This window comes from Moschus berezovskii, chromosome 14, assembly GCF_049115385.1.
Source record: "Moschus berezovskii isolate FMDL1 chromosome 14, NW_MosBer_1.0, whole genome shotgun sequence".
Classification (NCBI taxonomy): domain Eukaryota; kingdom Metazoa; phylum Chordata; class Mammalia; order Artiodactyla; family Moschidae; genus Moschus; species Moschus berezovskii.
In genome coordinates this window covers 9,210,695-9,328,719 of record NC_142473.1, presented here as the reverse complement: position 1 = coordinate 9,328,719, position 118,025 = coordinate 9,210,695, and the positions used below count along the sequence as shown (strand labels likewise).

Here is a 118,025-nt window from a genome sequence, read left to right as displayed (position 1 = left end):
GCCACTCACTCCAGTATTCTTGCCTTGGAGAATCCCATGGACAGAAGAGCCCACAGGCTAGAGAGCAGGTTACAGTTGGCTGCCCACTGCAGTATTCTTGGGCTTCCCTGGTGGCTCAGACAGTAAAGAATTCGTCTGCAATGTGGGAGACCTGGGTTTGATTCCTGGGTTGGGAATATCCTCTGGAGAAGGGAATGGCTTCCCACTCCAGTATTCTGGCCTGAAAAATTCCATGGACAGAGAAGCCTGGCAGGCTACAGTCCCTGGGGTTGCAAAGAGTCAGGCATGACTATACGACTTTCACTTAGTGGCTTTATATTGCACCTTATGAGAATTGTTTTATCCTGATAACTGAAGATAAGTACATTTTTCATGTGTTTATTGATCATTTATATGTCTTTCTTTGCAAAAAAATCTAATTTAAGACCTCTGTCTGTTTTTAAGTGGATTATTTGTCATTTTATTAACAGTTGGTAGGGTCCTGTTACATATTCTAGATGAAAGTCCTTTGTCATACATATGCATTCCAAGTACATATTTCTCCTGTGATTTCATGTTTCCATGAACTGTAGTTTCCCCGGCCTCTTCAGATGAGTTAAACCTGGGTCTTAGCTCATTCTCTTTGCCAGTTTAGGGACTGGGATGGAATTGAAGCAGCTCAGAGTATGGTGTTTGGTGAAAAAGCCTGCACCCAGCTGCTCTCGTTTCTCATTCTCATCAGTGAATCCTCCCATGAGGGACCACTCAGAAATTTTCTCTCAGCTTCTAAGCATTTCTGGGGCTGCTGCTATGTCTATAATTTTCTAGTATCTTGGCAGGAAGGACAGAGAGAGGAGTCCTTTCATAGTTGGTGAGACTGACTACACACTTTGTTATTGACTTCCCAGTTTTGCTGGCATCCAGCGTCAATTCTGCAAACATTTATTAAAATGTTTTTATTGAGTACCTACTTGGTTCTTGGGCTTCCCGGTAGCTTAGCAGTAAAGTATCCTCCTGTAATGTAGGAGACGCAGGAGATGCGGGTTCCATCCCTGTGTCAGAAGGATCCCTTGGAGGAGGGCTTGGCAACCCACTCCAGTATTCTTGTCTGGAGAATCCCATGGAAGAGGAGCCTGGCAGTCTGTAGTCCATGGGGTTGAAAAGAGTTGGACATGACTGAAGTGACTGAGCATGCAGGCCGCAGAGACATAATATTTGAGAACGTAGTTACCATGAGAAATGTAATTACTGAACTATCATAGAATATTGGTAGAGTTTTTTTTTTCTGTGAAAACCTGAAGATAAACTATGACCTTGACATGCTCAGCACTCAATTAAAACTAAGTTGTATCAGTTCACAAAGCCGTACGGTCTAGTCAACATGGAATATGTCCAGACTGAGGTTAAACAAGGTTGTCTTTGTATGTCTGCCTCGTTATTACCTCGAGATTCAAATAAAATACTGAAATATCTGGTTTCTCAGAAAACTCACCTTCCTTGGGTGAGTGAGAAATGGTTTTTCCATCTCCTGTGTGAGAATCAATCGATCAGCTGAGACATCAGGCAGTTATTTGTGCAGTTGAACCAGCTGTTAGTATTCAGGAAGACCGAAACTTGCTTAGTTTTAGGATCAGGTTCGTACTTCTCTTTTCCATAAAAGAAGTAGAAGAATCTTGGAAATAAATGAAAGATAATGATCATATTAGATGAATAATGATTTTCCACATGAACTCTCAAAAAAATACAAGTTTTCATGAATGCATTTTACTTTCATATCTAAGTAATAGTGCATATGCTATTTATACAGTAAAAAATGGAGAAAACAGTATGAACTTTTTTGCCAATCCCAGGGATATGAGTTATCTTGAGTTATCTCTTTGGGATAATCTGCACCCATTAACTGGTGAAAAATAGATTAAAAATATCAGAGTGTGTGATTAACATAATAACAACACTTAGCCTTCACAAAGAACTTTCCAGGTGCCAATCACTGTTCTAAGTGCTTTGAACACTTGATTCATTTCATCTTCACAACAAATCTGAGAGGTAGGTGCTACCTTTATGTCCATTGTACTGAAATTCAATGGCTGCTTAAAACAACTGTGGGTGGGTTCATCATTGGTATAAAATAATAGGGAATTTTAACTGGAAAGTGTCCTAGTTTAACAGGATTATAGGAGACTGAGTCAGCCTAGACCATACCTAAAGAGGCATCGGTTCTAAAAAAATCTGATTCAAATTTTATCTCAGGCTCCAACCCTTTAAAAAATCTCTGGAACTCAATCTTGCAAGTCCCTTGCCTTCCAAGGACAGGTGTGGTATGATGACAACAGGCAGGGGACTAAATGACACTCAGCTTGGCTGTGTCCACTCACAGAAGAGGATGGAGCTTTATCCCAATTTTACAGTAATTTTATTTATTTTGAAATTTTTAATTGGAGGCTAATTACTTTACAATATTGTGGTGGTTTATTTCAAAAGGCAACTTTCTTTCCACTAAGGAGGGATCTGATGCGCTAAGATCTCCAAGGGTCTCTCTTTACCTCCAATACTCATTGTCAACAAAGAAATACATCTTTCCAATTTCCTCCTTGTGGATGGCAGCATTGATTTACCTCACCTTTCCAGGGAAGCAAAAAGAGCTGTAGATGTCTTTGGGTAACTGGGCAGCATCTGATCTCCCTTAAAGAGTCAGAATTTATTGCCTGTCAGTTAAAAACTTGGCTATGAAAGCAATTTGCCTGGGATTCTGGAAGACAGATTAGGCTCAGTGGTAAAGAATCTGCCTGCAAATGCAAGAGATGTGGGTTTGATCCCTGGGTTGGGAAGATTCCCTGGGGTAGGAAATAGCAACCCACTCCAGTATTCTTGCCTGGAAAATTACGTGACAGAGGATCCTGGTGGGCTGTAGTCCATGGGGTTGCAAAGAGTTGGACACGACTGAGCACACACGCTAGAAGACAGTAGCCAGGGTTTCCCCCAGATGTTCACTTCCTAAGAAATTGATGGAGGGCTTTATCCAAAGTGAGGAGCACTTGAGTGGAGCATTTACTCCTATTGTGACCGGCTTACTTCTCCAGCTGCACAGGGAGTGCGGGTTGGCACAAGTGGTCCAGCAGATGTGGGCAAGTAATGTACACTTCTGCATCTGATTGGAAGGCAACTCAGCTCTTGACTCAGCTGGGTCCAGGCGAAAAACTAAGTATTTGTTCATTTAGTTACCCCAGAATAGTAATTTATCTTAAATCATGGAGGCAGAGTATCCCTGGACAAATACACATTACCACCTCACAAAAACTTCATCTATATATTCTTATTTTCAAGATATATACTTTAAACTGATGTTTTCCAAGATTGTTTCCTTAAACTAATTAAATCATTCATGTTAAAGTGTCTTTATATTTTGCACATATAAAAGCCAAATTCCTGAATGTTTTTGAAGAGCTTAACATTATCATAATGAACACAGAGTTATTCATTAGAATGACTGAATATGGCAAAACAAGCATTTTGTCCATCATTTCACTGTAGCTCATCTATCATGTGGGCGGTGGGGGGGAGTCACTCTATACCTCTCTTAAGATGGTGATGCATATTTACGGGCTTGCTTGCAACACCAAAGAACAAGGATTTGTGTTCCATTTCTTATAAATGTGACATCTGTATCTATATAGAGAAATCTGCACACAGATCTATAGCTATAGATATGTATACTGACCCAGACCAAGTTTCCATATATATATATATATATATATGTATATACACCACTTACTGTAAGTGTGGCCTGAGTTGATATATTAATAGATTTAGTGGTATATAGATATTCCCATAGATATGGAAACTTGACATAGGTTGGTAGATAAATAAGAATCAGAGATATTGATACATATAATCCAGGTATGTGTTCTAGTAATACTTCTTGTAAATGTGTCCTGAGTTGGTTTCACTCTCTCTAACTCTTTTTTCCTCTCTCATTCTCTCTATATTTTTATTGTTTGTTTTTTTTACACAAATAGATAAAAATACCTAAATATATACAGTTACTCAAGACAAGTCTGCATACTTATATATAAAGATATATATTGACTCAGGCCACGTTTGCAAGAAATGGAATACACTTACATATAATAAATTATAAATATATATATACATTTTATCTGAGTCAGTATCTGTATTTAGGTCTGTGTGTCTATAAATTTATTTAGAGACTTTATCTATGTATGCATATAGATATACAGATACTGAACCAGCCAAGTTTTCATTTTATATATTATTAATATAATCAATATTTATATTGATATATTTGTGTATACTGACCTAGACCAAGTTTATTTATGTATTATATATACAATATATATAATTGAATGCATCCAATAATGTGGAATGTGTTTAAAACACATTTGTAGTTTGCACTGAAAGCAGAGCTTCCTCATTCTAGTATAAAAATCAATAGGTAAGAAAAGTTATGATTGCAGTCATGTAATAATCCTGGGTGTTCATTGGAAGGACTGACGCTAAAGCTGAAACTCCAATACTTTGGCCACCTCATGCGACAAGTTGACTCACTGGAAAAGACTCTGATGCTGGGAGGGATTGGGGGAAGGAGGAGAAGGTGACGACAGAGAATGAGATGGCTGGATGGCATCACCGACTCTGTGGACATGAGTTTGAGTGAACTCCGGGAGTTGGTGATGGACAGGGAGGCCTGGCGTGCTGTGATTCATGGGGTCGCAAAGAGTTGGACATGACTGAGCGACTGAACTGAACTGAATATGTAACTAAAATTTTTGAGAAACAGACTCCATGAATTTTAATCACCATCACGGAGTCACAGACTTGGAAGGTGAAACTCTTAGCTTTCAAGAGAAATCCATGGCTTAAAAAGTATCCAGTACCCCCTTAATTTTCAACTAAAAAACTAATGGAAAATCTAACTCACAGAAATATTGACAAAAATATCAGAAGCTTTACCTTTAAAAAATTAGATTTATCTCTTTTAACAACTTTGTAAGCAATCTCAACTCCATTTGAAAATACTGTCTAGAAGTCAGGAATGAATTTTAGGTCAACTATTTTGTGGAAGACATCTGTGTGTATGTTAAAAGAAAATAGCAGATTGCCGCATACCAGCCCCGAGCATCCTGTAACATGCATTGACCCTGAACTCTAACTGCCCTCAATCTGGCTGATTTACAGATGTTCTTATCTCTGGAACACAAGCCTAATGTTCACAAAAGTAACCACTTCCAACGTAAGTCCTTTACCTGCCTTATATCCTGTCTACGAAAGTCCTACATGGAAGTGGATGAGAAATCCAGGGCAGGTTGACCCCAGGAAGCTAGAGATGTCTAAAGCTAGTAAGAGGTAACAACTGCTCAGACTAAACTCTTCTTTATTATGATCTTTAAGCTGGGAGTTTGGTTGTGTTCATTTCACAGTCGTCGATACTGGAGTAAAAGCACAGCAGAGACTTCCATGTGGGGTGACACACGTGTCCCCAAAACTACAGAAACAGAATGGAAGCCCCATAGCCAGCCTTAGGAAATAAAAAAGGATCCCACAAAGGCTGATGCATGAAAAGCACCCTCCTTGTCAGTCTCTGGAGCAGACACTCCTGATGCCCAAACCCCTGGGCCCAGAAGTGCAGCTTTGACAGGTGGTACCATCATCCCCCTCAGCCTTGAGCTCTCCCCAGCCCAGGGGCAGGCTGGGCCAGTGCGATGCCTGTCAAGGCGCTGCTTAGTGACACCTTCAGGACCTCCTCCAACAATGAGGGGACATGTAGATGGGAAGTACCCCAGGTCCCCCGCCCTTTGGTGGGACAGCTCTGAAGGGTGCTCTGTGAGGACTTCAAGGGTCTGCAGTGGGACTGGGCCCCTGTTGGCCAGAGTGGTAACCGCTCACGAGCACACCCCTGTTGTCTCTGCTCACTTATCTCAGTTCCTTACTCCTTGGCCTTGAGGAGGAGTCCAGTCTCATGGGATCACCTCCAGACCAACTGCATGCTCCCAAGTCCTTGTATCAGTCCCTGATTCAATCTTTCCCCAAGTGGCTAAGAACCATGTGCAAATCTGTGACCACATCCAGGTTTCAGTTCCCTCAAGGATAAATGTCAAGGTCACAGGGAATTCTGAGTGATTCCTTTATTGCCAGATTCCAACTCTACCTGAACTCTTCCTGCCAAATGGAAATTTTCCTTCACAGAATTGTTTTAGAGAGGATTTTCTTGACATCCTAAGGGATTGCCATTGAAACGGAAGATGAGGAAGAAAGGAAATCAGAAAGGGATGGAGATTGAGAGAAAGGGAGAAAAAAAGGAAGGAGGAAAGAAAAAAATTAACATCTTCTCATATTGATCCATGCATATCTATATTTACTAAGCGAATGAAAATATATTGTAGCCATATCCATCATTGTCTTGCATTTCTTTCTTGTGTAGGTACTGACACATAATAGTAAAAATAGTCAAACATTTTATAGGATCAGGGAATCTTTCTGACTCCCTTCAAATGCCTAGCAATTCTCATCTTTTGGGGGACCAAGACTATGAGAAAGTATAATCTGCTTCCCTCTCCTTTAAGGCATCAGTTTGCTGGGAAGAGGAGGCCAGACCCACATGTGTGAAGGGAACCTCAGCATTGTTGAGCCCACACACTTGAGAAGGAGTTCTGACATTTCTGCTCCTTTCTGGAGGAACTCCCTTACCTGTCTGAAGGGATGTCCTTGTGAGCTCAGGGGGATTCTCCTTGCAGTGACTTCTTCCCTTCTGTATGGGAAAACAGAGGCCTGTCAGGATCATGGCTTTGGGATGGCCATCCTCTCCAGGTCAGAAGGGGAGATACATAAATCATGCCCTCCCTGTCTGCGCTCCAGGTTACGTTGCCCTTCGCACAGTGTAGAGATCTGATTTAAGCAGCTATTCAGAACAACCTATTTATTCTAACTCACTAACATGTTTATCATCCTAGACAGGGAAGTAGTGAAAGGAATTGGAAAATCATTTCTGGCTCCTTTACTAACAAGCCTGAGGGGACGACAGAGAATGAGATGGCTGGATGGCATCACCGACTTAATGGACATGAGTTTGAGTGAACTCCAGGAGTTGGTGATGGACAGGGAGGACCGGCGTGCTGTGGTTCATGGGGTCGCAAAGAGTCGGACATGACTGAGCGACTGAACTGAACTGAACTGAACTGAGGTCTTTAATGAGGCAAATCCCATCTGCCTAACTCTACATATTAATATCTGTATATGTGGTAATAGTTGAGTGAAGCTCTTATTATGTCTTTTACTTCATGCATTTTTTAAAGGATTTAATGGCCTATCTGTGATAAAAATTTTTTTGAAGAATAGATCATTTGAGGTAAATACACTATTATTAAAATTAAATATAAAAACTATATTACTAGAGCAACATAAAAAACATTTAATGAAATGTCAGAACAACTTAAAAATATGTCCATATTAGTGTTGACTTCTTTATACCTGTTTTCATTTTTTAGGTAATTTTGTTTGTGTATTTCTGGCTGTGCTTTGGGCTTTTTCTGGTTGCAGTGAGTGGAGGTCCTCTCCTGTGGTGCTTGGTCTTCTCTTTAGGGGGGCTTCTCTTGTCGCAGAGCAGGGGCCCTGGGGCACACGGGCTGTCGCAGCTCCTGGGTTCCAGTGCGCAGGCTCAGCAGTGTGGCGCACTGGCTTAGCTGCTCCACGGCGTGTGGGATCTTCCTCAGTCAGGGATCAAACCCACGTCTCCCGCACTGCGAGGCGGCTTCTTTACCATCGAGCCACCAGGGAAGATCCTACACCTGTTTTTAAAGAAGGAGACTTCTCCAGGAATTTTGGTTGCAGCATCAAGTGTTAACTTGCTATCCCAGACTTGTGGTACTAGTGGTTTTTGTGGCTGGATGGGAGTTTTGGAAGATCCCTAAGAAATAAATAAAGGTTCTGAAGTAAGGTTCAGTTCAGTTCAGTTCAGTTCAGTCGCTCAGTCGTGTCCGACTCTCCGCGACCCCATGAATCACAGCACGCCAGGCCTCCCTGTCCATCACCAACTCCCGGAGTACACTCAAACTCATGTCCACAGAGTCGGTGATGCCATCCAGCCATCTCATTCTCCGTCGTCCCCTTCTCCTCCCGCCCCCAACCTTTCCCAGCATCAGAGTCTTTTCCAGTGAGTCAACTCGTCTCTATATTATGTCGATTAAAAACAGTTTGCCTGAAGGCTCTGTCTTAGGAAAACACAGTGAATAGCTCTTTCTTTGAAATGCGAATATGAACAACAGTCACTTTGCCGGGTGTGTTTCCTCGTGCTCACCATAGATGGTCTGGGTGGCACTGAGGTCCTTCTAGCTGGATGTCACCAGGGCTGGATGTCATCTGGGGTACATGAAGAACCAATGTTGTCAGAGCGAAGCAATCCACAGGAATAGCCCAGGTCATGTGTTGCAGTGTTGTCAGATTTTCCTGCTTTGCTACTTTTAACTGCACTTTCCCCATAGATGCTTGAACACATTTGATCCACAGGGATAGACTGCACTGAATTATCCATTCACATACACATTCATCTATGCAACAGATATTTACTCAATATCTTCAGTATTCCAGTCACTTACGGAGGAGAGAGGAGAAATGCGTCAGTAAATTTTCCGTGGTACTTTGAGTTTATGCCATAGGAGACTTGTATAAAGTGCTGCAATTACACAGAAGACAGACACTGGTTCCCATGGAAGACTGGGGGAGGGGAGATGGTAGAGTTAGCCTGGCTCTGTGGCTTTTACCTGCATTAACATTCATTTCCTTCTCTTGGAGATTTGTCAGACCTACATACCCTTTTTTAATCTTTTTTTTAATGCAATTGTTTGAAAATACAGCCTGATTCTAAGCAACAATATCCATGGAAACATGATTAGTATTTTGTTTCACATTCGGTGTTATCCCTGTACTAGATACAAGCATCTGTGGCCACAGTGGTTTGCTTTCCACCCTTTGAGGAAAGTCTGAGTGTTTCTCCTCCCTTCTCAGCGATCCAATCTCCTCCTCTGAGACAGTGAACTTGACAGGCAAATTGGAGGGAGACTTCATGCTGTATTCTTGCTGTCCCTCCTCTTTGGTAGATGTGTTTCCTCTTTCCTTTAAGTCCACTTGATTTCACAGAATTCCATGGATTTTACAAATCTCTCTTCCCAAACTGGTGACCCCAACATCACTTGTGCACAAGAGGGTTGCTTATGTGGACTTCCAATGTGTCATAGGTAGGAATTCATTATGCTTCCTGTCAATTCAGTGTTTAACCACAACTTCCTCATCTCTACAGAAAATTATGTGAAAGGAAGCATAAAAGGGGAAGTGAATGAATTTCTTAGGAGAAATAATGTCTTTTTTTTTTCTCTTACAGAGTATGCACGGTGTTTACAGAGGCAACGGACATCAAGAGAGGTATGTTCTAGAACAGGTGGCATCCAGGCCATTTTCCCAGCCAAGGTGAGAGTGTGTGCATGCTGTGAGTGGAGGGTCTGTCCCCTCAGTTCTTCTGGCACCTCCAGACAGGATTTCCTGCCTCATTCAATAGCCACGGTGAAAGGAAAGGGGACTCTTGTGAATTCAGGAAGCCATGATTGGAGTTTAATAAAGATTCACCCCATAAGAAAGCTAGGAGTTATTCAGTATAGACTTGGCAACAATTATTTTACACTGGTGATCATTAAAGTAGAATTGTTTGAAATAACTGGGGGAAAGACCTAGTCAGTATCAGTGCAGAAATGTTTAATCTCAAGGAATCATGGTGAGCTCTCAGTGACGTAATTATCTAGGTTCTGTAAAATATAGGGACAAGATCATGTTGGTTAATAGAGCCTCTGAATTTTTGTTTGTGTAGATAAAATAAGCAAACATAGACTTTCCTCACTGATTGAGTAAACTGTATTTGTAAGAATACATCATATCGGAAGCACTATGTTGTGTGTTGGTGTTCCAAAAATAATCAGACTCTGACTGTAGTCGCAGGAAATTTAGTATCTCATAGAATGATTGCAATCAGGAAATGTGTTACTATGGTCCTCTGAATGTCTTAGAAAGATTGATTTTATATGTTATAAGGCACATATCCTTTAGGAAGCCAGAAGTCACTCCAATTATTACAGAGAAAATGTTTTTTAGTTGGGCATACATCACTAAAATTATTTATAGGACATAACAGAAAAAATAATAATGAATATGCAAATCAGTGCATTTCGGGCAGCTTCCCCAGACTTGTCAGCTAGCTGCTGCTGCATAACAAGTTGCCACAAGCTTAGTGGCTTAAAACAGCACCGTTGGAGGATCTAGTGCTCTAGTCCTGCAGGAGAGGGTTGAGGCAACCCTCAACTTTGGAGGGAGCATCAGAGGAGGAAGAGCATCCCTTGGCCTAGAGAAAGGACAGCGCTGGGGATAAGGAGTCCTGCTCCCCTTCTCGGTTCAATGGCCACACCATGTGGGAGGAAGGTCCCGGAGAACATCTGCTGTGTGATAAGGGAGGCCAGTCCCCACAAAACCTCTGCAAGCAGGCACCGTTTGAGCTCTGTGATGGTGAAGAAAAATGGGAAGTTACATTATCCTCCCAGTGGTAGGGAAGGATGACACAGGTTGTTTTAAGCTCAGGATCAATTCTATAAAAATCAATATTCTTTCTGGTATGCATGCTTTATTCCCCCAAAGTAATGACTTTGGATCTGAAGAGAGTCTAACATTTGAGTGGACAAAAAAAATGTTGCCTGTCTTTTCAGCAAGCAACAAATGTTACCAGCCATCAGGCCATCAACCAGTGCAGCCATTCCGGGTGGTGTAGCCTGAGGGATGTTCAGGATGGGGAAACACAGGGTATTGGCCCAGGTAATGAAGATGTGCAGCGGATGAACAAGTTCACCGAGTCCACACACTAGCATCTTTCCATATATATAGAAAACTCTAAGATTATGAACTTGGGAACTCTGTTTCTTGTGATTCACAGTAGTCTTTTGATGTTTAACTACATTTTTTTTTCCCCAGCAAAAACTCATGTGTATCCCGGCTACCCCCTTACTTCATTGCAACAGTTCCTCAGAGCTACCTGAGAGGTCGCCTCCTGGGCTTTAGTCCTCGGGAAAAACAAGAGATCTCTTCAAGAAAATTAGAGATTCCAAGGGAACATTTCATGCAAAGATGGGCTCGATAAAGGACAGAAATGGTATGGACCTAACAGAAGCAGAAGATATTAAGAAGAGGTGGCAAGAATACACAGAAGAACTGTACAAAAAAGATCTTCACGACCAAGATAGTCACGATAACGTGATCACTGACCTAGAGACAGACATCTTGGAATGTGAAGTCAAGTGGGCCTTAGAAAGTATCACTACGAACAAAGCTAGTGGAGGTGATGGAATTCCAGTTGAGCTATTTCAAATCCTGAAAGATGATGCTGTGAAAGTGCTGCACTCAATATGCCAGCAAATTTGGAAAACTCAGCAGTAGCCACAGGACTGGAAAAGGTCAGTCTTCATTCCAATCCCAAAGAAAGGCAATGCCAAAGAATGCTCAAACTACCGCACCATTGCACTCATCTCACACGCTAGTAAAGTCATGCCCAAAATTCTCCAAGCCAGGCTTCAGCAATATGTGAACCGTGAGATCCCAGATGTTCAAGCAGGTTTTAGAAAAGGCAGAGGCACCAGAGATCAAATTGCCAACATCCACTGGATCATGGAGAAAGCAAGAGAGTTCCAGAAAAACATCTATTTCTGCTTCATTGACTATGCCAAAGCCTTTGACTGTGTGGATCACAATAAACTGTGGAACATTCTGAAAGAGATGGGAATCCCAGACCACCTGACCTGCCTCTTGAGAAATCTGTATGCAGGTCAGGAAGCAATAGTCAGAACTGGTCATGGAACAACAGCCTGGTTCCAAATAGGAAAAGGAGTACGTCAAGGCTGTATATTGTCATCTTGCTTATTTAAGTTATATGCAGAGTACATCATGAAGAATGGTGGGCTGGAAGAAGCACAAGCTGGAATCAAGATTGCTGGGAGAAATATCAATAACCTCAGATATGCAGATGACACTATCCTTATGGCAGAAAGTGAAGAGGAACTCAAAAGCCTCTTGATGAAAGTGAAAGAGGAGAGTGAAAAGGTTGGCTTGAAGCTCAACATTCAGAAAACAAAGATCATGGCATCTGGTCCCATCACTTCATGGGAAATAGATGGAAAAACAGTGGAAACAGTGTCAGACTTTATATTTTGGGGCTCCAAAATCACTGCAGATGCTGATTGCAGCCATGAAATTAAAAGACGCTTACTCCTTGGAAGGAAAGTTATGACCAACCTTGATAGTATATTAAAAAGCAGAGATATTACTTTGCCAACAAAGGTCCATCTAGTCAAGGCTATGGTTTTTCCCATGGTCATGTTGGATGTGAGAGTTGGTTGTGAAGAAAGCTGATCGCTGAAGAATTGATGCTTTTGAACTGTGGTGTTGGAGAAGACTCTTGAGAGTCCCTTATACAGCAAGGAGATCCAACCAGTCCATTCTAAAAGAGATCAATCCTGGTGTTCATTGGAAGGACTGATGCTGTAGCTGAAACTCCAATACTTTCGCCACCTCATGTGACAAGTTGACTCACTGGAAAAGACTCTGATGCTGGGAAAGTTGGGGGTGGGAGGAGAAGGGGACGACCAAGAATGAGATGGCTGGATGGCATCACCGACTCTGTGGACATGAGTTTGAGTGAACTCCGGGAGTTGGTGATGGACAGGGAGGCCTGGCGTGCTGTGATTCATGGGGTCGCAAAGAGTCGGACACAACTGAGCGACTGAATTGAACTGAACTGAAAGGTCCCAGTACAAAACATAACTTGCCACCTTTAAATTGCATGTTTTTTTCCAGTTGACATGTGTAAGGATGGTTCTCTTATACATTCCTTCTAGGAAAACTGCCTTTCCCATGTTTCTGCTTTATTCTTATTGCTGTTTTGTTGTTTAGTAACTAAGTCGTGCCCAACTCTTTTGTGATGCCATGGACTGTAGCCCACCAGGCTCTGCTTGGGATTTCCCAGGCAATACTGCTGTGTAAATGAGGGAGATGGGTCAGGGCCCAACACCCATGAAGCTCAGGGACATGGCAAACAGATTAGAACCAAACAGATTCAGGAAGGTGGACGAGTTAACTTCCTTTACACCTTGAGCCTCAGTACACGCTCATCATAGCACACCAGCAGCTCAGTGACATGCCCACAATTGCCGTGACAATTCCAAGTGATCATAAAGCCCCCAAAGTGGCAGGTGGCCCAGTTCTTGAATACCTCCCCCTTCCCCAAAATAGCTAGAATAATCCTCCTACTCTTTAGCCTGTGAAGTTACCCACCCCCATAGAAACACCCTGGTGCTGCTCTTGCCTTCTGAGATGGCCTACACTCTGTCTTTAGGCTGTGCTTTTTCTCCAAATAAATCCACTTCTTACTTATCACTTTGTCTCTTACTGAATTCCTTTTGCGATGAGACATCAAGAACCTGAGCTTCAATAAATCTTGAGACCAGCGTGTGTGTGTGTGTGTGTGTGTTTGTGTTCAGTTGCTCAGTCATGTCTGACTCTTTGCGACCTCATGGACTGTAGCCCACCAGGCTCTGCTGTCCATGGAACTTTCCAGGCATGAATACTGGAGTGGGTTGCCATTTCCTACTCCAGGGGATCTTTCTGACCTAGGGATAGAACCTGCCTCTCTTGCATTTTCTGCATTGGCAGGTGAGTTCTTTATCACTAACACGACTTTGGAAGCCCCTGAGTCCAGTTCTGTGATTTCAAAAGATCATGGGTTCAAGTCTCAGTCTAGGTTTTGGTTGGGTTTGAGTCTCAATCTGAGTTACACGGTTTCAGTATCAAATTCTCAGCCCTTCTGACACCAGAAGAGGGCAGGGCAGGGCTCCGCACTAAGCAATTTTCTGTCACCCCAGCTGGGTGTCCTATAAAATAGCTCAGTTCTGACACTGTCCACCTGGAGAGAGCACCAGATTCCACAGGTTAAAAGTTCAGCCCCTTGAGACTGCCCCCTGTTTCCAGTGCCAGCTTGCAAGGAGCATGTCCTCAGGTTGCTCGCAATGGCAATCTGACTTGGCCGCAAGTCAGAAGTTCCCATTGACCTCTCACTCTTAAATTTGACTTTTTGCTAGAAGAGGTCACAGAATTCAGGGAAGGTTTATGTTTACCAGTTTACTACAAAGTGAAGAACTTGATAAAGGATACAGGTGAGCCACCAGATGAAGAAATACACAGGGCCAGGTCTGCGAGAGTCCCAGGAGCTCTATCCCCTGGAATTGGAGTGTGTCATCCTCTCCATTGGTGGGTGTGTTCACCAGCTGGAAGTTCAGTGCACCCCACACATTGGGGAGCTTTATGGAGGCTCATCATGTAGGCATGATCAAGCATTGACTTCGTTTCCAGCTTTTCTCCCCTTTTTGGAGAATGAGGGTGGGGCTGAAACTCCAGGCTTTCTAATTACAGCTTCATCTTTTTGGTGATCAGCACTCAGTTCAGTTCAGTTCAGTCGCTCAGTCGTGTCCAACTCTTTGTGACCCCATGAATCACAGCACGCCAGGCCTCCCTGTCCATCACCAACTCCCGGAGTTCACTCAAACTCATGTCCACAGAGTCGGTGATGCCATCCAGACATCTCATTCTCTGTTGTCCCCATCTCCTCCTTCCCCCAATCCCTCCCAGCATCAGAGTCTTTTCCAGTGAGTCAACTTGTCCATGAAGTGGCCAAAGTATTGGAGTTTCAGCTTTAGCATCAGTCCTTCCAATGAACACCCAGGACTGATCTCCTTTCGAATGGACTGGTTGGATCTCCTTGCAGTCCAAGGGACTCTCAAGAGTCTTCTCCAGCACCACAGTGCAAAAGCATCATTTCTTCAGCGATCAGCTTTCTTCACAGTCCAACTCTCACATCCATACATGACCACAGGAAAAACCATAGCCTTGACTAGACGGACTAGAGTCCATCAAATCTTGCCTCATTAGAACAAAAGGCAAGGCTATCACCAAGGAAGGAACTCTGGGGTCAAAGAACAAAACTAGGTCTAAAGATATTTCTAATGCTCTTGTCACTTAGGAAACTATAGGCGTTTTAGGAGCTCTGTGCTAGGAACTGGAGGTGGAGACAGATACATATATTTTCTTTTATTTCACATGATCTAAGCAACGAGTTTTAAAAATAAGATTAGAGCCAAAGGGCCTAGACTGAGTTACAGCTCCATCACTTATAAACTCTGCAAGCATAGTGAAGTTCTTTAACCTGTCTGAGGTTCAATTGTAAAAAAGAAATAACAATACTGTTTAGACCACCAAATTTTTATAAATGTACCATTACAGATATTTTTTTAAAATTGCAATATATAGCAGTATTTTATTATTTACCTGACATTTAAAAAGTTCCCTGTGATCAGGTGTTATTTGATAATAAAAGGTAAACATGAAGCAATTATCCTCTGATTAAAAATTTAAAACAATTTAAAAAGAAATGTAAACCATTTCCTTGGTTCATGGTTAATATCTTCTTGCTCTAAAGTAAGGAATATAAACCAAGCTGATCAAATAAAATTTATATTTTAAGGCACATCAAGAAAGTTTAAACATAAACTTCTCTCTCTCTGTGTCCATTTGGGCCTTTTCTTTTTCACACTAGTGTGCAGTGTACATTGGCATTTCACGTTAGCCAGAATTTCTCAAAGATGGGTGTGCCTGTTTGACCATCAGTTCAGTTCAGTTCAGTTCAGTCGCTCAGTCGTGTCCGACTCTCCGCGACCCCATGAATCACAGCACGCCAGGCCTCCCTGTCCATCACCAACTCCCGGAGTTCACTCAAACTCATGTCCATCGAGTCGGTGATGCCATCCAGCCATCTCATTCTCCGTCGTCCCCTTCTCCTCCCGCCCCCAACCTTTCCCAGCATCAGAGTCTTTTCCAGTGAGTCAACTCGTCGCATGAGGTGGCCAAAGTATTGCAGTTTCAGCTTTAGCATCAGTCCCTCCAATGAACATCCAGGATTGATCTCCTCTAGAATGGACTGGTTGGATCTCCTTGCAGTATAAGGGACTCTCAAGAGTCTTCTCCAACACCACAGTTCAAAAGCATCGATTCTTCGGCGATCAGCCTTCTTCACAGTCCAACTCTCACATCCATACATGACCACGGGAAAAACCATTGCCTTGACTAGACGGACCTTGGTTGGCAAAGTAATGTCTCTGCTTTTTAATATACTATCAAGGTTGGTCATAACTTTCCTTCCAAGGAGCAAGCGTCTTTTAATTTCATGGCTGCAATCAGCATCTGCAGTGATTTTGGAGCCCAAAAAAACGAAGTCTGACACTGTTTCCACTGTTTTTCCATCTATTTCCCATGAAGTGACGGGACCAGATGCCATGATCTTTGTTTTCTGAATGTTGAGCTTCAAGCCAACCTTTTCACTCTCCTCTTTCACTTTCATCAAGAGGCTTTTGAGTTCCTCTTCACTTTCTGCCATAAGGGTAGTGTCATCTGCATATCTGAGGTTATTGATATTTCTCCCGGCAATCTTGATTCCAGCTTGTGCTTCTTCCAGCCCAGCGTTCCTCATGATGTACTCTGCATATAAGTTAAATAAGCAAGGTGACAATATACAACCTTGACGTACACCTTTTCCTATTTGGAACCAGTCTGTTGTTCCATGTCCAGTTCTAACAGTTGCTTCCTGACCTGCATACAGGTTTCTCAAGAGGCAGGTCAGGTGATCTGGGATTCCCATCTCTTTCAGAATGTTCCACAGTTTATTGTGATCGACACAGTCAAAGGCTTTGGCATAGTCAATAAAGCAGAAATAGATGTTTTTCTGAAACTCTCTTGCTTTCTCCATGATCCAGCGGATGTTGGCAATTTGATCTCTGGTGCCTCTGCCTTTTCTAAAACCTGCTTGAACATCTGGGAGTTCACGGTTTATATACTGCTGAAGCCTGGTTTGGAGAATTTTGAGCATGACTTTACTAGCGTGTGAGATGAGTGCAATTGTGCGGTAGTTTGAGCATTCTTTGGCATTGCCTTTCTTTGGGATTGGAATGAAGACTGACCTCTTCCAGTCCTGTGGCCACTGCTGAGTTTTCCAAATCTGCTGGCATATTGAGTGCAGCACTTTCACAGCATCATCTTTCAAGACTTGAAATAGCTCAACTGGAATTCCATCACCTCCACTAGCTTTGTTCGTAGTGATGCTTTCTAAGGCCCACTTGACTTCACATTCCAAGATGTCTGGCTCTAGGTCAGTGATCACGTTATCGTGACTATCTTGGTCATGAAGATCTTTTTTGTACAGTTCTTCTGTGTATTCCTGCCACCTCTTTTTAATATCTTCTGCTTCTGTTAGGTCCATACCATTTCTGTCCTTTATCGAGCCCATCTTTGCATGAAATGTTCCCTTGGAATCTCTAATTTTCTTGAAGAGGTCTCTTGTTTTTCCTATTCTGTTGTTTTCCTCTATTTCTTTGCATTGATCACTGAGGAAGGCTTTCTTATCTCTCCTTGCTATTCTTTGGAACTCTGCATTTAGATGCTTGTATCTTTCCTTTTCTCCTTTGCTTTTCGCCTCTCTTCTTTTCACAGCTATTTGTAAGGCCTCCTCAGACAGCCATTTCGCTCTTTTGCCTTTCTTTTCCATGGGGATTGTCTTGGTCCCTGTCTCCTGTACAATGTCACGAACCTCCGTCCAGAGTTCATCAGGCACTCTATCAATCAGATCTAGTCCCTTAAATCTATTTCTCACTTCCACTGTATAATAATAAGGGATTTGATTGAGGTCATATCTGAATGGTCTAGTGTTTGACCATAAACATCGTTTTCTCCCCTTCCTTCTGATGCTACTAGAGCCCAAGCTCATCCTTCTCACCACATGACAGGCCAGTGAATCCAAGAGATGAGGTGTTGAGGCAAGGAATATGATTTTATTCTGAAAGCCAGGTGACCATGAAGATGGCAAACTAATGTTTCAGGGTAACCATCTTGTCAGGATCTGGATGTCAGGTTCTTCTACACAGTCGGAAAGAGAGAGAAGCAAGGTGGAACTGAAGTCAAAAGGCAGAATAGAGAGAGAGAGGCAGTGGGGGAATAAAATGAAAGTGTCCTCAGTCTTGCAAAACAGCTGCAGGAATGGCAAGCCTTTGGAAAGTGTGTGTTCATCTCTTCCTTTTGTTGTAGCTATTCACAGGTAGGCAGAGTCAGATTATCTCTCTATGAGCTGAACAAAGGTACTTTAGTTTACAGTCAGGTGGAGGGGCAGGGTCCTCTGAGGCAGGCTATTCTGTATGATTATAATAACAAAATCAAATAAAAGCAAGTCAAAGAAACAGTTTCCAACATGGAGTCAACACTGGCTTCTTCTCTGCAGCATTAGCAATGTAACTTCTTAAAAGGACAGCTCTCTTTCCCAACCCTATAAGAGATCAAAGTGACTCGCTGTTCACTTTGTATGTGCTTACGTTGCCTGTGTATCCTTGGTGTAAAGGATATGTAAGGAACTTTATGTAAAATTATCAGTATGTCATTTTGATGGATGATTCTTTGTCTCAAAAATGTGCATGACTGTCCCTTTGACTTCTAACAGGCAGAATAGTTCTCAGAGAGTCTGCTTTCTGGATTATGATCCTCAATTTGATTCAAATAAAATTCCTTTTTCTCTTCTTGACCATTAATTGAACTTCTATTGACATCTTCTTGCTCGAAGGTAGTGAATATAAATTGTTAGGTAGTTAGACTAGAAAACGGAGTCCAAAATGGTGCTGGTTAAATGACAGACAAAGAAAGCGGGAATGCCTGTGAAAAAGGAACAAAGGAAAAATACACAAAGTGAGAACCTCAGGTGAAACAAATATGTCCTCTCCCTGACTGATGATGGATGCTGGCCCTAATTTTCACAGGGCAGGCTCTGGGAGGTGGAGAGGAGACAAAAAGTATAAAAAGAGAGCCAGGAGGAGCTGAGGCCTCTCCTTTGGGGTAGGCCCACCCTCATGCCTTCTGGGTGTTTGCCAAAGAAAGCTCTGAGCTGTAACCGAACTGTTACACTGGCCCACTGTTTTAAATCTTTGTTGCGGTGAGACTGAACTGAGGAAATTATGCACTGTCCTGAAAAAATGGAGCTACTAAAAATATCAGACCTAACAAATGCTGTATCATTTCAAAATCATGGGCTTATGGGATGTTGGCAGCCCTGAATAACAACAGCAACATGAGGCAGACAGAGATTTGAAATTTGACCCCTCTATTAGGTGTGTAGTTCAGTTTCTTAGCTAGAAAATTGGAATAATAATATTATAACTGAACTCAGCTATTTGCCACTTGAAAGTCAATATCTGAGAGACAATGTTTGTTGAAGGGAAAGATTGCTTTATTCAGGAGTTTGGCAACTCGAGGCACAGGTGAACTTGGGTCCAGAAGCCAACTCCAAAGATGCTGTTGACCATGGAAGTTTTTAAAGGAAGAATCATTTGGGACAGGGTCAGAGTCTTCAGTATCTTCCACTGTGTATTCCAGGAATCTTGTGCTTAGCCTGAAGTCACCATCGTCCTTCTGGGTGGGGACTGTAGTTTCTGCAGAAGTTTCAAAGGTATTATTATGTGTATTCCTCAGATCCCCTGGAGAAGGAAATGGCAACCCACTCTAGTATTCTTGCCTGGAGAATCCCATGGAGGGAGGAGCCTGGTAGGCTACAGTCCATGGGGTCGCACAGAGTTGGACACGACTGAGCTACTTCACTTTCACTTGAAGAGGAACTGGGACCCTGCCCATCTCTGCACTATTGTTTCTTGACTGCTACTCCCTTGTTTCTGCACCCTTTCCCTTCCCTGATTTTTATTGTTGTGGTTTAGTCTCTAAGTTCTGTCCAAGTCCTTGTAACCCCATAGACTGCAGCATGCCAAGCTTCCCTCTTCTTCATTGTCTCCCAGAGTTTGCTCAAACTCAAGTCCATTGAGTTGGTGATACCATTCAACCATCTCATCCTCTGTCTGAGGACATCTCCTCCTGTCCTCAGTCTTTCCATAAGGGTTTTTTCTAATGAGACAACTCTTCGCATCAAGTGGCCAAAGTTTCGGACCTTTAGCTTAGCATCAGTCCTTCCAGTGAATACTCAGGGTTGATTTCCTTTAGGATTGACTGGTATGATCTCTTTGCTGTCCAAGAGACTCTCAAGAGTCTTCTCCAGCACCGCAATTCAAAAGCATCAATTCTTCAGCACTCAGCCTTCTTTCTGGTAACTCTCACATCTGTACATGACTACTGGAAAAACCACAGCTTTGACTCTATAACATTTTGTTGGCAAACTGAAGTCTTTACTTTTTAATATGCTGTCTAGGTTTGTCATAACTTTCTTTCTAAGGAGTAAGGATCATTTAACTTCATGGTTGCAGTTACTGTCCACAGTGATTTTGGAGCCCCAGAATAAAAATTTTAACTGCTTGAACTCTTCCCCCTTCTATTTGCCTTGAAGTGATGGAATCAGATCCCCTTGCCTGACTTAGCAACTGTTTGAACCCGTCCTTTGAAATTCAGGGAAGATCAAGGAAGTTGAATGAAATCTATTTCCTACAAACAAAAAAATGTATGTGTTGGTGGGCGGTAGTTCGGAGAAAGGACATGTACCCAGAAGGGCCCCATGGCATCCTGCTCAGTTTCAAAATTCCTCTAAAATGACTTTCAGGAAAATTAAGTAAAATAATGTGTACTCTGCACATCTACTTCAATGTTTGTTCCATAGTGTTTCAAGAATACTGGTTCTTCTAAGATTCTAAAGTTTCCTTGAAATACCTAATTAAATTCTCTTTACATCAGAAATGAGGAAACTGAGACTTTGAAATTCTCAGCTGTTTCAGTTCTTGTTCTTGGAAAGCAAAACCATTGTGACTATGATTCAATAGACAGGGTTAGATCACTTTAAGAGGACTTGAATTTATCAAAAGGAATGAGTCTTGAGAAAATTATTGCTGCACAATGAAATAAAGCCAAGAAAAAACAAACATTTTCCTCTGAATCTCCATAATAAACCAACAGACTTAGCTGTCTCCTTTTTAGATTTAGAGGTATTGCCTCACAGTGCATTCAACATTCAAAATGGTGTTTGCCTAAACATTTTGCCTCCTACCAATTACATGCACACTCCGGTTGCAGAGGTTGCAATATGCATGGGAGTTACTGCCTTGTGGTTGGTATGACCACCCATGGGAAGATACTGTTATATATTTGGCTAAACTCTTCTTTTTTAATCCATTGTCAGAATACTACCAGGTAGGAACTTTTGTGCTCTTGGAATATTTGAATTTGCCAGCATAATTGTCATAATCTAGTGAGATTGATGATATTATGATACCTGAAAAAGTGAAAGTGAGAGTCACTCAGTTGTGTTTGACTCTTTGTGACCCCATGGACTATACAGCCCATGGAATTCTCCAGGTCAGAATACTAGAGTGGGTAGCCTTCCCCTTCTCCAGGAGATCTTCCCAACCCAGGGATCAAACCCAGGTCTTCCGCATTGCAGGCAGATTCTTTACCAGCTGAGCCACAAGGGAAGCCCAAGAATACTGGAGTGGGTAGCCTATCCCTTCTCCAGCAGATCTTCCCGGCCTAGGAAAGATATCATTATACCTTTGATATCACAGTGATATCATAAACACCTTAGTGGAAAAAACTCAAAAGAAGTTAAGCAAAATATGTTCAACAATATGACAGAGGTTGACTGACAAACATAACAAAAATTCAATGCTTCTCTTAATGTATAATTCTTTAGGATTAAATGGGTTTGAAAAACCAGAGATAGATCCCAATCTCAGAACTGTGATATTATCTGTCATGCACCCTACCAATAAGCAAGCAACTCAGAGACTGACAAGGATATTGAGATTTTATTAATAATAAAATTGTGTTCCTCATCTAGAAATCCTGAGGCTTCTATTCACAAAGCCAGCAGAAAGAAAGCTGAACTTGCAAGTGGTGTTGAGCAGAAACAAACATTGAAGTTTGCAGAGGACAGTAGCATAAACCTATGTTTGCATAATGTAGCTTGAAATCTACCCAGAATGTTTTATTATGAAGAGTGCCTGGGGTACAAGACTCATAACTTTAAATCAGGCATAGGTCCAGAACTGTATGAAAATAGCTAAACAGTGTTGGGAATAGTTGCAAGTCCAAACAATTTACTGAAAAAAGCATTTATTCCACAAATTACGAGGATGCAGAGTAGGTGATGGTAAGCAGGTAAGGGAGTGGAGACAGCCTTTCTCTAAAGGGACTGAGAAAAGAGTCTCTATGCTCTCCTTCCTACATTCTGAGCCACATATCCACCTTAGTTCCCACCCCCTACCACCTGGTTTGTGTTAAAATGTCATCTTTTTATTCAAAGTCCTTATTTTCAAAAGCAGATTTTCTCGGTCTGCTTTCTAAAACCTAGAGTGGGTTTAGTGATTTCTAGTTCTCTTATCAGTGTGTCTACTCTCTGGCCAAGGTGTCCTGTAGGATCAACACTTTTCTGAGTCCTAAATCTTCAGGAAAAGAGCATTAACAGTCTCCTGGCAGGAAGAGTAGACTTCTGTTGAAAACAGATATGCCGCACAATCTAGACATAATCACCACCTCAACAATATGCTTTGATCACATATTGAGAGCCAAGTTCATGTGTTTCCCCACAAAACTGTGAGTGTATGTGAATCATCTCACTTGACTGTATCAGAGATAAACTGACTTTGCCAAGGGACAGGAGTAAAAGTAAAAAAAGTCCGCCATTTGAATACAGTTTTTTACTTCCTTGGATCACAAAGAAGGCTGAGTGCTGAACAATTGGTGCTTTCTAACTGTGGTGATGCTAAAGCTGAAACTCCAATACTTTGGCCACCTCATGCAATGAGTTGACTCACTGGAAAAGACTCTGATGTTGGGAAAGGTTGGGGGCGGGAGGAGAAAGGGACGACGGAGAATGAGATGGCTGGATGGCATCACCGACTCTGTGGACATGAGTTTGAGTGAACTCCGGGAGTTGGTGATGGACAGGGAGGCCTGGCGTGCTGTGATTCATGGGGTCGCGGAGAGTCGGACACGACTGAGCGACTGAACTGAACTGAACTGAACTGAACTGAACTGTGGTGCTGGAGAAGAATCTTGAGAGTCCCTTGGACAGCAAGGAGATCAATCTTACAGGAAATCAACCCAGAATGTTCATTGGAAGGACTGATGCTGAAGCTCCAGTACTTTGGCCACCTGAGGCGAAGAACCAACTCATTGCAAAAGACCTTGAAGCTGAGAAATATTGAGGTCAAGAGGAGAAGGGGATGACAAAGGATGAGATTTTTGGATGGCATCACCAGCTCAGTGGACATGTATCTGAGCAAGCTCTGAGAAACAGTGAAGGACAGGGAAGCCTGGTATGCTGCAGTCCAGGGGGTACCAGAGTTGGACATGACTTAGCAACTAAACAACAAAAACAACCATCATCTTCAGGAAGCTATCTTTGATTCTCTTTCCCCAAAATACTCCTCACCCATCCCCAAAGCTGCATTCATTCTCTGTCCACTTACTGTCATTGTAATTAGTGATATCAACCCACTCTTGAAATGATTTGATTTTCTGGTTGCTCTCCCCACTAATCTCCTTATAACTGGATGAAATCACAACTGATATTATCCACGTTGAGTAGAGAATTTGAACACAGTAATAACAACAACAATAAGAATAATAATATTTATTACTCCAACAGAGCTGGTTGTTCTTTAAATTTGTTGCAAAGGAGCTTGTGAAAAGTGTGGGAGCCTTTCATTTTAAGAAGAACTGGATGAAAAATAGGTGAGGAAAACCTCAATTCGAAATGCATAGAGTTGACTGTTCCACTTATTTTTGCATAATTAATGGGTTCAAAATAAGAGGCCATATTCTGATTGGGCTTCCCTGGTGGCTCAGTGGTAAAGAATCTGACTGCCAGTGTAGGAGGTACAGGTTCAATCCCTGGATTGGGAAGATGCCATGGAGAAGGGCATGGCTACCCACTCCAGTATTCTTGCCTGGAGAATCCCATGGCCAGAGGAATCTGGTGGGAATGTTTGTGGTCCATAGGGTCACAAGAGTCACACATGACTTAACAGCTGAACAACAACAATAACAGCAAATGTTCTGGTTATTTCCCATTTGTTCTGAGAGTTGGAAGGCTGACCTCCATGGGCTGTATTAACTAGGCTCACTTCTGACTTTTAGACGTTTTTGGCCACTTGGAGTCACCACAAGGGATTACAGAGTACCAGAGAGACATTAAGGGATTTATTCCCCCATTTTTGTTCAGGAGCCTATGGGTTAGCAACTGCTGCATTTCTCTACCAAGGGGCACAGCCTTTGTTGGACTGTCTTTACAGCCACAGCCCTAGCTACCGCAGTAGTTTAAAACTCTCTGTCTTTGACAATTCTTCCTGCTTGCTGCTTCAGACCTTATGGGGGTGGTTCCTCCATGCCTTTTACCTTGGTCTGCTTCACTGTGATTTGTTGGTTTCCTTTAATCCAGCCCATATCTTTACAGGTCATCTTTTCCTGAAATCTTTCTCAATTACCCATATGAGTGTGCCATGTGTTTCCTGCCAGAACCTTGATTTTTGTAAGGATTCTTAAAAAGGATTCTTGGTATCATTTTATACCTTTCATATATAATCCAAATAAAGGTACTACGGGGAACTTCTAGGCTTATTACTCCAACTTACAGCCCTTTCTCCAAACCAGTCCTCCTTCTTTTCCCATTTTCAGCTCAAAGATCTCAGGGAGGGTTCTCTTTGGCCTGTCTTTGTCATGTAAGCCCAAACCAGTATCAGCGACCAAATGCCCCAGGACCACAGCAGGCAGCCTGCACTCGAATGACATGGCTGCAGTGGGGTGAGAAGGGCTTTCCCAGAACAAGGCAGATACTTTTCCAGCAGGATAATGTGCTGGTCCATCAGACAAGGGAAGTCCACTTGGATGCTCCCTGAGCCAATGCGTGCCTCAATAGAAGAGGAGGTTGCTTTTCGGTATATTGGGGAGGACTTTAGGAAGATTCATTGCTCTGAATGTCTATTAAAAAAAACAAATTCACTTCATTATCCCCTTTATTGCTGCTTGGATCTCTACCCTTTCAATAATAACTTTTTTTTTTTTTTGGTATAGTGCTTCTGTGTATTCTTGCCACCTCTTCTTAATATCTTTTGCTTCTGTTAGGCCCAGACCACTTCTGTCCTTTATTGAGCCCATTTTTGCATGAAATCTTCCCTTGGTATCTCTAATTTTCTTGAAAAGATCTCTAGTCTTTCCCATTCTATTGTTTTCCTCTATTTCTTTGCACTGATCACTGAGGAAAGCTTCCTTATCTCTCCTTGCTATTCTTTGGAACTCTGCATTTGGATGGGTATATGTTTCCTCTTCCTTTAGCTTCTCTTCTTTTCTCACCTATTTGTAAGGCCTCCTCAAACAACCATTTTGCCTTCTTGCATTTCTCTTTCTCAGAGATGGTGTTGATCACTGCCTCCCTTACAATGTCTTGAAGCGCTGTCCATAGTACTTCAGGCACTCTGTCTATCAGATCTAATCCCTTGAATCTATTTGTCACTTCCATTGTATAATCATTAGGCATTTGATTTAGGTCATACCTGAATGGTCTAATGGTTTTCCCTACTTTCTTCAATTTAAGTCTGAATTTTCCAATAGAGAGTTCATGATCTGAGCCACAGTCAGCTTCCAGTCTTGTTTTTGCTGACTGTATAGAGCTTCTCCATCTTCAGCTGCAAGGAGTATAATCAATCTGATTTCAGTATTGACCATCTGGTGATGTCTATGTGTAGAGCCTTCTCTTGTGTTGTTGGAAGAGGGTGTTTCCTATGACCAGTGTGTTCCCTTGGCAAAACTCTGTTAGCCTTTGCTCTGCTTCATTTTGCACTCCAAGGCCAAATTTGCCTGATACTTCAGATATCTCTTCCTATTTTGCATTCCAGTCCCCTATGATGAGAAGGACATATATATATATATATATATTTTTTTTTTTTTTTGGTGTTAGTTCTAGAAGGTCTTGTAGGTCTTTTTTTTTTTTTTGGTCTTGTAGGTCTTCAGAGAACCATTCAACTTCAGCTTCTTTGGCATTAGTGGTTGGGGCATAGACTTGGATTACTGTGATATTGAATTGTTTCCTTGGAAATGAGAAGAGATCATTCTGTCATTTTTGAGATTGCAACCTAATACTGCATTTCAGACTCTCTTGTTGACTATGAGGGCTACTCCATTTCTTCCAAGGGATTCTTGCCCAGAGTAGTAGATATAATGGTCACCTGAATTAAATTTGCCTATTCTAGTTCATTTTAGTTCTCCTAAAACCTTGATACATTAATATAAAATGTCAATAAATTTTTATACAAAAACTATATAAGAAAGATCTTAATGACCCAGATAAGCAAGATGGTGTGATCACTCATGTAGAGCCAGATACCCTGGAATGAGAAGTTAAGTGGGCCTTAGGAAGCATCACTACAGACAAAGCTAATGGAGGTGATGAATTCCAGGTGAGCTATTTCAAATCCTAAAAGATGATACTATGAAAGTGTTGCACTCAATATACCAGCAAATTTGGAAAACTCAGCAGTGGCCACAGGACTGGATTAAGTCAGTTTTCTTTCCAACCCCAAAGAAAGGCAATGCCAAAGAATGTCAAACTACCACATAATTGCACTCATCTCACACACTAGCAAAATAATGCTCAAAATTCTCCATGTGAAGCTTCAACAGTACATGAACTGAGAACTTCCAGATGTTCAAGCTGGATTTAGAAAAGGCAGAAGAACCAGAGATGAAATTGCCAACATCTTTTGGATCATAGAAACAGCAAGAGATTTCCAGAAAATCATCTACTTCTGCTTTATTGATTATGCCAAAATCTTTGACTTTGATCACAACAAATGTAGAAAATTCTTCAAGAGACGGGAATACCAGAACACCTGACCTGCCTCCTAAGAAATCTGCATGCAGATCAAGAAGCAAGAGTTAGAACCGGACATGGAACAATGGACTGGTTCCAAGTTGGAAAAGGAGTATGTAGTATGTCAAGGCTGTATATTGTCACTCTGCTTATTTAACTTCTATGCAGAGGACATCATGAGAAATGCTGGGCTGGCTGAAGCACAAGCAGGAATCAAGATTGCCAGGAGAAATATCAATAACCTCAGGTACACAGATGACCTCACCCTCATGGCAGAAAGTGAAGAGGAACTAAGGAGCCTCTTGATGAAAGTGAAAGAGGCAATGAAAAAGTGGGTTTAAAACTCAACATTCAGAAAACTAAGATCATCGCATCCGGTCCCATCACTTCATGGCAGATGGGAAAACAATGGAAACAGTGTCAGACTTTATTTTCTTGGGCTCCAAAATCACTGCAGATGGTGACTGCAGCTGTGAAATTAAAAAACGCTTGCTCCTTGGAAGAAAATCTATGACCAACCTGGACAGCAGGTTAAAAAGCAGAAACGTTACTTCACCGACAAAGGTCCATTTAGTCAAAGCTATGGTTTATAGTAAAAGGAGTACGTCAAGGTTGTATATTGTCACCCTGCTTATTTAACTCATATGCAGAGTACATCATGAGGAACGCTGGGCTGGAAGAAGCACAAGCTGGAATCAAGATTGCCGGGAGAAATATCAATAAGATCAGATATGCAGATGACACTACCCTTATGGCAGAAAGTGAAGAGGAACTAAAAAGCCTCTTGACGAAAGTGAAAGAGGAGAGTGAAAAGGTTGGCTTGAGGCTCAAAATTCAAAAAACTAAGATCATGGCATCTGGTCCCATCACTTCATGGGAAATAGATGGGGAAACAGTGGAAACAGTGTCAGAGTTTATTTTTTTGGGCTCCAAAATCACTGCAGATGCTGATTGCAGCCATGAAATTAAAAGACGCTTACTTCTTGGTAGGAAAGTTATGACCAACCTAGATAGCATATTAAAAAGCAGAGACATTACTTTGCCAACCAAGGTCCGTCTAGTCAAGGCTATGGTTTTTCCTGTGGTCATGTATGGATGTGAGATTTGGACTGTGAAGAAGGCTGATTGCCGAAGAATTGATGCTGAACTGTGGTGCTGAAGAAGACTCTTGAGAGTCCCTTGGCCTACAAGGAGATCCAACCAGTCCATTCTAAAGGAGATCAATCCTGGGTATTCATTGGAAGGACTGATGCTAAAGCTGAAACTCCAATACTTTGGCCACCTCATGCGACGAGTTGACTCACTGGAAAAGAGTCTGATGCTGGGATGGATTGGGGGCGGGAGGAGACGGGGACGACAGAGAATTAGATGGCTGGATGGCATCACCAACTCGATGGACATGAGTTTGAGTGAACTCCGGGAGTTGGTGATGGACAGGGAGGCCTGGCATGCTGTGATTCATGGGGTCGCAAAGAGTCGGACACAACTGAGTGACTGAAGTGCACTGAACTGATGGATTTTCCAGTGGTCATGTATGGATGTGAGAGTTGGACTATAAAGAAAGCTGAGTGCTGAAGAATTGATGCTTTTGAACTGTGGTATTGGAGAAGACTCTTGAGAGTCTCTTGGACTGCAAGGAGAGCATACCAGTCCATCCTAAAGGAAATCAGTTGTGAATATTCATTGGAAATGCTGATGCTGAAACTGCAGCTCCAAAATTTTGGCCACCTGATGGGAAGTACTGACTCATTGGAAAAGACCCTGATGCTGGGAAAGATTGAAGGCATGTGGAGAAGGGGAAAAGAGAGAATGAGATGGTTGGATGGCATCACCGACTCAATGGATATGAGTTTGATCAAGCTCCAGGAGCTGGTGATGGACAGGGAAGCCTGGTATGCTGCAGTCCATGGGGTTGCAAAGAGTCAGACATGACTGAGTTACTGGACTGAACTGAATAATAACTTTGCCAACACACAATTTGAAATTGAAAGATGTATCAGTCTTCCGTTTATGCTTGATTGAGAATAAATTTAAACTCGCTAAAGCAGCAATGTGGAGATCCTATAAATGCTTGGAAAGTGAAGGGACTTGGTGAGGGCAGAACACTCTCAGAAGGAAGTGAGGACCCTGGTGAATTCAGGGTTTCTTGGGGGTGTTCTCAGGCTTCTTCCCTTTCCTGAAGAACCAGGCTGGGATGCTCTCCTGCCATTGGCTTTCCCAGTGTGTGTGTGAGATGAGTCTCTGAAAATGAGGCTGTGCCTCTTAGTACGGCTGTCCCAGCCCAGGAAGACTGTCCATTGGCTCCCACTGCTCTCGCCTCTTGGGTTGAAAATTAAAAGCCCACTCAGCACCTCAAATGCAGGACTGATGGTCAGGACCACCTCTGAGGGAGCTTAGAGATGGACTCTGTGCATCTGAAGGCATGTGAAACACCCATAGAAACCTTGGTAGATGCTCATAAAACCACCAGGTCTGATGGCTCCCTGCAGGATCTAAGGCATAGTTTGAAATCAAAATAAATGAGAAAGGTCAATGGCCAGGGTTCCCCCTCACTCCATGTGACTTATATTCTACAAGAAGGAAGAGAATGTGCACTTCTTGTATAATTTTGTATCTTCCTACATAATTTTTTTTGTGAATTTGCCTAAGTCCCATTTTAAAATAGGGATATAATCTTGGAAACTATGGCTACTATATTAAGAAAGTGGTTTCTTTAAAATAACATAGGAATTGATACAACCGCTTTGGAAAATATAGTATCTATTAAATTTGAACATATGCATACCCTAAGATCTAGCACTTCCTTCACTGAAAAGCACAAAAGTGCTCGAAACTCATGCGTTAGAATGCTCAGAGTAGGATGGTACCTAATGGACTCCAGTTGGAAACTACCCACATTTCCTTCAAGAAGGGACTGAATAAATAAATTTCTGTATATTCACTGTATGGTGAACTATACACAATGAAAATTAAAAAGTACATACAAAAATAGAGATAAAACTCATAGCCATCAGTACTGAGTGAAAAAAAGACAAGAACAAATATATTTATATTGCATAATTCCTTTTACATGATGTGCAAAAGCAAGCTAAAGTAAGCTACACTGTCAGAAGTCAAGATGGTGCCTATCCTTGGGGTTTGGTTTCTGTAAGAGAAAGTGAAGATCATTCAATCATCTCCAACTCTTTGTGACCCCATGGACTATACAGTCCATGGGATTCTCCAGGCCAGAATACTAGAGTGGGTAGCCTTTCCCCTCTCCAGGGAATCTTCCCAACCCAGGGATAGAACCCAGGTCTGCTGCACTGCAGGCGGATTCTTTACCAATTGAGCTATCAGGGTTTCTGTAAGGGAGTAGCATAAATGTATAAGGGATGCTTGTAAAATTATTTTTTCTTGATCTGAGTACTGATTACCTATTATATTCATTTTGTAAAAACTGAAATTTATACTTATGTGCTTTTTCTGTATCTAAACAAAGACTAATTTTATGTTATTTTACAAATTAGTAAATAAATGATTTTCTTTAATATGAGACAGTGCAGCTCTCTACGTTATCAGGATGACATTATCATTCAGAGGCATATACTTTTGTGCTACTTTGCTTTTGCTGAGATTGGAGACTCTTTCAGGGAGGATAAGATAAGAATCCCTGTAACAGCCAGGATCTGAAAATCCAGAAAGAGATTCCATATAAACCTAACGATAAGTCATGACCTCAACTTCCTTAGTGCTGGCTTGAAGCTAAACTGTGTAAGTTCATGAAGCAGTATACTTTAGCTAACACAGAATGTGTATCCAGACTGGGGTTACAGTAAGGTCATACTTATATATCTCTAACTCAGTGACCTCAGGAGGATATATAAAATATTGAAAATGTGGCTGCTCAGAAAATAAAGACTATTTTTAGGCACATAAAGAATATTTTTCCACCTCCTTTGTGATAATCAATGATCAGTTATTTCAGCACTTGAACCAGCTGTTAGCATTCAGGAAATCCAAAATTCTCTTTGTTTTAGGATCAAAATTGTACTGCCTTGATCCTTGAAAAAAATAGAAATTTCCTTAAAAAAAAACAAGAGAGAGAGATTAGGTTTTTTCACATGAGCTTTCCTGAAAAGTCAGTAATTTCCATGTCCAACTTATGTATTTACAATCTTCTTATCAAAATAACAAAGCCTATGTTTTGTTGTTGATTTTTAGGGTAACAAAATGAAGAAATTGAATAGTCTTAACCTTCATGTTCGAAAGCAGCATCAACTTTTCCGCTAATTCCGGGGAAGTCTTGAGCTATCTCTTTGGGATAACCTGCATCCATGGACTGCCTGTTTTCATCATACCTGGTGAAAATAAAATGGATTAGAAATATTAGAATGTGTGATTAATATAATAACAACAAATTACACTTAGCATTCCCAAACAACTTTTCATGTGTCAGTCACTGTTCTAAGTGCTTTGAGTGTACTGATTCATTTCATCTTCACAACAAATCCGAGAAGTAGGTGTTACCCTTCTGTCCACTGTACTGAAATCCAATGGCTGCTTCAAACAACTGTGGGTGGGTGCATCATTAGTTTAAAATAATAGGAACTTTGTACACCCGGGGCAGATTCATGTCAATGTATGGCAAAACCAATACAATAATGTAAAGTAATTAGCCTCCAATTAAAATAAATAAATTTTAAAAAATCTACACATAAATTAATAGGAACTTTTAACTGGAAAAGCTCCTGGTTCAATAGGGTTGTGGGAGACTGAGACAGCCTAGAGCATACCTAAACAGGCATCTGATTCAAATTTCATCTCAGGCTCCAGCCCTTTAAAAACTCTCCTCTGGAACTCAATCCTGCAAGTCCCTTGCCTTCCAAGGACAGGTGTGGTGTGATGACAGCAAGCACAGACTAAATGACACTCAGTTTGGCTGTACCCATTCACAGAAGAAGGATATTTCAGCAGAATATGAACATAACTTAAAAGGGAACGTTTCTTCTTCCACTAAGGAGAGATCTGACGTGTAAGATCTCCAAGGGTCTGTCTTTACCTCCAGTACTCATTGTCAACAAAGAAGTATGTCTTTCCGGTTTCCTCCTCGTGGACAGCAGCATAGACATTCCTCACCCTTCTAGGGAAGCCAAAGGAACTGTAGATGGCCTTGGGGTAATTGGGCAGTATTACCACCGCCTTCGCAACCCAGTATTTACTGCCCACCAACCAAAAAAAAGTGACCATGAAATGATTTGCCTGAGACTCTGTAGGTCAGCAGGCAAGGTTTCCTCCAGACGTTCACTTCACAAGAAGTGGATGGAGGGCTTTATTCCAAAGTGAGGTGCCCCTAAGTTGGGCATTTCTCTGTCGTGGCTTAGTTTCTCTCTAGTGGCTCACTTCTCCAGCTGCACAGAGAGTGTGGGTGGGCACGAGTGGTCCTATAGGCCAGAAGTGTAATGCACATTTCCACATCCCACCGGACAGCACTCCTGAGCTCTTGGCTTGCCGGTTCCTGGCAGAGTATTCTTTATAAGCCAGGGTGATGCTATAGAAATGCACATTATATATCTGTCTTTATTTTTGTGATACATGTGTTGGACAGTATGTTTCAAAATTCTTTGCTTATTACAACTGGTTTCAATTATTTACCTTAATGCTATCAGGGTTAATTGTCTTACTCCTTTGTGCATACAAAGCCAAATATCTGAATTATTTTTAAGAACCAGACGTTTAGCAGTATATACACAAAGCATGGCTGAATGTTGGAGCATACTTGGATCTAAGGGAATCAAAACAGTCTACGCCTAGAATTTATGGACAGTGGCTCATCTATAAAGATGTGCAGTTTATGAGAAGGGTAAGCTCTCAACCTCCCTCAAACTATTAATATAATGTCTATAAGGAGGATTTCTTAGAAAAAAAAAAAAAAACAACCCAAGGACAAATTTTTCTTAATTTCCTTTAGGTTTGATATGGACCTCTCTATTTTTTTTCTGAGCATCCTGGGAAATATGTATTTTTAAAATATGTAGAATGCCCAAATACAGCATTTCCTACTTCCAGTTTCATAATAAAAAAAAAAAAAAGGAAAAGTTAAATTGCTAGCTATTTGATTTTTATTCTAATTACTCAGCATGTCATTTTAAATCACAATAACGAATCTTCCTTGATTCAGTAGTTAGGTAGGACTTTGAGGTTTTAAGAAAAAAATCCATGAGGAGAAAGTGTGCAGCCACTGTTACTTTGGTGCAGCACCAGTTGGATGGCATCACTGACTCAATGGACATGAGTTTGACTGAACTCTGAGAGTTGGTGATGGACAGGGAGGCCTGGTGCATTGCAGTCCATGGGGTACCAAAGAGTCAGGCACGACTGAGTGACTGAACTGAATTGTGCTTCTCAGTCCAAATTATAGCAAATTGTTTCATTTAAAAGGGGAAATTCAGTGGTATTACCTTTGAAAAATGGACTTCATCTTTTTCAGGAACATTATAAGCTGCCTCAATCCCACGTGACAGATCTGGCCAGAAAACAGAGATGAATATGACTTCGACCCCTGGGTAGGACAGATAAGCATGGATGACAAACCTGATTTGAAAAGAAACCAATTAAAAAACCAAAAAGATAATTACTGGCACTCCGATGCCTCTCAGTTTCTTCTCTCCCTGGAACACAAGATTATCACTTACGAATTACACTATGACTTAGCTCACAAACATCTTACATGGAAGCTCTTATTGCTCTTATTTTATAGATGAGAAATTGAAGCCACACAGTTCATAAAAGGTAAAGTTTAATTTTTAAATCAGATTTTTAAGGTTGCCACGCTTACTCCTTGGAAGGAAAGATATGACCAACCTAGACAGCATATTAAAAAGCAGAGACATTACTTTGCCAACAAAGGTCCGTCTAGTCAAGGTTATGGTTTTTCCCATGGTCATGTATGGATGTGAGAGTTGGACTGTGAAGAAAGCTGATCGCCGAAGAATTGATGCTTTTGAACTGTGGTGCTGGAGAAGACTCTTGAGAGTCCCTTGGACTGCAAGGAGATCCAACCAGTCCATTCTAAAGGAGATCAATCCTGGGTGTTCATTGGAAGGACTGATGCTAAAGCTGAAACTCCAATACTTTGGCCACTTCATGCGACAAGTTGACTCAATGGAAAAGAGTCTGATGCTGGGAGGGATTGAGGGCGGGAGGAGACAGGGATGACAGAGGTTGAGATGGCTGGATGGCATCACCAACTCGATGAACATGAGTTTGAGTGAACTCCGGGAGTTGGTGATGGACAGGGAGGCCTGGCGTGCTGTGATTCATGGGGTCGCAAAGAGTCGGACACGACTGAGCTACTGAACTGAACTGAACTGAGACTAAACTCTTTTCTTTTATTATCTTTCAGTTGAGAATTTTGTCATGTCCATTTCGCAGTCAACAGAGACAGGGAAACAGCATAGCAGAGACTTCCACGTGGGCTGACACACGTGTCCCCAAAACTACAGAAATGGAATGGAAGCCCCATAGCCAGCCTTAGGAAATAAAAAAGGATCCTACAAAGGCTGATGCATGGAAAGCACCCTCCTTGTCAGTCTCTGGAGCAGACCCTCCTGATGCCCAAACCCCTGGGCCCAGAAGTGCAGCTTTGACAGGTGGTACCCATCATCCCCCTCAGCCTTGAGCTCTCCCCAGCCCAGCGGCAGGCTGGGCCAGTACGGCGCCCGTCAAGGCACTGTGTAGTGACACCTTCAGGACCTCCTCCAACAATGAGGGGAAATGTAGATGGGAAGTACCCCAGGTCCCCCGCCCTTTGGTGGGACAGCTCTGAAGGGTGCTCTGTGAGGACTTCAAGGGTCTGCAGTGGGACTGGGCCCCTGTTGGCCAGGGTGGTAACCGCTCACGGGCACACCCCTGTTGTCTCTGCTCACTTATCACAGTTCCTTACTCCTTGGCCTTGAGGAGGAGTCCAGTCTCATGGGATCACCTCCAGACCAACTGTGTGCTTCCTAATTCTCACAGCAGTCCCTGCTTCAACCTCCTCCCAAGCGGCTAAGGACCTTGTGCAAATCAGTGACCATGTCAAGTTTTGGTTCCCTCAAGGATAAATGTCAAGGTCATAGGGAATGCCAAATTTCATTACCCTAGTCCAACTCCACCTGAACTCTCCCTGCCAAATGGAACTTATTTTTTTCACAACTGAGGTATTTTTGACATTCTGGCAGCTTTCCATTAAAGCAGAAGAAGAGGAAGGTGAAGAAAAAGGAGTATCAGCAGCAGAGGAGGAGGAGAAAAAACAGTAAGAGGAGGAGGAAGGGGAGGAAAGGAAAAAATGTGTTTCTCATCAATGATCCTCCCATGTCTGTACAGATACTTACAAACAAAATTAATTTAGATTTATAACTAAGCCTCCTGACGACCTGCATTTATCTCATGTAGATACTAACGCGAAATAATGCAAAACATCGAACATTCTATAGGCTCAAAGAGAGCTGTTGACTTCTTCCAAATCCCTAATAGTTCTCATTTGGAGGGGGAGGATCACACTATCTATGCTCTTATCCCTCAGTGAGTCAGTTTTGATGAGAAGTGGAAGCCAGGCATGAAGTCACTCTAGCCTGTCTGAATCCACACACGGTAGAGGGAGTTCTAGGACTGTAAGGCTTCGAGGAGGAAAGTAGCAAGTCCCTCAGAAGGCAGGGTGGGGTTGGGGGCTGGTCTTCAAATGATGTTTTCTTTCCTCCTCTCGGCTTCCAGGGCACAGTGAGGATCTGTTGGATGGCAGGTGGGGAGCGCGGCATCGTGACAGAAAGGTTGGCCTTCCCCATCTCGACTCTGGGTTTCGTAACCCTTAGCAGAGTATAGAGAGCTGGTTTCAGCCATACAGTAAGAAGAGCAATTTGTCCTCAACCCCACCATCGCGTTTGCCATTGCAGAGTGTGCTAGGGAAAGGAGCTTCAGTCCGGAGTTGGCAGACAAGCTTTTGTTCCATCGTGGACTATGTGCGGCCCTCGGAAAGTCAGATTCCTTCCCTCTGCCAAGCTCTATGTATTTCTGAGTGTCACGGAGGGTGGTGGGAGCAGGACTTAGGAGAGCTTTTATTTTATGGATTTTTATAATTATGTATGAAGGAAAGTTATGACCAGCCTAGATAGCATATTAAAAAGCAGAGACATTACTTTGCCAACCAAGGTCCGTCTAGTCAAGGTTATGGTTTTTCCCGTGGTCATGTATGGATGTGAGAATTGGACTGTGAAGAAAGCTGATCGCCGGAGAATTGATGCTTTTGAACTGTGGTGTTGGAGAAGACTCTTGAGAGTCCCTTGGACTGCAAGGAGATCTAACCAGTCCATTCTAAAGGAGATCAATCCTGGATGTTCATTGGAGGGACTGATGCTAAAGCTGAAGCTGCAATACTTTGGCCACCTCATGCGACAAGTTGACTCACTGGAAAAGAGTCTGATGCTGGGAGGGGTTGGGGGTAGGAGGAGACGGGGACGACAGAGAATGAGATGGCTGGATGGCATCACCGACTAGATGGACATGAGTATGAGTGAGCTCTGGGAGTTGGTGATGGACAGGGAAGCCTGGCGTGCTGTGGTTCATGGGGTCGCAAAGAGTCGGACATGACTGAGTGACTGAACTGAACTGATGAATACAATATTGAGTAAGAAAAGAAAAAATATACGCACAAATGTATAATCATTATAAACATATGTCAGGATTAATTATAATTTGTACTTGTTTTTGAAGAAGAACAATTCCCCATGAATTTTGGTCACAGCATCAAATCTTATCCTGTTATCATAAGGGTTGTGGGATTTGTGGCATTGGGACCAGCTGTGGTTTATTAGATGGCCCTTAAAAAATAAACAAAGATCCTGAAATTAATGAGGTTTTACATACTACATTGACCCAAAAATATATATGATGAAGAATCTTTCAAGGACCCAGGTCATTGCTGTTATATTTGTTTTTTTTTTTTTTTATTTTTTTTCTAAAAAAGAATTTTATTAAAAAAGCACAAATGCAAAGAAATGAACAGAGGAAAATCCATGCGTCGAACCTGGACTGGTCACTTATGATAATATACATGCTACAATTCCATTCTCTCCAATCATTCCACCTTCACCGTCTCCCACAGAGTCCTAAAGACTGTTCTAAATGCCTATGTCTCTTTTGCAGTCTCTTATACAGGGTTCAGGTTACCATTTTTCTAAATTCCATATATATGCGTTAATATACGGTATTGATGTTCTTCTTTCTGGCTTACTTCACTCTGTATAATTGGCTCCAATTTCATCCACCTCATTAAAACTGATTCAAATGCATTCTTTTTGATGGCTGAGAAATACTCCATTGTGTATATGTACCAAAGCTTTCTTATCCATTCATCTCAGATGGACATCTAGGTTGCTTCCATGTCCTGGCTATTATAAACAGTGCTGCAATGAACATTGGAGTACATGTGTCTCTTTCAATTCTGGTTTCCTCGGTGTGTATGCCCAGGAGTGCGATCGCTGGATCATATGGCAGTTCTATTTCCAGTTTTTTGAGGAATCTCCACACTGTTCTCCATAGTGGCTGTACTAGTTTGCATTCCCACCAACAGTGTAAGACGGTTCCCTTCTCTCCACACCCTCTCCAGCACTTATTGCATGTAGACTTTTGGATAGCAGCCATTCTGACTGGTGTGAAATGGTATCTCATTGTGGTTTTGATTTGCATTTCTCTGATGATGAGGGATGTTGAGCATTTTTTCATGTGTTTGTTAGCCATCTTTATGTCTTCTTTGGAGAAATGTCTGTTTAGTTCTTTGGCCCATTTTTTGATTGGGTCACTTATTTTTCTGGAATTAAGCTGCAGGAGCTGCTTGTATAATTTGGAGATTAATCCTTTATCAGTTGCTTCATTTGCTATTATTGTCTCCCATTCTGAAGGCTGTCTTCTCACCTTGCTTAGAGTTTCCTTTGCTGTGCAGAAGCTTTTGATTTTAATTAGGTCCCATTTGTTTATTTTTGCTTTTATTTCCCATATTCTGGGAGGTGGGTCTTGGAGGATCCTGCTGTGATTTATGTCGGAGAGTGTTTTGCCTACGTTCTCCTCTAGGAGTTTTATAGTTTCTGGTCTTACATTTAGATCTTTAATCCATTTTGAGTTTATTTTGGTGTATGGTGTTAGGAAGTATTCTAGTTTCATTCTTTTACAAGTGGCTGACCAGGTTTCCCAGCACCACTTGTTAAAGAGACTGTCTTTTCTCCATTTTATATTCTTGCCTTCTTTGTCGAAGATAAGGTGTCCATAGGAGCGTGGGTTTATCTCTGGGCTTTCTATTTTGTTCCATTGATCTATATTTCTGTCTTTATGCCAGTACCATACTGTCTTGATGACTGTGGCTTTGTAATAGAGCCTGAAGTCCGGCAGGTTAATTCCCCCAGTTCCATTCTTCTTCCTCAAGATTGCTTTGGCTATTCGAGGTTTTTGGTATTTCCATACAAATTGTGAGATTATTTGTTCTAGTTCTGTGAAAAATATTGTTGGTAGCTTGATAGGGATTGCATTGAATGTATAAATTACTTTGGGTAGTATACTCATTTTTACAATATTTATTCTTCCAATCCATGAACACGGTATATTTCTCCATCTATTCATGTCCTCTTTGATTACTTTCACTAGTGTTTTATAGTTTTCTATGTACAAGTCTTTTGTTTCCTTAGGTAGATATATTCCTAAGTATTTAATTGTTTTCATTGCAACAGTGAATGGAATAGTTTCCTTAATTTCTCTTTCTATTTTCTCATTATTAGTGTATAGGAATGCAAGGGATTTCTGTGTGTTGATTTTATATCCTGCAACGTTACTGTAATCATTGATTAGCTCTAGTAGTTTTCTGGTAGAGTCTTTAGGGTTTTCTGTGTAGAGGATCATGTCATCAGCGAACAGTGATGGATGTAGCTGGGGTTCATCAAAGCCCCGATGTTAGTAGAATGAGAAAGTCCAAAGGAATGGCCTAATTATTGTGCGAAAACCCGATACAAGTTGTAATCTAAAAGGCAACAGAATCAGTCAGTCTTTAGTAGATGACAGTACAGTATTCAGGCCTCAAAGAGCAAATATATCTGCAAACCGCATAAGAATTCCACTGTGGTTTGGTTTATGACATGGTCTGTGATGTGTTTGTGTATAATTATAAGAGAAGAATTAATTAATACTAGGGAGACTTCAAGTCTAAATTTCTAGAATTGAACTGATAAAATGTAAGGGAAAATATTAGCTGACATCCAAAATTTTAATATTGATTAGTAAGTCCAGCAATAAATAAATTGGAAAAAAGATTACATAGAGTAACAATAGCATTCTATTAATGTTTATTACTTTAATCTAGCTATAGATTCTAAATAAACTAATATAGATCCAAAGTAAAAATTTGGATAACCATGTACCAAAGCACATACTCTCCAAAGCAACCCCACCAAAAGTTACCATTACTTAATTCTGGTACATATTTGTACACATACAAAATAACACTTTTAATCTTCAGTTCAGTTCAGTAGCTCAGTCGTGCCCGACTCTCCGCGACCCCATGAATCACAGCACGCCAGGCCTCCCTGTCCATCACCAACTCTCGGAATACACTCAAACTCATGTCCACAGAGTCGGTGATGCCATCCAGCCATCTCATTCTCTGTCGTCCCCTTCTCCTCCCGCCCCCAACCTTTCCCAGCATCAGAGTCTTTTCCAGTGAGTCAACTTGTCGCATGAGGTGGCCAAAGTATTGCAGTTCACTTTTAATCTTAGATTTTAAAATTTCATAAACATATTTTACCCTTAAGATGCAACCATTGGTGGAAACGATATCGTAAGACATTATCACTAACTATAACTATAGTGTTGCAATATCTTTCTGAACCACCATTACAAAGCATATCTTTATTAAAGCATTTAACTATCATCGTAATATTTCTTTATTCTTTTATACAAAACAGAACATATTGCATTAAGCCACAAAAAGGGAAAATAAAAATAGGGAGGGAGAATTCCTTGACTCACTATTCAAATCTTTGGTCCATATTTCCTCTTCATCAAGATGAATATCTCCTCCCATACCTATTCCTGGTTGGAACGCATGAGTGAGTATGCCCCCAGGTCCATCAAAGGGAGAGTAGTCACGGTGACCTGTGAGGGACAAAGCACAGCAAAGATAAATCTCCTCTTCTATTTAGACTTCCCTATCAGAGATGAGAGAGTAGGGACAAGAAGCCAAAAGGTGTTATTCACCTATGAGGGGTCCCTTCTTTGGCCCGTAAAAACAACACCCTCAAATAAGGGGAAATTCTGACCGGAAACTGAGCGTGTCTGAAGGCAGTGTGAGGCAAGGTTCAGAATGGTTTGGGGAAGAAAGAGCTCACCTCCCTTGACAAAGGATGTCATTATGTCCGCTTGCCGGTGAAGGTCAAGGGTGAGGCACTGCTCCAGAGCTGAAAGGCCTTCCCAACAGCCTGCTCCACGTCTGCTCTCGACAGGTCTGGGGTGTAATTTTCAATCCTTCACATGAAAGAAAACACAGACACGTCAGAGTTCAATTCTCATGGCTCTGGTGGGAAATAGTGTCCCCACTCTGGGGCTCCGTCTAATTACCTGTAGGTCAGGTGTGTGCTCTGCCAACAAGGGTTCCCTGGAGTGAGTTCATACCAGGATGAAACGTCAGGCATTCCACATCTGGGCTGCCTCATAACATCCAGGGTATCAGTATCTATCTTTCCAGTCACCTTTAGCCCAGAGAATTCCTGCATTTGCTTTAATTTTTCAATCACTGAACCATGGTTTCTCTGCCTTTCGAATTGGCTGGTTCCAATCTCTAAGCTGTAATATTTTTGTAGGTATTTCTGATAAATAAAAAAAAAAAAAATTCAGACAGAAGATATGAAATCTTTCTTATTTCTCTGAAAATTCCCAGCATTTCACTGTAGTGACAGAATAGTTCTTTTACCTTAAAGATTTAGTGTCAAGAGGGGAAAAAAAAAATCTGCGTCTGCAATGAATTTCTGTCTGAATGTCATAGCCCTTTTTATGTTGACTGTTGGTACAGAAATGTCAGTGCAGTGGTAGAAACTATGCTATTGCTAGGTCTACAGAATTGCAATCAGAATCAGAATTACAGTTAGAACAACCAGTCTGCATGCTTCTCTTTGGCTTTCTCTTTCTCTATATTTCAAAAATGTCTACAGAGACATTTTGTTGTTGTTCAGTTGCTAAGTCATGTCTGCCTCTGCACACCAGGCTTCCCTTGTCCTTCAGTATCTCCAGAGTTTGGTCAAACTCATGTCCAGAGTCGGTGATGCCATCCAAACATCTCATTCTCTGTTGCCCCCTTCTCCTCCTGCCCTCAATCTAAGTAGATTTTTATTTTTGTATGAGGGGATCTGTTTCTGACAAAATGGTTATCTCAGAATGAATCCCAGACTTCCATGAACTCCTATCCCTTGACCTTGGAAAAATGAGAAGGTAGGGCTCTTGCATTTCCGGTCCGTGAAATTCAGCATTTACCTGGACCATCTCCACGTCTTGCTCTTGTGTTTCTGTAGTGGTTGGAAACCCATAAGAGCCCAGGCCCCTGAGCAGCAGCAGCAGCAGGAGAAGGCGGGGCATGCTGGCCTCTCCTTTCTTCCGAGCTGAAGGAAACCAGGGGCTCCTTGCCTCTGCTGCCCTGGGGTTTCAGTCTGCAGGCTCTGCCTTTTTGTAGGGTCCTTGCACCCCCACAAAACCAAAAGCTATCTGACCCCCATCAGACAACATCCTTCTTATTTGCAATGTGTAGTCTCAACGGAGAAGGCAATGGCAAGCCACTCCAGTACTCTTGCCTAGAAAATCCCATGGATGGAGGAGCCTGGTGGGCTGCAGTCTGTGGGGTCGCTAAGAGTTGGACACGACTGAGCAAATTTACTTTCACTTTTTACTTTTATGCATTGGAGAGGGAAATGGCAACCCACTCCAGTGTTCTTGCCTGGAGAGTCCCAGGGACGGGGGAGCCTGGTGGGCTTCCGTATGTGGGGTCACAGAAGTGACTTAGCAGCAGCAGCAGCAGTCTCAATGTTAAAAGTTGTGACATAAAACAGATTAACCTTTTTTGTCTGTTTGTTTTCACAATCTCAAGATTATGATCACACAGGAGAACAAAGAGATACACTCTACTCCACACATAACATCCTGTAATGCAGCCTGTATTGTCTTTTAAAAGACCCTTACTTTCTACATTATAATGACATAACTCACAGAACACTCTGTGAACTTTTAAAAATATTGGACTTAACTACTTAGTTTTGTTGGTCCTAACCAGCTCCCGGGTTCTGTGTGCTCTTACTCCTCAGAGTTAAGGAAGACTGGCTGGTGATATGTGAAATGCTCCTGCCCTTCCAACACTCAGAATAGAGAATTGGCTCCTAGAATCACCAGCTTTTCCATTTCCCAAAGATTTCCTCCTGCTTTTTAAAGTTTCTCTGTATGATTTATTTTTCTAGCAATCAAATATTGCCTAACTAGCATATCAGCTTATCATCCTAGCATATCAGTATGACAAAGTCATTACTAAAGACTGAACAAAGAGTAAACATGGACATTTTAGGAAACACTGAGCTAAAATGGACTGGAATGGGAGAATTTCACTCAGGTGTCCATTATATCTATTACTGTGGGCAAGAGTCCCTTAGAAGAAACGGAGTAGCCATCATAGTCAACAAGAGTCCAAAACACAATACTTGGATGCAATCTCAAAAATGACAAAATGATCTCTGTTTGTTCCCAAGGCAAACCATTCAATATCACAGTAATCCAACTCTTTGCCCCAATCAGTAATGCTGAAGAAGCTGAAGCTGAATGGTTCTAAGAAGACTTACAAGACCTTCTAGAACTAACACCAAAAAAATGTCTTTTCATTGCAGGGGACTGGAATGCAAAAGTAGGAAGTCAAGAGATACCTGGAGTAATGGGCAAATTTGGCCTTGCAACACAAAATGAAGCAGGGAAAAGGCTAACAGAGTTTTGCCAAGACAACACACTGGTCATAGCAAACACCTTCCAACAACACAAGAGATGACTCTACACATGGACATCACCTGATGGTCAATATAAAAATCAGACTGATTACATTTTTTGCAGTCACAGATGGAGAAGCTCTATACAGTTAGCAAAAACAAGACTGGGAGCTGACTGTGGCTCAGATCATGAACTTCTTGTTGCCAAATTCAGACTTAAATTGAAGAAAGTAGGGAAAACCACTAGACAATTCAGGTATGACGTAAATCAAGTCCCTTAATGATTATACACTGGAAATGACAAATAGATTCAAGAATTAGATCTGACAGACAGAGTGCCTGAAGAACTATGGATGGAGGTTTGTGACATTGTACAAGAGTCAGTGATCAAGACCACCCCCAAGAAAAAGAAACGCAAAAAGGCAAAATGGTTGTCTGAGGAGGTCTTACAAATAGCTGAGAAAAGAAGAGAAGCTGAAGGCAAAGGAGAAAAGGAAATATATAACCATCTGAATGGAGTTCCAAAGAATAACAAGGAGAGATAAGGAAATCTTCCTCAGAGATCAATTCAAAGAAATAAAGGAAAACAAGAGAGGGGGTAGCACGGGAAGATGGCGGAGGAATAGGACGGGGCGACCACTTTCTCCCCCACAAAATCAGCAAAAGAACATTTGAACGCTGAGTAAATCCCACAAAACAACTTCTGAATACCGGCAGAGGACATCAGGCACTCAGAAAAGCAGCCCATAGTCATCAAAAGGAGGTAGGAAATAGTATAAAAGATAAAAAGAGAGACAAAAGAGGGAGGGATGGAGCTCTGTTCCAGGAAGGGAGGCTTAAAAAAAAAAGAGAAGTTTCCAAATACCTGGAAACACTGGTGAGTGGAACCTCAGAGGGCTGCATAACTGGGAGACAAAAGACATAAATAATTAGAACTCACAGACTAAGTGCCCAGAGGAAACTCTCAGCAGAGAAGCAGCACAGATGCCCGCACCCCTCACTAGCAGGCGGGGGCTCGGCAGGGAGGCGCGGGCTGTGCTTAGAGGGAGAACCGGCGGCGGCGCTTAGAGGAAGAATGGGCTGCACGCTTAGATGAAGAACCGGGCTTGAACGCCCCAGGGCAAACTGAGGGCACGAACTTAAAACAGCAAAGCAGACGCTGCAGCTAAAAGGTGAAAAGGCTACGAAAAGCCTGCGAAAAGCCCCAACCCAGGACTCCGCCAGCCCCGCCCACAGAACGGGGCACTGAGCAGAGCGAGCCGGCAGCAGGCAGCCCTTCCCCCAGCCCCCGCTGACGTGGGCAGGGAGGGCGGCCAGCACTGGGGCAGGGGCAGCCGCGGCCCCAGAGAGGCTTCCCGTGCCAAGCTGCAGGCAGGCTTCCTTGATGGCCAGGACTTCTTGGGTTCGGGCCGGTGGATATCGGCCTGAGAAACTGTGCCGGTTGTACTCCCAGAAAACCGAGCAGCAGGGACCGGGAAGGCGATAAGTCGCAGCGACCGCGCTCGCCAAACGCCTGGTCACCTGAGCTGCTCGGACCGGGTAAGGCACAAAATGCAGGCCCAGCCAAGTCTGCGCCTTCGTGGAGTACCCAAGGACCTGAACCTGAGCCGCTCAGACCTGGGAAGTGCATGCAACCCAGCGCCAGCTGCGGACAGCTCCCAGCAGAGCAACCTAGAGCCTAAGCAGCATAAACAGGGAAAGCACACACGCCTCGAGCGGGAGCATTCCCAGTGTAGCTGAGACACTGCGAGCACTCCCCACAGACGCCAGGGATATTTGTCAGCTGCATTCCTCCCTCACAGCAGGACTGAACAGGTGAGCCGGGAAGAAAAAAAAGTGTCCACCACCGCATCCTGGTGTCAGGACGGGAATTAGACACTGAGGAGACCAGAAAACAGAAGAGCTTTTTCAACAGAAGGAACTGCCTTGGAAGTAACAGAGGGAGAAGCCTTGAGCCTACTGCAAGAATAAGACTGAAAAACAGAGGCAGAGGCTTAAGTCCAAATCCTGAGAACACCAGAGGTCTCCTGTTCCAGAGAACATTAATTGATAGGTACTCATCAAATGCCTCCATACATACACTGAAACCAGGCACCACCCAAGAGTCAACAAGTTTCAGTGAAAGACATACTACACAAACTATCCAGCAACACAGGAGAATAGCCCTGAGTTTCAATATACAGGCTTCCCAAAGCCACTCCAAACCCACTGACATCTCAAACTCATTACTGGACACTTCATTGCACTCCAGAGAGAAGAAATCCAGCTCCACCCACCAGAACATCGACACAAGCTTCCCTAACCAGGGAACCTTGACAAATCACCCATCCAACCCCACACACAACAAGGTAACTATATAATAAAGAGAACTCCACAAACTTCCAGAAGACGGAAAGACCACAACACAGCAATATAAGCAAGATGAAGAGGCAGAGAAATACCCAGCAAGTAAAGGAACAAGATAAATGCCCACCAACACAAACAAAAGAGGAAGATATAGGGAACCTACCCGATAAAGAATTTTGAATTTTAATTGTGAAAATGTTTCAAAATCTGGAAAGCAAAATGGAGTTACAGATAAATAAAGTGGAGAAAAGGATTGAGAAGATGCAAGAAATGTTTAATAAGGAATTAGAGGAAATAAAAAAGAGTCAAAATACAATGAATAATGCAATAGATGAGATCAGAAACACTCTGGAGGGAACAAACAGTAGAATAACGGAGGCAGAAGACAGGATAAGCGAGCTAGAAGATAGAATTGTAGAAATAAATGAAACAGAGACGGAAAAAGAAAAAAGAATTAAAAGAAATGAGGACAAGATTAGAGACATATGGGACAATATTAAATGCCCCAACATTCGAATCATAGGAATCCCAGAAGAAGAAGACAAAAAGAAAGACCATGAGAGAATACTTGAGGAGATAATAGTTGAAAATTTCCCTAAAATGGGGAAGGAAATAATCACCCAAGTCCAAGAAACACAGAGAGTCCCTAACAGGATAAACCCAAGACGAAATACTCCAAGGCACATATTAATCAAATTAACAAAGATCAAACACAAAGAACAAATATTAAAAGCAGCAAGGGAAAGCAACAAATAACACACAAGGGGATCCCCATAAGGATAACAGTTGATCTTTCAGCAGAAACTCTTCAGGCCAGGAGGGAATGGCAAGACATACTTAAAGTGATGAAAGAAAGTAACCTACAGCCCAGATTACTATACCCAGCAAGGATCTCATTCAAATATGAAGGAGAAATCAAAAGCTTTACAGACAAGCAAAAGCTGAGAGAATTCAGCATCACCAAACCAGCTCTCCAACAAATACTAAAGGAGCTTCTCTAGACTGGAAACACAGAAAGGGTATATAAACTTGAACCCAAACAATAATGAAAATGGCAACAGGATCATACTTATCAATAATCACCTTAAACGTAAATGGGTTGAATGCCCCAACCAAAAGACAAAGGCTGGCTGAATGGATACAAAAACAAGACCCCCATATATGTTGTCTGCAAGAGACCCACCTCAAAACGAGGGACACATACAGACTGAAAGTGAACGGCTGGAAAAAGATATTCCATGCAAACAGAGACCAAAAGAAAGCAGGAGTAGCAATACTCATATCAGAAAAAATAGAATTTAAAACAAAGGCTGTGAAAAGTGACAAAGAAGGAAACTACATAATGATCAAAGGATCAATCCAAGAAGAAGATATAACAATTATAAATATTTATGCACCCAACATAGGAGCACCGCAATATGTAAGATAATTACTAACAAGTATGAAAGGGGAAATTAACAATAACAAAATAATAGTGGGAGACTGTAATACCCCACTTACATCTATGGATAGATCAACTAAACAGAAAATTAACAAGGAAACACAAACTTTAAATGATACAATAGACCATTAGACTTAATACATCTCTATAGGATCATGGAGAAAGCAAGAGAGTTTCAGAAAAACATCTATTTCTGCTTCATTGACTATGCCAAAGCCTTTGACTGTGTGGATCACAATAAACTATGGAACATTCTGAAAGAGATGGGAATCCCAGACCACCTGACCTGCCTCTTGAGAAACCTGTATATAGGTCAGGAAGCAACAGTTAGAACTGGTCATGGAACAACACACTGGTTCCAAATAGGAAAAGGTGTACGTCAAGGTTGTATATTGTCACCTTGCTTATTTAACTTATATGCAGAGTACATCATGAGGAATGCTGGGCTGGAAGAAGCACAAGCTGGAATCAAGATTGCTGGGAGAAATATCAATAACCTCAGATATGCAGATGACACTACCCTTATGGCAGAAAGTGAAGAGGAACTCAAAAGTCTCTTGATGAAAGTGAAAGAGGAGAGTGAAAAGGTTGGCTTGAAGCTCAACATTCAGAAAACAAAGATCATGGCATCTGGTCCCATCACTTCATGGGAAATAGATGGAAAAACAGTGGAAACAGTGTCAGAGTTTATTTTTTTGGGCTCCAAAATCACTGCAGATGCTGATTGCAGCCATGAAATTAAAAGACGCTTGCTCCTTGGAAGGAAAGTTATGACCAACCTGGATAGTATATTAAAAAGCAGAGACATTACTTTGCCAACCAAGGTCCGTCTAGTCAAGGCAATGGTTTTTCCCATGGTCATGTATGGATGTGAGAGTTGGACTGTGAAGAAGGCTGATCGCCGAAGAATCGATGCTTTTGAACTGTGGTGTTGGAGAAGACTCTTGAGAGTCCCTTATACTGCAAGGAGATCCAACCAGTCCATTCTAAGGGAGATCAATCCTGGATGTTCATTGGAGGGACTGATGCTAAAGCTGAAACTGCAATACTTTGGCCACCTCATGCGACGAGTTGACTCACTGGAAAAGACTCTGATGCTGGGAAAGGTTGGGGGCGGGAGGAGAAGGGGACGACAGAGAATGAGATGGCTGGATGGCATCACCGACTCTGTGGACATGAGTTTGAGTGTACTCCGGGAGTTGGTGATGGACAGGGAGGCCTGGTGTGCTGTGATTCATGGGGTCGCGGAGAGTCGGACACGACTGAGCGACTGAACTGAACTGAACTGATAGGACATTTCACCCCAAAACAATGAATTTCACCTTTTTCTCAAGTGCACACGGAACCTTTTCCAGGATAGATCACATCCTGGGCCATAAATCTAGCCTTGGTAAATTCAAAAAAATGGAAATCATTCCAAGCATCTTTTCTGACCACAATGCAGTAAGATTAGATCTCAATTACAGGAGAAAAACTATTAAAAATGCCAACATATGGAGGCTGAACAACACGCTGCTGAATAATGAACAAATCATAGAAGAAATCCAAATAGAAATCAAAATATGCATAGAAATGAATGAAAATGAAAGCACAACAACCCAAAACCTCTGGGACACTGTAAAAGCAGTGCTAAGGGGGAAGTTCATAGCAATACAGGCACACCTCAAGAAACAAGAAAAAAGTCAACTAAATAAACTAACTGTACATCTAAAGAAACTAGAAAAGGAAGAAATGAAGAACCCCAGTTTAGTAGAAGGAAAGAAACAGTAAAAATTAGGGCAGAGATAAATGCAAAAGAGACAAAAGAGACCATAGCAAAAATCAACAAAGCCAAAATCTGGTTCTTTGAGAAGGTAAATAAAATTGACAAACCACTAGCCAGACTCATCAAGAAACAAAGGGAGAAGAACCAAATCAATAAATTTAGAAATGAAAATGGAGAGATCACAACCGACAACACAGAAAAGAAATACAAAGGATTATTAGAGAATATTATTGGAGAAGGGAATGGCAAACCACTGCAGTATACTTGCCTTGAGAACCCCATGAAGAGTATCAAAGGGCAAAATGATAGGCTACTGAATGAGGAATTCCCCAGGTCAGTAGGTGCCCAGTATGCTACTGGAGATCAGTGGTGTAATAACTCTAGAAGGAATAAAGGGATGGAGCAAAAGCAAAATCAATACCCCGTTGTGGATGTGACTGGTGATAGAAGCAAGGTCCGGTGCTGTAAGAGCAATATTGCATAGGAACCTGGAATGTTAGGGCCATGAATCAAGGCAAATTGGAAGTGGTCAAACTGGAGATGGCAAGAGTGAACATAGACATTCTAGGAATCAGTGAATTAAAATGGACTGGCATGGGTGAATTTAACTCAGATGACCATTATATCTACTACTGTGGGCAGGAATCCCTTAGAAGAAATGGAGTAGCCATCATGGTCAACAAGAGTCCTAAATGCAGTACTTGGACGCAATCTTAAAAACGACAGAATGATTTCTGTTCGTTTCCTAGGCAAACCATTCAATATTACAGTAATCCAGGCCTATGCCCCAACCAGTAATGCTGAAGAAGCTGAAGTTGAATGGTTCTATGAAGACCTAGAAGACCTTTTAGAACTAACACCCAAAAAAGATGTCCTTTTCATTATAGGGGACTGGAATGCAAAAGTAGGAAGTCAAGAAACACCTGGAGTAACAGGCAAATTTGGCCTTGGAGCACGGAATGAGCAGGTCAAAGGCTAATAGAGTTTTGCCAAGAGAACGCACTGGTCATTGCAAACACCCTTTTTCAACAACACAAGAGAAGACTCTACACATGGACATCACCAGATGGTCAACACTGAAATCAGATTGATTATATTCTTTGCAGCCAAAGATGGAGAAGCTGTATACAGTTAGCGAAAACAAGACCAGGAGCTGACTGTGGCTCAGATCATGAACTCCTTATTGCAAAATTCAGACTGAAATTGAAGAAAGTAGGGAAAACCACTAGACCATTCAGATATGACCTAAATCAAATCCCTTATGATTATACAGTGGAAGTGAGAAATAGATTGAAGGGACTAGATCTGATAGATAGAGTGCCTGATGAAATCTGGATGGAGGTTCGTGACATTGTACAGCAGACAGGGACCAAGACCATCCCCATGGAAAAGAAATGCAAAAAACCAAAATGGCTGTCTGAGGAGGCCTTACAAATAGCTGTGAAAAGAAGAGAAGCGAAAAGCAAAGGAGAAATAGAAAGATATAAGCATCTGAATGCAGAGTTCCAAAGAATAGCAAGGAGAGATAAGAAAGCCTTCCTCAGTGATCAATGCAAAGAAATAGAGGAAAACAACAGAATAGGAAAAACAAGAGAGCTCTTCAAGAAAATTGATTCCAAGGGAACATTTCATGCAAAGATGGGCTCGATAAAGGACAGAAGTGGTATGAACCTAACAGAAACAGAAGATATTAAGAAGAGGTGGCAAGAACACACAGAAGAACTGTACAAGATGACCTTCACGACCAAGATAGTCACGATAACGTGACCACTGACCTAGAGACAGACATCTTGGAATGTGAAGTCAAGTGGGCCTTAGAAATCATCACTACGAACAAAGCTAGTGGAGGTGATGGAATTCCAGTTGAACTATTTCAAATCTTGAAAGATGATGCTGTGAAAGTGCTGCACTCAATATGCCAGCAAATTTGGAAAACTCAGCAGTGGCCACAGGACTGGAAAAGGTCAGTCTTCATTCCAATCCCAAAGAAAGGTAATGCCAAAGAATGCTCAAACTACCGCACCATTGCAGTCATCTCACATGCTAGTAAAGTCATGCCCAAAATTCTCCAAGCCAGGCTTCAGCAATATGTGAACCGTGAAATCCCAGATGTTCAAGCAGGTTTTATAAAAGGCAGAGGCACCAGAGATCAAATTGCCAACATCCGCTGGATCATGGAGAAAGCAAGAGAGTTTCAGAAAAACATCTATTTCTGCTTCATTGACTATGCCAAAGCCTTTGACTGTGTGGATCACAATAAACTGTGGAACATTCTGAAAGAGATGGGAATCCCAGACCACCTGACCTGCCTCTTGAGATATCTGTATGCAGGTCAGGAAGCAACAGTTAGAACTGGTCATGGAACAACACACTGGTTCCAAATAGGAAAAGGAGTACGTCAAGGCTGTATATTGTCATCTTGCTTATTTAAGTTATATGCAGAGTACATCATGAAGAACGCTGGGCTGGAAGAAGCACAAGCTGGAATCAAGATTGCTGGGAGAAATATCAATAACCTCAGATATGCAGATGACACTACCCTTATGGCAGAAAGTGAAGAGGAACTCAAAAGCCTCTTGATGAAAGTGAAAGAGGAGAGTGAAAAGGTTGGCTTGAAGCTCAACATTCAGAAAACAAAGATCATGGCATCTGGTCCCATCACTTCATGGGAAATAGATGGAAAAACAGTGGAAACAGTGTCAGACTTTATTTTTGGGGGGGCTCCAAAATCACTGCAGATGCTGACTGCAGTCATGAAATTAAAAGACGCTTACTCCTTGGAAGGAAAGTTATGACCAACCTTGATAGTATATTGAAAAGCAGAGACATTACTTTGCCAACAAAGGTCTGTCTAGTCAAGGCTATGGTTTTTCCCGTGGTCATATATGGATGTGAGAATTGGACTGTGAAGAAAGCTGATCGCCGAAGAATTGATGCTTTTGAACTGTGGTGTTGGAGAAGACTCTTGAGAGTCCCTTGGACTGCAAGGAGATCCAACCAGTCCATTCTAAAGGAGATCACTCCTGGGTGTTCAGTGGAAGGACTGATGCTAAAGCTGAAACTCCAATACTTTGGCCACCTCATGCGACGAGTTGACTCACTGGAAAAGATTCTGATGCTAGGAAAGGTTGGGGGCGGGAGGAGAAGGGGACGACAGAGAATGAGATGGCTGGATGGCATCACTGACTCTGTGGACATGAGTTTGAGTGAACTCCGGGAGTTGGTGATGGACAGGGAGGCCTGGCGTGCTGTGATTCATGGGGTCGCAAAGAGTCAGACATGACCGAGCAACTGAACTGAACTGAACTGACTGACTGATCAGTAATTATATGGCAATAAAATGAACAACTTGGAAGAAATGGACAAATTCCTAGAAAAGTACACCTTTCCAAAACTGAACAAGGAAGAAATAGAAAATCTGAAAAGACCCATCACAAGCACCGAAATAGAGGAAGTAATCAGAAATCTTCCAGCAAACAAAAGCCCAGGTCCAGATGGCTTCACAGCTGAATTCTACCAAAAATTTAGAGAAGAGCTAACACCTATTCTACTCAAACTCTTCCAGAAAATTGCTGAGGAAGGGACACTTCCAAACTCATTCTATGAGGCCACCATCACCCTAATCCGAAAACCTGGTAAAGATCCCACAAAAAAAGAAAATTACAGGCCAATATCACTGATGAACATAGATGCAAAAATCCTTAACAAAATTCTAGCAATCAGAATCCAACAACACATTAAGAAGATCATACATCACGACCAAGTGGGCTTTATCCCAGGAATGCAAGTATTCTTCAATATCCGCAAATCAATCAACGTAATACACCACATTAACAAACTGAAAAATAAAAATCATATAATTATCTGAATAGATGCAGAGAAAGCCTTGGACAAAATTCAACATCCATTTATGATAAAAACCCTCCAGAAAGTGGGAATAGAAGGGACATATCTCAACATAATAAAAGCTATATATGACAAACCCACAGAAAACATTATCCTCAATGGTGAAAAACTGAAAGCATTTCCCCTAAAGTCAGGAAAAGACAAGGGTGCCAACTCTCACCACTACTATTCAACATAGTTCTGGAAGTTTTGGCTACAGCAATCAGAGCAGAAAAAGACATAAAAGGAATACAAACTGGAAAAGAAGAAGTAAAACTTCCACTGTTCGCTGATGACATGATCCTCTACACAGAAAACCCTAAAGACTCTACCAGAAAACTACTAGAGCTAATCAATGAATACAGTAAAGTTGCAGGATATAAAATCAACACACAGAAATCCCTTGCATTCCTATACACTAATAATGAGAAAATAGAAATAGAAGTTAAGGAAACTATTTCATTCACTGTTGCAACGAAAAGAATTAAATACTTAGGAATATATCTACCTAAGGAAACAAAAGACTTGTACATAGAAAACTATAAAACACTAGTAATCAAAGAGGACACTAATAGATGGAGAAATATACCGTGTTCGTGGATTAGAAGAATAAATATTGTAAAAATGAGTATAGTACCCAAAGTAATTTATACATTCAATGCAATCCCTATCAAGCTACCAACGATATTTTTCACAGAACTAGAACAAATAATCTCACAATTTGTATGGAAATACAGAAAACCTCAAATAGCCAAAGCAATCTTGAAGAAGAGTGGAACTGGAGGAATTAACCTGACAGACTTCAGGCTCTACTACAAATCCACAGTCATCAAGACAGTATGGTACTGGCATAAAGACAGAAATATAGATCAATGGAACAAAATATAAAGCCCAGAGATAAATCCATGCACCTATGGACACCTTATCTTTGACAAAAGAGGCAAGAATATAAAATGGAGAAAAGACAGTCTCTTTAACAAGTGGTGCTGGGAAAACTGGTCAGCCACTTGTAAAAGAATGAAACTAGAACACTTCCTAACACCATACACCAAAATAAACTCAAAATGGATTAGAGAGCTAAATGTAAGACCAGATTCTATAAAACTCTCTCTGACGTAAATCACAGCAGGATCTTCCATGACCCATCTCTCAGAATATTGAAAATAAAAGCAAAAATAAACAAATGGGACCTAATTAAAATCAAAAGCTTCTGCACAGCAAAGGAAACTATAAGCAAGGTGAGAAGACAGCCTTCAGAATGGGAGAAAATAATAGCAAATGAAAAAACTGATAAAGGATTAATCTCCAAAACATACAAGCAGCTCCTGCAGCTCAATTCCAGAAAAATAAGTGACCCAATCAAAAAATGGGCCAAAGAACTAAACAGACATTTCTCCAAAGAAGACATAAAGATGGCTAACAAACACATGAAAAAATGCTCAACATCCCTCATAATCAGAGAGATGCAAATCAAAACCACAATGAGATAGCATTTCAAACCAGTCAGAATGGCTGCTATCCAAAAGTCTACATGCAATAAATGCTGGAGAGGGTGTGGAGAGAAGGGAACCGTCTTACACTGTTGGTGGGAATGCAAACTAGTACAGCCACTATGGAGAACAGTGTGGAGATTCCTCAAAAAACTGGAAATAGGACTGCCATATGATCCATCGATCGCACTCCTGGGCATACACACCGAGGAAACCAGAATTGAAAGAGACACATGTACTCCAATGTTCATTGCAGCACTGTTTATAATAGCCAGGACATGGAAGCAACCTAGATGTCCATCTGCAGATGAATGGATAAGAAAGCTTTTGTACATATACACAATGGAGTATTTTTCAGCCATCAAAAAGAATGCATTTGAATAAGTTTTAATGAGGTGGATGAAATCGGAGCCAATTATACAGAGTGAAGTAAGCCAGAAAGAAAAACATCAATACAGTATACTAATGCATATATATGGAATTTAGAAAGATGGTAACTTTAACCCTGTATACGAGACTGCAAAAGAGACATAGGTGTATAGAACAGTCTTTGGGACTCTGTGGGAGAGGGTGAAGGTGAGATGATTGGGGAGAACGGCATTGTAGCATGTATATTATCATATGTGAAATGAATCACCAGTTCAGGTTCGAAGCATGATACAGGATGCTTGGGGCTGGTGCATGGGGATGACCTGGAGGGAGGATATGGGGAAGAGGGAGGTGGGAGGGGGGTTCAAGAAAGGGAACACATGTACACCCGGGGCGGATTCGTGTCAGTGTATGGCAAAACCAACCAATATATTAATGTAAGGTAATTTGCCTCCAATAAAATAAATTTTTAATAAAAGGAAAACAAGAGAATAGGAAAGACTAGAGAACTCTTCAGAAAAATTAGTGATATCAAGGGAACATTTCATGCCAAGCTGGCCATAATAAAGGACAGAAATGGTATGTACCTAACAGAAGCAGAAAATATTAAGAAGAGTTGACAAGAATACACAGACAAACTATACAAAAAAGATCTTCACGACCCAGACAACCACGATGGTGTGATCACTCACCTAGAGCCACACATCCCGGAGTCTGAAGTCAGGTGGGCCTTAGGAGGCATCACTATGAACAAAGTTAGTGGAGATGATGGAATCCAACTGAACTACTTCAAATCCTAAAAGATGATGCTGTTAAAGTGCTGCACTCAATATACCAGCAAATTTGGAAAACTCAGCAGTGGCCACAGGACTGGAAAAGGTCAGTTTTCATTCCAATCCCAAAGAAAGGCAATGTCAAACTAATGCACAATTGCACTCATCTCACACGCTAGTAAAATAATACTCAAAATTCTCCAAACCAGGCTTCAACAGTACCTGAACCATGAAATTCCAGATGTTTAAGCTAGATTTAGGAAAGGCAGAAGAACCAGAGATTAAATTGCCAACATCCATTGGATCATCAAAAAAGCAAGAGAGTTCCAGAAAAACATTTAACATAGTTCCAACAAAACATTCTGTTTTATTGACTACGCCAAAGCCTTTGACTGTGTGGATCACAACAAACTGTGGAAAATTCTGAAAGAAATGGGAATACCAGACCACCTGACCTGCCTCTTGAGAAACCTGTATGCAGGTCAGGAAGCAACAGTTAGAAGTGGACATGAAAGAACAGACTGGTTCCAAATAGGAAAAGGAGTACGTCAAGGTTGTATATTGTCACCCTGCTTATTTAACTTCTATGCAGAGTACATCATGTGAAACACTGGACTGGATGAAGCACAAGCTGGAAGCAAGATTGCCAGGAGAAATATCAATAACCTCAGATATGCAGATGACACTACCCTTATGGCAGAAAGTGAAGAAGAACTAAAAAGCCTCTTGAGGAAAGTGAAAGAGGAGAGTGAAAAGGTTGGCTTGAAGCTCAACATTCAGAAAACAAAGATCATGGCATCTGGTCCCATCACTTCATGGGAAACAGTGGAAACAGTGTCAGACTTTATTTCTTGGGGTACCAAAATCACTGCAGATGCTGATTGCAGCCATGAAATTAAAAGACGCTTACTCCTTGGAGGGAAAGTTATGACCAACCTAGATAGCATATTAAAAAGCAGAGACATTACTCTGTCAACAAAGGTCCATCTAGTCAAAGCTATGGTTTTCCGGTAGTCAGGTTTGGATGTGAGAGTTGGACTATGAAGAAAGCTGAGCACCAAAGAATTGATGCTTTTGAATTGTGGTGCTGGAGAAGACTCTTGAGAGTCCCTTGGACTGCAAAGAGATCCAACCAGTCTATCCTAAAGGAAATCAGTCCTGAATATTCATTGGAAGGACTGATGCTGAAACTGAAACTCCAATACTTTGGCCACCTGATGCGAAGAACTGACTCATTTGTAAAGACCCTGATGCTGGGAAAGACGGAAGGCAGGAGGAGGAGGGGACAACAGAGGATGAGATGATTGGATGGCATCACCATCCAACATGAGTTTGAGAAAGCTCCGGGAGTTGGTGATGGACAGGGAGGCCTGGTGTGCTGCAGTCCCTGGGGTCACAAAGAGTTGGACACGACTGAGTGACTGAACTGAACTGAATGACAAAGGCAGCCGGGCCCAAGGATCAGGGCAATTTATCATTAAATCTCAGTTATGCTTATCTAGTTCCTGGATGAAGATGACACATGAAGATGGCCAGGTGGGGTCCCAGGTAGAACCATGTCAGAGAGCCCTGCACTGAGTTCCACCTTTCTACCTTACTGCTCCTTGATGACTGGACACGGTTAACACAGGGGCCTGGGCTACAGTTAGTTATTCTTTTACACATGCATTTCTCCATTTGAAAAATATTTGCTTATTATCTTCAGTGTTCCAGAAACTAGATGGGGAAAGAAGAAATGGGTCAGAACATTTTCCGCAGTACCTTGAGTTTGTGCTACGAGGTTTGTACGAAGTGCTTCAGGTGCCCAGAAGACACATTCTGGTTCCCCTGGAAGACTCGGACAAGGGGAGAGAGTAGAGTTAGCCTGGCTCCGTGGTTTCTCACCTTCATTACCTTTCATTCCTCCTCCTGGAGGTTTGTTGGACTTACATACCCCTGTTTACCTTCTTTCTTAAATGCAATTGCTTCAAACATCACCTCATTCTCAGCAATGATATCCACGGAAATATGATTAGTATTTTTAAAATTAATTTATCTTAATTGGAGGCTAATTACTTTACAATACTGTAGTGGTTTTTGCCGTACATTGACATGAATCAGCCATGGGTTCACATTCAATATTATCCCTGTACTACATGCAAGCATTTATGCCTGTTGTGGTTTGCTTTCCACCTTGAGGAAAACCTGAGGGCTTCTCCTCCCTTCTCAGCAATCTGGCCTCCTCCGAGAGCATGAACTTGACAGGCAAAGAGGAGGGAGCCTTCATGCTGTATCCTTCCTGTTTCTCCTCCTCGGCAAACGTCTCTCCTCTTTCCTTCCAAGTTCGTTTCATTTCACGTTGTTCCTTGGGCTTTCCAAAGCTCTGCTCTCACACCAGTGATCCCCACATTTTTTCGTGCACAGTAGGGATGCTCGTGCGGCTTCCTATGTGTGATGGGTGAGACTTCATTTGGCTTCCTGTCGATTTATTGTTTAACCACACTTCCTCATCTCAGTGGAGCATTACATGAGTGAAAGCAGAAAAGGAGAAATGAATGAATTTCTCAGGAGGAATCCCCTTTTCCCATAGGACTCTTGATGGCTGCAGTGGCAGGGGACATCAGGAAAGGAGGCATTTTCTATGACAGCTGGCATGTAGGCTGCCTTGCCAGCCAAGGTGAGAGAGTATGCAAGTTGTGAGAGGAGGGACTTCAGTTCTTCTGGTGCCTCCAGACAGGATTTCCAGTCAAACTCCACAGCCACACTGATAGGAATGGGGACCCCTGCTGAACTCAGGAAATCGTGACTCTAGTTTAATAAAGACACACAATAAGAAATCTAGCAGTTATTCAGTGTAGTGCTTGGCAATTGGTTTTCTTAATTGCTGTATGTTTTGCCCAAGCAAAATCATTTGCAGATAACCCCCACAAAGATGAAATTCAAGCAGTTTTACTGACTGAAGTGCTGTGGAGGGCGGCATTCTCAGTCCTCCACTTCTAACTCCTGGTTCCTCACTGCCTCCTCCCCCAGGCCTTGAGATAGCTGCTCAGGCTAGAGGGCTCTCGTGTGTGAGGACATGACCGACCACCGACCATCTCCTTAAGCAGTCATGTAATCTCTGGCCCGTTCTTACTCTTGGCGTTTGTCACTGATGGCAGTGTGATAGTCCTCACGCCTCCTTCCTGTCTACACCACACTTTCCGTCTTAACACGTAGAACGTCCCTGTGCTAGTAGGCTTGTTTGCTAAGTTGCTTCAGTTGTGTCCGACTCTTTGTGACCCTGTGGACCATAGCCTGCCTGGCTCCTCTGTTCATGGGATTCTCCAGGCAAGAATACTGGAGTGGGTTGCATTTCCCTTCTCCAGGGGATCTTCCCAATCCAGGGATCGAATTCGTGTCTCTTACATCTCCTGCTTTGGGAGGCGAATTCTTTACCACCATCACCCCCTGAGAAGAGATTTTATGCTCAGAAATCCAACTTATTTGTTCTGTTTCAAATTTCCAACCCATTTTTAGGATCAGTTTCTTTTCTAATTGTTTGAACAAATCTTGCCAATGGTCTTTGATCAGAAGCATTCATCATTTGATGTATCATGTTGAGGAAACTCCATCCCATAACTTCTCATCACATTTCAGTTCACTTCATTCGCTCAGTCATGCCCAACTTTTTGGTACCCCATGGACTGTAGCACACCAGGCTTCCCTGTCCATCACCATCTCCCAGAGTTTGCTCAAACTCATACCCATTGAGTCGGTGATGCCATCCAACCATCTCATTCTCTGTTGTTCCCATCTATTCAATCTTTCCCAGCATCAGGGTCTTTTCCAATGAGTCAGTTCTTCACATCAGGCGGGCAAAGTATTGGAGCCTCAGCTTCAGCATCAGTCCTTCCATTGAATATTCAGGACTGATTTCCTTTAGGATGGACTGGTTGGATCTCCTTGCAGTCCAAGGGATTCTCAAGTGTCTTCTCCAACACCACAGTTCAAAAGCATCAGTTCTTTGGCACTCAGCTTTTTTATGCTCCAACTCTCACATCTGTACATGACTACTGGAAAAATCATAGCTTTGACTAGATGGACCTTTGTTGGCAAAGTAATGTCTCTGCTTTTTTTAATATGCTGTCTAGGGTTGTATTAACTTTTCTTTCAAGGAGCAAGTGTCTTTCATTTCACTGCTGCACTCACCATCTGCAGTGATTTTGGAGCTCCCCAAAATAAAGTCTATCACTGTTTCCATTGTTTCCCCATCTATTTGGCCTGAAGGATGCCATGGTCTGAGCTTTCTGAATGTTGAGTTTCAAGTCAGTCTTTTCACTCTCCTCTTTTAGTTTCATCAAGAGGCTCTTCAGTTCCTCTTCTGCCATAAGGGTGCTGTCATCTGCATATTTGAGGTTATTGATATTTCTCCCAGCAATCTTGATTCCACCTTCATTCAGCCTGGCATTTCCCATGATGTACTCTGCAAAGAAGTTAAATAAGCAGGATGACAATATACAGCCTTGATGTACTCCTTTCCCAATTTGGAACCAGTCTGTGGTTCCATGTCCAGTTCTAACTGTTGTCTCCTGACCTGCATACAGCTTTCTCAGGAGGCAGGTCAGGTGTTCTGGTATTCCCATCTCTTAGAGAATTTTCCAGTTTGTTGCGATCCATACAGTCAAGGGTTTTAGTGCAGTCAATAAGCAGATGTAGATGTTTTTCTGGAGCTCTCTTTCTTTTTTGATGATCCAGCGGATGCTGGCAATTTGATCTCTGGTTCCTCTGCCTTTTCTAAATCTGGCTTGAACAGCTGGATGTTCACATACTGTTGAAGCCTGGCTTGGAGAATTTTGAGCATTATTTTGCTAGCTTGTGAGATGAGTGCAATTGTGCAGTAATTTGAACATTCTTTGGCATTGCCTTTCTTTGGAATTGGAATGAAAACTGACCTTTTCCAGTCCTGCAGTCACTGCTGAGTTTTCCAAATTCCTGGCATATCAAGTGCAGCACTTTCACAGCATCATTTTTAGGAATTGAAATAATAGCTCAGCTGGGATTCCATGACCTCCACTAGTTTCGTTCATAGTGATGCTTCCTAAGGCCCACTTGACTTCACATTCTAGGGTTTCTGGCTCTAGGTGAGTGATCACACCATCGTGGTTATCTGGGTCGTGAAGATCTTTTCTGTGTAGTTCTTCTGTGTATTCTTGTCACCTCTTTTAAACATCTTCTCCTTCTTTTAGACCCATACCATTTCTGTCCTTTATCGAGCCCATCTTTGCATGAAATGTTCCCTTGGAATCTCTAAGTTTCTTGAAGAGTTCTCTAGTCTCTTACATTCTGTTGTTTTCCTCTGTTTCTTTGCATTGATCGCTGAGGAAGGCTTTCTTATCTCTCCTTGCTATTCTTTGGAACTCTGCATTCAGATGCGTATATCTTTCCATCTCTCCTTTGCCTCCAGCTTCTCTTCTTTTCACAACTATTTGAAAGGACTCCTCAGACAACCATTTTGCCTTGTTGCATTTCTTTTTCTTGGGGATGGTCTTGATCTCTGACTCCTTTACAACGTCATGAACCTCCGTCCATAGTTCTTCAGGTACTCTGTCTATCAGATCTAGTCCCTTAAATCTATTTCTCACTTCCACTGTATAATCATAAGGGGTTTGATTAAGGTCATATCTGAATGCTCTAGTGGTTTTCCCCACTTTCTTCAATTTAAGTCTGAATTTGGCAATAACAAATTCGCGATCTGAGCCACAGTCAGTTCCTGGTCTTGTTTTTGTTGACTGTATAGAGCTTCTCCATCTTTTGCTGGAAAGAATGTAGTCAATCTGATTTCGGTGTTGACCCTCTGGTGATGTCCATGTGTAGAGTCATCTCTTGTGTTGTGGGAAGAGGGTGTTTGCTCCGACCAGTGCGTTCTCTTGGCCAAACTCTGTTAGCCTATGTCCTGCTTCATTCTGTGCTCCAAAGCGCAACTTGCCTGTTACTTTAGGTATCTCTTGACTTCCTTTTGCATTCCAGTCCCCTGCAATGAAAAGACATCTTTTTTTGATGCTAGTTCTAGAAGATCTTGCAGGTCTTCATAGAACTGTTCAACTTCAGTTTCTTTGGTATTACTGGTCAGGGCATAAAGTTGGATTACTGTGATATTGAATGGTGTGCCTTGGGAACGAACAGATATCATTCTGTCATTTTTGAGATTGCACCGAAGCACTGCATTTAAGACTCCTGATGACTAAAGCATTCATCATTTGATGTGTCATGTTGAGGAAGCTTCATCCCATACCTCTCATCACATTTACTCCTTAATCAATCATTTTCACATGATAGTTACCAGTGAATACCTACTGTGTGCTGGTGTGTACCTTCTGAGACTTTGCTTTCTTTGTGCATTTAATCCCTGTAAGACTCAGCTGGTAGAAAATAAAATTTGATCCCATTTTAAAAAAAAATAGTAGGGATGAATTGGGAGATTGGGATTAACATATATATTCAATACTATATGTAAAATAGCTGGCTATATAGCACAGGCAACTCAGCTTGGTACTCTGTGAGGGCCTACAGGTGGGAACAGGTGAGGGGGTGAGCACTGGGGTGGGAGGGAAGGCCAAGATAGAGGGGATATATGAATGCACATGTCTGACTTACTTCATTGTACAGCAGAGCACAGCACAACGTTGTATAACAGTTATATTTAAAAAATAGTAGGAAGTTGATACTCAAAGAGGTAAAGTAACCAACCCAAGATCCCAGCACAGGTGCGATGTGGAAAGGCTGTGTAACCCTCATCAGTCTGACCTTAGAGTTCTGGTGCTGCGTGCTGTGCTTAGTCACTCAGTTGCGTCCAATCCTTACCCTCCCAAGGGCTGTAGCCCACCAGGCTCCTCCTTCCAAGGGATTCTCCAGGCCACAATCCTGGAGTGGGTTGCCATTCCTCTCTCCAGGGGATCGTCCTGACCCAGGGATTTAACCGTGGTGGCTCAGATGGTAAAGCATCTGCCTACAATGCGGGAGACCCGGGTCCATTCCCTGGGTCGAGAAGATCTCCTGGAGAAGGAAGTGGCAACCTACACCAGTACTCTTGCCTGGAAAATCCCATGGATGGAGGAACCTGGTAGGCTACAGTCCATGGGGTCTCAAAGAGTTGGACATGACTGAGTGACTTCAATTTCTTTCTCCTGCATTGCAGGCAGATTCTCAACCACTGAGCCACCAGGGAGTTCTGGCAGTCTTCATTATGCTCCAGTGCCCCTAGGCCTGAACACATTCACATATTCTGGAAGGTCTCACTCCTAAGTGACAGTGAAGATCACAAGAAATGAGAATCAGCACAGTTGTCTCCCACATTCCTGTGAGACTGGGGAAGAAGACTTCCTATGGCACTAAAGTTTCAATGCCATGTGTGCTTACCTAGAGTCCTTACCAGGTCTTTGCTTCAGATGGTATCCTTTCATCCTTTTAGATTTTACCATGGAAATCTCCATCTGGAAGGAGATTTAAGAAATGAAGTCATACTTGATACATGATGATACAGTCCAAGGTAGACAGGGGAGCAAAATGAAAATACTACATGGAATTTGTAACCAGATCAGTTCAAATTTTGTGTCCACAGCCTACCAGCACTGTGACTAAAAGTGAAAGTCGCTCATTCATGTCTCACTTTTTGCAACCCCATGGACTGTAGCCCGCCAGACTCCTCTGTCCATGGAATTCTCCAGGCAAGAATACTGGAGTGGGTTGCCATTCCCTTCTCCAGGGGAGCTTCCCAACCCAGGGATCAAATCCAGGTCTCCCGCATTGCAGGCGAATTCTTTACCATCTGAGCCACCAGGGAAGCCCTTGGGAAAATTACTGGTGAAGTGCAGATTCTAAAGTTTGGAATGTGGAAGGTGGTAAACCCCTTCTCCTTACCTTTGCTTGTGTAATGTGTGGCATGCCAGCCTTCTTAAAATTAAAAACAGATGAGCATAGTTTAAATTTATTCTCCTAGGATCAATGCTCCTATCCCCTTCTGCTTACCTGGGAAATTCTCTCCTCACCTTCATATTAGATATGATAGTGTTTGGGTATCCCACGGGTACAAACTTTGCTCTGTCTTGCATTCCCTGCATGAATTCAAAGGACCAAATGTTGCTGTATAGCTTTCACTAATGGAGCACTTTACAAACATTTCAATTAATTCTCTAAGATTCCTCTTCACTTTTTTTCTTAAAGGACAGAATGGTTATTTCCATTTTATTATTTGTCCCCTAAAGGAATGCCTTTGCCGTGGTCATTAAGACATTCACTGATGTTAATACCCCTTTGGGAAGAGTTCCATGATGGAGCTGAGAGAACCATCTCTGCATTCATCCAGCTGCTCCAACAAGATGCCTGTCTGAGGTCAGAATTTGTCTCTCACTGCCAGTGTGTTGCCACCACCACCATTGCTGGTTAAACCAATTGTCACTCTTGGCTCAAATTGGGCAGACGGGAATAATTCTGCTGCGCTCTGGTGCTGTGGAGCCACGCTGCCATTCTTGAGAGTCAAGGCAAACGTTCTACTGACCATGAAAGATGATGAGGGACCCTCCGTGATCAACTCTTGTCAGACCCCACTAAGCTCTTCGGGCCTCACCCTTGACACCCATCCATGTTGGGCTTGCATCGTCCAGTTGTAGCAAGGATCTTGCTAAGTCAGGTTAGCAGAATGCTCTACCTGCCATATCTCAAGAGATTTGGTCTTCCTTCAGCAAGAATCCTGGCAATTTAACCAGAATCTCCCTCAATCCTAATGCTTCCTTTTAAGAATTTTATAGCTACTGACTCCAGGGATTCCAAGGTGGCTCAGTGGAAAAGACTCTGCCTGCAGGCAGGAAATGCGGGTTCATTCCCTGGGTCAGGAAGATCCCCTGGAGAAGGAAATGGCAACCCACTCCAGTGTTGTTGCCTGGAGAATCCCATGGATAGAGGAGCCTGGTGGGCCACTGTCCATGGGGTCACAAAGAGCCGGACACTATGAAGCATGCCCACAGACACATATCTACTGACTCCACGCTGCCTTTCAGTCTATTCATGCTGCAATCGGAATCAAGCCTAGTTCTATACTGAGTTTATCTCCTCCTATTGCAATCACTCTCGAACAAAATCTGATCTTACCACTTTAACTGTTGTTCAGCTCTGATTTTTTTTTTTAAAGAAAGGAGACCTGCCATAAAATTGTCCTTGGACCATCAAAATGAGCCCTCACTCAAGTTTCACAGTGCCACAGAGAAGAGTGATGAGTGAGTTACTTGCTTCTAGAATCCTGTAATCCCTTAGGGTTGCTGTGGAAAGTGTCCCTAGTGGCTTAAGCTGTTATAGCCCAGCTAGAGAGACTCAAAGAACTGCAGCTCCCATTGAGTCCCCTTGCTACCCCATGGAGTGTGAACCCTCTGGACCTCCTTCTTCCCTCTGCTGTCTCCGGCTGTCAGGGACTTCTATTCAAATTTGCCTGAGATCAGAAACGTTTGTGCTCCTAGGATTCACATTTGCTCCTCAGGGAGGTCACATGAGGATGAGAAGCAGGTTGCTTGTCTGTGCCTGGAATCAGCAGTCTTTTAGAAGACCTTACTCTTGCTATTTCATTTGTTCTGCTGCTTTACCCCATCTGTTGGTAACTTTCTATTTTTGCTACATCATTTATCAATATCTTTTCAATGAAATTGTTTTCTCTTTCACCCCCTTCTTATCCTTGTCCTCTTTAATCCTAAAAGAAATGTTCTGGTATCATACTTCCCCTTCAAACTATTTCTCTGTCTCTCTTTTTTCCCTCAAAACAATATACATTTTTTGGCAAGAAGAATTTTTACTCCCTCCCTCCCTCCATTTCCCCATCAGATACTTAGGAGATGATCCATAACTTTTGACTGAGTGAAGGAACAGATGGAGGGATGGTTGTTACTTGCAAAAATACCTTACTGTATGACTAGATTACTTTTATCCTCTTCAGGAACATGAGTGTACATTGAATGAATACTTTGAGTGAGACATTGTAGGTAAAGATTGATATGTCTTCCTAAAGTCATTCATGTCAGCTTTGACTACACACTTTGATCAGTTACCTACCAATAATATTTCCTCCTTTGTGTATTTTATCAAACAATCTGGAAGATGTGAAGATTTATGGTATGTTAAAAACAGAAAGCCAGTGAAGAGGAACTCAAAAGCCTCTTGATGAAAGTGAAAGAGGAGAGTGAAAAGGTTGGCTTGAAGCTCAACATTCAGAAAACAAAGATCATGGCATCTGGTCCCATCACTTCATGGGAAATAGATGGAAAAACAGTGGACACAGTGTCAGACTTTATTTTTTGGGGGGCTCCAAAATCACTGCAGATGCTGATTGCAGCCATGAAATTAAAAGACGCTTACTCCTTGGAAGGAAAGTTATGACCAACCTTGATAGTATATTGAAAAGCAGAGACATTACTTTGCCAACCAAGGTCCGTCTAGTCAAGGCTATGGTTTTTCCCATGGTCATGTTTGGATGTGAGAGTTGGACTGTGAAGAAAACTGATCACCGAAGAATTGATGCTTTTGAACTGTGGTGCTGGAGAAGACTCTTGAGGGTCCCTTGGACTGCAAGGAGATCCAACCAGTCCATTCGAAAGGAGATCAATCCTGGGTGTTCATTGGAAGGACTGATGCTAAAGCTGAAACTGCAATACTTTGGCCACCTCATGTGATGAGTTGACTCACTGGAAAAGACTCTGATGCTGGGAAAGGTTGAGGGTGGGAGGAGAAGGGGACAACCGAGAATGAGATGGCTGGATGGCATCACCGACTCTGTGGACATGAGTCTGAGTGAACTCCGGGAGTTGGTGATGGACAGGGAGGCCTGGTGTGCTGTGATTCATGGGGTCGTGGAGAGTCAGACACTACTGAGCCACTGAACTGAACTGAACTGAACAGGCCTCGTACAAGCCAAAATATCTTTCAAGTGTAGCTCCAAGAAGTTCAAAACAAAATGGCTCGTATATGGCTCAGCTAAGACTAGTCAGAACTAACCTCTCCTAGTCCCACCCCTCTGCACAAGGCTTTGAGATACGTGAGGATGATCAGGATACCTCTGAGATCTTAGTCATGCTGCAGTAACCAGACTGTGACTTACACATTTGTGTGTCTTTGATTGTGTGTGTATCTCCTGCCTTCAGATCTATTTTCTCTATTATGTTCAGATTATGAATCAGATTATGTTGTTTTGTTAAATTTGCATCTGTTTTTTGATAAAGAGGAATATTACACAATGCAAAAGCCTACAAGATTCATATGCACTCTATTTTGATTTTTCTAGGCTATTCATTTCTAGGTTCTAATTTATTATAATGCCAACTGGTTTGATTGAGTGCTGTTCTTCAGTTACTCAGCCCTTGATCAAATACGCACTAGATGAAAGGAAAAATATTTAACATCTGTAGGCAATGGCACCCCACTCCAGTACTCTTACCTGGAAAATCCCAAGGATGGAAGAGCCTGGTAGGCTACAGTCCATGGGGTCGCAAAGAGTCGGACACGACTGAGCGACTTCACCTCACCTTGTAGGGCTTTACACCTTTTACAAAAATGATCTTAAGTCTTTATTTGCAGCAATCTTGTAGAGCAATTAGGGCAGATACCATTAGTTCCATTTAACAGATAAAAGAAGCGGTAGCTCCTCACAGTAATGAAGGGACTCGCCTGTGAGTCACAGCCAGGAAGCAGTGGAGGAAGGAGTGACACTCAGGTCTTTGGAGGACAAAACAAGAAAGCAAGGTCTGAGCACATATCAGGAAACAATTCAGATATCTTGACTTTTGAATGAATCGTTAAGGGAAGATAGATATTATAGAAGCTTCATCTGTTTTCTTTGGCTTATTGTCTCTGTGTGTTTATCTGCATATGTTAACCATTTTTTTTCTTATCTCTCCTTTCCATTTTTACCTTAAATATGACTTGTTGGAAGCCAACTTTACCACAGAAGTTTTAGGCAAGAGATACTCTGTGATGGGTTAATACAGCCAGCAATGGATTTACTTACTATTGGAACTGTTGTTCCTCATTTTGGGGAAGAGGGTCAGTACTACTTCACTTGCAAGAAGGATGGCTCCATCTTATTAGGTGGAAATAAAAATAGTTGCTTTATTGTCATATGAGAGTTCAACTATGTGTAAAAGAATATACATGGAACCTGAGTGGCCAATGAAATGGACTGAGTCATCTGTCGGTTCGTTGCTTGATAGTACATATTTACCCATCATTGCTTGTTATGCAAGAATGCAGATGGTCTCAGTAAACAGTTCTCTTTTGTTGGCTACCATAACGTTCAATTGTTCCAGTGGTGGGCTCTGCAGGGATGCTGGAAGTGGAAGAGACTTCTTTTCTTGCTTCTCGTGTGCTTCTCTCTCCAGGTTCTGCTGTGTGTGTGTCCTCCCTGGTGTCCAGCTCCTGCAGTGGGTGCATTCTCCAATCTGATTCCTGCCAATGTGACAGCTGACAGCACCCAGTAGCTGGTAATTTTCCATGGCACTCCTTCAGGCGAGTTTGCAGTAGAATGCCTCCCAAGGCTCCTCCGTGTAAACAGCATCCCAAGGCACATTTTTGGGGGATTTTCTTGAAAGTCCCTGGAAAATTCTAGAAAGTTGCTGGTGCACCACCTCAGCAACTTCACTACCATCCAGTATGTGCTGCCATGACCTCTACAGTGAGGTCTGGGTTGAAGTCTTCAAGTGAGAGAAGTCCTTTGGAGCACTGTCTCAGTTGTTATCATAGATTGTGTCTGTGTTTTATGTATTTTTTAGAGTTCTCTCACTTCTTACTGGCCAATCTTTCATCACTTCAGCCCTCTTTTTTAGTTAATAATTCTTTATATTAAATGTTCCCTGCTCAAATTACTATAAAGCTTCTGTCTTCTGTTTGGCCCCTGACTGATAAAACAAGCATATGTTTTCCAGGAGACTTTCCTCAAGAGTTATAGAAGGCTGAGAGCCAAAGAATTGATGCTTTCAAACTGTGGTGCTGGAGAAAACTCTCAAGAGTCCCTTGGGTTGAGAGGATATAAAACCAGTCAATCCTAAAGGAAATCAACCCTGAATATTCATTGGAAGGACTGATGCTGGAGTTGAAGGGCCAATACTTTGGCCACCTGATATGAAGAGCCAACTCATTGGAAAAGACCTTGATGTTGGGAAAGATTGAAGGCAAAAGGAGAAGGGAGCAGCAGAGAATGAGATGGTTGGATGGCATCACTGACTTCATAAACATGAATTTGAGAAAATTCTGCAAGATCAGAGGACAGAGGAGCCTGGCATGCTGCAGTCTGTGGGGTCACAAAGAGTTGGACATGGCTTAGCGACTGAACAATGACAGTAACAGCAAAGCCATGTTCAGCCTTTACAGTGCGAATTTACATACATCTCTACTCTCCTGAGCATGCCACAGTCTAGTTTTTTATTAACAATGACGGGTCTTGGCAAAGTGAACATGAGTTTCCCACTGGGCACTCTGGAGATTTGACTAAGGAAAACTTAAAGGAGTCACAAGTTTACATGGTTGGCTAAATTTTGGAAAACACCACTTGCCGTCTGGTAGTTCTTATAATCTACCTGACCTTCTGTGGGATCTGGGAGAGATGAAAAAACTGAATAATCTCCAGACTTTCAAACACTGAAACTTGACTAAACATAAGAACGGTTTGGGATTAGAGATACAAGGTAAAGGACATGAAGAGGCAACTTTGTTGTACAACCACATTGCGCAAAGTTTTTAGAGATTCATGCAATCTCAGGAAGTAGGCTAAATGTGGTTTTGTGTTTTCCTTGGAGTGATTTTTATCTCCAAGTTCAACTGGAAGGGAACTAACTTCTAATGTTTACCAATTTCTTATTATTGTCTTTATGATATTATTATTTTCTATGCAAAGAATTCAAGATGATGCCTGTCACAAACTCATGCTAATATTTTAAAATTATTTTTATTTATCTGCATCTATTTTATTTAATTTGTAGTTATTATGACTTCTAGTTTGCCAAGTAATCACAATGTAAGCTAAGGGACAGAGAATTCCTACAGTCCTAAAACTTACAGTTGTATCTTAAAATATCAGGTGGTATAGTAGATAAAATTGAACCTCTAGAAAGATCAGTGCCCTCCACCTCAGGCCAAGCCTGGTACCTGAAGAAGAGCTGATCTCAGACCACACTGTTCTCAAAGGGAGAGAAGTCTGTTTTGGAGCTGAAGATGTATAGAAAGAGTGAATAAGGCATAACCTTTTTCAGAAAAAACCTCTCCTGGACCATTTGAGATCTCACAAATGTCTCCTTCTGTGAAACTGCACAACCAGATTTGTGGGTTATTACTCTCCCTGGCTTTGTAAGCCCCATCTGAGATCACAGTTACTTTCAGCTTCTGCATATATGTATATTAATGACTACATATTTATATATCTGCATATTTACTTTTATATTTCCATATATAAATATGAATATATAGGTGGGCACTCTGTGTGTGTGCATGCATATGTGTATACATATATACAGGTTCATGCATACATATTTTTGTTTGGGGAGGATATGTGAATTTAACATAATAATATAATAAATGTGAATTTAGAATAATAGCAAGAAAATTTATCGAGATGTTAGCTTGGATTCCTTTGCTTTCTAAATTTTTTCTAAATTTGTCCAGAAGGAAGCTAGATGCTTTGTCAGCTCTGGACTGAGAGTAGTTTCCAGGATGGAAAGTAAAATTCATTCCAGGCAGCATGTCTCTGCCCTTTGGACACCTCAAAACTGCCTGATTGTCTAATCTGTGGTGTCCTGCGGTGGGAGGGCTGAGCTAAAGCTCTGGAGAAGCATCAGCAGAGGAGGCGCTCCCCTTCAGTCTGGAGAATCCTGCCCCACTTTCCAGCTCAGTGGCACCTCTTTGTGGGAAGCCAAGATCCAGAGGACATCGTGGCATGATGAGAGAAGCCTGTCCCTCCATAGACACCTGGAGGAAAGGTACCATTTACTCTTTTTGGCAGCTGAGGAAAACCTGAGGCTTAGATTATCCTCCTCAGATAGGATGGGAGTGACACAGCCAGACTGTGTTTCAAAGTCAACGCTCTTTCAGTTTTTGTGCTTTGCTTCCAAAACTAATGACTTTGGGTCTGAGAAGCTGTGCATGTGTGAGGATGGAGGTGGTTCTTCTATACCCTCCAAGCAGCAGCCGTGAGCAAGCACAGGATTAGAGTCAAAGGTCTGGGTTTGAGTTCCAGCTCTGCCCTTGATAAACTTTGCAAACCTGGGGAAGTTTCTTAATCCATCTGTGCTCAACTGAAAAAAAAGGATATTATAATGTTTTATCCACAAAATTATTTAAAGCATAATTGTATCGATGAATCCTTTGTGAGTTGTTTTAATAAGTGCAGTAATAATGATCATTTCCTTAACAGATTTTTTCTATGATCAGGTATATAAAGGGGAAGTGCTATACACAGGCTATCTTTCTGGCATAAAATAAGAGAGCAAAGGCCAGAGTACTAGAACATAGGACATGTATAGTAGAACTCCCTAAGTGATTGACACCCTAAGTAACTTCATTGAAAATAATTCAAAATCCCTGAATAATTTCAAATCATAGGCTCATAGGATGTTGAATGGAAGGCAACACTTTGAAGATATTGGTGAAAAGAAGATAAAATTTTGAATCCTAAGTCTTTTTATGACTAGGTATGTAGAACTTGGCCATTTAATATCTAGAGATTTGTCTCCTTGACTGGAGAATAGGAAGAATAACACGCTGTGTGCTGTACTTAGTCGCTCGGTCGTGTCCAACTCTTTGCGACCCCATGGACTGCAGGCCCGCCAGGCTCCTCTGTCCATGGGATTTTCCAGGCAAGAATACTGGAGTGGGTTGCCATGCCCTCCTCCAGGGGATCTTCCCAACCCAGGGATCAAACCCAGATCTTTACTATCTAAGCCACCACGGAAGCCCAATAATATGGTAATATCTTCCAATAATGGTTTTCAGGAGAGTTAAATGGAATATTCTGTGTGATGGATCTGTAGTTCACGGCTTGTCACGTAGAAACACATTACTCAATAAAAGCTCATTCTTCTTAGAGTTGCAAGAGACCTTTTAAAATAAGTCATCTAATTAAACCCTCCCACATGAAAGATAGGAAAATTGAGAAATGCTAAGTTGTTTTATTTCTTAGAAATGAAACAACTTGGAAATGATCCAAGGAATAGAGTAAGAACATTCAAAGTGGATTTTAGCTTCCTGAAGGGATGTAACGCTTGAGGAAGTTGTTTCTGGGCAATGAGGAAAAAAGGGAAAACTATCTTCAGCTGAATTCACATTTTAAACTATACAGTGATGCATGTCTTTTATAAATGTAGGAGTCTTGCCTAAGAGACAACCATGTGATCAGATGTTCCTGCATAATCATCATTGCTGCAAGTTAAATGTGATTCTGTTGATAAGAATAATTGATAAAGTGGAGTATTCCCAGAGAGATAAACTGTGCCCTAAATTCAAGTATCTTGTATACCCAAACGTTTGATTTAGCTAATGACGGTGCAATACCACCCCATTAATCTTGTTGGGAAAGCTTTAATGATACAGTCACTTAGAGGTCAACCTCTGGGTATCAGCTCATTCACCATTGCCATGTTGATGGCCCAGGAAAGACTCTTCCTGAAGAGCTGTGTTTCAAACTTCTAAGTTGAGCAGATCAAGTTTGTACAGATCCTTAAATATCTCAGTGACAGATTTTTTTTTTAAAGTAGCCTCAAGTTTTTGGCATTCTGTTCCCCCAGCTTTTAAAAGTTTAGGTCTGTGTCCTTTCCTTTTGAATCTGGGTGAATTCTATGACTGCTTTGATCATAAGAATAAAGCAAAAGTGACATAGTGCCTTAGGAGATTGACCACCTTCACTTTCTGTCTCAAAACACTTGCTTTTGGAGCCCTGAGCAGCCATAGGGAAAATCTACCTTTGCGGAGGCTACATGCTGTTAGGAAGACCAAGTCAGCCAGGTGCAGAGGCTGCATGGAGCGGGGTCAGCCTGTTTCTGCCCTTCCAGCCAGGTGCCAGACACATGAGTGAAGAAGCCTGTAATGACTTCAGCCCCAGAAATCATCTGTCTACAACCACACAAAAGCCTGAGCAAGAATTGCACAGCTGTAAACAGTCAACCTGAAGAGTCACGAGAAAGTGTCAGTTTAAACCACTAAATTTGGGAATTTTTTTTGTTATGTAGCAATAAATATGGAAAAGTCAATGGCACCCCACTCCAGTACTCTTGCCTGGAAAATCCCATGGATGGAGGAGCCTAGTAGGTGATAGTCCATGGGGTCACTGAGGGTTGGACACGACTGAGCGACTTCACTTTCACTTTTCACTTTCATGCATTGGAGAAGGAAATGTCAACCCACTCCAGTGTTCTTGCCTGGAGAATCCCAGGGACTGGGGAGCCTGGTGGGTTGACGTCTATGGGGTCACACAGAGTCAGATACGACTGAAGTGACTTAGCAACAGCAATAAATAACCAGAAAATCTTCATTGATTAAATCTTTGGGGGACCAAGTCGTTCCTTTCCCTGCTCACTTACTGAAATAGTGTTTGTCTGCTGAGTTGCTGAAGAAATGTATTGTGTAGTACAGGGTAATTTGGTGTTTTTAGCTGACTGAGTACATTTTTAAAATTTTTATATCCTGCTTGTTTCAAAACTAGATTTGATGCCATGATCGAATGATTATTGAATTAATAAGTGTGTAAATGAACTGTGAAAATATGGTTAATTAGTTTACCATGAAAAGTTAAAGTTAGACATGAACTCTGTAGAGGCATTTAACTCAGTTGTCATATATATTAACTAAAATCTCATGATCTTAATTGTAAGTTGAATGCTTCATAGTCCTCTCTCCAAAATATACATCAGAAGTGCCTTACATTTTCTTGACTCTGACCAAACATCTTGGGAGCCCCCAGTCATGACACATCAGCTAATATCTCCACACCATTGCCCCTGTAGGTCTGTGCATCTAGAACACCTTTCCTCTCCAAACTGGTGGCCTGACGACTCCTACTCTTTTTCTCACGTCGAACACGACTTCCTACTAAGACTTAATGACCCGTTTATTTATCCATTCAACGATCATTTACCGACCACCTACTTCATGTCAACTATTGTGCCCTTGAGCAATTTAGTGTGAGTGTGTGTCCGGTTGCTTCAGTAGTGCCCGACTCTTTGCGAGCCCGTGGACTGTACAGCCTGCCAGGCTTCTCTCTTGGTATTTCCTGCTCCAGGGGATCTTCCCTACTCGGCGATCGAACCTGCCTCTCTTGTGTCTCTTGCGTTGGCAGATGGATTCTTTACCACTGAGCCACCTGGGAAGCCCCTTGAGCAATTTAGAGTGGAAAATAATTCAAGGTTGTAGCCTGCTGCAGGACAAATCTGTTACATCCACTTGTAACAGAGAGTGAAAGCGTTCAGTGAGCGCCCGGGATGACTCAGCACATCTGGGGAAGAAAGGAAGTGTCTCAGAGACGCAGCTCCGCGCTGAGTCCCGAGAGCAAGGAGGTAGGTGTGAAGTGAGGGGGGAAAGTGTGGGAAGAGTTTTGTGGTTTGTTTCATTTCCTATTTGTGTTTTTAACAAGTCAATCAAATTGAACTAAAGTTTATTGCAGGAAGACTTTCATGGCAACAAATAAGTTTCTTTGAAGAACAGACAGAAAGGGACGTATTTTCCATCTCCTCTCCCAGGGTTTCCCTATTACCCCTGTTCAGGTTGCGGGAATCTCCACCAGAAAATTAGCCTTGGTGTTAACAATTAGGGATGTTGAGAAGTCAACTGTTGCGGTACAGTCAGGAGCATTTTAGACCTGACTTTCAGTAGTCTGAATGCCAGCACCAGAAAGAAAGTGCTTCAGGCAGTCGAGTTCCTTGATGTTTACCCCTCTCTGTAATGCAAGGCTTTGCTTGTATAGTATATTATATGCCAGTGCTAGTCAGAGTGTCCTCTCTGCTGGCCCAGGGATGATTTGCTATTCTTCTACAATATTGTTGTTGTTCTGTTGCTAAGTAATGTCTGACTCTTTGAGACCCCACAGACCCCATGTACTTATCTGCAGTATGTCAGATAAGTACAAAAATAAGGAATCAGTGCTTTGAGCCTCTTTTCTAGCAGCCTGACAGAGAGATTTATGTCTGTCAAATCTAAAAATCGGGCATTCAAAATCTTTGTCATTCCATTTTCCTAGTAATTCCTCTTTTATTGTATTTTACGAAGTATCAGTCCATAATTTATTGGCAATTTAAGAAACCGGTACTTCGCTACCGGTGGTTTGAGAAACACTGCTTTAGACCACAAGGTCTAAACATCTTCCAGCACTGTCGTCTCTCTCTACCTTGACAACCTCCTGCCCACTTGCTTCCTAAATTCCTGCTCTTTGATTTCTCACTTAGGGGGTTGCTCCTAGGCGAAAACCCTAGGAGGCGTCTCATGACTTGCCGTGACTTCTCAGTGTTACGGTCGGGGTGGGGCTTCTTCTAGGTGATCCGATAGCCCCGTGTGCTTCCCTGCTATGGCCAAAGCACTTGGGATCGTATCATACAGACTGCTCACTTCTCCGCCTCCCTCTGGAGAATGTAAGCTTTGGAAGAGTGGAGCTGTGTCGGTAAAGCTGTACGTCCGCGACCTTTATCCTGTAGCCCTCTCACTCACCTGTCCGTGAGTGGATTAGCCAGTGAATGAGGGAGCAGAGGCGGTGAAGCCAGTCTCCAGAAGATTGTTTCGTGCAAGCCCCGCTTTTTACGCTTAGAGAGCAGTCAGGGCTTGCTTCTTAGGTCACCAGCTCGCACTCTCTGCTTGTGGTCTTTGAGGCACAAAGTTGCTCCCAGCAGGCTCTCAGTCTCACCTCAGGGTTTGGGAGGTTACTGCTTTCCAGGCTACTCTCCCCTCCCTGATGTCCAGGTTGCTTCATGGGTGGCCTGCCCCCGTGTAACTTCCTAATGTAGTGCTAATTATGTCTTCTTAGCCTTTCCCTACTTCCCTTTGCTCTTCATCAATGCACACTCTTCTCCTCCTTAGGTCTGCTCATACCCAGATCATCTTCCTGCATTTCAGTGTGGTTCACACCTTCCTGCCCACACCTGTGCTTACTGCCACCATGTCACCTTTTACCTTCCCTCTGTCTCTGCTTTTGTCTCTTTCCCTCTGTCTCTCTGCTTTCTTTTCTCTGCGCGTGTTTTGCTCTGATTCTACAATTTCTCTGTCTCTTTCAAGTGTATTTAACATTTGAACCCTAACTGCAAGGAGATCCAACCAGTCCATTCTAGAGGAGATCAATCCTGGGTGTTCATTGGAAGGACTGATGCTAAAGCTGACACTGCAATACTTTGGCCACCTCATGCGACGAGTTGACTCACTGGAAAAGACTCTGATGCTGGGAGGGTTTGGGGGTGGGAGTAGATGGGGACGACAGAAAATGAGATGGCTGGATGGCATCACCGACTCGATGGACATGAGTTTGAGTAAACTCTGAGAGTTGGTGATGGACAGGGAGGCCTGGCGTGCTGTGGTTCATGGGGTTGCAATGAGTCGGACACGACTGAGCAACTGAACTGAACTGAACTGAATTGAATTACCGATAACAAGAAAATAATTTTGTAACTCAAACACATCACACTTGCTATCATTTATAATTTCATTAATGGCTGCAAATGCTGTGTAACAATGCTACTTTATGACTGGATATAAAGGTAAGATACAGAAAGAGAAAGATACCCCAAATAAAGTGAGGGCATCAATGGCCAATTTTTCTACTATTAAATTTTGCCTTTGAACTCCCCCTTGACACAGTCACACATCTCTCTATGTCATGGGCATCACTGCCAGATCTGGAACTCCAGACAGTGGTGAGGTCTTGCTGCCTTCAGAGATTCTTGAGTCTGTCTGATTTTTGACCTGAATTATCTGGGTAATTGTTATGTGTCTATGGCTGTACATAGATCATTTACTGTATTAGATGTGTATTACTGATTTTAAAGTTACTACAAACTCAGTGGGTTAAAACATCTTACTATTTCAGTTTCTGTGGGATGAGGGTCTTTGTTGTTGTCAGTTGCTAAGTTGTGTCTGACTCTTTATGACCCTGTGGATTGCAGCACACAGGCCTCCCTCCCTCCCTGTCCTTCACCATCTCCCAGAGTTTGCTCAGATTCCTGACCATTGGTCAAGCTCGTGACCAGTGTGATGCTGTCTACCCAGCTCATCCTCTGCGGCCCTCTTCTCCTTTTACCTTCAAGGACTTATCTGGGTTTCCTGCATAGCATCTCAAGGTAGCACCTAGCCACTCAGGCACCACCTGAGTTCACTCAGGTTGTATTCACTTTCTTTTCTGCCTCATTATCACCGTCCTATTGACAAGTGCCAGTCTATTCACAACCCCAACTTCCCTCCATCTCCCCAACACTAAAACTACTTGATCCCTTCCTGAAGGTGCTGCTGCTGCTGCTGCTAAGTCACTTCAGTTGTGTCCGACTCTGTGTGACCCATAGACTGAAGCCCACCAGGCTCCCCCGTCCCTGGGATTCTCCAGGCAAGAACACTGGAGTGGGTTGCCGTTTCCCTCTCCAATGTGTGAAAGTGAAGTCGCTCAGTCGTGTCCAACCCTTAGCGACCCCATGGACTGCAGCCTACCAGGCTCCTCCATCCATGGGATTTTCTAGGCAAGAGCAGTTACACCTTTTCCAATTTCCAGGGCCAATACTGACCAGAGGTGGGAATCACTAAAACCTCTTCTGCACCTCTTTTTGAGCGTTCTTCTCAATTCACCATAGTGCTGGTCTTGTCCTAGCAAGGGAGTCCAAGTCTGTTCAATAGTCTTTGACTACAGTCTTCTCCTCCTCCTCCCTCTCCTTGGGGACCCCAGACTTCTTATCAACCTTCTTAGGAACTGCCTCTCTCATTTTCTTCTTTCTATCCAATCCCATTTCCCCCCCGAGGTACTAAATCACAGTTTGGGAAACAACTGGACCCAAGAGAAGCAGGCCATCAATAAAATGCGCTGGAGGTCCATTTACTGCTCTGCATATATTAAGGCCAAGTTGTCTTGTAACAAGATCGATAGCGCTATGGGCTGAGCCTTAGGATGTCAAGCCCTGGCAGCTCCCTCCAGATCCCTTAAAAGCAAGCACGCTTTTTGCTTTCTCATCTGTTCATTACCAGGAGTCAACTTTTGTCTCTTTTGAGAGTATGGAAGGGCTATAATTTATTTACAAAAAATATTTAATATAAGCAATGGCAGCCTGCAGCAGAAAGCCAGACAGACTCTTCTCATCTCTCCTTGGGATAGCAGAGCATGGACAACAAGGAGACGCTGGAGGAGAAAGACAAGCAGACACTAGCAGACCTGGCTTACGCTCTGTTGCATTTTTATTCCAAAACAGTGACTTGAAATGGCTATGATGTGAGGAAGTATTCTTTGAATTTATGTGCAAGTGTGAAACACTGGAGGCTTCCCAGGTGGCACTTCGCTTGCCAGTGCAAGAGATGCAAGTGACGCCAGTTTGATCAACGTGCCGGAAAGATGCCTTGGAGGAGGAAATGGTAACCCACTCTAGTGTTCTTGCCTGGAAAATCCCACGGACAGAGGAGACTGGGTCACAGAGCCAGACACGATTGAGCATGCATTCAGGGCTCAGGATGAAACGGTGACTTGGAAATTATTCGAGAAAAAAAGTTTAAGCCCAATTTGCATAAATTGGAAAGTGAAATTTTTCAAGAGTTTAGAATATAAATATGTAAGCTTGAGTTATTTGAAAATTGTTTTGTGTTTCCTCTTCAGTTTGACACCAAAAAATTCCCTGAAGTGTCCCCATTGGCAATGAAATGAGTGTTCTCTTACCAAATGCCTGTTACACAGCATCAGTCTTCAGCTCAACTCCAGGAAAGTCATCAGCTATTAGTCTGGGAAAATTTTGCTCCATGGGCTAGCTATTTTCATGAAATCCATACCAAATGAAAGAAACACAGTTCAACATTATGCAGAGGCCCCATTGCAACAATATGATGTCATATTTCCAGTGTGAAATCCTGGATAAAATTCTAAAATGGTGTAAGGAAGTGTTAAATATTTTTTTTACCATAAAAATATGTGACTTTCTTGGGCTTAAAAGCTTCGTACATAAAACAATACTTTGTCCAGATAGAAGGACATCATCCTCTTCTACAGAGGGACCATACACTATGTCTGAGGTCAGTTTTCTAAGTCTAGACACACAGAGCCTAAGTGTCTTTCCACCTCGAATGCTTGAGGAGTGTGTAAACATATGATGCAAAGTGAATTAAATCACTGGCTAAAATAAACTTTCCGTTCTTTATCACGCTTGCTCTTTAGCCTGATACACCTGGGCTTCCTATGGTGGCACATTGTCTGGGCCTCAGCTGGTCTCTGCTGATGCCTTTTAGTGTCTGGATGTATGACCCAATGATCAGCCATTCTGAGATTACTTGGTTATATCTGGGAAGTTGAATGATTATAAGCCGTCTTCTTCATAATCAGAAAACTTGAAATTAGAGAAACTTTGACTGTGGGAGTAGGGGGTATCCTTAAAGAAAAAATAATGATTTTCCCAATTAGGCTTCATATGAAGTCATTCCTATTGCTACTTACCTCCAGTATTTGTCCTCTACAAAGAAGCAAGTTTTCTTCTTTTCCTTATCAGAAATAGCTACATCAGTTTTCTTTATGGTTGGAGGAAAACCCAGGGTGTGGATGTTTCTTAGATAACCTGCTTGCATCTCAACTCTTCTGACGGCCCAGAACTCATTGCCTATTGAAAAGAGAAGCCCAAGAAAACATGAGTGAAGTTTTTTGGTTTGAGAAATGCTTTTAGAGCACTGTTGTGGAAAACAGAAGTCTTGGTTTTATTTAAACCAATTCATAGGTGGTATTTAGTCCCTGAACGAATGTATGAATGAATGAGTGAAAAAATAAGTGAGTAGGTAACTCTGGTCCACCCCCTTTCTGGGTCTTACGTTTATTACCAATGAATTACAGTGACCAGTACTAGTTATTTTGTCCAATTGCTGGTGACTTCTTAATCTAAATTTCCAACCTAGAAGTCTCTCCCAAGTTTCACATCAGTAAATCAGTCACTTACTGGACACTTTCTTGCTCCTGCAACAAATTCTGTGCAGATGCCCAGGGACCATTGTAATCACAGTTAATCTTGGTCATTGTGTTAAAATTTAGTAAAGTTGTTTAGAAACAATTTGGGGTGAGGGGAAGCTCCTAAACTAGAGACACTGGCATGTTTATTTGAACAGGTGAACTAGCAATTTATTTTCTGGCATTTTTTTCTGATCTTTATTTGTAAGAGAAAAGAAGCCAGATGGTAAGAAAAGAAATCCAAGGGAACATTTTAGGGTCAAACCTGATTCAATGTAATTGATTTTTCCTGAATCATCTGTAGTAAAAGGAAAGAGAAACATTGTTCACATGCTCATTCTAAAACATTCACAAATTCCTAAACTGTGAAAATAAGATTAAATGATGCTTCAACGTTGTGCTTGCTGGCAGCAAAGAAGAAAATGCAGCTTCTCAGAAATGCTGACAGCAAAGAACTTTATTTCATAAAGTTCTTCAACAATGATTGAAACAAAGAGTGCTTCTGGTGGTTACCATCAAATAATCAGAAATTTCAGTTCTTAGGATGTTCCGTTTACTGCTCATTCTAGATAATCAGATTACTCTTGAATAGTGTCGGGCATTACGCCTGAAATCATCGAGAGATGTTTATGACTCGCCTTCTGCGTCCTCAGCCCATGGTTTATCATCATCAAAGCGAACATCTCCGTAAAAACCAAAACCAGGCCCTGGTGGAGAGGTATGACCCGAAACTTTTCCAGGTACATCAGAATGATCAAAGTCTCCAAGTTCTAGGAGAGGAAAAATACTGATGGAAATACAGGAAATCAGAATTTCTTTATGCCTTTTTTCAATAAGACAACACCAGATCAATGAAAACATTTTATTTATTACCTTTGAGTGCAAAATCGTTATGTCAGCTTCTCCTTCACAGATTCTGGAGAATGTAAGTGGTGTCACCTCCTCCCAGAACTGTCAGAGCTTTCTCAGTGGCAGAATCAACACTTCTCTAGGGAAATCCAGTGTATAATTCACAATTCTATATGAAAAAAAAAATTGAAGGTACTATTTCTCCTGTGACAGTAGTTTATAAAATCTCAGTATTATGTCTAAAATCTCTTTGGACCCATTACTTGTGAGATGAGTTTTCCTCTGTCTCTTTGGGCTTACCAGGAAAGACGCAGAAGTGACCGATGCCAGGAACCCCAGCTCTGGGCTTGCATGTCACCTCCAGGGTATCAGAGTCCAGCTTCTCTGTCACCTCCAACCCCAGGAACCTTTGGATTTCTTGTATTTTTTTTAAACCACAAGACCACTGTCCTTTCCTCTAATAAATTCTTTCACATATTTTTCAGGATTGTAGTATTTTTCCAGATATTGTTAATGGAACAAGTGTAGTTTTAAGGTCATTTTTGTGATTTTTAGTCATTTCCCCAAATTTCACAATTTATTTTAGTCTTTATCTAGTTTGTTGAAACAAAAGTTAGTATTAAACAGTGTTATTTTTGATGAAGACCCCTCATTAATATTTTATTTTGTGCTATTTTTTACATTTTATTGCAATTTAGTTTGTTCAGTTCAGTTCAGTCAGTCAGTTGTGTCTGACTCTTGTGATCCCATGTGCCTGGCAGCACGCCAGGCTTCCCTGTCCATCACCATCTCCTGGAGTTTACTCAAACTCATGTCCATTGAGTCAACCATCTCATCCTCTGTCATCCCTTTTCCTGAACTCAGTCTTTCCCAGCATCAGGGTCTTTCCTGATGAGCCAGTTCTTCACATCAGGTGGCCAAAGTATTGGAGTTTCAGCTTCAGCATCAGTCCTTCCAATGAACACCCAGGACTGATCTCCTTTAGGATAGACTGGTTGGATCTCCTTGCAGTCCAAGGGACTCTCAAGAGTCTTCTCCAACAACACAGTTCAAAAGCATCAATTCTTTGGTGTTCAACTTTCTTTACAGTCCAACTCTCACATCGATACATGACTACTGGAAAAACCACAGCTTTGACTAGATGGACCTCTGTTGGTAAACGAATGTCTCTGCTTTTTAATATGCTGTCTAGGTTGGTCATAGTTTTTCATCCAAGGAGCAAGTGTCTTTTAATTTCATGGCTGCAGTCACCATCTGTACTGATTTTGGAGCCCAAGAGGATAAAGTCTGTCACTGTTTCCATTGTTTCCCCATCTATTTTCCATGAAGTAATGGGCCTGTAAACTTGAATTTAAATATTCAGATCCAGCCTGCTTAAAGAAAAGCTTTTTAAAAATCTTTTCATCTTTTCTTCCTCCCCAAGTACAAAAGGGGAAATTGGATTGAGATTTGTAATGGGGAACTATTTAAAATATTCTCCACCTAACCTCTCACTCTTGCCCCAGTAGCATTTCTCTCTCTTTTTTTTTTTCTCAGCCAAGTATAGTGTTTTTCACATACCAAGTCCATATAACTGTCTTATCAAACTAACTTATTAATACAGAGGATCCTAAAATTATTATAGTGTAGAATTACAATTTTCTCTCACTAAAGATGAATTAATTCTACTCTATCTGAAGTATGTAACTTCAAAGTGACAGCAGACTAAATTAATGAGTGTGCAGGAATGATCCTCTGAGTACCACATGCCACCTCTACCCTACTTGAAGTAGATTGGACAAGGTGTGATTTCTAGAAATTGGAGGCTCTGAGAGCCCCATGCCAGAGCTGGAGAGAAGCTTGGGTACTCACTGAACCAGTGAAGTCAACCTGTGTCTTAACGTAGCCAAGGAGTTTGCTCTACACAATGAAGTAAAATGGACACTAGCTGAAAATGAGAGGTAGGGGGAGCTGACACCCAGACTTAGAAGAAGTCAAATGGACTATGAACAAGTGTACCACTTCTGTGGGCCATTGTTTCGCTGTCTGTATAAAAGGCGGTGAATATAACATCATTCACCTGGTTATCATATGTTTTTTATGCTGGTGTATATTATTCACTCCAATATATTTACTAGAAGAAGCTTGCTGGCCTGAAATATATGTGACAATGCTCTCATGTACTTATTTGGCAAGCTCTGAGGTGCTTCATCTCTGTTTGAGTCATAATTTTATTGATGTTTACATATCCTGTTGGTGGATCTTATTATGCGGTAATGATGCAATGAAAGTTAAAGTTATATTAAGAGCTATTATTATAACTGGTACATATCTTGGGTGTAATGTTAGTGTGTAAACTTAAAACACATCTGGAAGAAACTAATGACTTGGGGCGGGAAGAATCCTGTGTTTAAATTATTCATTACTTACTAAATTTACTGGAGTGTGCATACATTCAGCCAAGTATACAATTATTTCTCAAAAAAAAGTGAAACCTTTTTAAGCCTAGAGCTGTTACTGTATGCCAGGCCCTATATATATGTTATTTCTAATCTGTAGAACAACCTTACAGAGTAGAGATTAGGATCAAAAAATTAATAAACTCAAGCTCAGGGGTAAGTGATTATACAAAATTAAGTGGTTAAGTGATTACCCAAAATTCTAACTATTGCAACGTAGATGTTTATCAAAAGCTTCTTGGTTTGAAACTTGGCTCTCCCTCAATTTTTTTCTCTTGTATTTTGACACTGTTTATTTTTCTCATTTTTGAAACTGACCCCAATTTTGCCTTTGATTTACTTCCTTAGTTTTGTTCTTTTCCCCCCGACTGTCTGATCATATGGGCTTCCCTTGTGGCTCAGCTGGTAAAGAATCCGCCTGCAATGTGGGAGATTTGGGTTTGATTCCTGAGTTGGGCAGATCTTCTGGAGAAGGGAAAGGCTACCCACTCCAGTATTCTGGCCTGGAGAAAACCATGGACTAAAGGGGTCGCAAAGAGTTGGACATGACTGGGCAACTTTCTCTTCACTTGATTTCATCTGGTCATTACAGCTCATTCAGCCTCTCCTGATCCGTATCTACTTGCTTTGTCACCCGAAGCTCGTGGTGCAACATCTGTGCTACACAGATGTTGTAAAGCCATACAAACAGAAATATAGTCCATCACATCCTGGAACTAAGATTGAGAAATTTATAACAGATTCTCACTTATAGGTGTCCAATTATTGGATAAGTTATCAATTTCAACATCCGACAACCTAAGATTATAGATATAAACACTTGACCCTGGGTATGGCATGATTACAATATTTTGCAACTTCTTTCGTCGGAAACTCTTGATTTTATTTTAGGTTGGGTAATTGTGCTAAGTCACAGAATGAAAACAGATGAGAAGTTCACCTCCTTTTCCATGACTTTAATAACAATTTAACTGCTTAGAATGGGAGCACTTTATTGCTGAATTTTTATCTATTTTATTTCTCTCCTAATTCTTTAACTAAATATTTAGGTCACCAGTCCTTGCCATAAAAAAGACTATCAGCTGAAACAGGCAAACATGTTGATGTAGGGGTTAGACATATCTCAGAATTATGGCTTCAGTGCTCATTTTAAATATAAGAAATTATGATTATATATTGTAACCTAAATCATTCACTATTATTATTAATAGGTAGATACATAAGTAATGCTACTATATTTTAAATTTGAATTAGGGTTCATTTGAACCCTAATTGGTTCATTGTTGTGGTGGACTTTTTTGCTGGGGAGAAGTTTGTTAGGGAGGAGAGTAATACTGATGAAGAATTATGGCCTGAGGAGAATGTGGCAAAGAAAAGCCAGTTATCAATTATTCAACATTTTGTATACATGAGAAGCTCTAAGCTAAGTGATTTAGCTTTGCCCATCCTCATGAAACTGTTAAGAGTTAGTATTATTTTCACTTTATCACAGATAGAAAGCTAAAATCCAGAAAGGCCAAATCAACTGTATTTGCAGAGCAACCCTGTGGGAATGGCCAGAAAACTAGCAGAAGATTTTCCATAACTGAAGACATAAGGAAGGAATGAAAACGGGATGGGTGGGAGAGGGAGAGATGGAGTATAGTCAGGACCCACACCTCTGGGCTGGTAACAGAAGGATTATCTAAGCTGTAGAGCTCCTCCTCGAAGAATGAAGGGTCCAGGACCCATATTGGGCTTCTCAGCCCAGAAGCCCCAGACTGAACAGACAAGCCTCCAAAACATCTGGCTTTGAACACTAGTGGGGTTTATGTTTAGAAGAACCAAGGACTATGGAAAACAGAAACTCTGCTTTTAAAGGGCGTGTGCAAAATCTCACATACTCCAAGTCCCAGTTCAGTTTGAAAGGAGCCTGGGTCAGATCTACTTGCTGATATTGGAGAGTCTCCTGGAGAGGTGAGAGGCAACAGGGATCCTGCTGGAAATAGAGATGCTAGAAGCATTCATTTTGGAGGGCTCATTCTACTTTGAAGCTCTGTCACCAGCAAGTGCAGTTTTGGGATACTCCCTCCTGTCCATTAGCACTAGGGAACCATTCCTGCCTACCAGTGGGCTGGGCCCAGAGGAAGCTGACTTAACCCTCTAGTTACCCAAAGGCACTGCATGAGGCATCACTTCAAAGCCAGCCAGGCCTGGGGCAGCCCAGCCTACCAGCGTGACCACCGTGGTTGACCCTACCATGACAGAAGGGCACACAGAGTCCATGTGGGAGGTACCCCTAGAATATATTGCTCTATAACCAGAGGGGAGCATGCTCCTAGGATGGACAGGACTTCTCCCATGTAAGCCAAGTCTCCAAGGTCCAGATATGTCACTGACCTACCTCATTCACAGAAATAGGCACAGCTAATTAATTGGGCAAAGTGAGGAGACATTAAATGTTGTAAATGACAGGGCAAGACAAAACTTCAGAGAAAAGAACTAAAAGAAGTGGAAATAAGTAATGTACCTGATAAAGAGTTCAAGGTAGTGACCGTAAAGAGACTCCTCAAACTTGGGAGAAAACAGATGAAATCAGCAATGTTAGAAAATACTAAGAGGAACCAAACAGAAATGAAGATTCCAATAACTGAAATAAAAAATACTCTGGGAAAAAAATCAACAGTAGTTTAGGTGGTATAGAGGAGCAAATCAGCAATTTGAAAGACATAGCAGTAGAAATCACCTAAGTTGAATAGAAAAAGGGAAAGACAGAATTTTCAAAAATTAAGATAGTTTAATAGAACCCTGGGACAGCAAGCTTACTAAATTTGCTTTAAAAAGATTCCAGAAGAAGAAAAAGAGAAAGGGGCATAGAACTTAGTTGAAAAAAAGAATAGCTGAAAGCATCCCTAACCAGAGGAAGAATATAGACATCCAAGATAAGGAAGCGCAAAGAATCCCAAATAAGATTAACTAAGTGATGGGGGGAAAAGCCTACAACTAAGAACACTCTACCCAGTAAAGTTATTGTTTAGAATTGAAAAAAAGAAATACTATTATAGACAAGGATAAGTTAAAAGAGTTCAACAGTATGAAACTGGCTTTAAAAGAAATATTAGAAGGACTTCTCTCAGTAGAAAAGTAAAGGCAACAGCTAGAAATATAGAAATTATAAAAGGAAAAATCTCACTGGTAAAGTCAAACATAAGTAAAGGTGGTAGATTAATCATTTAAAAATTAGCGTGAAGGTTAAAAGACAAAAGTAAAATGATTTATATCCACAAGCAGTAGTTAAAGAAAGGACACACCAAAAATATGTAAAATATAATGACAAAAACATTAAACATAAGTTTGGGGGTAAGAATGTAGGATGGTTAGAATGCATTTCATCTTGTGAATCACCAACATATACATATATATAAAATATGTAAAGTGTATGAGCCTTATGGTAACCACAACCCAATGACCTGTAATAGATATACACATAAAAGAAAGAAAGAAATCCAAATATAACACCAAAGATAGTTATTAAATCAGAGGGAAGAAAGAAAATAAAAAGAATACAGGAATGAAAAAACAATTAACAAAATAATTTCTATTATATATATATCAATAATTACTTTAAGTGTAAATGAGTGGAATGCCTCAGACAAAAGTCAAAGAATGGCTGAATGAATGCAATAATAAAACCCACACATATGCTGTCTACTAGAGACTCATTTCAGATCTGAAAACACACACAACCTAAACATAAGGGAATGAAAAAAGTTATTCCATGCAAACAGAAACAAAAACAAAGCTGAAGTAAGCAATACTTATATCAAACAAAATAGATTTTAAAATAAAGACTGTAATGAGAAAATAACATTAAAAAATTATCAAGGGATCAATCCAAGAAAACAGAACAATTGTAAATATATATACAACCAATATAGAAGCACCTAAATACATAAAGGAATTTTTAACAAACATAAAGGGAAAAATAGTAGGAGATTTTAAAACCACACTTACAACAATGGACAGATCATCCAGACAGAAAATCAGTAAACACTGGCCTTAAACAGCATATTATACTGCATGGACTTAACAAATATATAAAGAAGTTTCCTCCAAAACTTCCTGGTGACTCAGATGGTAAACAATCCACCTGCAATGCAGGAGACCTGGTTTTAACCGCTGGGTGAGAAGATCCCCTGGAGAAGTGAACAGCTACCTATTCCAGTATTCTGGCCTGGAGAATTCCATGGACTGTATAGTCCAAGGGGTTTCAAAGAATAGGATGTGACTGAGTGACTTTCACTTTCACTTTTGAGCTTCCCTGATAGCTCAGTTGGTAAAGAATACACCTGCAATGCAGGAGACCCTGGTTCAATTCCTGGGTCGGGAAGATCATCTGGAGAAGGAATAGGCTACCCACTTCATTCTTGGGCTTCCCTTGTGGCTCAGCTGGTAAAGAATCCACCAGGAATGCAGGAGACCTGTGTTCGATCCCTGGGTTGGGAAGATCCCCTGGAGAAGGGAAAAGCTACCCACTCCAGTATTCTGGCCTGGAGAATTCCATAGACTGTATAGTCCATGGGGTCACAAAGAGTCGGACACAACTGAGAGACTTTCATTTTCACCATATTAACAATTGAAGAATAAAGACTATGTGATCATTTCAATAGATTCAGAAAATGCTTCTGACAAAATTTAAACTTCATTTATGATTAAAAAGAAAACTCTCCACAAAATCGATATAGGTGAAACACACCTCAACATAATAAAGGCCATATATGACAAGCCCATAGACAACATAATCCTCAATGGTGAAATGCTGAAAGCATTTCTTTTTAAGATCAGGAATAAGTAAAAAATGCCCATTCTTTCCATTTTTATTTAGCACAAAGTCCTAGCCACTATAATCAGACAAAAAAAGAAAAAGAATCAAAATTAGAAAGGATGAAATAAAACTATCATTGTTTGCAGACTACATAATATTATATGTAGAATATCTTCAACAAGCTGTTAAATGAATTCAGTAAATTTTAGGACACAAAATTAACACATAAGAATCTATTGTATTTTTATACACTAATAACTATCAGAAAGAGAAATTAAGAACATAATCTCATTTACAGTTGCATAGAAAAGAATCAAATTCCTTTGAATAAATGTAACCAAAGAAGGTTATGTTTAAAAGAAGCTGAAAATGACACAAACAAATGGGAAAATACACTGTGTTCATGAATTGAAAGAGTCATTATTGTTAACATGACCATACTGTTTCCAAGGCAATCTACAGTTTCAATGCTATCTCTATCAAACTATTAAAGGCATTTTTCACAGAACTGAATAAAATCTTTTAAAATTTTTGTGGAACCACAAAAGGCCCTAAATAGTCAAAGCAACCTGAAGAAAGTAAAGCAAAGCTGGAGGTATAATATTCCCCTGATTTCAAGCTGTGCTACAAAACTACAGTCATCAAACAATATAGTGCTAGCACAAAAACAAATCATACATCAATGGAACAGAGCAGAAAGCCCAGAAATAAACTGACACTTATATATTCAATTAATCTACAGCAAAGGAGGCAAAGATATTCAATGAAGAAAACAGAGCCTTTTCAATAAACTGGTACTGGAAAAACTGGTCAGCTACATGCAAAAGAATCACACCACATGCAAAAATAAGCTCAAAATGAGTTAAAACCTTCAATGATTTTAAGACCATAAAACTTATAGAATAAAACATACATTCACTGTCCTAACAACCTTGTAACCAAAAGAGACACAAACATAATTTTAACAATCACTCTTGTAGTATCGATATCTCAGAGGCAGAATTTATTGCAAAGGGGCAGTTTTGTTTTGTTTTTTTTTAAGCTGTCTGTATTTTATTTTATTTTTTTTAATTTTTTTTTCTTTTTTTTTTTCCAATTTTATTTATTTTTTTCAAGTTGAACAGACTAAATTTCTTTAAACAAACTTACTTATACTCCAGAATCCTTTAAAAACTTAATAGCATTTATACATTGAAGGTATTTGATTTTCTTGTAACTAGCACTTCAAATGCAACAAGCATTTGAAGCAACAAGCATTTGACCCAACAAGTAAAACTTTCTACAGTTCATAACTTTTATAAATAAAATAAATTAAATGTACAGTGAATAAGTTCTCTGAAATATTTCAATATTTCTGCAGGTTTAGTAACATCATAAAATACATTTCAACTAAAATTCACAAATCTAAAAAACCTGTTAGGCATTTTTAGGCGTTTTAAGTTGGAAATGAAGACCAATGTTACATCATAATATGCCAATTACAAATAGTACTTCAAATAGCAAATACTACAGTTTGTCCCAAACTTTAAAAACTATTCATGAAGACATAATTATTTGTAAGATTGCTTATTACTTCTTCTGTTAGATAGTAAAATTCTTTATTACTTGCTTTCAGCACCTTAAATAACACAGTCCTTAGAATTTGTGTTATACAGAAGGAATTGAACGATGCTGAAAGACAACAGATATTGGTGAAGACCATGGCTAGATTAGGGCTTCCCTGGTGGTTTCTTTCCTGGGAAAATCCCATGGACAGAGGAGCTTGGTGAGCTATCCATGGGGTTGTACAGAGTCAGACATGACTGAGGCGATGAGCATGCCCTCAAAGCTAAATTAAAAACCTGATGGTAATTGCAGGAATAAATGTAGCCACAACATTTTAGAAATCTGTTGTTATTATTTTTAATGAGGATCCTACTTATTCTGTAATCATAATGAACCTTCTTTTCATTTTAATTTCCTTTGAGAATGAAAGTTGACCTTACTTAAGGTTTTCTAGCACTCCAAGTATTCTTGCTGGAGAGGAGCCTGGCTGGCTGCAGTCCATGGAGTCGCAAGAAGTGGACACAACTGGGTGACTAAGGATACACACACAAATTCTGTACATTCCTTCTATTACTGCTTTTATAATTAGATTAGAAGAAATGCACGTCTAATTAGACACAGTTACATATGGAAAACCAGTGGTAGATTGTCTTCAACCTTCACCTCTCTAAAGAAAGTATCTTTAGTCAGTATTAGTTGTCAGGAGACATTTATGTCACATTATCTATTATCAAGCTTGTTCTTAAACTATTAAATGGGGTAGGTAATGCATTTAATGTTATTTTTTAAGTGAAGAAACATAGTATTCTAGACCCTGAAATATAGAAGAATTTCTGGAGATATATAATCTCAATTTCATGTAGAAATCCTTTTAACATCTTAGAATCTTATTTATTGAATGTGTTTGTTCAGTCATGTCGGACTCTATGCAACCCCGTGGACTGTAGCCCACTAGGCTCCTCTGTCCATGGAATAGACACAGCACATATCTTTGAGGAAAGCTTTGAATATAATGAGAACATCAAAATGACAAACAGGATGAAAAGGAAAAAGAGGACAAAAGCAAAACAGACAACAAAGACAGTGCAGGAAACAAAAGAAAACTTCAATTAAGTGATAATAAATATGCTTAGAAAAGAGATCTTTCATTTCTGAATTAAGACTGGAGTGTTATGTTCAGAGAACTTGTAAAAATTTGTAAGAGAAACAAAAACATTATGTGAAGTTAAGGAACATAAAGTTTAGGGCACTTAGGAAAAAAGGTCAAAAGAAATGAGATAGAATCTTAGAAAATTAGTCTAGGAGGTCTGTAGTGAAATAAGAGTTCCAAAAAAGAGAAAATAAAATGGATAGGAACAAATGATTAAAAAAAAAAAAAAAGAATAAAACATACACAGTATGTTCTTTGACAGTGGTCTTAGCAATACTTTTTTTGAGTCTGTCTTCTCAGCAAGGAAAATAATAGCAAAAATAAGCAAGTGGGACTAAATAAAAATAAAAACCTTTTGAATAGGGAAGAAACTATGAAATGAAATGAAAAGACAGCCTATTGAAATGAAATGAAACAAAAGACAGCCTATTGAATATGAGAAGTTATTTGCAAATGATATATCCAATAATGAATTAATATCGCAAAACTACAAAGAATTCTTACAACTCAACATTAAAAGAAACAAACAACCTGATTTAAAAATTGGCTGCTGCTGCTAAGTCACTTCAGTCGTGTCCGACTCTGTGCGACCCCATAGACGGAAGCCCACCAGGCTCCCCCGTCCCTGGGAAGAGGACCTGAATAGACATCTTTCCAGAGAAGACAGGCAGATGGCCCACAAACACGTGAAAAGATGCTCACTGTCACTAATCACTGCTGCTGCTAAATCGCTTCAGTCGTGTCCGACTCTGAGCAACTCCATAGACGGCAGTCCACCAGGCTCCCCCGTCCCTGGGATTCTCCAGGCAAGAACACTGGAGTGGGTTGCCATTTCCTTCTTAAATCTAAACCACACTTAGGCACTGCCTGACACCTGTCAGAGTGGCTATCAACCAGAAGACAGCAAACAGCAAGGGCATGGAGAGAAAGCAACTCTTGTGCCCTGTTGGTTGAACTGTAAATTGATGTAGCCACTATGGAAAACAGAATGGAGTTTCCTTGAAAACTAAAAAGTGAACTGTCATCTGTGATAGCGCGGTCGAACAGCAACTTCACGTCTAGGTATTTTCCTGAAGAAAGAAAAAACACTAATTCAAAAAGATGTATGCACACCAATGTTTATTGCAGCATTATGTACAATAGGCAAATAACCTAGGTGTCCACTGATAGATAAATTGATGAAGAAGATGAGGCATATATACACATAGTGAAATGTATTATTCAGTCATAAAGAAAAGACTTACAATTTGTCATGACATGGATACATCTAAAGGACATTATGGCTTAGTGGAATAAGTCAGACAGATAAATGCCCCTTCATCTTACTGTAAATGGAATCTTAAAAAGGTGAAAAAAAAAAAAAAACAAGCAAGCATAACAAAATAAAAACAGACTGAGAGATACAGGGTCCAAAGAGGTGGTTGTCGAGAGGAGGCAGGTGGAAAGGGGTGAAATAGGTTAAGGAGATTAAGAGGTACAAATTTTCAGGTGTAAAATAAATAAGCTGCAGGGATGTACTGTGCAGCAGAGGGAATAGGGTCAGGAATATTGTAGTAACTTTACAAGGAGACAGATGGCTAGACTTATGATGATCACTTCAAAATGAATGTAAATGTGAAATCACTGTATAGCACATTTGAAACTAACATAATATTGTACATCAACTATAGTAAAAAATTATTTTTCAGTGTATCTGAGTGAGTGAGTGAAGTCGTTCAGTCCTGTCCGACTCTTTGTGACCCCATGGACTGTAGCCCACCAGGCTCCTCCATCCATGAAATTTTCTAGGCAAGAGTACTGGAGTGGGTTGCCATTTCCTTCTCCAGGGGATCTTCCCGACCCAGGGATTGAATCCAGGTCTCCCGCATCATGGGCAGACGCTTTACCGTCTGAGCCACCAGGGAATCTAGAGAAAGCAAGGGAAATCTCCACACTCTCAATCACTCCCACACAAGTGTGATGTATAAGTAACTTCCTGCTTTAGCTAGGATTTGAGCTACGCTAAGACCTGTCTTTAGTTGTTTGCCTGAAAAAAATGAGGGGTGAAGGAGACCATCTGGGAGGAGGACAGGAATTATCTTGTGAGATACTGAGTTGGATACAGTCTTCGTGTATTCTCTGTGCAAAGGTAGATTGTCGTCCTCTGTAAGGAGGGAGATACCACTTCTACACATGTGGACTTACAGAGAAATTTAGGTGTTCAAGGTTTTCAGGTTTGTCTGCCCCTTATTTTCATCTAGAAGATGTCCAATTTTGCAATTAGGTCTGGACTTATTTTCAGCATGGTCTACAACAGATAGTTTTTAAAATGTTGCCATTAATATCTGTCAGCTTTCACAAAGTGTCTTGAGATATTTGGCTCCTCTGAGTCTATTGCTTTCTTTAATAAATTCCTAGGGCAGTTGATCAACCCACTCTACATTTCTTACCTTCCTTCTCATACTGTTGAAATGTCACAGGCACTTGATAATCCAACACCTCACCATTCATCTTCATCGTTTCATAATCAGCCCCAGATGAAAGTCTTAGTAACTATAATGCCATGATGTACCACGCACAAGTTATCTTAATTTAGTATTCCTAGAAAGCAGAACCCAGGACAAACGTTTAAGGGTAATCCAGGGTGGCTGGATTGAGAGACAAGGAAACCCAATCAGGGAAAGCAGGAGGGACAATGCACAGATGAATTCTCAACTGGACAAAGGTAAGTGTTGCTTAATATGAGAAGGTCTGAGGGGCTACTGGAGATATTTCTTAGAAACATCCTTCTGAAGAAAGAAAGGGAGGTGTGTTTATTCATCCATTCCTCTCACATTGGTAAAATATTTGCCCCACAAACAATTAATCTTCTCAATTCTAGGTTGCATGTGCATGGATTCCAAGTAAGTTCCATAGCAGAGATGGATGGAACAGCAACAGAAAAGGGGGAAAACCCTAGAGAAGGACGCTAGAAACCCCCTGCACAGGCCCAGCAAGAACCGCTGTTAGAAGCTGGTGTAGCGCCTGGACAGAGCCAGCTACCACTGTTGTCGTGGAATAGCAAATATGAAGCCAGGGAAGAATCTGAAGAGTTTCTGACAATCTCTGTGACTCAGCAATTGTACTCTTTGGCATCCAGTCAGCAGAAATGCCTACATGTGGGCCACATTATTTATAAAAGCCCCCAAACAGTAACAGGGCTTCCCTGGTGGTTCAGCGGTAAAGAATCCACCTGGCAATGCAGGAGACATGGATCGGGCAGATCCCCTGGAGAAGTAATGACAACACACTCCGGTATTTTCACCTGGGAAATCTCACAGACAGAGGAGCCTGGTGAGCTGCAGTCCACAGGGTCACAAAGAGTTGGACACAACTTAGTGACTGAACAACAACAAATTGTAACAACCCAAAATCAGTGGATAAAGTGCAGAGTGATAATGTTCAACACAATAAGGCAGATAGAAAATTATATATGCTTGAATCAATTTAGTTAACAATGGATGAGTTTAAGGTCTTAGCAGTTGGGGGCACATTGGCTTCTTTGGGGGACAGAGAGTGTATGGAGAGAGCTCTTGGCACTGCCCCCACTCCCCGTCGGTGCCCTGGTGAATACTGCCAAGGTCAGCTGCTGCAGCTCCCAGTTGTCCCCTGTTACTTTGCCGAATGAGAGCGTCCTTCCTGGGAGCTACACCTGTCTCCCCAAACCAGAAAGTTTAAGAAACAGTAGAGACAAGGATGGCTTTATTTCAAACGTGAAACACTTTGTAACAAGGCTGCCCCGTGTGTTTCAGGATGGTAGTAGTGGTTGCTCAGACGTTCTTCAATTGTTCTTCTTCTGGTGAAGGCTCGTATCTTGTCTCTTTCTTTCTTGAGAGAAGACATCACTGAGAGTGTTTTCCACTATCAATGTCGGAGTCTTATATTTTGCGGAAGAGTTTCTCTCATTGTATAACTGGCCCATATGAATCCATAAGCTATAAATCTGACCTTACTTAGGCCTCATTTGTGGAACTAAATTGCAGTCGTATATAAAAATTACATTCTAAATCATAAAAAAATGCTGAATGAGGTATAAATAAGATTATACTTAAAAATAAGGTTATACTTAATAACTTTATTTAAATGTATGGCTCTTCATGGAGAAGGAAATGGCTACCCACTCCAGTATTCTTGCCTGGAGAATCCCATGGACAAAGGAGCCTGGTAGGCTACAGTCCATGGGGGCGCAGAGTTGGACACGACTGAGCGATGAACGAAACACCTTCCCTAGACTTATAAAACATATTTTTCTGTTTAACCTTGTAAACATTGTCAATTTTTTCTGCAGTTGAACCAGCTATTAGCTTTGAGGAGAGTCAAAATTCTCTTCGTTTTGGGATCAAATTTGTATTGCCTTGTTCCATGGAAGAAATAGAAAAATCCTAGAAGTAGAACAAAGGAGACATTATATTATACAAATGATTTCTAGGTTTAACCTGAATTATTACAAAATCCAAGTAATTTGTCAGAATAAATATTTTTGGTATTTTCTGTTCTAAATAACAATAGTGATGTTATTCTGTGGCAACAAAATAGAGGAGTATATAAACTCACTTACCACCTTTCTGGAAAACAGCGTCAACTTTGTTGCCAATTCCAGGAAAATCTTCTTCTATCATTTTGGGATAACCTGCATCCATGGACTGTTTATATTCATCATACCTGGTCAAAAAATAATTGCAATGTCAGAACTACTTGTTAAAGATATAAGGAATTCATCAGCAAGAATGTAATAAAAACTTTTTCACAGATTATGTATAAGATAGGAGGTAAGATGAGGTGAGCAGGATGCTGGGTGGACTAGAAAATTTAAAAGGTCCCTCTGAACTATAACAGCTAATTCTAATTTCTCCAGTAGGTGCCATTAATGTCGGATGCAGTGAAAGATAAGTTCCTGGTGGCTGCAGCAGTTCTATGAAGGTGAATGCCCTTCTCTTCACATTATCTTTCTCAATTCACGCTCACGTTCTTCCTGGATTTCTAGGACAGATATGATCATTATTGGTCAATAGACTTTGCAACTAGACAAGCTACTGCCATTCACAGCAAAGATGGCCGGCCAAGGCAATATGAGACTCATGTCTTAAATGATTCAATCTAGTAATTTCTACATAGAAAGGTATCCTCCCATTTTTTGTACCCAGTCTTTACCTCCAGCATTTGTTGGCAACAAAGAAGTATGTTTTCCCAGTATCTTCCTCAGAAACAGCAGCATCGATGCTCTTCACCGTTCTTGGAAAGCCAAAGGATCTGTAGATGTCCCTGGGGTATCCGTAGAGTACATCCTGCCCCTTAACAGCCCAGTATTTGTTACCTGCCAATCAAGAAACCGGGATGAAAACCCTTGCCAAGGGCACTAGTAGACAGGAAGCAGATCTCCAGCTAAATGCTTATTCTCATGTGCGAGGGCAGTGTCCCCGCTGCACATCAGAATCATTTCGGGAGATTTTTGTGTTTTTTCTAAATACTGATGCTGATATCCTACCCCAAACCAATTAAATTAGCACACTTAAGTTGTTGTTTTTTTTTTTTTTCCTAGATGATTCTAATCTGTCACGAGCTTTGGGAATGGCTGGTTTATGGAGCGGGGGCCTCTTTCCAAAGCCAGAGGTTCAAACGACTAAAGAGTTCATCATGCCACCACAGGAATAGAAATTTTTGCTTCTCCAGGTTGCCCACAGGCTGCAGAAGTTCACCCCACGGTATCCTAAAGGCCAGAGGGTTGTAATGACTCACAGTCTGTAATGACTTGCGACCCTGGGTAGAAATCATTACATCTAACTAGAAAACAGTTCCAAATCCTTAAATTTAGGCTGTGTCCAGATTCTGCACATTTCACTCAGTAAGTGCAGTGAAAGTTGCTCAGTCGTGTCTGACTTTTTGTGACCCAATGGACTATACAGTCCATGGAATTCTCCAGGCCAGAATACTGGAGTGGATAGCCTTTTCCTTCTCCAATACTTAGTAAACCCCAAGTCAAATAAAACTGGTCTTACATCTTGAAGCCAGCATTTTTCTTATTGCACAAGTATTCTTATTTATCCCTCAGGGGAAAAAAAAACAGTTTGAAACTTTGTGTATCTAAAATCCTATTTATTTTCATTATAAAAGAGCTAGAAAGCCCATTTCAAAATTTATTGCCCATCTAAATTGTTTTCAGTTCTTTGCCTTGACAGTATTACTAGGTTGGGTGTCTTAATGTTTGTTTATACTATGCCAAACATATATTTGCAGAAAAACTGGTATTTGGCATAGTGTCAAAGTAAGGAGCTGATCAATGGATTGGGGTTTTATTCTGATAGAATCAAAAAGTTTGCCTCATTCAGTTCATGGTAATTAAGGCCTTTTCACACTTTAATGTACATATGAATTGCCTGGGAATCTTGGTAACATTCAAGAAGGTCTGGAGTAGGATCTGACGACATCGATGGACTTTGTGGGCCTTATGCTAAGTGAGATTCTGTGATTCTCACAGACCTGGGACAGCGTCAACGCAGCTGGTCTGCAAGACATACTTTGATGGCAAAACTGCAGCGCTCCCATCTGGCTGTCGTGGGGCAGCTTCTCCTTTCAGGAAAGCAACTTGTGGAAAACAGGCTCTAGGAAACCAAGTGACTCCAATGTTCCTCTCAATTTTATTCCCTGGGATACCCCAGGGAGGTGAAGAGGATTTAAAATACATAGCTTGCACAGAAAATCCTTTCGTAAGTCCAGATTCACAAACAGGCCAGAAAATCTGTATCTTAAATTATTTTCCTTAGAAATGCACTCTGCAATTCTTAGCTAAGGTGATGGACTCCCACTGATATGGTATGACTGCTCAGTTTGTCAAAGTCCATGGGAAGAAAGTCAGTAGTAATCTCATACATGAGCCCCAAAGCAGAAGAAAACTTAATTGAAAAAAGTGAAAGTGAAGTCACTCAGTCGTGTCTGACTCTGTGACCTTGTGGACTGTAGCCCACCAGGCTCCTCTGTCCATGGGATTTTCCAGGAATAATGCTGGAGGGGGCTGCCATTCACTTCTCCAGGGGATCTTCCCACCCAGGGATCGAACCTGGGTCTCTTTCATTGCAGGCAAACGCTTTACCCTCTGAGCCACCAGGGAAGCCACAGTTGGTAAAAACTGAAAGCTAATTGGACAGAGGAGCCTGGTAGACTACAATCCATGGGATCGCAAAAGAGTCAGACGTGACTTAGTGACTAAAGAACAACAAAAATTGGAAGTATTACCTTTGAAAAATCGGACCTCATCCTTGGCGGCAACCTCATAAGCAGCGTGAAGTCCATTTGGGAGATGTGGCCAGAAAATAGAAATGAAATTGAGCTCCACTTCTGGGTAGAAGGGATTTGTGCGCATGTAGAACCTAATTTGAAAAAACAAGATTTTGATCAAATCCATAGCAAGTTCTGGTGTCATCCAGGCCCTTCTATAGCTGGCACTGGTGGCTTGTGGGTTAGTACTTAACATGTGGCTCTCCAAAGTGGAGGTGGAGAGGAGTTCTGGTCTGTAGCTTTTGCTTACTTTCTTGGTGGAAATACTCCAACCACTGCAGATTTCAAGAGATTTGAAGTGGTACCTCAGTGTATAGTATTTCCCCCATACAGGCATAAGCTATCTCAGGAATATAAATAAATAGAAAAACATAGCAAAATAATTGCAAAGGGATACAAAAGGATGGGACCTTCCCTGGTGGCTCAGATGGTAAAGAATCTGTCTCCAATGGAAGAGACCTGAGTTTGATCCCTAGGCTGGAAAGATCCCCTGGAGAAGGGAATGGCTACCTACTCCAGTATTTTTGCCTGGAGAATTCCACGGAGTCCATGGGGTCACAGAGTTGGACATGACTGAGTGACTAACACATACACATACACACACATACACACACACACACACACACACACAAAGGGGTGAGTTATAATTATTTTTAGTACCTGTGGTTTAAATATAATTTTAAATTGATATAATTAAACTTTTAATAATGCTGTTTAAAAACCAGCTTGCAAAATTCTCCAATGGCACTGGCTAGAACACAACACTAGCGTTCTGCATTTCGTACACACTCTACCTGCTTCATGCCCTACCTCTCAGCAATCCTGTAAGAGGTTACTTCCATCTCACGGATTAGAAATGGAGGTCAGAGGGGCAAAGGGAGGGGTCCAAGGCCATGAGACTGATAAGAGGCAAAGGGGAGTTTGAACGTTAGCCACTCCCTGTGTGCGCCTGTGACCGGCAGTTCACAAAGTTGGTTTGCAGTCCCACGTGGGCTAAGTCACTTCAGTCGTGTCTGACTCTGCCTATTATTTGTTAATGACAAAGTTGACTCTACGGACCACAGGGACTGGGGTAAAGACAAAGCATAAACTGTCATGTGGATCCGCAGGGCAGACTCTGGCCTTCTTGACCCGGTGGCCTCTGCCAGCCTGTGAGACCCGGGGCAGGCCAGTCACCATCACTGTTTCTCGCCGTCCATGTCTCCATGAGTTGGTGACATCTAAATGACCTCAGTGTCCTCTCAGCTCTTGCGGACCTTAGATTTGGCCCTGTTCTTTGGGGTCATCCCTCAAGTACTTGCTTTGATGAGACGTCCTGCTGTACTGAAAGCTTTCCTTGAAAGCTGTATGTTTCCTAGCACTCCCCAGCCCTGCATGTATCCGTCCTTATCTCTTAAACTCGAGATAGTAAAGCACAGGCTGGGAAGCAGGAGGAACTGACTCCCTGGCTTCTGGGGTAGCTATGACTGTGACTCAGTAGAACAGCACTCCAAGAGGAGAGCGAGGAATAGCCAGCCTTTTAAAGCACCCCTACTTTCTATGCGTGCTGGGCTGTGCTGTTCAGAAGAATGTTACTATTTTCCTGGTCCTTTAGGAGTCAGAACTGTACGCGGAACGGCCCTACTCCCTGCACGCAAGGGGACCCTAGACTTCTTGAGGTCCATGCTGACTAGGTAACTCTGGGACCCTCCTCTGAGGATGGAAACTCACTGTGACCATCCATTCCCCACCCCTGGCCGGGACCTCATGAGCTTTTGGGGGTTCTCCCTGCAATGGAGCCTACCCTTCTTTGCCCCCTCCCAGGGTTGGGGGCACAGAGACCTGTTATGACCACAGGCTTTGGAAGGGCTGTCTTTTCCAAGATGATACTTAAAAGGGGTCTACACAATCCTCATCAGCATGATAGTGCTGTGAAAAGGACTGATTTCTCCTAACAAAATTCTGATGTACTTAACCACCCCAAAGAGGGACCAAAACGGGAAGAGGCCTGAAGCAGAGGTCGGACAGAAGACCAAGTACTGCTCTGCTGCCAGTGAACTCGGTACCCTGAGGATCTCTTTCCTTCTCTCTGCTTTACTTTACCGATCTGTAAAATGGAATTATATTTACTGATTTGCTACTTCAGTGGTAATTCTTCTGAGAATCAAGTGACAGAATACATGATGGGGAAAAAGTTGTTAACAATTCATTATGTTGTGCAAGAGCAAGCTATTATTTACACTTAATTATAACTATAATTGTGCATATAAACAAATGTAATTAATAATGTGTGAAGCATAGTAGTAGCCTATATAGCCCCATAGTAGTGAGTCCTACTGTTATTACAAATACAAAATGCACAGAAGAACTGATGTCTTACCGGTCTTTGAAGAACATCACTTCTCCCCGAATTGTAGTTATAGCATCAAAAGTTAGCTTGCTATCACACACTTCTGGGGTTTGTGGGCCGACTGGCTGAATGGGATTTTGGGAAGGTCCTAAAGGAACAAGAGATCTGAAGTTACTTCTGCCTGGCTTTGGAAAACTACATAACCAATGAAAGCTTATTAAAACATACAAACAATGGATGTTTTAAGGACTCCTTGTTTATACTGTTTTTCTTTATACCCACCATAGATGGCCTGGATCCCATCAATGTCATCCTGAGAAAGCTGAATATCACCACTGAAGATGTAATTGGGGTACATCAGAGCCCCAATGTCAGTAGAATGAGAAAGTCCAAGGGAATGGCCAAATTCATGAGCTGCCACGCGATACAAGTTATAATCTAAAAGGGACAATAAACCCATTTGCAATTATTTGAAATGTTTCCAGTTTTGAGACATTTAATTAAGAGGTAATCTACAACTGTACAAGGATTAATGTTTTTATGTTATCAGTAGCTTTTTGAAATATATAAATTTTTTTCTGAAAGGTGAGAATGATGCATTCATTAATAGTGAAGAGATTACATGCTCAGGCATGTCTGACTTTTTGTGTCCCCGTGGACTGCAGCTTGCTAGGCTCCCCTGTCCATGGGATTTCCCAGGCAAGAATACTGGAGTGGGTTGCCATTTTCTTCTCCGGGGATATCCGTGACCCAAGGATTGAGCTCAAGTCTCCTGTATTTGGCAGGCGGGTTCTTTACCACTGAGCTATCTGGGAAGCCAGTGAAGAGGTTGGTTAAAACTTGAATTCTATGATTACAATTAAAGAGCAAATTCAGCCAATCAAGGCTCTAGCACAGATTAGTCAATCTTGTCAGTGGTTATATGGCATCTATTATTTCACTGAGAAGCAATACTCTTCTATAAACACAGGCTTTTTCCTATTTATAGATTGATAGATGCTTAATGCTGAAAATTTTAGAAAATATATATAGTACCTTCTCCTTTAATTTCTAGATATCTTACTAACATTGTTACACTTTGGTGTATTTCCAGTAAAAAAGATTCTGTGTAGATGCCCACAAGGAAAACATTAAGATTTTTAACCCTTTCTCAATAGAAATTTCAGAGTAGCCCATTTGTAACCAGTAAGATGGTCTTATTAACAGAAGTAATTCTCTTACATTTTCTAAATGTATTGTTAATTTTCTAAGTGGTAGCAGAAAAGTCAGAAAAGGCAATGGCACCCCACTCCAGTTCTCTTGCCTGGAAAATCCCATGGATAGAGGAGCCTGGTAGGCTGCAGTCCATGGGGTCATGAAGAGTTGGACACAACTGAGCGACTTCACTTTCACTTTTCTCTTTCATGCATTGGAGAAGGAAATGGCAACCCACTCTCTTGCCTGGAGAATCCCAGGGACGGAAGAGCCTGGTGGACTTCCGTCTATGGGGTCGCACAGAGTCAGACATGACTGAAGTGACTTAGCAGCAGCAGCAGCAGAAAAGTACCTATTTTTATTACTGCATTCTATCAGTTAAATCAACCAATATAATAATGAACTGAGGAGGGGGTAGAGTTGAGAGTAAGCTGACTTACTTTGGAAATCATTGGTCCATCTTTCATCATCATCAAAATGAGCGTCTCCTCCGATATTTGCACCTGGTTGAAAAGCATGAGCAAGGTTTCCACCAGGTCCATCAAAGGGAGAATTGTCACGATGATCTGCAAGAAACAGAATTCATCAAATGTTTCTCTAGATTATGTCTAACCCAGGAGAGTAAGCATTAACTTTGCTAAGAGGCCAACAGATTTGCAGCAAATGAGATCTTGTTTCCTTAAGTCTGTAAAATCAACACTTTTTTTTTAAACAAGGAAATCTATCTGCAAAGTTGAAGAGATTCAAGGTCAAGGGGAAGTTAAGGTAAGAATACTTTCGTGCTACAAAAAGAGCTTACCTCCCCTGACAAAGGATATCATTATGTCCGCTTGACCCTCAGAGACCTTGGTGAAGGTCAAGGGTGTGACACTGCTCCAGAGCTGAAAGGCTTTCTCAATGGCTTGGTCCACATCTGTTCTTGACAGGTCTGGGGTATAATTTTCAATCCTTCAAGTGAAATAAAACACAGACACGTCAGATTTCATTTATCATGGCTCTGATGGGAAAGAGCGTTCCCACTCTGGTGCTCAATCTGATTACCTGTAGGTCAGGTTTGTGTTCTCCCAACGAGGATTTCCTGGGGTGAGAACAAACTGAGCCACGTCGGGCACCCCACATCTGGGCTGCTTCATCACATTCAGGGTTTCAGCATCTGGTTTCCCGGTCACTCTCAACCCAAAGAATTTTTGCATTTGCTTTAGCTTTTCCGTTATGAGGCCTCCGTTCCTCTGCCTTTCAACTTTCTCCCCATCACTGTTCAGGTTGTAGTAGTTTTCCAGGTATTTCTGATGGAAGATAAAATTATCGAAACACTGAATGCGAAATCCCCGAATTTTACTAAATACTGACAGTTTATACTGTCATAGCTGAAACAAAGAACTACTTTTAAAGGTCGCATTTAGGTGGCATGGTCCTTATTATCCTTATTGTTGGTGGAAACTCATTTTGGAGTAGAACTCTTCCTACCACTATTTACTATGAAGTCAGAATTACAGTTTTATAGAGACATATTTGTATATTATTCCTTTAGTTCCCTATCACTTTTAACTGGAAAATGAGAGTCTATGCACAGCTAGATACATTTTGGGGCAGAATACCCTTTCTGAGAAAAATCTCTCTTTGTAGGAAATCCATCCTTAATTAAACTCTATTATACTATTACTGGGGGCTTCCCTCATAGCCCAGACAGTAAAGAATCCACCTGCAATGCAGGAATCTGCCCACAATGCAGGAGTCCACCTGCAATGCAGGAGACCTGGGTTCGATTCCTGGGTCAGGAATAACCCCTGGGGAAGAGAATGTCAACCCATTCTCATTGGGGGAAGCCCATGGACAGAGGAGCCTGGTGGGCTCCAGTTCATGGGGTCACGAAGAGTTGGACACGACTTAGTTACTAAATCATCAACAGAACTGCATACTGATACTATTCTGTTATATTGTGGAAAAACACAAATAAGGCTTTTGCGTCTTGAGCATGTGGAATTCAGCACTTACCTGCACTGTCTCCACATCTTGTTCTTCGGTTTCTGAAGTCGCTGCTGGGAAGCCGTGGGACCCCGCGCCACAGAGCAGCAGCAGCAGCAGCGGGAGCGGCGGTCTGGGCATGCTGGCCTCTGTTTTCCTTCTCAGCTTAAGGAGTCTGAGAGCTCCTACCTCTCTGGTGCTCCAGTGTCTCAACTAGGAAGCTCCCTCTTTATATACAGGCTCTGGAACTTCCAGGAAGCCGGCGGCTGTCTGACTCACATTTCATAACATCCTTTGATTAGCTATGAGCAATCATCACAAATGGTGACTCCGAGCAGAATATCTGGGGTCGTTTGGTGTTGCAATCTTCATTACTATCAAACAGGACGTGGGCAAAGGAGACACATCCACCAGGTAAACAATTGTTTTCTCTAATTCGTTTCTATCCTGTTTGAGAAAGACCTTCCTAATATACACAGATCAGAGAGTACTCCACGGACTTTAACCCAAGCAAAGGGCTGACATGTAAGCCCTACAGCTGTTCAGCACCTGCACAGACAGGCACTCATTTGTGGGTGGCTCTCCTGGGTTCCCTAGTGGCCCAGATGGTAAAGAATGTGATGCAGGAGACCTGGATTCCATCTCTGCGTCAGGAAGATTCCTTGGAGAAGAGAATGGCTACCTACTCCAGTATTCTTGCTTGGAGAATCCCATGTACAAAGGAGCCTGGCAGGCTACAGTCCATGGGGTCACAAAGAGCTGGACATGAATTAACACTCACTTTTTCTTCTGGGTTCAGTGGCGTTTCTTTCCACCTTTGCTAAACTGCATTGGACACTATTTTCATAGCACCAGAGTTTCCCTTAATCTTCATTCAGGCCCAGAATTTGAGAATCTGGGCTGAGAAGACCCCCATCCACAGGTGGGCTGTGTGGTAACTCCCTACCCTGTGTAGACACTGCCCAGCAGGATCACGGGATGAGTAGAATCCTTCCCTGAAAACTGTCAGGTGCATCAGGTGAGCCAGAGGCTCACAGAAGATCAAATGTGAGTCTGAGATCTTATTTTTAATCATCCTCATTCTCCTCAGAATGAGCACATATCTGCTCCTTGGGGCTGCTGCTGCTGCTGCTAAGTCACTCCAGTCGTGTCCGACTCTGTGTGACCCCATAGACGGAAGCCCACCAGGCTCCCCCGTCCCTGGGATTCTCCAGGCAAGAACACTGGAGTGGGTTGCCATTTCCTTCTCCAGGAAGCAATTATTTCTTCCTTATGTACGCACTCATTCAAGTATTTATGTATTCATCCATTTCAAAGACCTTATTCAGCTTCTTCTGTGCACCAATTATGGTGGGCTGGGGGTAATTAATACACAAACATGGCCTTCCCTAGTGGCCCAGTGGTGAGGAATCTGCCTCACAACGCAGGGACACACTCTCAGTCCTTGGCGGGGGAACCAGGATCCCACAAGCCTTGGAACAACTAAGCCCATGTGCCACGCTAGACAGTCCGTAAAGTGAAAGGATTCGTCATTCAGTCACCTCTGACGCTGTGGGACCATGTGCTGTAGTTCACCAGCCTCCTCTGTCCATGAAATTCTCCAGCCAAGAATACTAGAGTGGGTTGCCATGCCCTTCTCCAGGGGACCTTCCCAAATGGCAACAAAAGATTTCACCTGCAACCCACAACCAACACCTGATGCAACAAAATAAATAGGTAAATAAACATTTTTAAAAAGAAACACATTTCAAAAAATAAACACAAACAAGCAAACATCTTATGGGACACCTTAACATGACTTTAAAAGAAGTCTGTACAGTTTCACAGATTAGCTTTACCAGAAGTTCTGGGATAGGAGAGAATCTGGACCTGGTCTAGCCCTAAGTTTTCTGATCTCCACTAATCCTTCTACCTCCGTCATGAGTTTTGCCAATTATTAGTGACACCTCTTTTATATTACTTTTGTACTTTCCTTTAAATTTACTCTAAAAGTTTTGCCCCAGTATAGTCTGTCATATCCATAAAACCATAGCTTAATGGGTTGTTATTTCTGTGTGCAAATTAAAATAAATAACTGGCTATATAATGAAAAATGCATATTTATTATTCACGTTCCACAGAAGTGTCTTGGGGCCATAGCGATATCCGTTACACTCTTGGGGAGGCAAGCTGGCCTGACTCTGCAGTTTCCCTTCCTCAGCGCCCCACCCCTCCTCCTTGAAAGAGGTTAAGCAGAGTGTGAAGTTGGGAAACACTGGCGTGGGTTCCGCGTCAGCGCTTGATGGGGGTCCCCCGCCTTCCCCACCACTCCAGGTCTGCTTTCTCAGGCCTTTTCTCCCTCTACCCATTTGCTTTCGTTGTCATGCTAAAAAACAAGTCTCCCGCGTAAATCTTGCTTTGTTGAATTGATTTGAAAGTGCTTGTTTCCTCTCTCCTTATTTGACCACAAGTCCCTCAGCCAAGTGAAGGGCCGTGAGTTAGCGGCGGTGAGAGGGGTCGGAAGGCGCCCCCACGGGGCTGGACGCCTCTCCTCACAGCGCGCTGGGGTGGGTGAGCACCGCAGAGGCGCTCCGGCGCAGGCGAGCACGCGCGCAAGCGGCTCTCCCTGTGCGGCTGCGCACAGGCTGCGTGTCCAGCAGCAGGCACACACCTCGCCCTGGGGAGTCTGGTGAGTGTGACGCTGTCCCCGACTCTGCCGGGGCCTGGGAAACAGGGGTCGCTAGGTTGACTCAAGAGAGCAGCGTTGTAACCATCTGGGACGGAGCAAGGAATTACAGAAGCATCACGCTGGAAGGGTCTCATAAACTGTTCAATCTGGCAACAGTCTCCATCCTATGATCTAGAAGTTGTCAAACTTTGTAAACCACTTTAAACAAAATCAGGCTTCCATGGTGGCTCAGCTGGTAAAGACTCCGCTTGCAGTGCAGGAGACCTGGATTCGATCCCTGGGTTGGGAAGATCCCCTGGAGAAAGGAAAGGCTGCCCACTCCAGTATTCTGGCCTGGAGAACTCCATGGACTGTCCATGGGGTCACAAAGAGTCAGACAGATGGAATGACTTCACTTCACTTAAACAAAATCTCTCTCTTTTTAAAATGTATTCATCTGGCTGTGTTGGGTCTTCACTGAGGCTCGTGGGCTTCTCCCCAGTTGTGGTGCGTGGCTTTAGTTGCCCCGGCATCTGAGATCTTACATTCCTGAAAGGAATTGAATCAGTGTCCCTTGAGTTGCAAGGCACACTTAACCACTGGACCCCTAGAGAAGTCCCAGACGAAATCTTTTTGGGAAGACTAATTTGTGAACTGGAAGTTAACAGAAGTGCGCTGCTGCTGCTGCTGCTGCTAAGTCACTTCAGTCGTGTCCGACTCTGTGTGACCCCATAGATGGAAGCCCACCAGGCTCCCCCTTCCCTGGGATTCTCCAGGCAAGAACACTGGAGTGGGTTGCCATTTCCTTCTCCATGAGAGGCAAAACGGGCCAGAAGTCCCACCTACATCACTTCCACTTTGCCCCCATGCCCCTTTCTTTAGCAAAGCCCCCAGTTTCTAGGAAACAGTGAGTATCCAGTGCAGTGAAGCTCAAAAACCATCGATTTAGTCCAGGACCATGGTTTTTCAATTGCAAACTAAAGGGCTGAGTAGTTGCCTACAGGCCTGAGGTCACACCTCTGCAGGAGGACATGCGGGAGGGGAAAGAAAAGACAGATCCCACCTTTTTCTCCTGGTCTGAGTCCAGAGGTCAGGATTTAAAAGCTCTAAGTATTCTAACTTCAGGCATGTTGAAGTGGATTGGAAACTGGATACCTAAAACAGCTTTTTGTTACATTTCTTGTTAGATTAGCCAAGAATTTTATGTAAGTTTTGGTTAAGCAACAAACCTCCAAGATTCACATGGTCTTGAATCCTGAAATTTCCAGTTAGGTATTTGTACCAGAACATGTAACTTCCGGGATCGTGCTAGTGAGTTATATATTTGTGAGTAAAATATAGAACACAAAAATCTAGAACAAAGATCTGGTGATTAAATCCTACCAAAATCCTGGCAATGCTTGCACTTAGCATAGTTTCTAAGACACTCAAAACGTGTTAAAATTGTATTGCTCTTCACATCCAAGTGTTTTTTTCTCTGGGAGCTTCTTCCGCCATAATCCCTTTTTGGATGTAAAAATTTGTGAAAATTATCCTGCTATCCTTTTTCCCTTGGGAGAATGACAGGCACACGAGGGCTTGCAGAAGTGTGGCTGTGTCAAATAAATCCAGTTTCAAAACAGGCCAATTATTTCCACTCTGGCTGCTCTGTGGAAAGACTCAAATGTGTTTGTATTTTTCCATAGTAATAGTCAGTCTTGGAATTTCAATTGTGCTTCACATTACTTATGCTTGGAAATTCAGCCTTTTTAATTTTATAATTCAAATTGAGTGTCAGCTGGTTTTTTCGTTTCTTTTTTCGGTCCTCAAGTCTTGAAATGGCCTTTAGCCTGAAACCTTGAATATGTAATGCTGTTTTGTTTCGGGAGTGACATGAGGGAAAGATTTCTCCCAACCTACATATTCTCCCTTCATATCCCAACCTATATATTCTCCCTTCAAACTCTTGTAGTGGCTTTATGGATAACTGCTGTGTGCCAGACAGTCAGACACTTTGCGTCTCTGGTCCTTCAGTCCTCATGGTTAGCCTCCAGGTAGAAATAATTGACACACCAGCCCTAAGTCACTTACTGACATGTGTCTGTGGAACTCCAGTCCACTTCCTTGCAGTCTACATGGTGCTCTTGTCAACCAACAGGATACACACCTTCTGGATGGAGAAACGTTGCCTCCCTAACAGAGAGAGAATGTTCTGAGATGCTGGGCTGTCTAATGTAATGTCACCTCTGCAATAATGTCTCCAAGCCATCATTGTCCCTCAGGGCTGAAACAATATTCCCCTTAAAGCTGCCACTCAATAACCCTTATTTCCTTGAACATAATTAATAAAATTGCAGCTTATATTTACTACCTCAACTCAGTTCAGTTCAGTTCAGTCACTCAGTTGTGTCCAACTCTTTGCGACCTCATGGACTGCAGCACGCTAGGCCTCCCTGTCCATAACCAACTCCCGGAGTTTACTCAAACTCATGTCCATTGAGTCGGTGATGCCATCCAACCATCTCATCCTCTGTCATCCCCTTCTCCTCCTGCCTTCAATCTTTCCCAGCATCAGGGTCTTTTCAAATGAGTCAGTTCTTTGCATCAGGTGGCCAAAGTATTGAAGTTTCAGCTCCAACATCAGTACTTCCAATGAACATTCAGGACTGATTTCCTTTTGGATCTCCTTTCAGTCCAAGGAACTCTCAAGAGTCTTCTCCAACACCACAGTCCAAAAGCATCAATTCTCCAGCACTCAGCTTTCTTTATAGTCCAACTCTCACATCCATACATGACTACTGGAAAAACCATAGCTCTGACTAGACAGACCTTTGTTGGCAAAGTAATGCTCTGATTTTTAATATGCTGTCTAGGTTGGTCATAACTTTTCTTCCAAGGAGCAAGTGTCTTTTAATTTCATGGCTGCAGTCACCATCTGCAGTGATTTTGGAGCCCCCCAAAATAAAGTCTGTCACTGTTTCCACTGTTTCCCCATCTATTTGCCATGAAGTGATGGGACCAGATGCCATGATCTTAGTTTTCTTAATGTTGAGTTTTAAGCCAACTTTTTCACTCTCCTCCTTCACTTTCATCAAGAGGCTATTTAGTTCTTTGCTTTCTGCCATAAGGGTGGTGTCATCTGCATATCTGAGGTTATTGATATTTTTCTCGGCAAACTTGATTCCAGCCTGTGCTTCCTCCAGCCCAGCGTTTCTCATGATGTACTCTGCATATAAGTTAAATAAGCATGGTGACAATATACAGCCTTGATGCACTCCTTTTCCTATTTGGAACCAGTTTGTTGTTCCATGTCCAGTTCTTACTGTTGCTTCCTGACCTGCAAACAGGTTTCTCAGGAGGCAGGTCAGGTGTTCTGGTATTCCCATCTCTTTAAGAATTTCCACAGTTTGTTGTTATCCATACAGTCAAAGGCTTTGGCGTAGTCAATAAAGCAGAAATAGATGTTCTTCTGGAATTCTCTTGCTTTTTCGATGATCCAACAGATGTTGGCAACTTGATCTCTGGTTCCTCTGCCTTTTCTAAATCCAGCTTGAACATCTGGAAGTTCATGGTTTACGTACTGTCGAAGACTGGCCTGGAGAATTTTGAGCATTACTTTACTAGCGTGTGAGATGAGTACAATTGAGTGATAGTTTGAACATTGTTTGGCATTGCCTTTCTTTGGGATTGGAATGAAAACTGACCTTTTCCAGTTCTGTGGTCCCTGCTGAGTTTTCCAAATTTGCTGGCGTATTGACTGCAGCACTTTCACAGCATCATCTTTTAGGATTTGAAATACTCATCTGGAATTCTGTCACCTCCACTAGCTTTGTTTGTATTGATACTACATAGTTCTTAGTTTGTTCGTAGTTCGTACCTCAACTCAGTAGGTGTTTAAAAATGATTATCAAATGACCTAGTAAATGACTAAAAGAATGAATAAATACTGTGTGTGTGTTCAGTTGCTCAACTGTGTCTGACTCTTTATCACTCCATGGATTGTAGCCCCGTCAGGCTCCTCTGTCCCTGGGATTTCCCAGGCAAGAATACTTGGGTGGGTTGCTATTTCCTCCTCCAGGGGATCTTTCTGACCCAGGATCTGATCTGGGTCTCTTGCATCTCCATCATTGTTAGGCGGATTCTTTAACAGTGCCACTGGGGAAGCCCAAATAAATACTAAATGACACAAATAAAAGGGCTTGTTTTGTGGGGTTTTTTTGGCGGGGGGCTCAATTGTCTGCTAAAAGTCTCATATCCATAGTTAGATTTTTATTTATTTCACTCTCCTAAGATTAAAATTAAAGACATCATAGGCAAAATCTGGACATATCCATTGAATGGAGATTTTGAATAAACCACTGCACATTTAGTTTTGGTGACTTGCATGTCATACTATAATCATTTATTCACTGATTATTTTGAGCATTTTAGTTTGTTTGCCAGTAATAGTTCTCCATCTAAATAATTTGTTAGAAACTCTGGAAAATGCCTATCATTAGCATATCCTTGAGAGTAGCCAACAGATTTTTGCAGCTGTAGTTCTCCTCTAAGGAAGTTCAAACCAAGGGCCCTGCTGCCTATACCATGGCTCAGCCCAGACACGTTGGCACCATTCTCTCCCAGCCCTCTGGTCTGTGATATCTGGGACATGTGAGGGAGATCAGGACACCCCTAGGAGGTTTTGATGAAGAGGCAATGCCCAGACTGTGACTTGCTTGCTTGTTTGGGAGTCTCTGAGGAATGTATTCTACTGCCTTCAGAACTTTTTTCCTTTTTTTTGAAGTACAGCGTTCACTAAACCCACCAGCTTTTATCCAGTTCTTTTTCATTTCTCTCAACTACTCAGGCCCCTACTATAATTCATTCCAATGACAGCTGGTTTTCAGAGTCAGTCAACACTTATAAGTTTGAGCAAAAGAAACAGCATTTAATGTTCAGTGAGCCCTCAGTAGCTTTAACATACACGACTATTTTATCTTCACAATAATCCTGTGGAATAATTGGGACAGATATTATTATTTCTACATCATAGATTAAGAAACTATGGCAGCTTTTATGACTAAGTCTCTAGCTCAGGTTGTCCCATTAGCAAGTGGTGGAGACAGAATCTTTGTGGTTTTATTTTTTTAAAATTGAAGTACAGCTAATTTACAATGTTGTTAGTTTCTGGCATACAGCACAGTGATCCAGTCGTACATATATATGTGTGAATTCTTTTTCAGAGTCTTTCCTAAGTTATTATAATGTATTGAATATAGTTCCCTGTGCTATACTATTGGTCCTTGCTGTTTTCCTATTTTATATATAATAGTTTTATCTGCTAATCCCAAGCTCCTGATTTATCCTCCCTGACTCCCCTTTCATAACCATAAGTTTGTTCTCTATGCCTGTGGGTTTGTTTCTGTTTTTTAAAAAAGCTCATTTGTATCATATTTTAAATTCCACGTATAAATGATATCACATGGTATTCGTCTTTCTGTTTCAGAGGTACTTCACTCAGTATGATAATCTCTAGGCCCATCCGTGTTGCAAATAGCATTATTTTGTTCTTTTCATAGCTGAGTAATACTCCATTGTGTGTATATGCCATGTCTTTATGCATTCATCGGCTGATGAACGTTTAAGTCTTCCATGTCTTGGCTATTGTAAATAATGTTGCTATGAACATTTAGGTGCATGTATCTTTTGAATTTAGTGTCTTCCCTGAATTTATGCCCAGGAGCAGGATTGCTAGATCATATGGCAATTCTATTTCTAGTTTTTCAAGGAACCTCCCTATTGTTTTCCATAGAGGCTGCGCTAGTTTACCCACTGACGGTGTAAGAAAGTTCCCTTTTCTCCATACCCACTCCAGTGTTTAATATAGTGTATACTGTAGATGTTTTAATGATAGCTATTCTGACCAGTGTGAGGTGATACCTCATTGTAGTTTTAATTTGCATTTCTCTAATAATCAGCACATTGAACATCTTTTCATGTGTCTACTGGCCATTTGTATGTCTTCTTTGGGAAATGTCTATTTAGAGCTGCATATTTTTTATTGAGTTGTTTGTTTTTTTTGTTATTGAGTTGTATGGGCTGTTTGTATAATTTGGAAGTGAAATCCTTATCAACTGCGTCATTTTCAAATATTTCTCCCAGTCCATAAGTTGTCTTTTCATTTTGTTTTATGCTTTCTTTTACTGCACAAAACCTTGTAAGTGTGATTAGGTCTCACTTGTTTACTTTTGCTTTTATCAATTTTTCTACTGTCTCAGGAGACCCACGTAAGAAAACATTGCTATGATTTTTGTCAGCGAATGTTTCACCTCTGTCCTCTTCTAGGAATTTTATGGTGTCTTGTCTTAAAGATTAACATTATTTTGAGTTTATTTTTGTGTATAATGTGAGGGAGTGTTTTAACTTCACTGATTTACATGTGGCTGTCCAACTTTCCTAATACCACTTGCCGAAGAGACTGTCTTTTCTTCATTTTTGGTTCCTTTGTTCAAGATGAATTGACCATAGGTACGTGGGTTTATTTCTAGCCTCTCTGTTCTGTTCCATTGATCCATATGTCTGTTTGTCAGTACCACACTTTTTTGATTACTATAGCTTTGTAATAATTGTCTGAAGTCTGGGAGGGTATGTCTCCAGCTTTGTTCTTTTTCCTCAGGATTTCCTTGGCAGTTCTGGAGATAGAATCTTGTTATTAGGTCTTTGGTTACAAAACAAAGTGGTGTATTTCTTAAGCCACATAGACATCTTTCTCTACTTGACTTTTGGATGCATTTTTCAGTTCTACAATTTTTTTGAAAGAGCCTATGGGACATCACAGTCCATTTTTGCTTACATCTCCCCCTTGTGAGTTCAGTCCTTCTCTCTTCCACATGTATGTTTCCTTTGGCACAGATCATTTTCCTCATCCTGTGAACAAGTCTGTCCTGAATTGGATCGATGAGCATGGTGATACTATTATTTCAGTGCATTACTCCTCTCTTTACCATCAGTCTCATCACTAAGATTCAGTTCAGTTCAGTCGCTCAGTCGTGTCCGAATCTCCGCGACCCCATGAATCACAGCACGCCAGGCCTCCCTGTCCATCACCAGCTCCCGGAGTTCACTCAAACTCACGTCCACAGAGTCGGTGATCCTCTGGCACTGCACTCTCAATGGTGGCTAACTCCCACCACCAAGTCAAATGACTTTTTCTCAGTTCACATTCCCATTGATCCTTTTTGATATTTGATGCTCCGTTTTGGAAGTCCTTGTTTCTCTGGCTTGGGAGCTTCTACACTTTGCCTTTTCTCCTTGTATTAATACTTTTCTGATTACTTCCTCTCCTTCACTGGCTTCTCTTCCTTTTCCCTCCTCCTGAGTCTAGTCATTCACCAGGATCCTACTCTGAGTTCTTATCTTTAATCTCTGGGCACTTTTTCCCCAACACCATCTTATCTACTTCTGTAACTTCACCCAACATCTTCTCCCACCCTAAACTCTGGCTCTACTGTTTTTCTTGAACTTCTATCTCAAGTTTCAACCACCACCAAGACATCTCCATTTGGACATATCTGATGTCATTTTCTATTAACCAGGACTCCTAATCGTCACTTTCCTACCTCTTATATAGCACAAAGCTTCCTAAACCACAGACTCAGTTTCAAATACCTGCTCTGCCAACTAATAGCTAAATGATCTATTACTCAATCTTTTAACATCTTGATTTTTTTCATCTTAAAAATAGAAATAATAACAGCACATCCTTAGATAGTATTTCTGAGACTGAAATAAGGTAATCCATGTACAAAAACTAGATTGTTGTAAAATAACTGGAATATAGTGAGCATGCAAACAGTGTATAATTAATTTTATGAATAAAAGTCTTCAGTGACTGATATAATCTACCAAAGCAAATACAAACCAACTGTAGTACTGAAGACCTCCCATGTTTAAAAATGACTTCTAAAATGACTTCACTTCCCACTCTTCCAAACAAATTACATTATTTCCCAAATGTACCTTGCACTTTGTTCCCCCTACCTTGTCTTACTTTTTATTCCCCTCTATTTCTACTTAATATCATTCTGTCTGTTCTTCAAAGTCCAGTCTAAATGTTGTTTTCTTCACAAAGTTTTCTCTTTCCTTCCCCTGTGAGATAGTTCTACTCAGAAGTTCCAAAGAACATCGTGCTTGCTTAAATCACTTTTCATGTTTTCCTCACCTTGACTTCACTCTGGTGAAGGGCTGGTGTTTTACCTGTGTTTATGTCCCGATCATTTTCCAGGAATATTGCATTTGTATTTGCTTGATATAGAAAATCTTAGGTTAAATTCTTAACATTAGAAAATGTTGCATGTTAACACTTTTTAAAGTGTTTCTTCTTTCAGAAGGAATTCTTTCAATTGGCAAGCCTAAAAGGAATCAGAGTCACTAAGAGAATTGAATTACTTAAATCCAAGGAATCATAGTGAACTCCCCAAAATTATCAATATAATTATCATGTTGCTGTTGTATATGTGGACAAATACATGTTAGTTAACTATTTCCCTGAACTTTGTATAAAAAATTGAATGCATATGGAAAACTCCATTTACTTAATAGGTATGATATACAAGACATGATTTTAGTTTTTTGAATTATGAGTTTTAACCCAGATTTTTCATTGTCTTTTCACTTTCTTCAAGAGGCTCCTCAGCTCCTCTTTGCTTTCTGCAGCAAGGGTGGTGTCATCTGCATATCTGAAGTTATTGCTATTTCTCCCGGCAATCTTGATACCAGCTTATGCTTCATCCAGCCTGGAATTCTGCATGATATACTCCACGTATAAGTTAGATAAGCAGGGTGATAATATACAGCGTTGACATACTGCTTTCCCAGTTGGAACCAGTCTGTTGTTCCATGTCGGATTCTGTTACTTCTAGACCTGCATACAGATTTCTCAGGAGGTAGGAAAGGTGGTCTGGTATTCCCATCTCTTCAAAAATTTCCCACAGTTTGTTGTGATCCACACAGTCAAAGGCTTTGGCATAGTCAATAAAGCAAAAGTAGATGTTTTTCTGGAACTCTCTTGCTTTTTCAATGATCCAGCGGACACTGGCAATTTGCTCTCTGGTTCCTCTGCCTTTCCTAAATCCAGCTTCAACATCTGGAAGTCTTTGGTTCACGTACTGTTGATGCCTCACTTGGAGAATTTTGAGCATGACTTTACTAGCGTGTGAGATGAGTGCAATTTTGTGGTAGTTTGAGCATTCTTTGGGATTGGAATGAAAACTGACCTTTTCCAGTCCTGTGTCCACTGCTGAGTTCTCCAAAATTGCTGGCATATTGAGTGCAGCACTTTCACGGCATCATCTTTTAGGATTTGAAATATCTCACCTGGAATTCCATCACCTCCACTAGCTTTGTTCATAGTGATGCCCCTTGACTAAGGCCCACTTGACTTTGCACTCCAGGATGTCTGGCTCTAGGTGAGTAATCTCACCATTGTGGTTGTCTGGGTCATTAAGATCTTTTTTGTATAGCTCTTCTGTGTATTCTTGCCACCTTTTCTTAATATCTTCTGCTTCTGTTAGATCCATACCATTTCTGTCCTTTATTGAGTCCATCTTTGCATGAAAATTTCCCTTGGTACCTCTAAATTTCCTGAAGATATCTCCAGTCTCTCCCGTTCTATTGTTTTCCTCTATTTCTTTGTATTAATCACTGAGGAAAACTTTCTTATCTCTCTTTGCTGTTCTTTGGAACTCTGCATTCAAATGGGTATATCTTTCTTTTTCTTCTTTGCCTTCAGCTTCTCTTCTTTTCTCAACTATTTGTAACACCCCCTCAGGCAACCAATTTTTCTTGTTGCATTTCTTTTTCTTGGGATGGTCTTGATCACTGTCTCCTCTACAGTGTCACAAACCTCCATCCATAGTTCTTCAGGCACTCTGTCTATCAGATCTAATCACTTGAATCTGTTGTATTCCCACTGTATAATCATAAGGATTTGATTTAGGTCATACCTGAATGGGCTAGTGGTTTTCCTTACTTTCTTCAATTTAAGTCTGAATTTGGCAATAAGGAGTTGTTGATCTGAGCCACAGTCAGCTCCTGGTCTTGCTTTTGCAGACTGTTTAGAGCTTCTCCATCTTTTGCTGTAAAGAATATAATCAATCAGATTTTGGTATTGATATCCTCTGGTGATATCCATGTGTAGAGTCATCTCTTGTGTTGTTGGTAGAAGGTGTTTGCTATGACCAGTGCATTCTCTTGGCAAAACTCTGTTAGCCTTTGCCCTGTTTCATTTTGTACTCCAAGGCCAAATTTCCCTGTTACCCCAGGTATCTCTTGACTTCCTACTTTTGCATTCCAGTCCCCTGTGATGAAAAGGACATCTTTCTAGAAGGTCTTGTAGGTCATCATAGAAAAAAAATAAAATCATGGCATTCAGTCCCATCACTTCATGGCAAATAGATGGGGAAACAATGGAAACAGTGACAGAGTCTATTTTTTGGGCTCCAAAATCACTGCAGATATTGACTGCAGCCATGAAATTAAAAGACTCTTACTCCTTCGAAGAAAAGCTATGACCAACCTAGACAGCATATTAAAAAGCAGACATTACTTTGCCAACAAAGGTCCATCTAGTCAAAGCTATTTTTTTTCTAGTAGGTATGTATGGATGTGAGAGTTGGACCATAAAGAAATCTGAGCACCAAAGAATTGATACTTTTGAATTGTGTTGGAGAAGACTCTTGAGAGTCCCTTGGATTGCAAGGAGATCAAACCAGTCAATCCTAAAGGTAATCAGTCCTGAATATTCCTTGGAAGGACTGATGCTAAAGCTGAAACTCCAATACTTTGGCCACCTGATGTGAAGAACTGACTCCTTGGAAAAGCCCCTGATGCTGGGAAAGACTGAAGGGAGGAAGAGAAGGGAACAAGAGAGGATAAGATGGTTGGATGGCATCACTGGCTTGATGTCCATGAGTTTTTCAAGCTCCGGAGTTGGTGATGGACAGGGAAGACTGGTGTGCTGCAGTTCATGGGGTCACAAAAAGTTGGATACGACTGGGACGACTGAACTAACCTGATACAAGGCATTGGGCTACATGCTCGGAATTGCAAAAAACAATCAGACATCGATTTTGCTCTGGGGGTTAATTCTTTCATGAATTAGATGCAATGTGATATTGTATACACTACTATTTTTTCAAGTAACTGTTAAAATCTTAGGTGTAATTTATAGTGTACCAATGAACATTCATGTAGGCACATGTCTTCAAATTTTTTATGGAAGACAACAGAAAAAATAAGATTCAAAATACAAGTGTGTACTTTTCAGTCAATTTATCCAGAAATCTATTAATGGCTGAAACAAATTAAATCAAAGTCTCCTTTTTTTTCTCATATAAGTGTGCTTGTTTTAGCTTCAGCACTTTTTAGTACTGGCAACAGATGTTGTCATGTTGGCATTAGGAACTTTCATTGGCCTTATTGGAGAGGTAAGTGGAGAAGGCAATAAGGGAGCTGTGTGGTTGGACAGTTGGCTGGAGTATCTTTCAATAAGCCCTCCTTGGAGGGTCTTCTGCTGGGCCCTGGGAACTGATGGAAGTGAAGGGCTTTCAAGCCATTTATACACCAAAATTCACGTATGTATTAGTTATTATTCTTTTTGTTTCTTTCTCCCTTTCTTTTTTCTTCCTTTTTTTTCTTTCTCTCTTCCTTCATCTACTAAATAAATCACATGCAACTAGAATATTCTCTGGCACAGAAAGTGCTAAGGAAGAGTTAGCTTTATTGTTTTTATTATTATTTGTCTTCTACCAATTAAATTCAATATAAAGTATTTGTGTTCTCTTTCTGACTTACTTGTATAATAGGCTCCAGTTTCATCCACCTTTTTGGAACTGATTCAAATGCATCCCTTTTTTTAGCTGAGTAATATTTCATTGTGTATGTGTTCCATAAATTCCTTATCCATTCATCTATCGATGGACATCTAGGTCACTTCCATGTCCTAGCTATTGTAAACAGTGCTGCAATGAACATTGGGGTACACATGTAAAGTACAGAGATAGTTACAACCACAGCCTGTTAATTCCAATCAGATTCTGTGGGAGGCCTGGGCCTGGCACAACCCACTGGAGTGGGTTGCCATTTCCTCCTCCAGAGGATCTTCCTGACCCAGGGATTGAACCCTCATCTGTTACGTCACCTGCATTGGCAGGCAGGATCATTACCACTAGCACCACTTGGGAAGCGCCTATAGTACAATACATACATAAACAAATATACTTAACACAGTCCCTACAAAATAATACGAACATATATTTCTATAGACAGTATATGTCATGAAATAGTATATTGAAATGTAAAATTGCATTTTCTGTTCTATAGTTTTCCCTGATCTTGCCAAGGATTCTGTGTTCCCTAATCTTAGATGTGCCTTCAGGACTACAATCAAACACTACTTGATTGAAGGCAGTACTTCTTTCTAAACTTGAAAAAACCTAAGATCATTTGAGAAGGCTATGTCAGTTGTCTCCAACTAAGATTGAGAGGGAAAATGTTTGAGGGAAGCAGAAGAGAAAGGAGCAATTTCTTTAAACTGGAAAATGGGTCATTTGGGCAGTTCCCATGAAGAATAAAGATCCATACTCCATTTCCCACTCTTTGGAAGCTGCTGGGGTGGCCAGGAGGTAGACCTCCAGAGTCTGGA

General features: G+C 41.5%; 1 protein-coding gene, 1 long non-coding RNA gene and 2 pseudogenes across 3 annotated transcripts; 1 reads left to right on the top strand and 3 right to left on the bottom strand.

The window, feature by feature from the left end:
* Window positions 1-30,922: 30,922 nt before the first annotated feature.
* Window positions 30,923-41,584, bottom strand: LOC129554918 (interstitial collagenase-like; annotated as a pseudogene).
* A 31,714-nt stretch (window positions 41,585-73,298) lies between these two features.
* LOC148775534 (uncharacterized) lies at window positions 73,299-97,214 on the top strand. Of its 2 annotated transcripts, none has more exons than XR_016038957.1 (3): window positions 73,299-73,559; window positions 94,816-94,877; window positions 95,497-97,214. It is a non-coding gene; the product is annotated as an uncharacterized LOC148775534 (long non-coding RNA). The 2 variants fall into 2 exon arrangements; XR_016038956.1 differs by having other exon boundaries at window positions 94,813-94,877.
* LOC129554917 (stromelysin-2-like) lies at window positions 79,727-92,435 on the bottom strand (annotated as a pseudogene).
* MMP1 (matrix metallopeptidase 1) lies at window positions 94,018-102,935 on the bottom strand. The gene is made up of 10 exons (XM_055422863.2): window positions 102,748-102,935; window positions 101,794-102,038; window positions 101,552-101,700; window positions 101,193-101,318; window positions 99,841-99,996; window positions 99,589-99,706; window positions 97,188-97,321; window positions 95,109-95,271; window positions 94,516-94,619; window positions 94,018-94,339 (listed from the first exon to the last, which is right to left on the bottom strand). The coding sequence occupies exons 1-10, from the start codon at window positions 102,856-102,858 to the stop codon at window positions 94,230-94,232; spliced, it is 1,416 nt and encodes a 471-aa protein (XP_055278838.2). The 5' UTR covers window positions 102,859-102,935; the 3' UTR covers window positions 94,018-94,229.
* Between the last annotated feature and the right edge of the window lie 15,090 nt (window positions 102,936-118,025).

Coding starts and splice junctions, on each gene's coding strand:
- MMP1 (XM_055422863.2), bottom strand. CDS start 102,858: ATGCCCAGACCGCCGCTCCCGCTGCTGCTGCTGCTGCTCTGTGGCGCG. Junction 101,701..101,793: donor AACACAAACCTGACCTACAG/GTAATCAGATTG, acceptor TTTCACTTGAAG/GATTGAAAATTATACCCCAG. Junction 99,997..101,192: donor ATGGACCAATGATTTCCAAA/GTAAGTCAGCTT, acceptor TGTCCCTTTTAG/ATTATAACTTGTATCGCGTG.